Below are 126,119 nucleotides of genomic sequence, written 5' to 3'. Positions count from 1 at the left end.
AGTCTTCTAGGCCCTGGTAAACCCCTTCACCTTCACTGAAATCTTTGCAGACCATCTGAGCTCACCAGCGGCCACACTTCATCAATAGCCTTTCTTTTCTTTTATTTATTTATTTTGAGAGAGAAAGTCAGTCAGCAGGAGAGGGCAGAGAGAGAGAGAAAGAGAATCCCAAGCAGACTTCACACTGTCAGTGCAGAGCCTGATGCAGGGCTTGAACCTACAAACCATGAGATCATGACCTGAGCCAAAACCAAGAGTCAGATGCTTAACTGACAGAGCCACCCAGATGCCCCACATTGTTACCTGCCAGAGTCCAGCTCCATCAGGTCCAGGATTCCCCTGAAGGATGGACGGCGTCGGCATGAATGGGATGAGAATTGGTGAAGGGGGAAGGGAATGAGAGAGCCATGAAGTTCTTTCCGATCAGCAGGCAGGATCTCTGCACTGACCGAGAGTCAGCTTTATTTATTGAAAAAATGTATGGGGCACAAAACAGAAGTGGCAATTGCCTTAGACAATGATTTCTGATAACAAATTCTTTGGTATGTAAAAATTTCCCAAAACATAGATTGGTGGAGGAGTCCTGCCTAATCTTTATCAACAGGGATTGAAGTAGGTGACTAGATGCTTATCACGTGGGGAAGGAAGGGATCTTCAGCCATCAAATACAAGGCAATGTTTTTAGCGTAGCAAAGGCAAAAGTTAGTTCTTTTGTGAGCAGGGGTCAATAGCCTGTTTTCTAGGGAAGAAAAACAGATTTTCTCAGGAAATGTAATATTTGCTCCTATAATCACAAAAGAAGAAACTCCTATAACAAGTTTTTTCATAAGGTACAATTCACGTATTTTTAGGATAAGAAGGCAAGTCGCTGCTGATACCAGTCAGCCAGGCGCCTTGGGGGTCGGTGCTCAAGCAGAAAGTGAGTGGGGGCTGAGTGGGTGCAGACGCCGGTCTCCGTCTGAGGGTGCGAGGCCTTGCAAGCCTGCCTCACTTCAGAGATGGCTCCCAGCAGATATCCTTCTCCAGACATGGCTCCTGGCCACTGCTCTGTGTCGGGAAGGATACCGGAGGCTCTGCGGGGACACCCTAGGTTCTCTCCATGCCACTAGTTAGTCCTAACTACACGCCAGCTCCTTCCAGAGTCATCCTGGAGTAGACAGACACACACACACACAGAAGGACCAAGGAGAAATTTCCCCCAGGCCAGTTGAGACAGATCTGCCTGCATGTGGTAAGCTGGAACCCCCACTCACAGATGGGGAAACTGAGGCACGGGGGGGTTCATGCCCACCGTCCCAGAGCCAGTGACTGAACTGCAATCTGTCCTCTTTCCCCTCCTTTTGAACAAGCCCATGTGCCTAGCATGTGCTCAGCCTGTGGTGCTCGCTGGAAGGGATGCCAGCTGCCCTGGGACCAAAGCTGAGCAGCTCACCCCGGAGTCCTGGCTGTGCGTCCCGCAACCCCCGCCCCCTGCCCCTTTCTGTGTGACTCTGAGGAAGCCACTCACTCCTTCCAGACCTCTCTGTCACACTGGGACACCCATGCCCCTGTTTCCTAACCCAGAGATGTGGTCATGGAAGGGGACAGGTTTTATAAACTGTAAAAGCTGGGGACACGCAAGCCAACAGGAACTCTGGCCTCGTGTCTGAGAAAGGGGAGATCGGGGTGGGCGGCCGAGGCTCATTTATTCACTCAGCGCCTGCTAAGGGTGCGCAGGGGCGGCTGCTGCCTGCAGGGAAGAAGGAAGATAAACCGGGTGTGGCTGTGGCTTGGAGACCCCGGGATGGATGTGAGACACAGGGGAGAGTCAGTCACTCAGCATCTTTGTTGCCCCTAATCTGAGCCAGGTGCCCCATTAGGACTGGAGACTCAGCAGGCAGACCTGTCCTGTGGAGATCAGCAGTGGGAGGTGAGACGTGGCGGAAGGAGAGAACTGAGGCTCATGATGACGGGGCCAACCTCACAGTCCTGGAACAAGGGTGCCAAGCGGCCTTTCAAGGGCCCCACATGTGTTAACTGGTCGGGTCCTCACAAGTCCCCAGCAGGCGGGAGCTAGTGTGGCTTGCCCCACTCTGAAGCCCAGAGAGGGGACATGCCCAAGGTCATACGCTAGAAAATGGTGGAGTGAGGGTGCCAACCACGCAGGCCGGGTCCACGTTAACCTCCTGCTCTGTTGTCCTCTGTCTCATGACGTGGACGTACAAAATAGAGACACAGAAGGCCTCCTGAGAAGCTAACGTGGGAGCCGAGATCCTAAGGGGAGGAAGGAGTCAGGCCAGGAAAGGGTAGGAGGTGGGCAGGGGCCAGAGGCCACTTCCCAGGAAGCTGGTGACGCCTAAGCTCTGGGACCCTGTTCACAGAAAGTTCTTGTGCAGCTGTTGAGTGCTCCAGGCGGGGAGGGGGTCCAGGTTGCTCTCAGGAAGCACTTTAATGTAAGCATTTCTGGGAAACAGCCTCAAAAAAAAAACCTCAGAAGAGAGGAATTTGAAGCTTGAGAGCCTCTAGAAATTTGTTATGATTTCTTTTCCCATTCTTAATAAATGTTCACTTCGGTGCCCAGTTTTATATTCAAAAAATCTATTTTAAGTTCTTCTTCTTAAAGACAGTCCCCTAAAGTTAAAATGAACCCTACGATGTGGTTAGCACAGCCTACTCACCAGAATGGCTCAACTGAAAAAGGCTCTATGTATAAGTATTGTCTCTCTATTTATACATTCCAGCACACACACACACACACAGTGTCTGTGAAGATTTGGAACAGGAACTTTCCTATGTAACTGGGAGAGCAGTGTGAATTGGTATGACCACTTTGGAAAACTGCAGTATCTTCTAAGCTGAGCGCTCATTTTTCCCGATGAGGCAGTAATTCCTCTCGTGGACATTTACCCAACAGAAATGAGCCTGTATGTCCTCCAAAAGACACGTGCAAGAATGCTTTTATTGTTTTTCATAATATCCCAAAGCCGAAAACAGCCTCAAAGCCCAACACGAATGCGATAGATGTATCAATGGTGGCGTAGGGGCTCTCCGCAGTAGCACAGGGGTGAGAAGACACCAAGTACAGCCACGTGCCACGGCTCACTTGAATCTCACAGATGTGTGAGGCACAAGATGCCAGACACAAGGTACACACTGAATGATTTCATCCATGTGAAGTTCAACACCAGGCAGAACTCCTCTATAATGTGAGAAGTGGCTACCATTAGGGGGTGAGTAATAACTAGAAGGGACACGAGGGCGGAAGGCAGGTAGGTGTCTGCTTGCCAGCAATGGTCTGATTCTCTCTTTTTGTTAAATATAATATATTGTCAAAATGCCTTCCATGCAACACCCAGTGCTCATCCCAACAAGCATCCTCCTCAATGCCCATCACCCACTTTCCCCTCTCCCATCAACCCTCAGTTTGTTCTCTGTATTTAAAAGCCTCTTATGGTTTGTCTCCCTCTCTCTCTGTTCCTATGTTTTCCCCTTCCCTTCCCCCATGGTCTTCTGTTAAGTTTCTCAAGATCCATATATGAGTGAAAACCTGTGGTATCTGTCTTTCTCTGCCTGACTTATTTCACTCAGCATAATACTCTCCACTTCCATCCACGTTGCTGCAAACGGCAGGATTCATTCTTTCTCATTGCCAAGTCTTATTCCATTGAATATAAAAACCACATCCTTATCCATTCATCAGTTGATGGACATTTAGGCTCATTTCATGATTTGGCTATTGTTGAAAGTGCCACTATGAACATTGGGGTACATGTGCCCCTATGCATCAGCACTTCTGTATCCCTTGGGTAAATTTCTAGCAGTGTTATCGCTGAGTCATAAGGGAGTTCTATTGTTAATTTTTTGAGGAACCTCCACACTGTTTTCCAGAGTGGCTGCACCAGTTTACATTCCCACCAACAGTGTAGGAGGGTTCTCGTTTCTCCACACCCTTGCCAGCATCTATAGTTTCCTGATTTGTTTATTTTAGCCACTCTGACCAGCATGAGGTGGTGTCTCAGTGGGGGTTTGATTTGTATTTAGTAATGATCTGATTCTTGAGTTGGATGCCAGTTTCCATGGGCGTGTTCAGTTTGGAGAAATTCATTGTACTTATTATGCATGACTTTTCTTTTTTTTAATGTTTATTTTTGAAAGAGAGAGAGCACGAGAGAGCAAGTGGAGAAGGGTCAGAGAGAGGGGGAGACACAGAATCTGAACTAGGCTCCAGGCTCCAAACTGTCAGCACAGGGCCTGACACAGGGCTCGAACTCATGAACCGTGAGATCGTGACCTGAGCCAAAGCTGGATACTTAACCGACTAAGCCACCTAAGTGCCCTTATGCATGAATTTTCTATATGTATTTTATATTTAATGACTCTCCCCTCTCCTATACACACGAAATGGGAAAAGCTTCAAGCTCCTTAAAACTTGGATCTGCCCTTGAGACCAGAGAAGGTCTTGGATTTATCCTCCAGCAGGCATTGCCCCTGGAGGGTTGAGCAGCAGGTGATCATGACTTCCTTGATGCTTTAGGAAGTTCCCTCCAGCCTCCCAGGTGGGGGAGATGCAGGGGGAGATGAGGAGTGGTCCAGTGAAGGGGGAAGGGCAGAGAAGTCTTCCTTGGTGGGACCTCCAGGGCAAGACCAGCATAGAGGAGGTGAAGGTGGGTGGAGAGATTTTTCAGGCAAAGAGGACACTGGACTCAAACAGGGCCAACCAGAGTGAAGGGCAGAAGGGTAGAGGGAGGTCCGATCTCTGATTACTCCACAAAGAGCCAGGCACGCTGGCCCCACCAGGCCAAGCTCCACCTCAAGCCAGCTCCCCCTTCACTCCCTCCCAGGCCTGGCCAGCCCCGCTCTGGTAGCCGCTCTGACCCTCAGAGTGCTGACAGTTTGTCTCTCTTAGGTCATGACTCTGGTTTTTCCTTTTCCTTATTCCTGCTTTGTTGATCCAAGCCTTCACGAGGGCCTCCCCGGGGCGAACTGCAAGCTGGGCGATGTTATATCTTGCGTCTCAAGGCCACTGCTGGCCCTGGTGAGGTGGGTGGCACTAGCCCGTTTTATGCGTGAGGAAAGTGAGGCTTGAGGAGGTGAGGCAACCTCACCCACCAAATGAGGAGCAGAGCTAGATTTTACCCACCAGCTGCTCTCTCTTAGTATTAAGTGGTGCCATGCCTACAGATGCCAAGCATGGTACGTGCATTCACTCGTCCAGGCCTCACAAAGACACAGTGGAGGAAGATGGAGTTTTCATCGGCCCCTTACAAAGCCTGTCTGCAGAAGCCTTGCGTACATGTGTGGAAAAGTGCGCAAATCATAACCGCTCAGTGAGTTTCCACAAACACCCACCCATGGGACCAGCACCTAGGCTGGCAAAATAGAGCGACGAATACAGCACCAAAACCACAAGTGATAAAAGAGAAAACTGATAGACTGGACTTCATAAACACTGAACACTTTAGTGTTTCAAAGGACAACAGCAAGAGGGTGAGAAGACAACACATAAGTTGGGGGAAATATTTGAAATCATGGAACTCACAAAGGTCCAGGATCCAGAATATAGAAAGAACTTTTACAACCCAACCTTAGAAAAGTCAAATAACCCAAATTACGCATAGTGGGCAAAGGACTTAAATAGGTAGTTCTCAGAAGAAGATCTACAAATGGCTGATGAGCACATGGAAAAATGCTCAACGTCATTAGCCATTGGGAATTGAAAATCAAAAACATAGAGATGCCACTCACACCCACCAGATGGCTATGATCAACAAGACAGACAATGACAAGTGTGATGAAGATGTAGAGAAATTGGAGCCCTCATTGGCTGCTGCTGGAAACACAAAATGCTGCAGCCAGCTTTGGAAAACAGTTGGACAGTTCCTCAAAAGGTTAAACGTAGTTAACATTTGACTCATCCATTCCAATTCCTGGTGGAATCAGAAAATAAAAGCATACATCCACACAAAAGCTGAACACAGATATAGCAGCATTATTCATAGTAGCTAAAAAGTAGAAATAACCTAAATGTCCATCAATCCATGAATGGATAATAAAATGTGGGCCATTCACATAATGGAATATTATTCAGCAACAAAAAGGAATATGGTGCTGATGTCTGCTACAGCATGGGTAAACGCGGTACCTGTTAGGCTGACTGAAAGAAGCCCGTCATGCAAGATTATATAATATTGTATGATTCCATTTACATGAAATGCCTGGAAGAGACAAATAGAAAGTAGATCAGTGATTGCCGAGGGCCACAGTGTGAGTGGGGGGAGGGGGTCAAGAGGATAGGGAGTCACTGCTAAAGGAGCACTTTCTTTTGGAGGATGATGAAAATGTTCCAAAATTAGATTATGGTGATGGCTGCACAACTCTTAAATATGCTTTAAAACCACTGAATTATACACTTTAAGTGGATGAACTTTATGGTATATAAATTATACCTCGGTAAAGCTGTTTCAATATAAAAAATATTCCACGCCTTTCTTTATTCATGCCTGGAATGCCCTTACCTTCTCCTATTTCTCTGAATGTCCAAAAATAACTGGTTCCCCAGGCCCAACTCAAATGCCATTACACAGATTGTCTGGATCCGGTCCCATCAGGCATAATTTCTCTTTCCTCTGAACTCTTGTGGCAACTCCCATCATGCACTCCGAGATGATTTATACGGCACATATCAAGTGTCTGGCACTTATTACATTTCCTGTGATTATTTGAGTACCCATCTCATCTCCGCTAGGATGTTGTAACTTTTCGGAGGGAGGAAATTGTGTCTTGTTCCCTTCTGTGAACTCAGAACCCATCCATGTGACTGGCACACAGAGGCACTCAAAGAAGGTAGGTGGAATTCTTCCTAAATTTCCTTTTCCTCACATCACCCTTCCCACCATGAAACATATGGATATAAAATGGTTGAAAGTAAAAGGATGGAATAAAATCTAGCTTGCAAAAGAATTGTTCCATGACTATATTAATATAAAATAAAAGAGGCTTTGCTGCTAAAAGTATTACCAGAGATGAGAAGGGTGCTGTGTGATCATAAATGTTTTAATAAACGATTTTAATTTATAAACACCTAATGACAGTTTCAGAATGTACAAAACAGAAATAGACAGAACTATTAGAAATAGTCAAATCCAGGGGCTCCCTGGGTGGCTCAGTCAGTTAAGCGTCTGACTTCGGCTCAGGTCATGATCTCGCAGTTAGTGGGTTCGAGCGCCGTGTCGGGCTCTGTGCTGACAGCTCAGAGCCTGGAGCCTGCTTTGGATCCTGTGTCTCCCTCTCTCTCTGACCCTCCCTTGTTCACGCTGTCTCTGTCTCTCTCAAAAATAAATAAAACATTTAAAAAATTAAAAAAAAAGAAATAGTAAAATTCAAGTCATAATGGAAGATTCAGTATATGTCTCTCAAAATTGGACAGAACATGGAAACAAAAAGTCAGTATGAATACAGAAGATGTATCTATCAGATAGGAATAGGGTATGCAGCAGTAACAAAACAAATGCAACAAAGATCTATTTCTTATTCACACAAAGTGCAGCCATCAGGCGATTCTTAGGGCAGATCTCCTCTGTGCAGTGACCCAGGGATCCAGAGTCACATGCCTCTCATGTGCCTCTCATCACATGCCTCTGTCGTCTCAATGTGTGGTTTCCATGGATGCTTCTCAAGAAGAAAAAACATGGAGGTAGCCCACTGGCTCTTAAATGCCTGAGCCCAGAAGTTAAACATATTGTTTTCATTCATAGCGCTTTAGCTAGAGCCTGGAGCATGGCCTCTCTTATCTCCAAGGGTATGGAACAGTGTAGTCTCCCTATATCCACCCCAAAAGAGAGGAATCCGATAGGAGTGAGCATTTATCGTCTTTACTCAAAGGATTTAACTAAAATGATGAACAGACTTGACCTAATAAACATGTATAAATAACTGCATCCAACACCTCATTTTCAAACACATAAGACAATTTACAAAATTTGACTGTAACCTGAGCTATAGAGCTAGTCTCACCAAATTTCGAAGAACCAAAACCACACAGCATATATTATCTAAACAGCTATTCCTTCTAACTGATGTAAATCAATAGCAAGATAATTAGAAATTCCCCATATGCCAGGAAATTTAAAAATATACTTCTAAATAACCCATGGGTTAAAAAGGAAGTGATAAAGGAACCTAGGAAATATTTTTAATCAATTGATAGTGAAGAAAATTTATGTCAAAACTTATAGGTGTGGGTAAATCGGTATGTAGAGGGAAATTTATAGTCTTACGTGCATATGTCAGAGAAGAAAAGAATCTGAAAATTTATAAACATCCACCCCCAAGATGCTGGAAAAAGAATATCAAAACAAATCCAATAAAAGTAGAGAGAAGAAATGGTAAGGTAAAAACAGAAATTAATAAAATAAGAAAGCAAAGATTAAAAACAGAGCTAATTCCAGCAAAGCCAAAGTTGGTTCTTTGAAAAGACAGTCAAATTGACAGACCCCTGAATAAAAGTTATCTAGATAAAAACATAAATGGTCCCCCCAAGCCTCCCAATATTAGGAATAAAAAGTGAGACATCACTACAGACACTGCCAACATCAAAGCAAAAAAGAGGATGTTTTGAGCAATTTTGAGTCAATACATTTGAAAGTTTAAATGAAATGGACAACATCCTAGAAAGACATACCAATTTTGACTTAGGACAAAATAGAAAAGCGACATAATCCTCTAACAAGTGAGGACATTGAGTCAGATGTTAAACCCTTTTCCATATAGAAAATTCAGCTCTGGGTGGCTTCATGGACAAGTCCTATCCAACATTCAAAGAAGAAACTATTTTCATTTTTTTTTTAATTTTTTTAAACTATTTTCATTTTTGACAATCTCTTTCAGAGACTAGAAAAAGAGTAAATAATCTCCAGGTCATTTTATGAGGTTAACATAACCTGTGTACCAAAATAGGACAAAGATATGGCTGGAAAGAAAAATTACAGCCCAACTTTTACTCATATATAGAAATGATAAAGTGTGAGCCATAAAAACCCATCAATTCACAAAAGGATACCATAACTGAATCCCAGGCATACAAAGTTGATTTAACATTAGAAAATCCAGTGAGGTAATTCAGCACATAAACTGACTCAAGGACAAAAGCCTACATGCGGAAAATGACTTGATAAAAATTTAACACTTATTCATGATTTAAAACTGATTTTTAAAAAAAAAAAAAAGGAGGGCACCTGGGTGGCTCACCTGGTTGAGCATCTGACTCTTGATTTCAGCTCAGGTCATGATCTCACAGTTCATGGAACTGAGCCCCGTGTCGGGCTCTGGGCTGACAGCATGGAGCCTGCTTGGGATTCTTGCTCTCTCCCTCTCTCTCTCCCCCTCCCCCTCCCCCGCTTGTGTGCACTGTCCCCTCCCTCTAAATTAATAAAAATTTTAAAAAAATAATAAAAAACAGGAAATTATGAACATAAGGGGATTTCCATAATTTGATGAAGATTATGTCCACAGCTAACATGCTAAAATATTGCAAGTTTTCCCTTTGGAGATCAGAGACAAAGCAAGGATGCCCATTGCACCCATTTACTCAACATTTACTGGCAGTCTTAGCCAGTGCAGTAAGGCAAGGAAAAAAAAAAAAAGATGTAAGGTTTGGAGAAGAAACAAAACAGTCATCTTTTCAAAGTAACATAATTATGTATAGAGAAACCTCAAAGTAACCTGCAGCCATATTGTTTAAATTGACCACAAAATTTAGCATTTTTATTGGATATAAAATAAATATTTTAAAAGTATGTTTCTCTATAACAGCCTCCTGAATTATTGAATGAAGCTGCTGGTGGGAAGGTTTGTATTTGCGGGGAAAGAAGGTCTTCTGAGCACTGAGAGAGGAACCTGTGGGAACAGACTACTCCATATGGGAGTGAGTTCCCCATTACCAGAACAGCGGTTCAAGCAGGAACAGGATGGACTGTGTCTGGAGGTGCTGGGAAAAGAACGTGGGCTTTGTTGTGAGAGGTTTGAGACAACCCTCACCAGACTGGGCCTCAGCTCTTTGCACAGTCAGTCCCGGAAGGTGGCTTGTCTGTCTTTGTCTTTGACTCCCCTCTCTGTCAGCTTAATCCCTTTGGTACACTGGGTTCAAATGAGGCAGGATTTACGGCTCCGGGAAATGTGTGTAACAGTCCGTAATCTTATCAACGTCCACTCCCCTCTCCTAGGCTGTGCTTTCAGAGAAACCCACAACAGTTACTTCTCTTTCTCTCCCCCCTGCTCCTGCCCCACCAGACTTCGCTTCCTAGTTCAAGTTCTCTGGCGGAGGGCACAGCGCCCCTGAGTGTGGCGGGTGTTGGGCTAGGGGCTGCTCTACAAGCACAAACTCAAGGGAGGTCTTTCTGTTCAAAGCTTTTAACTCTCTACTACCTAAAGTCATGGGTTTTCCCCCGACACCAGAGACTAATTCGTAAAGTCAAATCCTTCCTTGCCAACACCACCACATAGGGGGTTTGCTACACGCCCAGCGTTGTGCTAAGGGTTCTGCCTGTTCAATTTCCCCCCATGGGTCCCCGTGAGGCAGGGCCTATTATTAGCTCCCCGAGTCACACAGTAAGTGGGGCCTTGGGACTGGAACATTCTCAGTTCAGACCACACATTCTGAAACACCGTGCTACCTGGTTTGTTTGCTTTGTATTTTGTAACTGCTTTTCGAATGAAATTTTACACGGCCCCTTAACGGCTCAACCCGGGAGAGGAGAGCACTTTCGCTGGAATCAGGGTGGGGCCCTGCCTCCGTGTTTCCCCCACCTCAGCCCTGAAGCAGGTCCCCTAGCCACCATGGCAACAAATCCCTCCTCGGCACCACGGAGCCACCAAGATGGCAGAGTGGATATACACACCCTTTGGAGTCAGATAGTCTGAGTCTTTCCAGCTCCAGCCACATGACCTTGGATCTTGGTTTTCTCACCTGCAAAGGAGGGGCTCATGGGCTTTCCCAGTTCGGCAGGGTTAGTGCGAGGGTTAAACGAGATGGTGAATGTAAGGGCTCCTCACCCAGGAGAGCACCGGCAGGTGCTCTGTGCACGTTGTGTGTGGTTATCGGCCGTCTCTGGGGTTATTAGCCCCCTCAGCACCTCCCTCTGGACTCCACACAGCAGACCAGAGGCCTTGAACTCTGGAAGAGGCCGCAATGCAGGAGTGGAGGCAGCACTGACCCCTACCGGGGACATGGCCGTAGCCCCACTGGCTCTTTCTGCAGCTGGTGCATCATGGGCGATGCAGGGAAGCCAGGCTGCTAATAAATCTGTCCGTTTCCAGGCTGCCCCCGCCCCTCCAGCGCCCCTGCTCTGACAGGCACCGCAGGAGAGCAGGGGCCCAGCTGGCAGCAGCCCCAAATGTTGGCTGAGCCACTGGATAACTCTGTAATGAACTGTCCCTCAAGCTGGAGTCATTAACCTTGCTCCCAGCCTTGGAGGCCCAGGCTCAGCAATTAACCCCTCCCTCCCCAGCTGCAGGGCTGCGGAGGGCACTGCCTGTGGAGGGCAGGGCTGTATTTATTTTCTGTGGCTGCCTAACAAATCACCCCAAAATTCAGCAGCTGGAAATAACAAATAATTAGTAACTCTCGGTTTCTGTGGGTCGGGAATCTCCAAGTGGCTTCACTGGCTGGTTCTAATTCAAGGTTTTCCATAAGGATGCAATCGAGGTGTCAGCCCTAGTGGCGGTCAGCTCAAGGCTTGACTGGGGCACGAGCAGATTCCAGACTCACTCCCATAGCTGTCGGCAGGCCTCCGAAGATCCACTTCCAAGTGCACCCACATGAGCATCTCCCTATGGCCGCCTCACGCCAAGGCGGCTGGCTTCCCCAGAGTGAGCCATGGCGGGAGCACGGGACAGAAGTCACAGTCCTTCTATCCCCAACCTTTTCACCCATCACTTCCGGCACGTTCTTTCAGCTACAAGTCATTAAGTGGGGCCTGCAATCAAGAGGGGAAAACACAATGTCATGAAAGCCCAGAAGGTGGGGATCACTGGGAGCAGTGTCAGAGACTGCGCACGTCCGGGGCTACTGCTGGGGCAGACATAGAGCCGAGGCCGCTAGCCTTTGGGAGCACCTGCTTGGACTGTAAGGAGGTGGCCCAACTCCTCACTCTGTCTTTCACCAAGCCCCGGGAACTCGAGATCCTAAAGAGCTCTCAAGTCTGACCTCTCTCTCTCTCTCTCTCTCTCTCTCTCTCTCTCTCTCTCTCTCTCTCTCTCTCGGCTGTCATGGCTCCAGCCAGGGCCCCCGTCGGGTCTCGCCAGGAGGTTGTCACTCCGTCACCACCTCCTCACTGGTTCTCCCCACATCTATTCTGCTCCCCTGAATCCCCACTTGTCTCTTTCACCATCCCCCTATCTCTTCCCAACAGTATTCGGAGAAGTCTTTTCAAGACACAGATGTGACCCCGTCTATCCTTGCTGACAATCGTCCGGAGGCTTCTCACATGCTCAGCGTGAAGACCCAAGTCTTCCCCAAGGGTGACGAGACTCTGTGGGGTCTGGCTCGCCCCAAATCTCAACGGCTTCTACTCACAGCAGGGATGGCTCCTGTCAGTGCGTCAAATATGCCTCTGCCCTCTGCTCCCCGGCTTTGTGCCTGCTGTTCCTCTTGCAGGAATGTTTTCTTGTCCCTTCACCTAGTGAGCGCCTCATCACCCTGTGGACCCCGGCTCCAGTTCCTCCCCTATCCCGCCTTGATGATGTCCGAGTCTCCCGTCGGAAGCTTCTTCTCACTGCTCTCTGCCTGGCACACTGTTCCTTTCCCCGGCTGCTCACTGCCTCCCCCAGGATGGTTGGAGCCATGAGGGCAGCTTTTGCTGGAAATCTCTGTTGAGGGTTGGCTGGCTGGCCCAGGTGGTTAAACGTCCGACTCTTGATTTTGGCTCCAGTCATGATCTCATGGTTTGTGGGATAGAGCCCCAAAGTAGGCTCTGTATTGACAGCGAGGAGCCTGCTTGGGATTCTCTCTCTGCCTCTCTCTGCCCCTCCCCTCCTCTCAACTTAAAAAATTATCTGTTGAATTAAAAAATAATTAAAGTCTTTGTGCAGATGACAAAACTATAACTTTGTGACATAATTTGTTAGAATCCTAGATCTCCAGGGCTCAAAGGGGGCTCAGACACCAGCCAGCCAACCTCCCTCCTTACTTTGAAGGAGGAAACTGAGGCCCAGAGACAGGAAGGTCTTCTCAGGCTCAGAATGAGAGCAGAGAGCCTAGAGGCCAGGCCTCTGGTGTGACCCTCCACCTGCCATTCCATCTGTCATACCCCCCCCACCTCTGTCTCCAGCTAACTCCACCACTGGCACTTCATGAATGTCAACAGGTCACCTCCATTAGCCTTAAGCCCTTGGCACAGAGACTCTTGGAGGCACTGGGAAGTTCTCTTCTCTGGTAAATTCTTTTTCTTAGCTTTGGAACTCCTTAGAGAGGCACAGCCAGTCCTGAGGACAGCCGTTTCACCCCAAATGAACCACAGGTCCTGCTTTTAAAGACTCTCCTTTGCGGTTCCTCCCACAAAAACCAAGACCATTTGGATTATCGGGGACCTGAGATGCTCTGGGCCAATTTCAGAAGGGAAATGGAGGCCAGAGAAGACCCAAGACTCACCCAAGGTCACACAAGGAAGCAGCGGCAGGGCTGGCACCCGACCTTGAGCCTCCTCACTCTCAGGCCCGTCCTCCTGCCTCCACGGCGAGTGACAAGTAGCCAGACAGAATTAATTTGAAGGCACTTGCAGGTTCTGACCTCAGGCCTACACATGCTTCTTAGAACAAGAATTCCTTCTCAGACCGTGGTCGGCTTTGCAGACTCCTGCCACAGGTCCTCAGCAGAGAACTCTCTGCTTGCTAAAGTGGCCAACTGGCATTAAAAACTTTTTTTGTATGTTCTTTTATTTATTTTTGAGAGACAGAGAGAGACAGTGCAAGCAGGGAATGGTCAGAGAGAGAGGGAGACACAGAATCTGAAGCAGGCTCCAGGCTCTGAGCTAGCTGTCAGCACAGAGCCCGATGTGGGGCTTAAACCCACGAACTGTGAGATCATGACCTGAGCCGAAGCCGGATGCTTAACCAACTGAGCCACCCAGATGTTCTAAAACCAACAGACATCGTAAAACAACATGCTAGTTGCAAACACACTGGTATGGCAAAAACCAAACACATTGCTATTGAAAAGAATTTCCAACTGGTATTCAAAGTAGTTGCCAACCTTTAAAAAATGGAGATGGTTTTACATGCAATTCCAGGTTTCCACCTTCTCTTAGAAAACACAGACAATCTGGCCGTCCTGGTTCTGTCTCCCGGCATGTTGACATTTAACTAAACTGCACAGTGCCGAGTCCCCGTCCACACTGTTAACTTTGAGATCTAACTACTGATGAGTGTGTCTTCACTTCCAATGCCGTCCCAGGCCTTGGATGCATTTGAGTTCACAGCCTTTAGGCTACTGGGTTTGAGAACCGCCTCTGTGGTCACATAGGCACCGTTTGATGCTTCCGGGGAAAGACAGTTCATTGCCAGTCTGTTCCGTGGCTGGTCAAAGAGCTCTGTGGGGAGGGGGAGCTTGACTGGAACCATGGCTTATCTGAATCCATGTATAACAGGCCATGCTATAATTTGATACCAGAGCCTAATGAACTTGTGCATGCCTCATAACCAGGATTCTCCATGCTTGTTTTGGCTGAGGCAGAGAAGAAAGCCAGTCTTAGGAATAACATCACAGACTTCTGGGCCATTGAAATGAAGCCCAGACCCATTGGATTATGGGCAAACTGGGGGCCAGGTCTGGATGTCCCTTCTGAAGTTTCAAGGGCAGCCACCAGCACTGTCAAAAGAGGATTTGGAGGTCCATCTTTGGGTTCTTGAGCAATGACAGCTCTTAGACAAACTGACTTTCTATGACCTTGCCAGGAGCTGTCACCACCGTCCATGTTTCATAATCCATGTGGGGGTGGGTGGTTCTTACAGCGATGGCACAGAGCACTTCATTAGGAAGCAGCCCAGGGAATCTAGGCAGACGCTCTTTATAGAGTTCTTGGCAAGCTGCAAATGTGGGAACTTTATACAATAGCAATGTTCTTTTGTTGCTACCACATTTATCAGTAGTTAGATCTCAAAGTCAACAGAAATACTAGAGTCCAACACGATGAGATCTGGGAGGGGCTCTGTATGCTTCATATTGTCCAATTCTCTACCCTTGAGAATCTCCCTGCAGAGCCCCAGACCACACGGGTCACCCACTCTTCCTGATGATGGGTCAGAGATGTCTCCACTGAAACTTCTATCTCTTGGCCTCAGTTGTATCCTCAAAGTAAGAGCTATTTTTACACCTATATTCATCTATGGCCATCAAGCCCCATCCTACTTGGCCTCCCCTTGTCTGCAGGCTAAATCGTTCCAGGGCATCCATTCCTTCTTGGGAGGCCTTGATGGTGAGGCCTGTCCACTCTCCTGCCATTGGCCAAAGTCCCTCCCCTCCCCACTTAGGATCTTTCACAATAGCGGTGACTGTAAGAGGGCACAGTTCTTGTTCCAGGACCTCCAGGGAAAAGAGGCTGAGTCCAGCTGTGCTCCATCCCAGGCCCACATGCCTAGAGTTCGGACAGATCGTTTCCTATCCACAAACGGCTTTTATTTATTTAACACATACTCATGTAGCTCAGTTTACTCTAGCAATATTGATTCATTAAATCCCCATAAACTTCTGAGACCGAGCCGGGGACCATTTGTAATATGCAGATGATGAAATCAAGATGCAGAGAAGTGAAATCACTTGACTAAAGCGTCAGATAAGTGAGGAGACTGCACCTCGAACTCAGACCACCGGAGTCTGGAGCTGGTCCCCATAGTGATCCCGTGCTGCCTTCCACGGAGTTGTTCATGTAGAATAGGGGAATGAAGGCCTCCGGGCAGAACCAGAAATACTGTCTTGTCCTCATAAGTCAGACTCACTCTGAGATGTGAAGTGAGTTGTCTAAAGTCACTCCGCTCTGCAGTGATGGCGTTGGGATTTCAGCTGGGTTCCAAATTCAGGGCTCTGCTCTAGCCCAGAGAATACTGAGTGGACTAATCAGGTTGAAATGAAGTGGAATCCACCAAGGTAGCAATACTACAAAGGACCTGCTGAGTGAGTCAAATGCATTCTAACCTGGGTTTGAGTCCACATATACATATCTGAGAGGCCACAATTACCCACTGAGCCCCTGGGCCAGGGAGAGGAGAAATACCCAACGTAGGTATCTGATACTTTGAAAGAGTACATGTTGGAAACACATGGAGCCCTCATTAATTCATGACCTAACAATCCAGAAGTCATCATGACCCATACGTTAATCCAGACGCGAGATAAGGAAGGAGCCCTCGCAGCCTGTGCTGCGCATATCACGTTGTTTGGAGACATCCTTCCCCCATCCAACGGGCTTGATGTGTACATCTTTCTGCTCAAGCACGTCCATCGTGGGGCAGGCACCAGGCTGTTATCTGTTCCCGGTGGTACATACAGACCATTCCCGTGTTGGCTGTGGGAATGCGAGGTGTGGGCTGTGAGGGATCGGTGCTCACTCCTGAAGCTGATCTCGTCTGTGTCTTTGCTCTGTGAGTAAATGCATCATTCCATCCAGTGCCTGTGTGAGTTGTGTCTCTCTCGATGACCTTGACACCCGAAACCATGCGCTTTTTCTCACTCTCTGCGTTTTGAGGGGCTTAGGCTATTTACAGTCAGTGTGATTGCTGATAAGATTACTGATAATTGAATAATTAAAAAATTTTAATGTTTATTTTGAGAGAGAGAGAGACAGTGTGAGTGGGGGAGGACCAGGGGGGGAGGGGGGGGGAGGAGACACAGAATCTGAAGTGGGCTCCAGGCTCTAAGCTGTCAGCACAGAGCCCAACATGGGGCTCGAACTCATAAATGGTAAGATTATGGTCTGATCCAAGGTTGGACGCTTAACTGACTGAGCCACCCACGCATCCCTGATAATTAAATACTTTTTATGACTGCATTGTATCTTCTTTGTTGGCTTATTAGCTACAATGCTTTTTTATTTTAGTGGTTGGTTTAGGCTTTGCAGTGTACAACTTTATCACATCCTACCTTCAAGTGGCATTATAACACTTCAGAAATACAAGATCCTTATAATAATATACTTCCGCTTCTTCCCCTTCTGATCTTTACGCCAGTGTTGTCATACATTTTGTTTTGTAGTTATGAGCCTCAAATACACTATTATTTCTGTTTAAACAATTATCTTTTAATGATATTTAAATAATAAAAAAAATTATATACTTCCTCATGTAGTTTCCAGTGCTCTTCATTCCTTTCTGGAGATGCAGATTTCCATATGATATCATTTCTCTTCTGTCTAAAGCTGTCCAGGTCTACTGGTGATTATTTCAGCTTTTGTTACTTTGAGAAAGTTTTCATTTCACCTTTATTTTCATTTTTTTTTAAAGTTTAATTTATTTAATGTTATTTTTAAAGCTTTTTAAATGTTTACTTATTTTGGGGAGGGAGAGAGAGAGGGAGAGAGAGAGAGAGAGAGAGCGAGCGCGCGAGCAGGTGCACAACCAGAGGAGGGGCGGGGGGGCGGGGAGTGAGAGAATCCTAAACAGGCTTCCACACTGTCGGTGGCAGAGCCCAACATGAGGCTCAAGCTCATGAACCGTGAGATCATGACCTGAGCTGAAATCCAGAGTCGGACGCTTAACCAACTGAGCCACCCAGGTGCCCCAAATGTTTTATTTATTTTTGAGAGAAAGAGAACGTGAGTGGGAGAGGGGCAGAGAGACAGACAGAGGGAGACACAGAATCCGAAGCAGGGTCCAGGCTCTGAGCTGTCAGCCCAGAGCCCAACTTGGGGCTCAAGCTTCTGAACCGGGAGATCATGACCTGAGCCAAAGTCGGACGATTAACTGACTGAGCCACTCAGGCGTCCTCACTTTATTTTTGAAAGACGTTTTTGTTAAATACAGAATTCTAGATTGACAGGAATTTCTCACACCACTCCCTTCTCCTTCAATACTTTAAAAATGTCACGGCCATGCTTTTCTGACTTGCATAGCGCCTGAGGAGAAGTCCACTGTCATCCCGACGTTTGCAACTGTGTGTTTTTACTCATTATCACTGGTTCAGCAACTTGACTATGCCGTGTGTTAACTTGGGCAGCATTTTCAGGGTTATTTTTCTTGAAGTACTGAGCTTCTTGGATCTATGGCTTTATAAATTTCATCGTATTTGGGGAATGGCTATTCCTTAAAACATGTTTCTCTTTCCCTCTGTCCTTTCCTACTGGTATGTATTTTTGACGTTGGTATTGTCCCACAGGCTGCACTGTTTATTTCTTTTCTGGTATTTTCTCTCCGTGCTTTGTTTTGTATAATTTCGATTTTTGTGCCTTTAATTTCACTCATCTTTTTTTCTGCAGTGTCCAATCTGCTGTTAAATCCCATTCCATTTAATCCCGTTCTGTTTATTTTAGTTTCAGATATGTATTTTTCATCTCTAGAAATGTGATTTGGATTTTAGGAATATGTATTCTGTTTTTCCTTATTACATTCATATTTTCCTTTATATCTTTGAGTATTTATCATATTAAAAATTTTTTTTAATGTTTTTAATTATTTTTGAGAGAGAGACACACACACACAGCATGAGCAGGGAGGGTCAGAGAGAGGGGGAGATACAGAATCTGAAGACAGGCTCCAGGCTCTGAGCTAGCTGTCAGCACAGAGTCTGATGCGGGGCTTGAACCCATGAACTATGAGATCATGAACTGAGCTGAAGTCAGAAGCTTAACCGACTGAGCCACCCAGGCGCCCCAAGTATTTATCATATTAACAGCAGCTATTTAAGATCTTTGTCAACTAATTCATCACGTGTGCCATTCTGGATCTGTTGATTTATTTTTCTTCCAACTCTGCTCATATTTTTTTTTTTTTTAGCGAAGAGTGCTGCTCATATTTTTTTCTACTTCTTTGCAGTTCTGACCATTTTTTTTCGCCCCTCCTTCCATTTTTCCTTTCTCCCTCCTCCCTTCCTCCTCTCTCTCTCTCTCTCTCTCTCTCTCTCTCTCTCTGATGCCAAAGAGTAAATTTAACATTGTTGAGTGCTAGGCTTTGTTGTATTTCTTTAAACACAGCTGGACTTTGTTTGGCCAAGCAGTTAAGTTACAGACCAGTTTGAAGCTTACTACCAAGCTTTATTCGTGGCTGGCTGAAAGCAACCTTTACTCTAGTACTAATTTAGCCCAACTACAAAGGCATGACCTTTCTGAGGATTCTATCCAGCGCTCTGTGTATTACAAGACCTCTCTACTTTGGCTAGCACAGACTTCAACTATTCACAGACCCATGTGAGCTGCAGGAATTATTGGGGTTACTGCTTTCTGTTTGTTCTTTCCTCGGTCTCACTGAGTTTCATCCCACACATGTGCTCGGTAGATTTTCTTAGCTCAGTCTCGGTGTAGCTGCCTCCTGTTAGTTCTCCGTGCAAATTCTCACCACCTCAACCTCCTGAACTCTGATGTCTATCTTTTCAATTCAGTGATACGGCAGCTCCCCATCTCTACACTGCAGATTGGAAACACCCTCAATGAATAAAATGGGGGCAATCTCCTCTCCCCCTCTGTTCCCCTTCTCCAGGGACTCATCGTTCTGTGCTTCCTGATGTCCAATGTTTGAAAACATTCGTTTTACAGATATCTGCTTTTCCAGTTGTTTAGGGCAGAGGGAAATTCCCAAAGCACTTAATGCTTCATAGGGGGAACTGAAAATCTCTACCCTAGGTGTTTTCACTATTGGGTTAAACTTCAAGGCTGTTAGAGACCTTTAAGAAAATTATACTTGGAGTTAATTCATGAATATTCTTGAGCTTTACAACTCTACCAGAACACCAGGCTTTGTCAAGATTTTATGAAAAGCTGAGCTGGGAAGACATCTTTGAGGTTAATGTGAATTGATCAAGATACAACCCATTACTTAACACGGATCAAAGACCTATATATAAGAGCTAAAAGTATAAAATCCTAGAAGGAAATATAGCAGTAAATCTTCATGACCTTAGGTTTATCAGTGTTTACTTAGATGCAACATCAAAAGTACAAGATGCAAAAGAAAATGGAATTCATCAAAATTTAAAACGTTTGTATATTAAAGGACACTATCAAGAGAGCGAAGACACCTGTGGGAGGTCATATATCTGATAAGGGTCTGACATCTAGAGTATGTAAAGAACTCTTCAACCCAACAACAGGGACAAGCTGATTCAAAAATGGGCAAAGGGACAACAGGCATGTGAAAAGACGCTCACTGCCATTAGCCAGTAGGAAAATGCCAAGTCATTTCGTACCCACTCGGATGGCTACTATGGGCTGAATTGTGTCTGATCTTAAAAAAGAGAAGTTAAAATTCTAAGCCCCAGTATCTGGGAATGTGACCTTATTTAAAAACTAGGTCTTTGCAGGTTTAATCAAGTTAAGATGAGGTCATCAGGGTGGGCCCTAAAAAGAGGTATATTTGGACAAAGATACAGGGGGAGTATAGTCATGTGAAGACACAGGCAGATATAAAGGTCAGTCGCCAGAGTTAAGAAATGCTTGGGGCTACCAAAAGCTGGAAGAGACTAGGAAGGAGCCTCTCTTAGGGGATCTGGGTGGAGCACAGCCTTGCAAACATCTTGATTTTAGGTTTCTAGCTTCCACAATTGTGAAACAATACATTTGTCGTTTTAAGCTTGTGGTACACCCAGCTCTCAAATATAGCTATGATTTCTAAAACGAAAAATGGTGTTGGTGAATGTAATGGTTAATTTTATTTCAACTGAGCTAGGTCCCAAAGCTCAGATCTTTGGTCAAAGATTATTCTGGGTATTTCTTTCAAGGTGTTTTATGGATGAGATTAACATTTAAACTGATTGACCTTTGAGTAGATCATATAACCCTTTGTGTAGGTGGGGCCTCATCCAATCAGTAAATAAATAATATTTAATAAATAAAACACACTGACATCCCCCTTGAGTAGGAAATGCTATCAGCAGACTGTCTTTGGACTCCAACGCAACTCTTCCTTGGGTGTCCAACTGCTGGCCTGTCCTACAGATTCTGGATTTACTAAGTCCCCCACAACTGCATGAACCCAGTCCATAAAATTTCTTTCTATACACACACCTCCAGCTCCCTGCTTTCTCCTCCTCAGCCCCACACCCGCTTGCCTATCGGCCAGGATCTGAGATGACCCCACGCCAGTGCTCTTGCATGCAGCCCGCTCTGGTCCTTGGGAGACAGACATGCATCACTTGCCCTGACAAACTCTAGTAGAGGCTGCACTCAGCTCAGGCACCTCTCCCTTGCTCCATCCTCAAAGCACCTTGCTACAGGCATCTCCTCCTGTAGATTTTTCCAGGCAGGGGTCTGTCCTGTGTACTGGATTGTCACCCTCCAGGAGACACATGTTAAGCTCCACAGAAGTCCCCTTCCCCTAGCCTGAAGGTAAGGAGCAGGTGGTATCCACTGCTCGCCCTTGGGGGACTCAAAACACACCAACGGCCCTCCTCTTCAACTCTTAACTCCTCTTTTACACGCTCCGTGAAGGTGAGAGAGTTTAAGTGGGCTACCATCTCCCTGTAAATACAGCGTATGGCACAGGCATGTGGCATCTATTTTAATGTCTTGTTACATGTGCACTTAAATACTTACATTCATTGTTGAATGTAGTAACAGCTATCATCAAGACCGTAGTTTAGTCCAGACATGGCACTAGGCCCTTTTAAAAAACACCCCATTTAAAGTTATGAATAGGTATGTTTGTAACTACTTTACCAATTTTATAACTAAGACTTCATACAGCTCACTGGCATTTAAAACCCAATGGGGTGCGTTGTGTGGGTACTTTAGTAAGATTCTCAGTAGGAATACTCTGAAAGCATGGGCATATCGAACTTCAGATCTAGAAAGGACTTGGGAGGTTAGTCAACCTCATTCGTTTCCTTTGAGAAGCAGAGGAGGTACCTAAAGGCTGAGGGACTTGCCCAAGGTCGTCTCTGGGAGTCGAGATCAGACGTGGGTCATCACTTGTCACAGCTGCCTCTTATTTGTGAAAAATATCAGATAAATGCTAATTCACACTGCTAATTTCAATGTTTATTCAACCAGTGGTAGAAATGAAATTTTAATGCCAAATTAACTATTTCAGAGTCTAAAAAATTGAACAAACTGGGCTTCCGACACTACATAAAGCTATATGAATCCCAATCTACCGTACAGGAGAATAATGGGCTCTTAATTGAATCTGTGCCTTAGAGTGGAAGAATGATTTTTAAATGAAAAACCCCATGGAGGCAGAGAGGAGAAATGAGTTTAGACAGATGAATGATTCCAACAGAAATAAGAGCAAACGAGGCTGGAAAAGAGCTGCTTTTTTTTTTTTTTGAGAAAGGAACTCAAATATTCAAAATGCAGATTATGTGTACCCAGTGAATAGTGTTTACCCCATCTCCTTGGTCTTGGCACTGTCTCTTGTGTTCTGATCCTTATAGACTACAATTCCCAGGGTTTTGTATATGCTCCCCCCACCCCTTTTAAAAGTAACTGCACAACGGTAGTAGCATTAACCTACCTTACACGTATTTCTGGGAACCCAGGACTTGCCATTCGGAATCCTCAGACTTCAGTCCCGCCTTTTTTTCATGCAGTAAGATCACCATAAGCTTTTAGGGCTGGCACAGAACCTAGAGGTAATTTACTCCACTGTCACATTTCAGAGATAAGAAAACTGAGGCCCAAAGAGGGACATACCAGGTACCGGGCCCAGAAAGGTCACACAGAGAGTTAATGACTCTAATCACAAAAGTTAAGCATTTTGGCAGATTCATGAACTCTCAGGCAGTTCCAGCTTCAGCTTGAGGACCTCACAGTCATATTTTGTAGCCTGGGGTGCTAATTAAACCCAAGGAATTATGGACTTACTATTTATAGGTAGGAGTGAAGGCATTAACTAGGCCATGAAACCTGGGGACACAGAAGGAGACTCTGTTCTCCTGAGGTTCGCGGTTCACATTCAACCTTTAGATTTTAGGACTGAACTCCACAGTGCATACTTTCAGCTCCCCTGATCCTGGACTTGGGCTTGAGTGGCAGTCTCGAAGGACCACAGCTACTTACAGCTTGAGAGAGATGGCCAACCCCACTTTTTCTGGCAAAGGTTGGCTTCACCCAGTGGAAAGGTTAAAATCAGCCTCCCAAGACGATTTGTTACTTCAAAAGGCTGTATTTCAAACTCTTTTTCTATTATTTCAAGTTCTCATCAACAGTGCTTAGCCAATAGGCTTTCACTGCATTTACAAGTGAAAACAAAGGAGAAAGGAAACCCAGAGAAATGTTTTTAAAAGACATACCACTCAGATTTACAATGATCTCACATTTTTCTCTTTTAAACAGTTCAGAGTGGCTTTCGCTGGATTGCCAAAATCAAATCTCTCTCCACAGGCCTAGCAGTGTGCACAAAAGCGCTGAAATCAAAGAACTTCCAAGTCTGAATCTGTCAGAGACTGTGGTACTGGGGAAAAAGTCATTTAACTTCTCTCCCTCCGTTCTCACTTTCACACAATGAGGATAAAACTATGGAGGTGCCTCTCCGGAGCCATGTGTGGATTGGCTAATTAAAGCTAATTAAGTCCCTGGAAAGAACCAGAACATAGTGTGTAAGTGCTGAGTATCTATGGGCCACTAACAGCCACAACACTCACAGGGGACAAGCTCTGCGCAGCCGGCACAGTCTCCACTGGAGATGACTGATTACCCACTGCGTACAGAGCAAGCGCCGGGTGCTCCAAACGAGGCAAAGACAGCGCACAAGGTCGTTCAACAACACCATCTTTATTCAAAAATATATATCTATGAGACATTTCAGAATATACTGCTGCCGCCAATGACAGCCTATACTTCTAAATAAAGTCCTAAATTAATATACAAATTTAAGCTTTAAAAATATTCTTTAAGAAAAAACCAAAACAAAACACAACAAAGAAGAATGAAGACGTCTGAGGAATACGACCTAAAGGAGAGGTCCTTTGAGGCCTATGGATGCCCTAAAGAAAGAAAACACACAAAACAAAAGCCACCCACCCCACCCCATCCCCAACCCCGGACCACCTGGTACATCAAGGAGAAAGGTTCCTTTAAATTAAACACATGAAGTGAGCACTCTTGGAGAAATAAGATTTAAAAAACAAAAGTATTTCATTAAAAAACAAAACAAACCCCAAAACTTACTTTCTCACTGGAAGTCCACTAGTAACGGGTGTTAGGAGGCCAACACACTCATTTACATAATTGCTACAGTTTCATTTCTTGCTCTTGCTGTTAAGAATTATGCACCAATTGCTGGTCAAACTCAATCAGAGAAAGCATAGCAATGGGCAAAATCCATTATGCTGAAACATTTTCATCCAGCTGATCAGAGCGAATGTCTACTCTACCCTTTTGATTTGACGCTAATAAATTTTGCTTCCTTGGGAAAAGCACAGAGAGTGTCCACGATGGGCCCGTTCCACACGGAGCTCACATGCAGGACTGAAGCAGCACACCATATGGGGAGGGGCGTATGTGCAGAAACCGCAAAGATTAGAGTCAATCTTGCAATTTTCCTGCGATCTTATTTAGTAAAGTCACCTACAGCCCCCTGGCCTCTGGCAGGAAAAGCTTTATAGTTCGAGACTCATTAATTTAAGAACGACAGGACAATGGGCAGTGTCAGTGAGCAAGCAACACACAGTCTGTGTTCAAACCCGGAGAACAGCTCCAATGCTACTACGTTCCCCACAGAGTCACGCTGAACCCCCGCTAGGCCTTTTCACTGTTCTCACTTCCCAGCCGACAGAAGAGCTTCTTAAAGGAAAGCCTGCCACACTTTAAAACCACGGGCTAGGTTTCAACATGTTCAACATGTAAAATTACGAGTAATTTGGCTTTTTGGTAATCCTGGAAGTAACAACTCAAAGTAATGGAGACCCTGAAGCCTCCACCGCTGAATTCCTTTTCACAGCCTGTGGACTTCAGCCTCTGGGCCCTGACGCCTATTAACACTACTGGGGCAAATCGTTTTCTGCCCTTTCCAATGTCAAAAAGAAGCCTGCCAAATCAGAATGATTTACAGTTAGCAGGCCTAACCTTTACTAAAAGCAAGGTAAAAATCCTTTGTAACTACATTATAGAGTCATAATGTCAGCTGGCATGATAGTGGAGTTAAACCTTCCTTGGCCTGAGATGAGGGACTCGGAACAGCCGATCAGAGTCCTCCTCCGGGCACAAGGATGTGTGCAGTGGTGTAAACGGACAGACAGACAGACAGACAGACACACAGAGTTATCCGCAGGGGAGATACTCAAGTTCACTCACTGGACCGCAGGCCTGAGCCCAGTGAGGCAAGGTTAGTGTGGCCCTACTCCCCAGACGACAGGAGTCTAAAAGCAACACCCACACACGGCCCACACTCTCAGTTTTGCCTTTAGCTTTTGAGATCCACCAGCACCCTTCCTAACTGCCTTCACCAGATTAGGGCCAAAAGATCAATGTTTAGGAACATTTTCTGTGACCATGGGTGCCTGGGAAGTTTGTTTGTAGGAACCTGACGCAAATAACTTATTTTGACTCAGCCTGTGCCTGTGATCCCAGTTACTCTTACTTCCGAACTGTGACTTTAGGTCCCAGGTCAGCTTGAAATCTCATTGCTAGATTCCCGAGTCTGCTTATAAAACAAAAGCACTGCACCTGTAACTACACATCACTGCAAGTAGAGGAAAGAAGGATCAGAGATTTGGCAAACTCTTCATGGCAAAACTGCTTGACAGTCATGCCTCCAACCTATGGGGTGGATGGCAGCCAGGAAAGCCAACGACTCAAGAGCAAGTCCTTCAGTGGAGGCCTGCACTGAACTTGAACAAACCCGGCTCCGAAAAGAGAAGCTGTTCTCATGACACAATGCTGTCGACAGGGACAAGATTCTTCTGAAAGCTTCCAGAAGTATGCATGATTTTCATAACTTCTTGGGTGTAAAGAGAAAGCTAATAATGGAAAACCAACAGGGGCACGAAAACATGAAGTTGGGAGAGTTTGTATTCTTTGCAAATAAGAATCTAATTGGACTCCACTCGCCACTGTTCTGAATTGTGCTCAACAGGAGAGGACGGAGAGGAGATTCAGAGTCTGTGGTTCTTTCTCGAGGCTGCAGGGCTGGGATGGAGGGACAGGACCAGGGGCCACAAGTTATTTCCACCACAGTTATTTCCAACCATGACTTGCCCTCTCTCTTCTTTCTGCTGGTAGAGATGGGACTCTGGGGCACGCCACCTGTCCTAGTCAGTTGAAAACAGGTCACCAGCAGAGGGCAGGGGGGCCAAGCCTCCTGTGACGTTGGGCAGCAACGAGAGGTCTGGCAAGCTCTGAATATGGGACTTCAGTTCCTTGCGGACCTGGGTTACCCGTGCGAGCTTCTGCTTGTATTCCTAAGGAGACAAAGAGACGATGGGGCGGTTAAGTGTGTGCGAGCCGGCGGTCAGGCTGCTCCAGTTCTCCCCACCAGACCGCCCTCCCCACTGCGGGCAGGTCCACAAAAGGAAGAACACTTTACATAAAAAAGGAAAGGAGAGTTCAATACTGGCAACAGTGAATTAAATGGTATTTAATGTAGCACTTGAGATTTAGAAGTAAAAGCATGACATTTTGTATTTGCATTGCCTTTTTAATTGGTTCTTATCTATTTGAAAACACCTTATAAAATAAGATACAGATGCTCAGGCTTTACAGTTCTTTTGAGGTGCTACCTAGACATGCCTAGAAAAATCACTACAAAGTTGTACTTTGTATTAAACCGAGAGAGTAACCGAGATCTATCACCTGTGAGAAGCTCCAAACACCCCCGCCACTGCCCATGTCCAGGACTTCCTCATGCACACCTGAGGAACCGTGGCAAACCCCCGACGAGGCCTTCGGGTAGCCTCCCCCCGCACATGCCCGACTTCTCCTCCGAAAGCCGAGCTTTCACCCAGTCGCTTCCTTGAGAGAGTGAAGCCCGGCACTGCGCTAGCCCCAGGGCTGCTCAGAGCTCAAGGTCTTCTACAACTAGTGCCTGCGCTCGCCCCCCACCCCTGCACAGGCCACTGCCTGCAATGGGCCATTTGCTCCAGGTTCTGCTCCAGCTTGGAGGGGATCTTCCTTCCCCTGCTCCCAGTGAAGTTCTGCCTCCACTTCCCTGCCTACCCACTGAGCTCCGTCCCTTTTAGGAAAATGCATTCTCTTCATCCAGAAGACTGGCCCCCACCTCTGCCCGTTCCGGAGCCCCCGGTGCACTGAGGTGCACTTGAGTTCCTAACAGGTTGCTCTGAGGTGCTCTCTTCATATACGTTAGACTTCCATGTTCCTCTAAAATAGGACTTCCCTAATGACAGAAACTTGGTGTACTATTTTCTTTTCTCCCAGCAAAAAGCACCTTTGGTGAATCTGTATGGAATAACAACCCTGGGCCGGGTGAGGTCTGCTTATGGCCCCTCTCGGGGCCCCCAGCCCCTAGCTAGCTGTGTCACCCTCTTCGGTATTTCTGCAAGACAGGAAGTTCCTAAGGATGGATCCCTGCTGACTAAAGCCTCTCCTTCAGGAATGCGACAGAAAGCACCAGGCTCTGAGTCAAAGACTTTGGTTAGTTTTGGCTCTGACTCCAACTTGCTATGTGACTGTAGACCTCGTCCCTCTCTTCCTTCGTCATCGCTCTCCTTATCTGACAATGAAGGAACTGGCCTACTCATAAGATTATTCTTCAAATTCTAGATTCCTTCCTACCAGGTGCCTTATACACACTTAGAGAGCAGAGAGTTTGAGGGCATATGCTTAAGGACTCCTGGGAAGAGTGATAAGACAGGAAACAGATTAAATGGAGAACATTTAGCTCAAGTTAGAAAGATAAAGTCCAAGAAAAGAGGGGGAGAAGGGACATGGAAACAAGGGCAGGGAGGCTCTGTGCCCACATTAGTGCAGGCAGTCGCGCCCTCTGCCTGAGAGGAGACCTGCTCACACAAGCCATCAGATGAAGACTCAGGGAAGACAGTAAGCTTTCCCAGCATCCCGTTTCTTTCCTTTGTAGACTTAACACAACTAAAGTAATGACTTATTTAAATTATTAATAATGACTCCCCTATCACACCAGTGAGCTTCATGAAGCTAAGACCGGACCCATCTGTTTTACCCATCATCCACCATGACCAGCAGTACCCTGTACACAGTAGGTGTCCAACAGTTGCTCAATAAATTAACAAAATATAAAACATAACATTAGGTACAAGTATACCACATTAAGTAATCAGCTTTAACTGAAAACTAATTTCAGAGACGAGGATCTAAAATGTCAAGGCTCCCTGCCCTCCCCTCTCTGCTAACATTTATCCCCACTTCGGTTTTATATACTTCAAGGGAAATTAATAGAGAAGACTAACTCTCTATTATTGAACAAGGATTCATTTAATTAACTTCTCCTGAATTCTACGTACAAAAAAGGTAAAAGAGTTACTGAACAGTTACCCTTGCTCCCTGCCCAAATCCTGTGACCAAAGCAGACGGATGAAAGTCACCTTGACTTGGAGCCATCACTCTGGGCAGCTACAGAGCCCTTCAACTCAAGGAATTCTTTAAGAACAGTTTGAAGATCACGGAGTCTCTAGTGAATGGAGCTAAGTTCAGAATCCAAGGCTCCACGCTCTTGGGTGACCCTCAGACTAACTTAGCAAGTCCATCTGAGTTTAAAATTAAAGGTGGTTGATCTCCACAGACTTCACCTTAAATTCAAATAATCCTCTCCTAGGTCATCGTTTAAAAAAACCCCAAAACCCATTTGTTCCTATTTGGGGATAAGGAGGGGGGTGAGGGGGTAACTCAGCATGCTTAGGCTGTGATAACATTTTAAACACAAACAAACTTCATTTTAATTAAAGGAAATATGTTCCCCCATTAAAGTCCTCTCTTCAGGCCACTCTGAAAACTGATGAATCCTGTACACCCCTCCTCATGCCACTGGGTTACTCGTTCCATAGGGATTTCTACCTTAAGAGCAGGTGCATGAGCCTAGGAGGAATGCATCACTACAGAAAGGATGAAAGTGAGCTGTCACTGAAAAAGATGACCAAGTAGAGAGTTCCATTAGCACCCAAAACAATGAAATACTACTTAGGTATAAATTTAACAAAACATGTGTAAGATCTATATGAGGAAAACTATAAAACTCTGAAACAAAGAAGAACTACATAAATGAAAAGATATTCCATGTTCATGAATAGGAAGGCTCAATATTGTAAAGATGTCAGTTCTTCCCATCTTGATCTGTAGATTCAATGCAATCCCAATCAAAAGCACAGCAAGTTATTTTGTGACTACAAAGTGATTCTAAAGTTTATATGAGAGGCAAAAGACTCCAAATAGCCAACACAATATTGAAAAAGAAGAACAAAGTCAGACATTACTTGACTCTAACACTTTCGATAAAGCCACAGTAATCAAGACAATGTGATACTGTCAAAAGAAAAGACAAATAGATCAATGCAACAGAAACATATCCACATAAATACAGCCAACTGATCTCTGATAAAGGAGGAAAGAAAATATAATGGAGAAAAATTAGTATTTTCAAGGAAAAAGTTGAAACAACTGGACACCCACATCCAAAACAAAAAACAAACAAAAAAACAAATCCAGAGACAGATCTTACACCCTTTACAAAAATTAACTCAAAATGAAACACAGACTAAACACAAAACTATAAAATTCCTAGAAGATAGCAGAAGTAAATCTAGATGATCTTTGGTTTGGTGATGACATTTAGGACACAATACCAAAGGGCTGATCCATAAAAGAATATATAAGCTGGATTTCATTAAAATGAAAACTTTTCTGCTCTGCAAAAGACGCTGTCAACAGAATAAAAGACAAGATACAGACTGGGAGAGAATGTTTGAAAAGACAACATTTGTTATCAGAGAAATGCAAATGAAGACCAGATGCTACCACATTTATCTATTAGAATGACCAAAATCCGGAACACTGACACCACCAAAAGCTGACAAGGATGTGGTGCAAGAGGAACTCTCCTACATTCTGGTGGGAATGCAAAATGGTACAACTATTTTGGAAGACAATTTGGTGGTTTCCTACAAAGCTAAACATACTCTTACCACAGAATATCGCAACCTTGCTCACTGGTATTTAGCCAGAGGGGTTGAAAACTTATGCCACACCGAAACCCGCGCACGAATGTCTCTAGCAGCTGTATTCTAACTGTCAAAGCTTGGAAGCTACTAAGGAGTCCTTCAGGTAAACATACAAATGAACTTTGCTTCAACCAGACAATTATGCAGCATTAAAAAGACAGGAGATATCAAGTCATGAAAAGACATGGAGAAATGTTTAATGCATGTTACTAAGTGAAAGAAGTCAAGCTGAGAAAGCCACATACTGTATGAACCCAACTATGACATTCTGGAAAAGGCAAAACTATGGAGACAGGGCTTGGGGGGAATCAACAGGTAGAGCACAGAGGATTTTAGGGTAGTGAAAGCACTAGAATGATGGACACATGCTGTTACACATGTGTCCGGACCCACAGAACGTACAACTAACCCGAAGTGAGGCCGGAAGTACGGTATGGACCCTAAGTGACCAGGAAGTGTCAGTGCAGCATCGTCACCAATAACAAAGGCACCACACTGGTGGGGGATGTCAGCCATGGGTGGGGGAGGAGGGGTGCAAGGGGCATACAGCAAATCTCTGTACCTTCCTCTTTTTTGCTGTGACCCTAAGAAATAAGCCAAGAGGTTTAAATGCATCGGCCAGGATGACAAAGTATATACTCTGAATATCTAAATACAAATAAAGATTGCTTTGAAAACTGGTACAACAATGCACCTGGCTTGGCTGGAGGACCCAGCTTAATGCTCTGAGGAGAAATGAGCAGGCAAGAATTCATGGCAAGCTCTGATTAGGTCAGACTGAACAGGAATAGTAATCTTATAGGCCCCTTAATAGATTCAGTAGTAACACACTCTGACCTTCCACCCTTTTTTTTTCAACAGATGTAGTCATCTACAAATGTCACAACGGACAAACAAAAACTTAAGATCGGATCCAAACTAAACCATCCCACACCACCACTCCGGCTTCTCACTTGCCTGCCAGTTCTCCCCTCCTAGGCTCCCTTGGTCGGGTGACAGCTCTTCCTCACTAGCTGTCTGTCCGCGGTTTTTTCTCTTTGGTTCTGGACAGGCAGAGGAGACAGATCACGAAAACCCAAGAAGCTTTCTTCTCAACCTATCAGCCTGCCTTCTAACAGAAGCTGGTGCACAAGTTCTCCGGCTACAAGGTCCCGAGCCATGTTCTCGGCAACTCCAGCCCGCAGCAGCGCAGCTTGCCGTGCTTTCACTAAAACCCACATCTGTGTGATGGCGAGACCTGTGCAGTCTTCTGACTCACGAAGTGGGGTGCCTTCCGCCACCTCTAGGAAGGCCAGTACCACTCACTAGACAAACGAGGTGGCAAGGCGATCCCATGCTCCTTGTTTCAAAAACCTTCCACCTGTGTGCGGGAGAGGAGTAGGCCTAGCACGCATGCTACCCTGCCTGGAACAGGAACGCAGACGTGCACCTGCACAATCTGCACCAGCAGGGGGCGTGGCTGCAGGGCCCATCGGCCTTCTCCCTGAACCCCGCTTCTCCTGACCACAAGTCACAGTGGCTCTTTCCTGTAGTCTTGTCTTCAGGTACTTGCCTTTCCCCCACTGCCCATCGTAAGCAAGAGACAAGGTGAATCCATGCAGTCAGTCCTGCAGCTCTTCCTTTCCTGCTCATGCACAATGTGTACTGGGGTCATGGCAGAGGTGAGGGGCTGAGCTGGGAAAAAGGTGAGAGTTCTATCAGACTTCCTGCTGCTACCCTGTTTCAGGATCCTGGAGGAGGGCGTTGCGGGGAGAGTGGGCACTGGTGATAAACTGCCTGGGTTTATTTAACTGCCAAGAAATGTTTAAAACGCAGAGGGTGAGGCCCAGTGTGCAGTTTGGAGATAATGCCTAGGATTTATGCTCCTGGCAAAGCTCTGGAATCTTGCTTCACAGGCTCTCTGAACTGGCAGCAGAAAATGTGTCCAACACCCTCTGCTTCCTGTGGGTCCAGCTGACACCGTGTGGACAAGGGCCATCATGGAGCACAAACACAGACCATCATGGAGCACGAACACGGGCCATCGTGGAGCATGAACACGGCTGGCTGGCGCAAGACTTGCACATTCTTTGCCTTGTTTGGCGAGAGCAGTAGGCCAGACCTGACACGCTGCAGATGAGCTCGGAGATAAGAGGGTTAGAAATGATAGGCACTGACATTGTGCTGACCTTTCTACAGGAATTTCACTTTCAAAACAAAATTATAAGCTTCTCCCCTAGCAACTCCTGTAAGAAATACTGATCAAAATGTAAATATTGTCAAATCCATTTTTTTCTGGCCAGGAAGTATTTACATAAGAAAAATTATGTTAGAAATAACACCATAGGCAGGGGCTTGATCTGATGAGGCAAAATTTCCAGTATTGAGACCCATGTTTTCCTTTATCTTGCCCTGTTGTGCTACAGGACATATGGTAGATAAAAACCACCCACTGCTCAGCTACTCCCAATTAAGAGTCATAAAGGGTTATTATGCACGGAGCAGTTTCTGAAGGGCCCTGTTTTAAAGGTGACCGGCCGTACAGAATTTAAGTCAGAGAGCTGCTCAACCGCATGAAGGCTGACAGCCAAACAGAAAGGGGATGCTGACCCTCCCCCTAAAACTAAACCCCTAATCAGCCTCCTCACCTTGCCACTAAAGCTCACAGGATCTACACTTAGAAAGCAGAGCCTCTACTTAAACCACAATTAATTCACTTCTTTCATTTCTTAGGGAAAATACATAAATCTTTGGACTGAAAACAAGAATGCTACTTTTGCCTTTTCTTCATGAATCTACATGAGACAAAAAAACCCATCACTGATCTGCACCTCTCTCCCCCAGCCTGCTCCAGGTCCCATGTGACTATGTGGCAGCTGCAACATTTCAAAATGATCCATGTCAGGGTGTCACCGCAGGGCTGGGGCTGCGAGGAAGATGCCGGGGAAGACACAAGGAGAGGAGGGAGCCACGGCTCTGGCTCCAGTGCTCAGGGCCTCTCCTGCTAAACCAGTGACAAAGGTAAACACAAAGTGTTTCCCAGAAGGCAAAATGACAACATGGCTACAGCTGGAGGAATGTCCCCAGAGAGAGCCAGCCATCCACTGAAGGCGACGAATGGGAAGGAGGGGCTTCTCAGGCTCGGAACTGTGCCACGAAGTCTCTTCAGGATGTTTCTTTCTCCCAAGCAGACCCTCTACACAGAAGGTTTAAGGGAGCTCCTACTGGAGCAGCAAAAACTCCCTTCTGACAGGCATTTGCAGAAGCAGGAGAAGAATATAAAGATTGTGTCTGCACATTATTAAATTAAAAAGAAACTAACAAAAAAAAGTCAATTTTAGGACTGGGCAAATTTTTAAAACTTGACATAATTATAAAGCTAAATATTTAAAAAGAGATGTAAAAAATGCACCTGGGTCCTCCAGAAACGCTTACATTTATGCTATGGGTCTCTCATCATACAAAGCCAGGTAAATAAATGGTACTTAAGTACGAGAAGAACGCCTTAACTACTTATAAGTGTTTTCCTTTTTTTAGAGTCAAATGTCAAAAATGTAAGTTTTATACAAGTAACAAAAGCTCCCACAAACTGGCTTCCTTATCCATTTTCATAGAAAAGCAGGTGACTGATGCTGTGCAAACATGAGAAATGCAGACCCCAGGGCACCTGGGTGGCTCAGTCGGCTAAGCGTCCGACTCCTGGTTTCAGCTCAGGCCATGATCTCACAGTCTGTGAGACAGAGCCCCACACTGGGCTCCACACTAACAGTGGGCAGCCTGCTTGGGATTCTCTCTCCCTCTCTCCCTGCCCTCCTGCTCGCTCACTCTCTGTCTCAAAAATAAATAAACTTAAAAAAATTAAAATTAAGAAAAAAAAAAAGGTAAGGCAGACTTTCCAATGGTTTCTCCTCCTGAGCCAAACACTGGTACACGCAAGCCTTCCTGGAGAGCAGCTGAGAAGCAAAGGGTAGAAAGGCACAGGGCAGTTCTCACACAGAATCATTGTAGGCGCTATTTACTCTAATTTTAAGTGCTAGCAGGTCTGCCTGGGGCAAGGCAGCCTGTAGGTCACTGCACTGCATCTGGATATAGTTTTCTCTACAAGAAATAAAAAGACCAATTCCCTTCCGTAAGAACAAAAAGAAATACAGTTCCCAGCTCCTCCAAAAGGCTGAGAGGATATATCCCCTCCCTCCCACCAGAGGGAGGCTGCTGTGATAGAAAAGAAAATACAGAGTCCGAAAATCCAAGTTCAAATCCTGCTCTACCATTCGTCTGTGGTGCATCCTATGACTTCACCTCACTGGGCTCAGCGTCTTTACATTTAAGCCAGGACGGAAATGATGCCTACGCTACGGGGCGGTGTGGGTGTGAATGAGACCAGGCACTTGCTAAACTGTTCAATGTGAGTCAGCAGAGCTGAGGGGGAAAAGAAACACCACCACTCCCACGCTTATTATTTTATAAGCAGGCCTTAGTGTTCCTGATTTACATGTTAAGAAAAGGCATGACAGAACTGAAGAAAAAGAGAAGTGTTAATGGGATACGAAGATCCTTCCTCCCATAAGCCATCTGAGTATGTCCTAAAAGTTTAGCACATTCACTGAAGTTGGTCTGAGCAAATGAAAGAGCCTCTAACCTCAAAGACCATGGAAAAAAGGTCACAGACTTTTATAACGATGTAGAACCAGTCTAGTCCAATCAATCTAAAGGCTGAGAGAGGAAAAATCTGTCTACCCAGTAAAGCCCACGTCTCCGTGGTAATGTCATCAATGTGAAAGGAGTCCCCTCCCCGCCTCCCCCACCAAAGATCTTGTCTGTCCTAGCCTAGAATTGAGCCACAACTAGACCTGCCACCTGAGATCAGGACGCTGTGGAAGCATTAGCATAGCACTGGGGATGAAAGAGTGACAATCCAGACAGATTTTACGGTCTGGTCAGGGAAATGACCAAATCAACCATAAACAGAATGATGAACGATGTGGTGTTCTGAAGGAAAAAGACAGGGAGATAGGACAGTGTATATGGGGGGGGGGGGAGATCTGGGTTTACGGGGTGGAGATGGGGTCTCGGGGGAATACCGTTTGACATGGATATAAATGATGAGCCGAAATCACCAAGGTGAGGGTAGCTGGTGGGAAGAAAAGGGGGCAGGGTGTTCTAGGCAAGGGGACAGCACAAGTAAAGCTTGAGACAAAAAAGGCCAGCAGAGACAAAACACGGTGGAACGAGACCTGGCTGATGCGCTCAATAGGGCAGGCCATGGGGTGGGGCGTGGGGCGTGCGGGGGGGCGGGGGGGGGGGGCGAGACACACACACAAGAATTTGGGCTTATCTTCCAGGAGCCAAGGAGAAGCCACTAAAATGTTTATACAAGGGAATGACCTGCTCAGAGCTACATCTGCAACGATCACAGGGCTGCCCCATGAAGAATGAACTGTAGGACCCAAGAACAAAGGCAGACGGGTCTGCAATGAGGCCCCTACGGGGAGCAGGCGAGAGGTGACAGCAGTCTGGGCTAAGGTGGTGGAAGTGGACACAGAGGAAGAGAAAGGGGCAGATTCAAGAAAAGCTGTGGAGGTAAGAATCACATTGGCTGGCTGACTACTCTGACGGGGCAGCCAGGCCACGGAAGGTGTCTGGCAGGGGTGCAGCACAGGGGCTGAGCGGGGCTGGGACAAAAGGAGACTGAACAAACCCATTGGAAGGTGGGACAAACAGGGAGTAACACTGGATGAACTCTGGTGTCTGGTTTTGATGAGTGGCAACACCATTCTCCAAGACAGGGAAAGAGAAGGAAAGGAAAGGGTAGAAGAAGATGGTCTGTCTGGGCCGTCTGACATTTGAGTTGTCTGTTGAAAGGGGATATACGAGTCTGAAGCATCAAGGAAGCATCCGGGCCAAAGATCTAGATTGAAGCCATCAGCACACAGGTGGTAAGCCTCTCTGAAGGGGTCATGCAAGGACAGAACGGGAAAAAGGCAAAAGGATGACCAACACGTACCGGGCGGGGCAGGGGTCGAGCTCTGGAAAGGACACACAGGGAAGACGGAACAGCTGGGTGGTACACAGAAAGCAGAGAACATAGACAGGATAATGAATAGTATCAAGCGCTATAAAGAGGGCCAAAAAGAGAAAAGGAAACCAGAGACAGGGGGACAGGTGTCTTTCAGCTTTTGAGACTGGACCAGTGGTGGCGGATTCTGAAGGCAGCCCCTTCAGTGGGCCAGAAGATGCGCAAGCCCCACCGCGGTGGGCTCAGAAGTAGAGGCGGCAAGAGAACAGGCAGTTAGAAGCGGACAGAAGGGGTGCGCTCCTGTGAATGTTCTGTTTTTGCTGTTGTTTTTAATACTAGAGCAGCAAAGCTTGCTACCTGCTGAGAAGGACTACTGGAGACGAAGGCCCTGTGCAATGAGGGAAGGCAGACACTAACAACCACAGGTTAGACAAGTGTGAGACACCGTTTGCCCCAGGTGAGGGTAACGTTGCTATCTTACAAATGGAAAACCACACCAAAGATAAAAGGGCAGGACCACTCGCCTCAATGGAGAAAGCCAGGAAAGCCTGGAATGGGGAATGCAGATCCTCACCACCGAATCCTCACTGGGGTAAATGATACCGTGGGAATGCCTCCTAGCAAGTCTATGCCTCACAGAATAGAGACAGGGCGGGCCAAATAAAAGGACCCAGAAAGGTATCAAATACATCATACCAGACATTTTGAAGAAAGAGTGGACTGAGTCCATTAATCACTATCCAAATTTCCGAGAATGCTCAGAAGGCTGCTGGTAAATTTTTGTTGAGTTTAAAATTGCAAAGTTGCTCTGCTTAAAGTTCTCCAAGTACCTAATAGCTGGATTAAGCAAGACAGTTGTCCATACTTTTTCCTAAATATAGAAGAGCCAGAATAAAGAAGAGAATAAAAGGAGGCAAAGTCACAGTGACAGCTGTCACCTTCGCCACTTCACGTGAAGCACGCCACACCCCTGGAGCTCGCGGACTTCATCTGCACAGGTTTTATTGTGACTCCTGATTCCAACTGTGAACATTTCTACTCTAATCATAGAAAAAGACTTTCTGGGGGCACGTGGGTGGCTCAGTCGGTTGAGTGTCCAACTTCGGCTCAGGTCATAACCTCACAGTTCGTGAGTTCAAGCCCCATGTCAGGCTCTGTGCTGTCAGCTCGGAGCCTGGAGCTGCTTCAGATTCTGTGTCTCCCTCTCTCTGCCCCTCCCCCGCTCACACTCTATGTCTCTAAAAAAAATAAACATTAAAAAGAGATTTTGGAAAAAGACTTTCTAATGTTCAAGCCCCGTACTTTATACAGGTAAAAATGGAAGTCAGAGAAGGAACTTCCAAGATGACTAAGTATGACACAATCCAGTTTTACTTTCTAAAAAATGGCAACTTGAAGTGGGTGAAGGCCCACCATAAAAGTAGAACATTCATAAAGATTGAAAGAGATCTCTGCTCAAAATGACATGTATCCACTGGGTCAAACACTTAGACCGTAGAGCTCAGATTCCTGTCATCTGAACCTGCTCTCAAAGTGATGGTCACTCAAGTCAATGTTATAACTAAGAAGCAGCTGCTATTTTCCCACAGCAGTTTCAAATGTAAACCCAAACTTAAAGTCCAGAAGAGAGCCCCATTTGTCTAGTTAAACTATTCAATGCTCACTTCTTCATAAAACAACGATTAATTCCACTGTGGATGAGTTTCTGTATACCCATGGACATCCACTGTGGATGAGTTTCTGTATACCCACGGACATACGGATACGTGTGTCTCCTATCACTGAAGCTCTCTGAAGCAGCACGCAGCCATGGAGCACTGTGAAGAGCAAGAACTCCCGAAGCAGGCGTGTGTGCTGGTGGCAGAGACCTTGAAATGCTTCTACACGTCAACACACCCAAGAGAGGCAGGCATCTACACGTACACCCAACATTCGTTTTTAGAAATTTACAGGAAAGAAATAGTACAACTATTGGAAGTAAGCCCAAAGTAAAAAAAAATAAAAATAAAAAATAAAAATAACATTGATTATCCAGCCATAGGTATTCAAGCAGCCATTTAAAATGTTTGCTTAAGGCTTGTGTTAATAAGGAAAGATCACATATAAAAAGAAAAGCATGAAAACAGTCTACATATTATGATCATTTTAATTTTTAAAAAATTAAAGAAAAAATAAAAGAAACATACCAAAATAAAACCAAGTTATCTCAGGGTCTCCTGGGTGGCTCAGTTGCCTAAGTGTCCAACTCTTGGTTTCGGCTCAGGTCATGATCTCATGGTTCATGGGATTGAGCCCCATATCAGGTTCCTTGCTGACAGCAGGGAGCCTGCCTGGGATTCTCTCTCTCTCTCACTCTCTGCCCCTCCCCAACTCCTATTCTCTCTCTCTCTCTCTCTCTCTCAAAATAAATAAACATTAAAAAAAGTTATCTATGGGTAGTGAGATTATAATACTTTAAAAAATACTTACCTTCTAAATTTCCTGTGATACTGTTATTTAATCAGAAACACAGATAAAGAAAGAACTGAGTATTCATTGAATGAGAATGAACGTTCTGGCAGGGAAGAAGTGACAAGGGGCCCAGATGCTGTTTTGACTTAACACGTATATATACTTTGTAAGTATGAGAAATTAGTGATACATACACCAGCTAACGCTCAGTGGGGTGGGTATGTAAAACAGACGGAATCACCAGAAGTTGGGTTATAAGTATGGAAACAATGCTACAGCTAAAAGAACTCTACCTGGGAGAGCTTTGAAATCATATCACTTCTTACTTTTTTAAAAATTTTTAACGTTTATTTATTTTTAAGAGATCGAGACAGAGAATGAGAGGGGGAGGGTCAGAGAGAGAGAGAGAGAGAGAGAGAGAGAGGGAGACACAGAATCCAAAGCAGGCTCCAGGCTCTGAGTTGTTGGCACAGAGCCTGATGCGGGGCTTGAACCTACGAACCGTGAGGTCATGACCTGAGCCGAACTCGGATGCTTAACTGACTGAGCCACCCAGGTACCCCATCATGTCACTTCTTTAATGTGAAGTTGCAAATGTTGGGGAACCATGCGATTAGGTCACCAAGTATGTGAAGTACATTGTATAATGATTATAATGTGGCATTTCCCACCACCCCGGAATGAAAAGAGATGAACAAATACCAAAGCTTGCACACTGTGACATGGAAAGAACACACATTATGAGCACCTGCCTTGCACACACACACGCACACGCCCTCACGGATCAAGTTCGAGCTGCGCATATAACCAGAGCATAAGGGTCAGCAGCTACTCAAAAGGGAAGCACTTCAAGGATACAGCCCGTAATTATTCACTGAAGCACAGAATTCAAGGAAAGTCTCCATCTACAGAGAGAAACTCCATGGGGGGAGGCTCACATCTCAAAGCAGGGCTGAAAAGGCAGTGGGTATGCTAGGAGCTGCCGCCCAGGGAAGGAGGAGAGCGCAAACCCTCTGTGGGTCACCTGAGCTGTGTAAGCAGAGGGACCTTTCGACAACGGCTGGACCAGCCCATGGTGCTGACAGCACTGCTAGAGTAGCGGGGAAAGAACTCTATGCTAAGGAAGGGCACTGAGTGTAGAGGGCTGTGGGCAGGCAGGGCCAGGCTAGGCAGGGCCTCTAAGTTCCCAAGGGAACAGTACATGATCACTCGAGTCAGGTATCAGATTAGGGTTCTGGTCCTTATTGACCACCTCTGGCACCCTGAACTGCTCACACACTCTCAGCTTTGTTTTCTCATCTAAAATGAGGATTAGATCGCCTGCTCCCATCTGCCTTGATTGGAATGGACAATGAGATACTGGATTTAAACATCATCGGAAAAAGAAGAATTTACTCCAAAGTTGACAAAAAATGGAGCTCTCTATCTCCCCCTATCGCCTATCCCATTATTGAAATAAATGCTTCTAACCATCTGCACCCTGCAGGGAGGGGAATGATGCTGCCAAAAACAACAGACGGCCATCAGTTTGCTTTAGTACCTCCTCAGCTACAGCCAAAGAATTTCTCAAGTTGTAACCAAACTGCAAACAGAAATATGAAGAGTCACAAGGCACTGTTAGATTCTGGGCCACTTCCGCCTTCCCAGCTGTGCTGTCTGAAGTAGAAGGCTCTACTCCTGAGTCTTCATTACAGCCAGGGGGGAGATCCCCAGGGGGGGAGGCACCGCAGCACGCCCAAGTTCAATGAGCCAACTGCCCTCCCCCACACTGTGCATGCACCCTGAGAGCCAGGAGGGTACTCAGAGCCTCGGTGGCAGAGTCTGCTGTCTCAAACCTTGGAAAGGTCTCCTCAGAGGCCACTCTGAAAAAGGCTTCGGGCAACTATTTGAATCCCCTATGCAAGATGGCATTTTTTTTAGAACAAGGTTCTTGGGGATTGCGGAAATGATTCAACTTTGGCTATTCTTCTGGGTCGGATATCTTCCAGCTGTTCACCTGATGGAATCCAATTTAAAATAAACAAAACAACAACAAAGAAAGGCAAACACAAACCTGATGGAAAGTTACCAGATGTCTGCCTCGGATTCTATTCCTGGTTTGTGGCAAACTCCCTTCTCTGGGCCCAAGTTTCTTCACCAATTCGGAAGTCAGATTCCACGATGTCTAAGGTTCCATCCAGCTCAAGAATACTGTTAATGACTTTACCCAGACATCCAGGCCTCAAGGTGCCATTTCATTTTGAGTGAAGGGTGAAGTTGGCTGCCATGGCCAGGCCTCAGTAGCGCTGCTGAGCACGCGCACACACACACACATACACACATCTGCATGTACATGCTTTGTAAAGGTGGGGGAACACGAGCCTAAGAAAGGCAGCACACACCACGGCCCCCTGCTGTGATCCCTGATACTTATGGCACCTAAATGGGGCCTTTGTAATGTCAAATGCATCAGTAGGTGGGACTCTAGCATGTTTTTCTAAATTCCACAGTAGATTAAAGAAGATCTAGGTAAACAGAAAGAAATCTTGTGTTCACTGACTGGAAGACGTAGGATTGTTAAAACAGTAATAGTTCCCAAAGCAATCTAGAGATTCAGTGCAATTCCTATGAAAATTCCAATGACCTTTTTTTTTGTAGAAATGACAGCAAACACCATGATGTGAATGAAAATAAATAACTTAATACATGAAGGTAGTAAAACTGCACATGTGTGCACCTTTTTGATGTTTCCCCCCCATGCTTGTACACACAGATCTGCACTCCTTCCCTCCGCCACCGCCCCCATGCGCCCTGATCACTAGGACGGAACATACCCACGCCATGCTTTATCCAAACTGACAAGACAGAACTCCATCCAACCTGTTCAGACCCTGGCTCGTGAGCTTCTAACAGCCAGCTAGGGGAACGGTCACCTCTGGGCACCAGAAACACACCTTCCCTTTGTTCTAAGAACTGAAGTTTGGAGGCTCTTCTAGTACGTTTGACCTTTACCTTATGAATTAACCTTCTTCTGTGCCCTCCACATTTCTGAACTTCACCTTCAGGCTGCTACTGGTGCTCCCTTCCACATGCCCTTTCCCATTTCTAGGTTTTCTCATGTTCATGACAAAAGCACTGCAAATAGATCTGAAGCAGCCCCTTCTAACACTGCCTGTAATTGAAGGGAAAGGTGGTAGGCCAATGTCAACCCTAACATTCAGAAACAGAAGCAAAAAATAAGACAAAACAAAAAAACATTAAAAAAAATCATCTCAAAATGGATCGCGGTTCTACTTAAAGAAAGCTCATCTGTGCACATCACCTGACTGGCACAGGGCTTTGCTGACTGTATTCACAAATAAGCAAGCAGCTCCTTCAAGAGTACAGAGCCTTGTTCCCTTTGGAGGACTTAGCCACTTCCTTCCCACACATTCTCTGTCTTTGGTCTTTCTTCACCCATGTGTCTGGTCCAGCCTAGCTGTTTCTCATTTATAAACATATTCCTCTTCTTCAATGGCTATTTCCTTTTACAAAGAGGCTTTGCTGCCTTCCAGGAAGTTTGAATTTGACCTTAAGCCACAATCAGAGTTGCCAACTGTCTCCTTAATCTACATTATGTATAATCCCCTGGTTTGGTTTTCCGTTCACCTAAGCTGTTTATGTCAGAATGGCTTCCTTGAGGGCAGAAACAAAATCTCCTTCTGTGAGCTGTGACTGTCCCTGCCTACATCCCAGGGTGTGAAGCATCCTTGGCTCTGAATCCTCCAACTCCCTATCCCAAAGTTTAGGAGTTACCCAGAAATCTAACGTAAGATTCTTAAGTGAATGACCAAAAAGTATGCTTGTTATGTGAAGGAAGATATGAACTTAAAAAAATAAAAAAAGTAAAAAGAAAAACTCATGTGTTAACAAATTAGAACTTTGGAAAGAAAACAGACTCTCAAGCAAAACACTGCATTTCCAGAGTGTTCTAAGAATTCCATGTTTAAAATTTAAAGGCAAAGGAAGGATTAAAATAAAGGCAGATTTCATTTATATTCGGACATGGTAATTTTAAAACAAGGGCTGGCAGTGTTAAAGGGTATGTTAAAAAGCTGAGTACACTTGATGCTTGTCCTCAAAACAGGAGACTCGGAGCATCTGGAATAACCCATACTAGTAATGCATCTTCCAAGCCACATATACTTTACAAGGATATGGTAGAATAAGACCCGTCTGTTTGGGAATGTGAGAGAAAAATCAGTTTCCAGAGGGCAGACTATATGCATTTTTAGCAAACATGAGTAAAGAAAAGAACTACAGCCATCTCTCAACATCTTACATTGTAGGTAGTCATTTGATTTTTTAAATAAGCAAATTTCACTTCATTCTGACAGTGAATGGTTTTGCTCAAGTGGCTGAGACATGGTTTGAGAATAGAAAGAACCTTTAGTTCAGAATCTGTACTTTCCAATGGTGGGACCCTCCTGTTCTGATTCTTAGGCACTGGAATCCCAATGCCCAGATGAGCAGAGACTTTGGGCTGGAAAGCTACAGAACGGATCCAAATCTCTGATCCATCTCTCTGCTTAATGACCCTTCATGCACCTCACAAAACACTGGGTCTACAGAAACCTGAATGATTCCCCCAGGAAACATAAGCAAGAAAGTGCAACTGTGAGGAGGGGAAACAAACAAAGAGTTAATCCATGCTACCAACCCAGTCTCCTTCTCAAAGACTCTGTCCTCTATGGTAGCTTGCCACGTTCCAGCCAACAACAGCTGCTCATGATAATCAATGTCTGACAGATCAGAGAAAGCCCTTAATGTGTCGCCAAGGGGCAGTTCAACAGATGGCATGGTGACTTACAACCAGAATCATTAATTACACTCTCTTATTAGTCCCGGGGCACAATGCTGAAAATGCTTCCTCAGTGAAAGATGAGCATTTCAGATAAAAATGACCGTCTGGTACTGCCTGTGAAACTCCCTTTAGGATTTCTGGTCAGTGTCGATTCCTAAACCTAAGTCATACTATTTTCACAGCCATTTCCCATCTTCCACTTCTAGACTGGCTTATGAAGTTCCCCCGTTCTCCCAACTACCCATCTCTGCACCCATAATCACTGCAAGTAAGGATATGGTCAAAAGCGCCCCTCACTCATCACCAGCCTCGTCAGCGACTATGTGGAAAGGCAAACATCATAATAATCCCAGCCACAGAACTAGCTCCATGTCCCCTCCCTCTGTTCCAGAGAACATGTTTCTGGGGTGCTGGGGTTGGGGGGGGAGTCTCCCCTCCTTCCCCTCCTTCCCTTCTTGGGTACTTTTCTTGTAATATGTGACTGCTTCTCCAACTGAAAACTGTCCGCACCCCTGAGACCACTAGCAGCCTGGGGCGGGCAAAGGCTCTCAAGTTTCTGCTGGCTGCGTTTCTGCAAGTGTTGATGTGAACCCACCATATACTAATTGAGAAGCCAAACAAATGCCTGGTGAGGAACCGGTTCTAAAACCTCTCCCCAAGGGCATTCAGGCTACTGTGAACTCGGGGTAGGAACGAGTTCCTTCTCCACAGTTTGAGAACTGGACTCCATACCCATCACTGTGAAATTGTAGAACTGACGGCAGGCAGAGCTAAGACACAGACTACTTACTGGCTTTAACAGTGGATACAAGCCAGAAGTAAATCTCAATATAATCTAAAAGAAAGAGAATTTAAAGCATTCCCCAAATACTACCAAATAAACAGGCTTGGGTTTTATTAACCACCTGTTCTTATTGTACCTCAATCCATAATTCTTTTTTTTTTTTAATGTGAATTCAAACAAAAGCAATATTAAGATCCTAAATGCTTTAAGACTTAACTGTTTGTTTCCTGCATTCCGGTTCATTCTTTCTTCAACACATAAAAATGTGCCTTCAATTTCAACTCGGTTCAAATAATAACAATTATCTGATGCATGTTCTCTTCTCATAAATTTTTAAAGGACAAAAAGTGTTATTAAAGCATAATTAAAATCTCCTGATGTAAACTATAGGAAGGGAAACTTGGAAAATCTGGGTCTGCCTTACAACGTACTCACTTCCAGTTTTCTCTCCTTTTCTGACAAAAGGTCTTTCTGGTTCTGGGTGTACTCCACCAACATCCGAGCCAGCTGGCGCCGGTCTTCCAGCTCCGCCGCCAGACGCCCGTTATATTCCGCTAGTAACAGACATGCTTCATCTACTGTTTTTGAGAGTCGTTCAGCTGCCTCTTTGTCTATGTACAAATGAGACCAAAAAATAGAAACAATATAGAAATCACACAGGCATGGTTGCAAACATTTCTGGGGGAGGTTAACAGTTTCTCTCTCAATGTACAAGGTCCAAAAAGAAGCCAGAACCTGCAGATTGACAAACAATGGACTGGCTGATGGAGAAATCCAAAGGCACTCTCTCCTATGAGTAAGGTAAGACATTTCTGAATTACCTAAAGTGAGGGTAATCTTGCAAAGGATTTCTTTAAATACCTATACCTGCCAAAGCTCTACAAATAAAACAAACAGAAAGAGGTATTTAAGGTCATATATGAAAATAATTTTTGCTTGCCTCTGAGAATTTTGAAAGTGTTTTCATTCATATTATTATTTTGTTAGGTATTCTCTGCACATTCCTTTTGAAATACAAAAGTAAGCACTCATTTCTTGAGAGTGGAACCTAAGACCAAATAAAAGCTACAGGACAGGTTTGGTACCATGTGGTCAGCAGAGGAGCCGGGACTCACAAGCACATCTCTAGAATGGACCTATAGAACTATACTCCTTAAATCACATAAGCTTAGAACCTGGGTAGGAACTGTTTTCTTCTGTTCAGCAAAATATAGGGTCTGATAAGAACAGACATTCTTTAAATGTGACTCATGCTAGAAACACACTTTATGCAAACGCATAAAAAAGAAAGGTTTCATGAAATAATACTTATCCTTACTATGTGCAAAGTGTTCCGTCTTCTATTTGTTTTTGTTCTTTTTTTTAAATTTTGGTCACTACCTATCAGACTGATTTCACGTCCAAAAAATGGGTTGCAACTCATTATTTAGGAAAGAACTGTGAAGCATCAAAGAAAGGGTATTCTTGAGAAAGACAAGGTGAACAAGGCTCAACATCAGAAAATGAGAAAAAGAAACAAAAAGATGATCTATATTAGAAAACAAGATATTATTAATTTCCTGCGGGTGTGGTGAAATTACAACTTTAATATGTACATACATTTCAAAAAGGGGTCAAAAGAGTGGATCAGTGCTTTGAACCCAGAGCACTAGGGAGGCCAGCCGCTCCGTGGGACAAACTAGACGGGGGGCCCCCAGTGATACTGGTGTGTTGCTCCCTGGGAACACAGGTGGTCAGAAGTGAGAGAGACCTCAGCAATCTCGGAGGCCACGGGGATTTCAGGGTCCCCAACAGAGTTTCTGTTTGGCACATGGTCTGACTTTTGGATCCCTTCTTTTTATTTTTATTATTTTTATTTTTTTAATGTTTTATTTATTTTTGATACAGAGAGACAGAGCATGAGAAGGGGAGGGGCAGAGAGAGGAGGAGACACAGAACCGGAAGCAGGCTCCAGGCTCTGAGCTAGCTGGCAGCACAGAACCTGATGTGGGGCTTGAACCCATGAGCGTGAGATCATGACTTGAGCCAAAGTCGGAGGCTTAACCGACTGAGCCACCCAGGCACCCCGGTTCCCTTCTTAATATGAATGTCAGGTGGTGAACTGTGGAGAGATCCCCAATTAGGTCTGACGCCAAAGATGAGGTACTTCTACACTCCTCAGGAACAGGGAAATTAAAGGATGTTCTTGGTGAAGAAGAAAGAGTGACTCAAAGAGAACGCAAAGGCAAGAGACCATCTCAGTCACAGAGAATTGAAGAAGACGGTGAAACTTATTCTTCAAGATCAGTGGTCAGGTCTGAGAACAAGCTGCCAGAGTGGTGAGGTTGATTTTACCCATGTCTTTGCTTGATTCTATACCTCTTTTTTCCCTTGAATGTTTAATTCTTTAAAATGTTTTGAGTGCCCATGGCAAAAACAGCAAGAAAAACACTAATTTTAAGATTTTTAAAAAAATGGAGGCACCTGGGTGGCTCAGTCGGTTAAGCCTCTGACTTTGGCTCAGGTCATGATCTCGCAGTTCATGAGTTCGAGCCCCGCGTTGGGCTCTGTGCTGACAGCTCAAATCCTGGAGCCTGCTTTGGATTCTGTGTCTCCCTTTCTCTCTGCCCTTCCCCCTCTTATGCTCTGTCTCTCTCTGTATTAAAAAAATAAATAAAACCTCTCTCTGCCCCTCCCCTGCTTGTGTTCTCTCTTCAAAAATAAATACACACACACACACACACACACACACACACACACACACACACACACAAGATTAAAAAAAGTCAATTCTCACCCTCCAAGTTATACCAAAGAAGAGAATTTCTTCACACAAATAATTACAACCCAGAAAAAAAAAACCTGTGATCATTTCAGGAGGCACAGAAGAAACGCAGCCCCAGCAGAGCAGGTGGACGTGACTCACTCCAGGAGCCTAGCAGCTGCTCCGGGCCCCGCAGGCCAGCGGCTACGTGCCCCGCCTGGCCAGCCTCCACTTGTGCGCCGGTGGCCTATTCCCTCTTGCTTCCCCAGACCTCTCAATATCTCTCCCATGAGCATACAGACATGCCGCTCTTCCTTCTGGCCATGTGTCGCTCTCTAGCTACCACTGTCCCATTTCCCTGCTTCCTTACAGACCCCTCAGGAGAGCTGACCATATTCCCGGGACCTACCGCCCTTTCTCCTACTTGGGGTCACTAGGCCCACTGTGATCAGACTGCTGTGCCCCAAGCCTTCCCCTCAGCCTAGCAGGTACGCGGGCTGCTCTTATGTGTCCAGCACCATTCAAGGCCCCAGAGCAAAAGGGAACACAGAGGTCAGAAACTCTCTGCCCCAAAGAGTTTACCTTCTCAGGCAAGAAGAGAATCAATATACTGCACTTTACATGCTCATCAACTGAAGGTAAGAATTCGAGAGAAAGAAAGGGCAGAGGAGAAAGCACGAAGCATTCAGAGGGAGGAATGTAATTTTAAATGTACTGGTCAGGGTAGGCTTCACTTCAGGGTATGTAGACCAAGACCTGGAAAAAGGGAGAGAACAAGCCATATGACTCTGTAGGAAAGCTCATTCCAAGCAAAGAAAACAGCAAGTACAAAGGCCCTAGAACTGGAAGGTGCCTGGCAAGGAGCCTTTGCTCTGAGCAGAGGGAGACTGACACCACTTCCATTCTAATAGATCACTCCGGTTACTCTGGTTATATTGGGCACAGAGTGACGGCTGGGTTGAGAAACGAGGAGGAAGCACGGAGACCAAAGAGGAGACTACTGCAGTAACCCAAGTGAAGACGGTGGTGACCCACACAGGCAGCAGCAGTGGAAGTGGTGACAGTGTCAGTACTGGCTTGGGTCCTGACCAACAGGAATTATGAGGAGGTCATTTACTGATATGGGCAAGACCATAAGAGAAATGAATTTTGGAGTGAGGATGAGAAGTTTGGTTTGGGACCTGTAAAGTTTGAAATGCCTTTGGAGACACCTGGATGTACGTGTCTCAAGTTCAAATAACAGGTCAACACTAGAGAGGTCAATTAGGGAATTATTAGCCTAAAAATTAAGGTCATCGAACTGGTCCCAGTTCGTCAGGCAGGGCGCTGGCTTAGAAAACAGTGCCATCACCACCGCAGGAGGAAGGAAAGCCAGCATGTGTGTTATTTGTTCTGCCCAGCCACATCTGGCTGTTCAGGTCCGGAAAAGGAACAAAGGAAAAGCTGGATTTAAGAAAGGTGGTTATCAGGGGCTGAGGGGATCGGGAAATTAGTTGTTATTAAATGGGTATAAAGTTTCAGTTTTGCAAGACGAAGAGAGTTCTGGAAATTCGCTGCACGATAATGTGAATGTTCTTATCAACACTTCTGAAGGGTACACTTGAAAACGATTAAGATGGTAAATTTTGTTAGGTGTATTTTACTGCAATTAAAAATCAAAATAGGGGGGCGCCTGGGTGGCTCAGTTGGTTAAGCGGCCGGCTTCTGCTCCCGTCATGATCTCACAGTTTGTGGGTTCGAGCCCCGTGTCGGGCTCTGTGCTGACAGCTAGCTCAGCTCAGAGCCTGGAGCCTGCTTCAGATTCTGTGTCTCCCTCTCTCTCTGACCCTCCCCTGCTTGCGCTCTCTCTCTCTCTCTGTCTCTCAAAAATAAACAAAAGACATAAAGAAAATTTTTTTTTAAATCAAAATAGGGGGGCCTGGGTGGCTCAGTCAGCTAAGCATCCAACTCTTGATTTTGATTCAGGTCATGATCTCATGGTTTGTGGGATCGAGCCCTGCGTCTACCTCTGTGCTGACAGTGTGGAACCTGCTTGGGATTCTCCCCTGCTCTCTCTCAAAATAAATGAACATTTAAAAAAATCAAAATAAAATTTTTGTTAATTTTAAAAAGCTATGAGACATGAGATCTTTAGGTCAGTGAAAATAGATTAATAAAAATCACATACATAGCTAGCTTTATGTTAAGTTGCTCCCAATTTTGACAGACTTTGATTCTGATAGTAAGAATAAATGAGTTGATCGTAATGACAACAATAAAAGTTGAACTTAACCAGAAGAAAAGCTGGGGTTTTGCCAGAAGACTACAGGGAAGAGGACGGAGAAAAACAGGGACCAGGGTATATGTAAGGGAGCGATCCTAAAGACCCTGTGCTGAGTACAGAAAATGAGGGCATTGAGGAATGGAGGCTGGAAAACGGCAGAAGGGATAACAGACTGCTAAATCCAGCAGGGCCCCACCGCTGGAGGTGGGGAGGTGGGGCAGCTGAAATGCTGCCTGTAGGATTTAGACAGCCTCCGTGTGTGTCCTCCAACGAGGCACGCTCGTAGCCTCCAGGCCTCTACTTGGGACTATACTCTGCCTGGGTGGCAAGTCCTTCCCTCAGATAGCCTCGGTCATCTCATCAGAAAGGCTTTCCCTGACCACCTTTAAAAGGCAGGTGTGCCTCGGAGATACTGCAGGTTTAGTTCCAGACCACTACAATAAAGCAAGTCTCACAATTAAAGTGAGTCAAATACATTTTTTGGTTTCCCAATGCATGCAAATTATATTTACACTATACTCTTCTCTGAAGTGTGCAATAGCATCATATATGCAGAAATTTTAAAAATATACAACGTAATAAAAACATACTTTACTGCTAAAAAATGCTGTCACCTGAACTTAGTCCTAATTACTGATCACAGATCATAACAAATATAATGAAAAATCCTGATATGTTGCAAGAATTACCAAAATGGGACACAGAGACATGAAGTGAGCAAATGCCGTGGGGAAAATGGCACCGATAGACTTGCTTGAAGACACCTAACCTCTCAAAGCCTCGATCTCCTATGCAATATGAGAGGCCCCGAAAGGTTATCACGAAGAGTAACAGAAGTGACTGGCACAGAGCATGCTCTCTAACTATTCGTTCATGCTTCACCCCTTCCTTTCCATTCTCCATGCATAAAGTGAGAATGTCCCTTGCCCCTCCCTGTACATGGGGGTGATCATCAGGAGGCCAAGGTGACCTGACTAATAATATTCCGCTGGCGTTCCTGCATTAAAGGCACTGTCACCCACGGGGTGTGTCAGTGTGCAGTGCAGAAATCACACAGCACTCGATCATAATTTTTTTAGTAAGAGGATCACAAGTTTAATACTTTCCCTCCCGGCCCCCACAGAGCACACACACAAGCTGCCCTGTGTTTCCAAAAGACCTAACCTGGGAGTGCTACAGGCAGCAGCACGCCTGCATTTCTGCACAGTTCCTAGAATCGCCAGTAAAGCTTGGCCTATTTCAACAGCTTTGCTGGTTGCAAAACTCAATACCACATAGAAGTCTCTATCTACAAACATAAGCATGTCCTACGGTTTGATGCCTTAGAGATATGTCCCCCCTTCCCTCACCTTTCACCCAAATTCCACCTTCTCACCTGTTATTTTTTCCAACAGAGAAACATCTTGCACTTCCTGGGGTAAAGAAGCAATTTTCTGCCGGACAGTAGCATCCCCTGATGCAGCATTCTCCAGGTCCTGCAAAGCTTTGATTAGTTCCTCAGTCTGCACAACGAACACACAAACAACACTGTCCATTAAGATGTATGAGACAAAGAAAATGAGCTAGAATTAAATGAGGTGGAGGCCAATTCTAAAAATAATCATTCCTGACATTTACAAAAACATTATTCTTAGTACCAGAACCTATACTGGGGTCAATCATATGGATTCTAAGAGAATGTAGAAAGTTAATTTTTCTAAGTCAATGGCAGAACATGAAGAAATTCTATATAATTCTGAAAAATCAAAAAACAAAACACAAAAAATACAAAAAACACCCCACAACTTTTTAATAAAAAGAGCATGGTTTTAGGGGCGCCTGGGTGGCTCAGTCGGTTGAGCCTCCGACTTTGGCTCAGGTCAGATCTCACGTTCGTGGGTTCAAGCCCCGCGTCGGGCTCTGTGCTGACACCTAGCTCAGAGCCTGGAGTCTGCTTCGTGTTCCGTGCCTCCTTCTCTCTCTGCCCCTCCCCCTCTCATGCTCTGTCTCTGCCTGTATCAAAAATAAATAAAACATTAAAAAAAAATTTAAAAAAAAAAGAGCATGGTTTTGGCAACTTAAAAAAATGGAGTCTAGTTCATATTGCTTAGTTCCAATGTTTATTTATTTATTTTTGAGACAGAGAGAGTGCATGAGTTGGGGAGGGGCAGAGAGAGGAGACAGAGAATCTGAAGCAGGCTCTGTGCTCAGGGCTCAACCTCACAAAGAATTGTGAGGCTGTGACCTGAGCCAAAACCAAGAGTCAGATGCTTAACTGAGCCACACAGGCGCCGTCACTGCTTAGTTGCAAGTAATGCATGATTTCTAATACAGAACTATCTGGACTCCAGTATAGAATAAAGGCACACACACCAGATGTTGAAAAACTGTGTGCTGACTGGTTAAATGAAATTATACCGCCTACTTCAATTCTTTCTTGGATTTGCTTTACAAAATAGATGTCACAAAGATGACAGTTTTGATTTTGGCAGACACTCCCAAAATTAAATATGTCATACTCATTAATTACAAACAAAGGGAAAAAGACTAAAAAAAGAGCAAACCGAGAATACGTATTTTGTGTATACAAAAAAAGAGGCTCTTAAATAATCAGAAAACAATGAACGCCAACAGGTTAGCTAGTCCATAATGACCCAGGAGAAACTGACAATGCAGATTGTAGTCAAGTTATCCTAAAAGTCTAATTCGGCTGTCCCCCTGTAAGTTTTGGAACAGAAAGATATATAACGCTGTTTTCACTTAACCCACGATCTAATTCAACATTTTAACAGAACACAAATCATGTGTTCCCATTCAACATGGGTCTTAGCCACACCCATGTATAATAAGGCAAAGCTGTTTTAGGCAAAATGAGAGGACATGTAACTCAGTAAAGAGCATGGTCTCTGAGGTCAGGCAGACCCAGATTCAAAGTAAGACACTGGGCAAGTTATTTAATCTGTCTCTTTGAGCCTCACTTTCTTTGACAGTAAGTAAAGTAAATAAATAAATAAAAACAGCACAAATCAACCAACCACACAGAGTTCATGAGCTAATTTATGTGAAGGGCTAAATAGCAGATATATAATTAAAAATTCAATTCCCTGTTTTAATATTTAAATCGGTTATATGGCAAATATAATAGCAAATTTGCTACTGCTACACAGACTGTCCTAGAAACTAATGAGCTGTTTACTTGCATAAAAAATAACCATGCTGTTGGAGAAAAGCCATGGCAGAGGACATTCAAATGTCTCTGTAGCATTATCTACCCTTTCACAAAAATCTACTTTTTAAGAATATTTTCAATTCCTAAGAGTGAAAAAAAGCCAAGTCCAAAGACTCTATGAGACACAAACCATCCAGGATCACGGCATGCAAAGACAAAGGCAAGCCCGCTATCTGGCAAGTTTCCCTGGCCGGATCTTGCACCCAGTGCCCTGAGACCTGCCCTCTGGTGAGTCTGTACTGCTGGTCCCTAGCGCCACCTTGTGGCCATAATCTGCAACTAGAGGTCATGCAGAGAAGCTGCTCTGCCCTGCTCTCAGGGAATCCAGACCTACCAAGAGGGGTCCTGCAGAAGGATCTTGGGGAGAGTAGCTTCCAGGGTAGTCATCATCCTCCTCCTCTTGTATCTGCTGGAAAGTTCGCTTCAGGGATTTCTTTTCCTCTGCTGCTAGAAAAATGACAAAGAGCACAAACTTGGGTCACGACAGCCTGTGGAGGTTAAGTCACATGCTATGCACAATGGGCCACATGCAAAAAAAGGGCAAAAGGGAGTGTACGTTTCCAAAGATAGCTTAACGTTAACCTATATCCTAGTTATTTTAAATTGGTGGTAGTTCCCTACCTTACTGAAGAGTCAAAAACATTCTTAGGTCTGTCATGTCAGACTGACTCACTGGAAAAATACTACCAAAAACATGCATCTAAAAATGAGACTTCCCAAACTAACACATTTCATTAAAAAGCTTATTTCTCAAAATTAAAAGTTGACAAGAGAAGTAAAGTGGTAGGAATCCCATGAGACGATGTAACAAAGCAAGCCAGTGTAGGGGCGGGTTGTAGAGAATCCACTGCACGGTAAATGGAACACTACATACTTCCCGGATGACTTCCAAAAATGAAACTCCCCACTTTTCTAAAGCGTTTGCTTTTATGGAAGACCTACAGTAGCAGCGCCTGTTTTCGCCACCCAAAACAAGCCCGAGAGGACTTTCGCTGTTACAAAGAAAAGCAAGACGTGAGCAAACAGTGGTCAGCACCTGCCCGGCAGGGGCGCTCACAGAGGCCGTGCGCACCCCAAGCAGCCAGAGGGGCCGTGCCACACTCACTCCCGGGAACTACACTCAGCATCTCGACATAAAGCCACCAGAGCTCTGAGCTGTATCTGGAGGCACCTGTGCTTTATCTCGATTTATTTTGTGCATCTGTTAGCTAAACTTTTCCATATAAACTAACGGTAACTGCTTCTTCCCTTTATTCCATTTTAGCTTAGGAAAGGTTTCACAGATAGAGTCTACCTTCGGATAGCAGGGGAAACCTGCAGTGGGGAGAAACCAATCAATAAAATTATGTCAGAATCTCTAAACTCTCCCTTCAAAAACAAAACAAACCTCATTCCACCTTAAAATTAAAAATAACCACTGCTGAGAAATAATTGACACAACTGAGAGAAATTACTTAAGTTACTATTTTTAAATTAACCACTTTCCACCTGGGCAGCTCAACTGGTTATGCGTCCAAGTTGGTTTTGGCTCAGGTCATGATCTCACGGTTTGTGAGTTTGAGCCCCGCGTTGGACTCCATGTTGGCAGTGCAGAGCCTACCTTGGATTCTCTCTCTCCCTCTCTTGCTACCCTAACCCTCCCCTGCTAGCCCGTGTGCACACACTCTCTTTCTCTAAATAAGTAAATGAGTAATAAAATAAATAAATTAAACCACTTTTTGGGGTGGCTGGGTGGCTCAGTCAGTTAAGTGTCTGACTCTTGATTTTGGCTCAGGTCATGATCTCAGGGTCCATGAGATTGAGCCCCGTGTCAGGTTCCATGCTAAGAGCCCAGAGCCTACTTGGGATTTTCTGTTTTCTTGCTCTCTGACCCCCATCCCCCGACTCATGAATTCACTCTCTCCCTCAAAAAAAAATAAATAAATAAACATTAGAAATAAAAGAAAATAGGGGCGCTTAGGTGGCTCAGCTGCTTAAGCATACGACTTCAGCTCAGGTCATGATCTCATAGTTTGTGGGTCGAAGCCCCGCGTCAGGCTCTGTGCTGACAGCTCAGAGCCTGGAGCCTGCTTCGGATTCTGTTGTCTCCCTCTCTCTCAAAAATAAATAAAAACATTTAAAAAAATTTTTTTAAAGAAAAGAAAATTAACCACATTTGAGGCTAACAGGTTATGTTTCTTAGTATCTATTATTATTTATTGTATGTTTCTTATTAAATATTGCACGCTTTCAAATGGCTATGATAAGCGTATCCATTCCAAAAATCATTCCTTCTGCATCAAATTGAACAATACAAAATAAAATGCCAAACATCTGTGAGACAGAGGTCTAAATGATACATTCAGGCTTGGAAAGTAAAGAAATGACAGTACGCCTAACGTGGGCCAGGCACTGCAACAGCTTCTGCACACTTAGTCCTTTCAGCAACTCTGATGTAGTCTCTCCATCTTGCAGGTGAGAAAATGGAGGCCCAGAGTTAAGTGACTCATCTCAAAGTATGCATGACTTTCAAAAATCTGTGCTCTTTCCACCACAAATTCCTTGGCAGCACACACTCCTTCTCTCATCTGTCAAACGAGAGGTCTCCACACACCTGCCTCAGAACTCTGAGCTAGAAACAGTAACGTACACGTCTTGCTTAATTAAACACTGTCTTCCGGAAGGATGTAGTTCCTGTTTCTACCTTACAATTACCTCACCAAACTCTGCTTGATGTGAAACCCAAGTCAGTATCATGGGTTTTATTTTTTCTTAATGCTTTGCTCCTCTGTTCTACTAAATATCTGCAACACTTTGCGTGATTCTATTATCCATGGATCTGCTACCACAGTTTAAATAACACCAGTCCCCCAACAACACAGTCCAAATATCAGTTACTGCTGCATATTAACTCTGAGTAATTACATAAAGAACAAATTTCATAACTTCAGTCCACAAATCACCGCATAAATAAAACAAACAAACGCATCACGATCAGTGATCACATCACTTCTTTCAAGGTCGGTGGCTGGTCACTGCACAGCTGCTCTTTCAGTTCACACACAACCAGCAAAGTGTTCAGCTGTGTTGTCCCCCAGTGATCAAATTCACATGACATTTTATAAAAATGAATAATCAAAACAAGGAACTGACTGAAAATGATGAAAATGAAAGAGCAGCCCAGAAACTAAAAGTAAAGCTCATGCTGGAAGCAACTGGAACGTAAAGGGAGCTGGAGAAGACACAGCTGGCCGTGGGGACAAGGTGCTGCCACACCTTTCCAGAAACTCTAGGTCTGCAGCCAGAACCACCTGTGAAAGCCGGCTTGTGAACAGAAGAATTGAAGAAAGTGGTTGTGACAAAAAGGACGACCGTGCCGCAGAGGAAGCAATGCTGACAACACTTCACACTTCTGCAACTTTCCAGCACATCTCAGGACATGGTGGGCATAGAGGCTAAGCTGTCTGAAGCCTACCCAAACTTCTAGGATGCTTGCTCTGTACCACAGATGACACAAGAAGGCAAGCTCTGCTCAAATCCCTCTTGTTAAGTTCATTACAAAGAAAGAAAACACGTGAATCTTCAATGTCTCTAATGTTTTATATGACAGCATGCTAGGTAACCATGAGTGTTACTATCTTTTCTGTTTCCCTGTAGATTTGAAATCAACCGCGAGTTTTTAATTCTCTGACAAAGAATTTTTAAAAGTCATAGAACAATCATAATTTTTCCCGCTGATTAAGATCATTTTGCATGGTTTCAGCTCACATGGTCATTTTTGCAGTCCCACACTATGCAAAATAAGGACAGCTGTATCTGTAAAACAATCTAGTGGTATGTAATTTGCATATGAAGTATCTAACAGCACTGAGCATACACTGCCTAATTAATGTGCAACATAGAGAATGACCCACATAGATACTTGGCCACCACAGCATCAAAGCGGCCATGGGTCAGGAGTCACCACTAAAATATAAGCATGTGAGGGGCATCTGGGTGGCTCAGTCGGTTAAGTGTCCAGCTTCGGCCCAGGTCATGATCTCATGGTTCGTCGGTTTGAGCCCCGCGTCGGGCTCTGTGCTGACGGCTAGCTCAGAGCCTGGAGCCTGCTTTGGATTCTGTACCTCCCTCTCTCTCTGACCCTCCCCTGCTCGCACTGTCTCTCTCTGCCTCTCAAAAAAACAAAAAACACATTAAAAAAAAAAGTTGAGTGAATTTCTTAAAAATAAATAAATAAATAAAAATAAAATATAAGCACATGAGCAAAAACAAATTTTTATAGTATTTTTTGTTTCACTTCCAAGCACCTAGCACAGTGTTTGATTAAATAACTGTTAACTATACTAAGGAAGGTAGAAAAATTACAAAACTTGAATCCTTCAGTTTTCAAACTTTCATACAGAAGGTATTTACACACACACACACACACACACACACACACACACACACACACACACTACTTATACATATACATCAGGACATTCTGAACCGCTGAATTGGGCACTAGAAGGCCTTGGATGGATCCATGTCTTTGCTTTCCTCACCTCGTTTGGGCCCTGGAGCCGAAGTCACCTGCCCCTAAACTGGAGTACTTCACACCACTTCGCGCTGCCACTCGCTTGTGGCATTCCAAGACTCAAATCACACTAAGGAAAATAGTCACAGGCCCATTTCCTCCCATTGTCCTCCCAGTGGAAGATGGTGTGGCAAGAGATAATGAGGTCATCCTACTTCAGTTCTCTCCTCTTTCCATCTGGAGGACCTATTGGCAATACATATTCATCACTTCCTCCACAGCCCTCCTCCCTTTCTGAGCTACCTACTGGACACTACGAACACTTCCACTGGCCCCACCTTCCAGGTGCATCAACTTGGAGACCACCAGAATCTCTCCCCAAGTTCTCACTTCCAGCTGAGTCTACACTTCTGAGATGTATTACAGATCTCTCCTTTCTGTCTCTTCCCATGGCCTCTCGTGAGTAACGTGCCCTTCTCCATGCCTTGTCCAGATCACTGTTCCAACTGGTGTCCTTGCCTCTAGTCACTCCTTCTCCAACTCAGCCTACACTCTTATGAAATGAATTGCCCACTGTGCTTCTCTCTACTCAAAAACCTGGAAGGGCCTCCAGTGATCTGACAGTGTCCACCTAAGCTCATGCCTACTAGTGGTAACAGCACGAGTCATCATCTCCCTCTACTTCCACAGCGCCTGGCCCTTGCTATTTTGTACGGCCACTGGCAGGCACAGGCCTTAGCTCTGATAGAAACATTAAGTGTCTTCTTCTCTACATCCCTATGATACCTAGGAAAGTGTCAACAGACCCAAGCTGGAAACCTCTTGAAAGCAGAGGCGGCACAGAGCTTGGAAGATGCTGGTGCTGTGAGAAACATGGTAATATTGCTTCCATTTACACTAACAGGACAGCCCGCTCTGCTAGCTCTGCCCTCATTCATCCGTACAAAGTCAGCAGTTACGATGCCCGGGATCCTGAATCTGTCCAGGCAGCCATTAAAAATAGCCTAGGAAATGTGTTTGTCAACGACACACGGTCCCACCATCAATTCGGCTTCTGACCACAGTATTTGTACTCACTCAACCCCTCTGTTCCAAGCAGGGCAAACAGTACGGATGGCTCCAACCTGCCTGTCCTCATACTGTGTGCCCTCAATTCTATTCTCCAACCTGCCCCTGTGTCTCTAGGGGCCTTGTACTTGGCTGACATTCAAGTACTGGTTACCTAAGCATTTATGTCTCTTAGAGACCTGATTGTGATATAAGTTCGGACACTATAGCAGACTATAAAATTAATTTTAAGGCAAAAAGCCTGAAAGCTCCCAAATCACTTTACGAAAATGCAATCATCTACCTATAAAGCGAGGTCTTCCAAAGAATCCACTTGAAATTTTCTGGGATGAAAAAACAAACAGAAATTTTCTAAAACCCACAGATTTTATATTACTTTTATACTGAAAAAGAATCAGGAAATACTGTTTACGATTCCCTCATTCTTTGTTCTCTCTCTGCAAAATAAAGGCAGCTTATTAAACTTTACTCACAGAAAGATCCGAAGCAAACGTCTGCCGCTGGCAGTCCTGAAAGCACTCACCAGTACCGTCTCATCAAACCGAGGGGCCAGGTCCGGACCTGAACGCCTGGGGGCGCTGGACCTGGAGCTCGTGCTCCTAACCACTATGCCTCCTCGTCCTGCACAAAATCTGGGGGCTGAAAATACTAAGTCTCTTCCTGTGTTTGCACTGGTTCATACTGAGAAACTTAGAATATGAGATATTAGAACTGGGGGGTGGGGCTCAAATAAAAGCCATACTGTCACTTTGTTAGTAACATCTTATCTACATTGTTTCAAATAATCACAACAGCACTATGGGGTATTACTACTGATAGACATAGGATACAGTGAAGAACCCAAAACTCAGGAGCTCAAATGCTATGCACAAGGTCATACAGGTCGGAAGTGACAGAGCTGGGATTCATACTCCGGAAGTCTGGTTTCAAACCCTTGCTCTGAAGAGCTAAATTAACTAAAGTCCAGGAAAGTTGGGTGACATACTCATAAATTCATATCTTAATTCGAGTCTACTGAATCCATGGGTTTTAAGAAAACAGGCTTTAAAGTCATATAGACCTAAACATGAATTTTCCACTTATCAATTTCTTCTCTAAATCCTTCTACAACTGTAGGATACTGTGTGATTCATGTGCAACTTAAGTAAATGAAAGTCCATTTAGTCGAGCGACAGCTTGAGTATTCCCACGAACAGAGAGACAACTTTAGAACACCTGAGGAGACGGGTATATAAGCCCAAGAAACTCCCAGCACTAAAACAAAAGTCTCAAGCTCATTTATTCTCCACTGTCGAAGTTCCACAGGAAAATTTTTATTTCAAAGGTAAACTCTAGAATTGTCTCAAGACAAAGAAATATCCATGAATCAAAGCTGAAAATATAAAAGGACGATTCAGAGTCTGAAATGAACTTCTGGAGCACTCATCAATATTTTGAAAGGATGGAATTAAAATATTTTGATAACTCAGGGCCAAAGAAGACAGTGAGGAGACGAGGACCTATGCTGGAACCTTCTGCTTCCATCTGCACAACACAGAGAAGAGAAATTACCTTCAGACCAGCCCCGTCCTCCACACGGAGTACTACCTCGACTGCTGTTAATGTCTACATGCTCAAAAAAACCAGAAGCCCAAAGGAGCTATTTTCAAACATACCCCTGCCATGAACTCCCCGATCCGCCCAGCTGCTCCCTGCGTGCAGCACTGAGTCTCACTCCTCTGCTCAGTCCTACAGCATCCAGCATAGACATTTACTCAAAGCACATGTCTGGCAAATGTCTGTTGAATTGAAACTCAACTCTTAGTTTCCAGCGTCATCTTTCAGAGCTCTCCTGCTTGCCCAGAGGTGTTCTAAAAACTCAGCACTGCTTACCAATGAAGTGTGAGAGTAAAGAATGCTGAGTAATCCTCCAACACCGTGCAGAGCACCTCCAAAAGACACAATACAAACACTACCAGAATCCAAAGTAGGAAACACCCTGCTTTTCAGAAGCTACCACCAGAGTGACCTCAACACTGTTTTCCATCACCTTTAAGTAAAACAACGACCTGCAGTCTGAGAGCACTTAATGTCATCTCACAAGGCCTCTAACTTGGGAGTTTTACAGGACCGTTGCCCCACCTTAAAAAGTATACAAACGCAGACCTGGAAGAGATCATAAAAGGCATACAAAAAGGGTTGCTGGATGAATGATACTGTCATGTAAACTAACCGTGTTAAAGGCCACAGGAGAGGCACGTACAAAGTACCAGACGAGGAGGTACACATGGAGGGAATGGCTGCACGTGCCCAGACAAAATAGGGAAGATGTCAAAATGAGAATAGCGTTCCTGAAGAATGAGTTCCCCGCACAGTGAAAGGGGCAGAGGACATTTCAGGCAGAGGTAACACCAGATGCAAAGGAAGAGGTACCAAGAGAACATCCAGAAGGGCAACGAGTATGGCCAAAGACTATGGTGTGTGTGAGGAAATGGCAGCGGAATCTGGAAAAGTAAGCCAGTTTCAGCTTATAAAGGGTCCTGAGTACTATGTTAGCACTCAGACTTGTTCCTCCAGGCGATGAGTTCATGCACAGTCAGCTCAGATCTGTAGCCCAGAAACACATCATGCCAATTAGAATTAAACCGCAACTAACCACAAACCAAGAACCAAACAATGTTTAATCTTACTCCTCCTTAATGTAAACTCTGATTCAGAGGACTCGGTGAGGTCCACACACTTCTGGAGGGTCTCCTGGGTTCACTGAAGACCAAAATCAACTGTAGACTGCAAACTGACAAACATGAAAAGGATGTTGCAGACCACATCAGTATTTAATGAAGCCAAGTTCTGAAAGGGCCAAAGGACATATCCCAGATCCTGTAGGGGTCAGCGGCAGGGCTAGGAAAGGATCTCAGTCCGGGGTGTTTCCTAGTTCCCCACAACTAAACAATACAGTTTTCTTTTCCCTTGTGCAAGGAAAAGTCTCTGCAAGGCAGGAGAGAGCCAAGGAGAATACACAGCAGAAGTTAAGGGTGTGAGGTGACGAACAGCATGAATACTAGAACCAGGCTTACACGCTGCGAGCACTAGGTAAATTCTCACCATCATTTATGAGCATCTCTCTGAAGAGTCATATAATCGCTGGTGGTTCACAGCAACCCCCACTGCAGCTTTTCATATGTGATTCGAAAGTAGGCAAAGACCAAGAGCTGTAAACATGTGGTGATGTTTCTACCTTTGGGGGGAGGGCTCTTGGAGTCCTCCATAGACAGCTTCAGCTGCTGTATGAACTCGCCGCCATACACACTTCGTTCTTGCCAGATGTTCAGCAATCTTTCTAAAGGTTTTTTACAGCCTTCATCTGCCTCTCTGCCCAGAAAAGACGAAAAGATATATATAAGCTTAAGATGTTTGGCTTTTAATTAGGACAGATCTACTTTAAAAACAACAACTGACTAAATGATTTGCATATTTAAAAACAGGAGGAGGAGTGAGACATACTGTGACGAACAGACACCCCAAATTTGACCAGAGCTGCGGTCTTCCTCGGAGCACAGGAAAGACACAGCAAATAGGGCAAAAAGCCAATAGCTGGTTTTTACACAGAATTATCAAAAATTGATCATTTCAATTGTGACAGCTTGCTTTTTAAGAAGGTATTCATAGAAATGTAGTGCCAGACATTCTGCTGGAAATTAAATCTAACGGGTCAAAACCTTTAAGGGTAGGGGAAAAATGATTTTAAAAAATAAAACATTTACAATGGGGAATAAATTCACCACAATTCATCAATGCTAACACAGCAGCACCTCCATGTGTATAAATACAACCACACACACATATACGCCACATATATGTGACCTAGGAATGAACTATTTCATAGTTAATTCTGGGTTAGGTACATAGTCCCCATTCTCCCAAGGGTGTCTAATGGATAATCTTCTAACACACTGATCATAATATAGCCCTTTGTCTTTTATATCTGAAAGAAGCTATGCAGTTTTTTCCCCTGATGTGTTTCAGTCTTGAAACAGTATTTTCAAAGAGGTAGCTGTAACTAGCATTCGGAGGGCAACAGCTGCTTCTTGGAAAATGTCAGACGGCAAGTGGAAGAGAACAGGAAGACTGGGTGAAAGGAGAACAGAGTCCTCACCATCCACAGTGTTACTATGAATTATTCTGGTTTGTAGAGCTGTCTGGATATAAGTGATCTTACCCTGAGCGACTTTCAACAAGAAGGAATATTCTGACATCTTAGTTTCTAAGCCAGTATCTTTAACATGAACTTCAAGAAGAAATCATACCGAATTCAACAGAATTGGGAACTCCATCCACCCTCAGCCCCGACAGCACTTTTCTAAACCTTAACACTGTCAAGGTAACGTGAGGGTTCAGCTTGATTTGGTTAGAATGCATTATTTATGAAATATTAGGGGCAAATTTCACTGAATCAGAGTCAAAGTACTATACCAGGGTACATACAGAATTTTTTTTTTTGGTCAAACTTTTTATTTTTAGTTAGAGGTGAGGTGAAGGGGGAAAAAGAAAACAAAATTCAATGACGGTTTATAAAACTTAAAGATATGACCTAATTATTTGGTATTTGTGATTAAAAAAAAAAAAAGCACTTTTATTCCACCTTCAAACTAGATCTGGAAACAAATGACTCCTCAGTCCCTCTGCTGCCTACCTGGCCCAAGCCGCTACCCTCTCTTGCCAGATGACCAGTCTCCCCACTTCTACAAACTCAATTCAAGCTTTAAAAATTCTCACTCTTGCATCAAACCAGATTATGTCTCCCTTTTGTTCTAAACTTCAGAAGGTTCTTCCATCCAAATAAAAGTGAAAGTTCTTAAAAAGCCTACAAAGCCACTCTCAACAACGTATTCTTTCTCTGGCCTCACCTACTCTCTCCCTTTTTCGCTCCCCAACAGCTACCCTGGCCCTCTTGCCTCAGGGCTTTTGCACTTAAAGTTCACTTTGTCTGAAACCACACTTCCCTACGTGGTAGCATGGCCCAGGTATCCTTTCCTAATCTCCCTATTTAAAATTATTCTCCTAGGGGCGCCTGGGTGGCTCAGTTGGTTAAGCATCCGACTTCGGCTCAGGGCATGATCTCATAGTTCGTGGATTTGAGCCTCGGGGTCGGTCTCTGTGCTGACAGCTCGGAGCCTGGAGCCTGCTTTGGATTCTGTGTCTCCCTCTCTCTTTCTCTGACCCTCCCCTGCTCACAATCCATGTCTCTCTCTCTCTTAAAACTAAATGAATGTTAAAATAAATTTTTTTTAATAAAAAAAATTAAATTATTCTCCTGGAGCACTGGGGTGGCTCAGTCAGTTAAGCGTCCAACTTGGACTCAGGTCATGATCTCACAATTCGTGGGTTTGAGTCCCACATCAGGCTCTGTGCTAACAGCTCAGAGCCTGAAGCCTGCTTTAGATTCTGTCTCTCTCTCTGGCTCTCAAAAAAAAAATGAATAAACATTAAAAAATTAAAAATAATAATAAACAAATAATTATTCTCCCTAGTCCAACTTAACTTTTTGCAGTCAACTTAGCTTCTGATATGCTAAGTAGTTGACTTGTTTATATTCTGTCCATTTGAATGTAACTTCCACAAGGGCAGCGATTTGTCTTCTCCCCCCCCCCCCCCGCGCATGCTAACCACCCTAGAACAGGCACAATATTGCCTAATTGGAATATTTTTTTGGAAAATTTTTAAATAGATTTCAGTAGACCACACAAATAGTTACCTTTCAGCAGCCATTTTCCCACAACAAAGCCACCTGCATCAGACACAGCTAAACAACTCCCCTGGCCCTTCAGGAGTTTTATGAAGTACTGCACTTGGAATATAAAGAACAAGGCCTAGGGCCTGACCCAGTAGCCCCCTTTCCCTTCCAGCAGCCCTCAACCGTATGTACCTTCTACTCAGAACCTGCTCCCTCTTGTGCACATGCCTTTGCTCAGGCCATCTCCTCTTCTTTGAAGGGAACCCTCAAAGCAGAACAAGGTGAAGAGGGAGAAGTCGTGGGTAATGCAGGTGGATTAAGTATATAAGGAGTATATGGAGCAGAAGGATCTGAAGGGATAGAGTAGAACTGGATTATGAGGACCCTGAATGCCATATTAAGTATGTGGCCTTTATCTTGAAGGCAACAGGAAGTCCCTGATGAGATCAAATGTATGGTTTAAAAAATAAAATAACTAGTATAACCAAATCACAACTAATCAGAACTTAATTAACTGGTTGATAATTTTAACAAATAATCTGTTCTCTGCAAATTCTCCATTCACTTAAAAGAGAAACCTATCAAGACAAATGCTTATCAAGGATTTACTTAAGGAGGCAAGGACCACAATGCAGACCATATATCTGGGATTCCATGTAGACTAAGAGGGGCTTGGGGGACAGCTTCAGCCACATTGCTATATCCAATGGAAACTGATACACAAAGCTGCAATAACCAAGTCATTTTTAAAAGGCTTTTACCACTAAAGGTGAAAGCCAAGGAGGGCTCTAATTTAATTGGTGAATGTAATTAACCAGGATAGGCTAATTCCTGGAGCAATGTAGTAAATCAAGATTCTGTCAGTTAAGTTTCAAAGCTACAGATACAATAGTCAAGAAATCTTTTTACTCAGGAAGCTTTGCCATAAGCAGCTCACAGGAGCTAGAAGTCCCGTTAGCACTTGGAATGCAGTACAACTAAAGCAATGAAGTAGTTTTATATCAGACAGAACTATCTTTCCAGATTACATTAACTCCATTCTAAACTGACAACTCTTTAAGTGAAAAAACACAAAAAAGTCCTTGCCACTTATGACTAATACATATTTAACTTATATTAAACACAAGTTAGTGTGCATTTCAATTCTGATTAATTATAAACCCAATCAGTGCAAAACTGATGTGAAAAGTGAAAACCGTGTATCATACACAGAAGTGCTGCCTGAAATGTCAGCTGAGGCCTTGCCAACTCAGCGTGGGGGCCTCTTCTTCTGTAGTTCTAACAGCACTTCCTTGGTACATCCACTAGAATTTGTGTGTTCCTTTCTTTTTTTTTTTTTAATTAAAAAAAATTTTTTTTTAATTTTATTTTTGAGAGACAGAGACAGCACAAGCAGGGGAGGGTCAGAGAGAGAGGGAGATACAGAATCCAAAATAGGCTCCAGGCTCTGAGCTAGCTGTCAGCACAGAGCCCGACATGGGGCTTGAACCCACGAACCATGAGATTATGACCTGAGCCGAAGCCAGATGCTCAACCGACTGAGCACCCAGGTGCGCCTGTGTATTCCTGTCTTATTCCACTCACAGCAGCACTGCAATAGGCCTACTAAAGGTAGGAATTCTTTCTAAATATCCCCAGTACTTCCAACAGAGCCTCAGGTGACAGTGGAGCAGAAATGTCCCACTGCCAGTAGTTCTGAGAAGAATGAGCATAGCAAGGCGGAGACTGTCATCCTTAGAAAAGGCCTGCTCACTGGCCTGGCCCTGGGCTGGCATCTGGAAACTTGGGCTTCAGGAGTTCTTGCAATTTCTTGATAATCAGGGTGGTTTACTGTGTCTAAACTGTCTGTGCAAACGATATAATTTATGCTGAATACCTGCTTTCTTTCTGGGAGTCTGGAATTTTGACAGAGGGTATCTGTGGCCAATGCCAATAAAAACCCTGGGTGTTGAGTCTCTAATGAGCTTCCCAGGTACACAAACTTGACGCGTGTTGTCACAATTCAAAGACAGAGGAAGGAAGTCACTGTGTGACTCTACACTGAGAGGACTTTTTTAGAAGCTAATGCCTGCTTTCCTCTGGACTGTGTCCCATGCACCTTTTCCTTTGCTGATTTTGCTTTGTATATTTTCACTGTAATAAATCACAGCTATAAGCAAGACTATATGCTGAGTCCTACGAGTCCTCCTAGCAAGTCCCCAAGCCTGGAAGTGTCCTTGTAGAACCATGACACAACAGTAAATAAACATGTGTATGGTGATAACTTCAAATTCGGGTCTCCACAAGTTAACTTCCTCCTAAACTTCAGACTATTTCATCCATCTGGCATCACCCCTTGGAATATCTACTAGCCATCTCAAACTTAACATGGACAAAACAAAACTTCTGACTTCCTCTACTACATCTTTTCCCTAAACTTCATCTCTGTAAACAGCACCATGAGCCATCAACTTAGTCATGTCAAAAACTTAGACATAATCTGATTTCTCTTTTCCTTTACTACCAGCTCCCACAAATCCTATCAGTTTTATGTGGTAGGGATGGGGGGTGAAGGGCTGGCAAATAAACCACAAAGTAAATGTTCGATAAACTAGAAACTATTACTATCTTCTCACTGCTTCCAAGTCCTAGCCAATGTCATCTCCAGCCTGCAGTAGGGCAATGTCCTTCCTACTCATGTTCCTGCCCCTCCCTAGCCTTTATAGCCCGTTCTCCACACCAAGCCAGAGAGACCTTTTAACAATGTGATGGAACAGAACATTCTCCTGCTGAAAACTCACTGACACCCCATCAGAACAAGACTCTCTCTCCCAAAGCTTACAAGACTTAAGGGAACAGAACCTGCCTACCTCTCCGATCTTATCTGAATGCCACCTTCCCCCTTCTCAACTCAGTTGCTCTAACCACACTGGCCTTCATCCTGATCCTCTGAACAGAACAAGACACCTTCTCCCTTAGGTTCTTTTTAACAGCTGTTTGTCCTTACTTCACGCATGATTACCTCAAACGCCATTTCCTCAGAGAGATCTTCCATAAACACACTAGAAGAGATCCCACCCCAGAATGCCATTCTACTTTATCGTGTCCGTATTACCACTCTCTGAAAGCATCTTGTGTATTTGTCCTTGCCTGCCTTGTTCGCTGATGGTTCTCTACTGTCTGCACTAGTACTTGGCACCTAGAAGGCACACCAATATATGCTGAATGAAAAACAAAGTGCATAAGAAGGCATGTGGGGGGAAAAGTTAAAAGTCTAGCTAATTAAACTACTATGCAAATTAAATCTAACCTATGAGCTTTGCAGCTTCCTCTGACTTGAGAGGTTTGGTTTAGAGGGGGTTTTTTTTGGGGGGGGGAGGGTGCTGAGGGGTTTGAAGGAGGAGCTAGGAAATTACCATAAAGAGATTCATAGTCAATTTTGGTCAATGTTAATGGGTTCACTATCTTCATTCATCAACTGGGCATAGAAAACCAGACCAAGTACTTCTTACCACAGCTAACGCGCATCAGGACTGAAGTGGAGTAGTTGGCTTTTCTGTTCTAAAAATGGTGGAAGGGGCTTAGAAACATGGGAACCCTAACCCTAATATCCAAGAAGGACCTTAAACTAGAAGAATGCAAAAAAAAAAAAAAAAAAAAAAAGACCAGGTTTACTTTCCCCATAATGCCACAGAATCTGCCAAGACATTTTTATTTTTACGGTGTAGCCTAGATAGGCTTTAAGATGTTACATCAAGCAGCAAAGGAATTTTCAATCCCAGTACTGCCCATCCTCCTCCCCCTGCTTTCTACATATCCTCTCCTGGTGTGGGGGGCAGTTAACATTACCCTATTTTTAAATAAAAACATTACATTTACTATCCCTATAGGAAATTATTTTAGTCAATCTCATATACCCTAATTCATTCAACAAATATTTACTGAATCCTTCCTGTGCCAGGGCAGACCGCCACGTTGCCCAACTCCTGGGACACCAATCACATCAAGGCTACAGAAATGGTATGCCCTAGAGCTATGCAACCTCAACAGCTCTGTGCCAGACGGTTTACTAGGTGCCCAGGACACAGCAGATAAAAACAAATGGTCCTTCTTGTCACAGAGTTTCTAATTTAACATATTCCCATGAATGAGCAAAGACTGGAGACTGGGCATCATACTATGTACTTTCAGACAGACCGGTGTGCTTCCGCCCCACAACCACTTCAACGAGTAGTTGAAGTTTCTAATCAGTTAGGAGACTTGGGCTCCAAAAGCTAAGTAACACATCCAAGGTCACTCGGACGGTGCTGGAGGTAGAGCTACAGCCTAAGAAACTGAACTACATCTCCTCAAAACAAGAAAATGCCTGGCTCCAATCTCAGATGGCTTTTCTAAGCTTACTCTGTTACAAGGATTCAGGGTTGTTTCAAGATCATTGCACATTCTGCTTCTTCAGTGTCCATGCTCATCAAAGAAAGAGCCAGCTACATAGCTGGCAAACAAAAATCTTTTTCCCATCTCCAGAAAACTAGATGTCAGTTCTTTCTTTTGGATTTCTCATTCTATTCCTTCGAACTTCTCAAACCTTTCTGGGAATGCTGGAGTCATTTACACATCTAAGGCCCTTTCACTTACACTTTAGACCCTACAACAATTTTGTTTAACCACTGGCCTCCTTTCTGCTCTTCTCAATTTCCTTTTGCAAAGATGTTCTTTTTTTAAATGGTTGCTAATATTCTAGTGAAAAATAGTTTTTCTTTGCTCCTCCTGGGCAATCAACTGTGTCTACAGAAAGGAGTTTGTTTTTAAATAAATAAAAATGGTTTATAAAAGTTTTGATCAAATGTATTTTCTGATATTAGGTACATGTGTGCTCAATGCCTAGTCCTCTCGTTCTCAAGAGATTTAATATGATATAGCCAGAGCAAGTATCTACTTTTCACACCAATAATTATCTTTATAGTTACAGCAATGACTACTATTTTTAGTAAACTAGACCTCTAGACATCTAGAAGGAAGGAAGTAAAAATGAAGGCATAAACAACTAGCATCTTGCTATTAAGGTTCTGTTACTGGAAGGTTTCCATGCACTCTTTAGCTTTGTTTTCTGACCATAAACTAATGAGACAACTCAGCCAAACCAAGGAAAATGCCATATCCAAGAAATGAGTTCAATAAATGAATATATCTAGGGGAAAAATGCTCTACAAGTGCTAGACTCAATCCCTTCAATGCATCAAAATGTTTACATGTCCGAAAGAGTTCTTACAGGCACAGCAAAACATAAAACTGTCATTTGGCCTCTGCAATATTCTGTAAAGCACTCCCTGTAAAATATGAAGTTGTCCATTTACAAAGGTTATCTCAGAAAAGGAAAGAACAATAAAGATGAAAGAAAAATGCATTTAAATACCAAACAAAACAAAAAAAAACAGACAACATACCTGGCAACATGAGAAAAAGCATCCACAAGGACAGATTCAAATTCTCTAGTGAATTCAGGTCCTTTCCTTTTACTGTTTTGGATGACATCATTCGCTAAGTACAGAAAAGTAAGCTTTCTATTTGACTTGGCTGGAAAAAAAAAAGGGGGGGGGGAGATAATTTAACTTACACCAAGGAAATGCTCAATCCACAATTCTTCTGCCCTAAAATACTCCTAAAGAATACTAAGACAAGCATTACCTACTTGAGATCAGGGCTCCTTTATGGTTAAAAAAACAACTTAAATAACTTCTTGACATCTCTAACACAATAGGTTTGAGAATACAATTTTGAAACAAAACAAAACAAGAATGGGCCATTTTCATTTCTGTGATATTTTAACCAGAGTAACTGACAGTAAAAATAAAGATAATCTAAAGAAAATTCCTAAAGGATAAGCAATCAATATTCTCAAGAAGACCTATTAAAATCAAGGTTTCCATTTATTCTATTGCAAAGATAGCATTTCTAATTCAGTATTAATTATTGAATCCTGCAGAATGAAAGACTGAGCTAGGTTTCAGTTTTAAAGTAGATTCCTTGTAATTTATGTTCCGTTGCTGAGAATTTTTCTTTGGACATTCCAATAACAATAATCAGTCAATGATATCCACTCTACAATCCAGAGAAATCTCTAGATGCACCAATGGATATTTACCTCAAATACAAATATATATTAATGCTACATTATTATTGAAAATTTAAAGATGTCTGAATTCTGGATATGCAAAATTATGGCTCCCATAAAAACCATAATTCTTCTCTCTTATACATATTAAATGTAGTATTTTCTATTACTCTATATGGTATCATATATTAAACCATAAAAACCTCATGCACTGTGTCTGAGTTACAGTTGCTTGGGGGAACATTACTGAATTTCCTGGTTTCTATGCACATAACTTCTCAACCATAAAGTTACATCACTATCATTTTGGGTCCCAGTTTTCTTTTAAAAGAAATAAATAAGAACACAATCAGACAGTCCAAACACTAAGTTTTCTCCAATGCTAAAATACCTGAAAAAAACTCAAGCAAGCCTTATATCAACCTTTACATACCTGAATAACTAGTCCTTACTCTACTCCCTCTCAGAAATGACCTGTTCCTTTTGAAATATACATGGCTTGTATTAAATTCTGACACAGCAGGCCTTAAGATGTGACATTTTTAAATGTAGCTACAGAAGAATAAACCAAATTAAAAACAAGATTTTTAAAGTATATATTCATAAAATTAAATATGGATAATCTGAGTTGCATTAATCTTCTGGTAATAACCTAGTTTATACGGCTAACTGATGGTAATATTTAAACCTGGAAGTATCTTTTTTCTAATTATTACTCAAAAGCAGATGGAAAGTGTCAACAGTTACAATATTCTACTCTTGCTACAAAGGTATCATTATGGTGAAGGCTTTTCTTTTCTCGTTTTTTAAAGCAAACCTTGTTCTGGGATGTTGCAACAAGACTGCCAATCTATAAAGCCCCTGGTTAACAGATTCAAAAGTAAAACAGAACTTCAACAAAGCAAATTTGACTATGGGAAGCTTTACAAACGCCACGTATTTTATGTTTAAAAACCTAGAATCCATCATATAAAATGTCAATTTGGACAATTAAGACATGATACGTTCTTCAGTACCATAAACATGACAGCCAAAAGAGGCCAGAGAGCTGAAGTTTTCACCATTTACAATGAAAAAGAATTCTTGTCATCCTCAACCTGCGCAATGAGGATTTATTTAGCATTTGACACTTTATCCCTCCACACCCAGCTTCCTGAAGCCAACGGAAGTATCGTATGTGTAAAGGAGCCATGACAAAGCCCAGAGCACTTGAACACACACCCTCCACGCTAGTCCCAGGTGACAGCTCACTTGTTCAGGTATCTTTCCAATACAACAAAATAGATCCTTTCACTGCCTAACTATGTCCATTCCAAATGAGCAGGAACAGTTATTAAGAAAATTTATATAATTAACTGACCAAAAAATTTCACTTGTTTAGCTGGTTTTGACATCTAAAAAAGTTAGGGGAAAAAGGCCTATTTACCTGCACTCAAGGGAACATACAAAAACATTACTAAAAAATATTCATCTGAGAGCATTTTACATATAACTTCTCCATAAAGGGAAGTTCTACCTAGAACGGAGCCCAAAGGGATAAATTAAGAATTATTCCCATTATTTTATCAAAATTCCTATTATTTTTATTAAAAATGAAAGTAGTATTTAAGGAAAAAACAAAGTAATTTCTTTAAATACTGTGATACTTTCAAAGTGACTGACAGATAGTCTGTGACCATTTTGGGGAAAATGACTTGATCATAGATTGAGCTGTCCACTTCTAAAGACTAAGGGTGGGTCAGAATCTAAGAGGCTAGACATTCTGAACACAGGGGCACAAAATCTTTCCACCTCAGTGTGGGGGCATGCTCACTTCATGAAGGAAGCCTGTGCATTGGGAAGCTGTGTCCTGATACTTGGAAGAGCATCCTCTACCTTGGGACTATCCAATATGGTAGCCACTAGCCACAGAGAGCTACTGAACACTTGAGCTGTAACTAGCACACTTTTTTAAGACTTAAGCTTCTGGGGCGCCTGGGTGGCTCAGTCGGTTAAATGTCGACTTCAGCTCAGGTCATGAACTTGTGGTTCATGAGTTCAAGCCCTCTGTTGGGCTCTGTGCCGACAAATCAGAGTCTTGAGTCTGCTTCAGATTCTGTGTCTCCCTTGCTCCCTCCCTCTCTCTAAAAATGAATAAACACTAAAAAATTGTTTTTCAATTAAAAAAAAACTTCAGTTCCTTAGTCACACATTTCAAGTGCTCGACAGCCACATGTGGCAAGTGACCGCCTTGTTGGACATGGATGTAAAGCATTTCACAGAAAGTTGTAGTAAGTGGTGCTGTTTGGATCCTTTACTCTACCATGATAATGATGTCAGAGACCACAACTGAACTCCTAACCTATTTCTAAACTGTGTAACAGGTACTATGCTAAATCCTGTGAGTGTTACAAAGAAACAAGAAGGCCTAGTTTCTCCCTCAAGATACAAATCCAGTGAAAAAGCCAGAACTAGCAAGAATGAAATAAATGCTAAATTAATGTGGGATGGGGTAGGATACAGTGACTAATTCTAACACACAAAAGCGCTATAGGTTTGGCTGGAGTCAGATGAGCACCTTCACTTATTAATGGGCACTGAGGTGGTGGGTATTTGAAAGCACCAATTTTGGCATCAGAAGGCTCTAGGCTTATGCCCCAGCTACAATGTCCCTCAACAAAGCACTTAATGTCTCCATATCTTTACCTTCTCATCTATAAAATGGGGAGATAATAAGATTAGGATCATACAAAATTAGGGCTAAAGGGGCTTCACAAATGAATGTGCTCTCTAAACTGTTACTTTCCAGTGGGGAAACAGGGTGAGATGGGGAATCAAAAAGGCTTCACAGAAGTGATGTCCGCGGACTCTGACCTCTCTGAGAGCCCCGTACAGGTGACTCACATCTCAGATGTTAGAAGTAGTTTTTGAATGGCACAGTGAGGTACAAGGAGGAGGCTGTGGGGGCTCCGGGTTCCATCCCCCCCTCTCTCGGTATAGCACGTGGTATTTGGAGGGAGGGGAGTCTCTGCCAGAGGGCTAGAACTGGGGTCTGAAGAGCTGTGGACTTTGCTGACAGTCTGATGTCTTCTAAGCCTCCCCTGGCGTGAGGCCTTGAAAATACTACTGAACACCTCGGTGGGATGCCCACCTCATGGACAGCAGACGCACATGGAAAGTTACTCCGACACTGCGAAGGGCCTGCCACACAGAGGTTGTCCGAAACTGTTCTAAGGCTCACTGCCGCGGCTTTCTGCGACGGAATCATCAGGGTGACCGCTGTGAAGGCACCTTTCCGTCCCCACCAAGCTGCACGGCACGTGAAGGCAGACACCCTGCCTCCCACGGAGTACCTAGCAGTCCCATTTGGCCATCACTTATGAAATGCCTATACTGTGCCTGACACTGTGCCAGATGTTCATCTGGATTATCCTGTCTGCTCCTTACTACAAGTTGTGTGAGCCCCCATTTTTCCTCATCTGCAAAGTTCCTACTCCAGAGAACTCTGAGAATTTAAATGATGACAATGTATGTAAAGATACCAGTGTTGCACCGGCACCTAATTAAAGGCATAGTAACTGTCTGTCTTCATCATACCCATTTGATAGATACGGAAACTGAAGGTCAGAGAAGTTAAGCCAATGGGGTCAGTGAATGGCAAAAATCAGGCTTAAATTCCAGGCAGCTGCCCTTTGGAGCCAACATGTTATCAAGCATCCAGCCCAGTGCCTGGCACATAATAGGATGGGCTCAATGAACGTCTGTCAGATCCCGCGCAGGGCCCAGAATCAACGGAAGATGGGTGAGAATGGGTGCCTGGGAGAGAAGGTCTAGGTAGCTGGCCCCTTAAGTGCTCTGCAACGGGGGTAACTGTACCCACTTCGCAGAGTGGCTCTGAGGCCAAGGATACTTGGCAAGGTCTCAGCATGGTGATTGGCACAGAAGAAAGGCTCTGTAAGTGGCAGCAATCTTTGTCCTCGTTTTACACATGAGAAAACAGAAGCATGGACAGATGGACAAACTAGCCCAGTATCACTCCACCCTACGCCAGGACTTGATCTAGGCAGCTTACTCCAGAATCCTCTGGCGCCTGGCACACCAACAGGCTTGGGCCAGTACCTTGTACAAGGCTGTCAAGATAATAATAGTCACAAGTGTCAGGAGGAGCCGAAGGGGGAAGGCCTGGGATGAACTGGGAGTCTGGGAAGCTCAGACAAGTACCTTAAACCTTCCCGGGCCTCAGTTTCCTTCGCCGAGAAACGGGAAAACCACCATCTCCAACCTCAGAAGTGCCAGCAGAGGCCGGGGCTTGGAAAGCAAAGCCTCAACTAAGAAGCTATCGGGGAGGGGGGGCCTCGGGAGTGAGCTGGGGGGCGAGGACGACCCAGGGGAGTCTCCAGGGGCTGTAGGGGGGGGGGTTACCTTTCCGGAGCTCGCGGTGCCACACAGAGACGATGGGTCCCGCGTGCTTGCGGTGGTGGATGAGCCACAGGGACAGGGTTTGCACGCTCTGTTGAGAGTTGCTCAGCTCTGAGAGCTTCTTCTCCAACGCCGACTCGGAGAAGGAGGACATGGTGGCGGCGGTGAGGCCCTGCAGAGAGCGGCCTGGGCCGCCCAGTGCGGCGGGAAGAACGAAGCCTCGGGGCCGGGGTCTCACCTGACCGCCTGCGGGGCTCTTTACAGACTGACAGACTGCCGGGCGGAGGGGGGGGGCAAGGAGGGGGAGGGGATGGGTCTCCGCAGTAACAGCCACCCGCGCCGCCGCCACAAGATGGCCACCGACCTCTCACCCCTCCGTGAGAGCTGGGTCAAAGGGCAAGGGCCGGAGTAGTTGGGCACCGAGAGGGGTCAGAGCTACAGAAAAACGCCCCTCCAGTGGCGGTGGCTTCTCTGAACCTCGCTTAGGGCACTTCGTAAGCAACAGATGAGGAGAGAGGCGCAGTTCTGCGGCCTCCGGAAGGCGCTTTGAGCGCTCGCACCCGCACGCAGGCGCAGTGAGTCTCGCCGGACCCCTTTCTCCCGCTCCTGCAGAACCTTTCTGGCGCTCTATGGCGCGCTAGTTAGTACGTCACTTCCGGAGGGGCCGAGGAGGCGGGAGAGTGAGGGAAAGGCTGGAAGACGAGGTAAGGGAAGAGTGGCGGGAGCTAGAGGGAACTCAACAACTGGGAGCCGGTGGAGGGGGACCCCGAGGGAACGCTGATGCTGAGTGATCAGGCCTGGGTACGGGAGGGGGGAGGGGTTCGCCCTTACCTGGCAGGCCCCAGGCCGCGATCTTCTCCGCACACGTCCTACTCTCTGGCTGTCCCCCCAAAAAGCTTCCTTTTGGTTCTGCCAAGCCACCCACGTGCCCTTTTCACGCCTCGGCTCTTGCTGTTCTTTCTTCAAAGGTGACGCCCCTTTTCTCGCCTGCTGTGCTCCAGGACCACCCTTTAATGTCCAGTTCTGACGTTCAGTCTGTGACAGCACCGCCATAAAACACCTTTGTGCCCTTAATTTGTTTGCTTCGCTCGGGAAATTACATGCTGCCCTTGCCCGGTGGGGGTCCATTTGACTGTTTCTCAAATTTAAGTAATATGTTAACTTTTTTGAAGGTGGGAAAAGGGAAGTCAATTGTTCCAATGACCTCCTTTAAAACACTATTTGAGACTCTGACCCCTTTACCTATTTTTTAAAAGTTTTAAATAACAGTTATCGAATCAGTAAGGAAATTTGCCTTTCTGACTGGTATGGGGGTGGTGGTAGGGAGTTAGGTTATTGTAGACATAACCGAATTTTAAATTTTACTGATTATTGTGGAGTTTACCAGTAATGAACAAACTCCAGTTAAGAAACATTCTTCTGGTTGGTGACTGTTTTTGCTCTTGCTGCACTGTATTGTAGTTCATTGTTCAGAGGCTTTTACTTTCTAGACTAGAATTGTCATAATTGTAGCTAACATAATGAGCAGTTGCTATGGGCTAGACACTGTTTCCACACAGTTACTCATTTCATCCTCATAGCAAAGCTATAAGGTAGTTATTATGTTATGCTCATTTGGCAAATGAGGAAACGGAGACAGAAACGTTAGGTGACCTACCCAAGATGACATTGGTAAGATTAGAGGGAAAGGACTGCATCTTACCTATTTTCTCATCCCACCACGTTATTCATAGCTAATTGAGTAAATTAATATTAAAAAGGTGAATAGCCTAAAATCACACAGTGAATATGTAGTCATCATTGTAACCAAGGGCCTTTGAGCCCAAATCTAGACCATCTTTCTGTATTAAGTAGCACCGTCATATACTGAACCCTTTTATACCAAGTCACTTTGTATTAAACACATTATATGCTTTGTTTTATTTAATTCTTACAACAGTGCTGTGGGATGAGGATTATTATCACTATTTGAAAGATGAGAAACCATGAAATGGGTGAATAATCTGCCCAATATTCCTTGGACGTAAAAAATGACAGCTAGGAGTCAGATCAAGGTTATCTGATGTCTGATTCCAAAGTCTTCACTCCTGAGCCAGTGGTTCATTCTTTTAACAAATATCTTTTGACAAATAATTGTTGAGCACCTATGTTTGAAGCACTATTTTAAGCAAACAGAATCTGTGTCCCAGGAAGCTTACCTTCTACAAGGGAAGGTAGATTTAAAAAACACGCAAGTATAACATAAGTCAGAAAGTACTACCTACCTTGAATGAAAATCAAGGGGGGTGAAGAATGCATTGTGGAAGGTTAGGAGTCTGTTATGCATGCGGGTCAGAGAAGCGTCACTGATAGGGTGACATTTGATCACAGCCCTGAAAGAAATGAGAGAACAAGCCATATACTGTATGTGGAATGTCGTTCCTCGCAGAGGGAAAACCAAGTACGATTGTTAGACCCCTGTTGGCATTTTTGAGGAACAGCAAGGAGGATGGTAAGGCTGGAGTGATAATGAACCAGACAGAGAGCTAGACATGAGCTCAGAAAAGTAGCCACAGACCACATGACATGGACCACATCACGTGGGAACTTGTAAGCTATAGTAAGGAATTTGGATGATACTTTGAATGAAATGAGAGTTCACTGAACGCTTTTGAACAAAAGAACGATGTGACTCTTAAGTAGAAAATAGCAAGGGTCCAAGGGCAGAAGCAGGAAGACCAGTTCAGCAGCTGTTGCAACAACCCAGGTGAAAGGTGGAGACCGGGGTGGAGGTGGTGAGAGACCATCAGATTCTGGAGATAGGAATCTGGGGATTTTGTCTTTTAGAAGAAGACTGGGACTTGCTGACAAATTAGATAAATGATGTAAAATGAAAAGGAGTTTATGTGGTCCCAAAGGTTTTATCCCAAGCAGCCATAAAAAGGGAGATTGCATTTACTGAATTGCAAAAGGCTGGTCTGAAGAGTAAAAGCAGGAGTTTGGATTTGTACATGCCAAGGTAGAAATGCCTACCCAAGTAGAGGTGCCTCCATAGGCAGCTGGGTTTATGGGTCTGGAGTTTGAGGGAGAGATCAGATAGAGATAGAGATCGAAATGTGGGAGTCAGAGGGAGAATAGAAAGAAGATACGCCCAGCCACTGAGTCCTAGAACACTTCAACACTGAATGAGAAGGGTGATATAATCATGTTTTTTTCTTCTTTAGCCCACTAATGCTAATTACACTGATTGACTTTCAAATATTGAGTCAGCCTTTCATCTCTAGAGAAACTACTTTGTCATGGCATGTAATTGTTTTTACATGCTGCCAAATTACATTTTCTAATATTTTGTTTAGGATCTTTGCATCTATGTTCGTGGAGGAAATGTGCAGTTTTTCATTTATGTATTGTCTTTGTTGGGTTTTGGTGTCAGGGTAATACTAGCTTTGTAAAATAGGTTGGGAAGATTTCCTCCTCTTCTTTTTCTAGAAGATTGTGTAGAATTGGTGTTAATTCCTTAAACGGTAGAAGCTCCCAGTGAAACCACCTGGGCCTGAGGATTTCTTTTCTTTTTCTTTTGATCTCTGTCTTTCCCTCTCATCAGTCTTGCTAGAAGTTTGTTGATTTTATTGATCTTTTCAAAGAACCAGTTGTTTCGTTGATTTTTCTCTATTTTCTGTTTTCAATTTCATTGATTTCTGCTCCTCTCTCTATTATTTTCTTCCTTCTGCTTTCTTTGGTTTTATTTTGCTCCTCTTTTTCAAAGTTCTTAAGGTGGAAGTTTAAATTATTGGTTTGGGACCTTTCCCCTTTTCTTACATATATATATACACACACACACACACACACACACACACACACACACACACACACACATATATATGTACATATGTATATATACACCGACATGTATATATATAGAGAGAGAGCGCTATAAATTTCCCTCTCAGCATGGCTATAGCTGTGTCCCACAAATTATGATACATTGTATCTTTCCTTTCCTTTATTTTTTAAAAAAAGTTTATTTGTTTTGAGAGAGAAGGACAGAGAGAAAGAGAGAAAACAAGGGGAGGGGAGAGAGAGAGGAAGAGAGAGAGAATCCCAAGCAGACTCTGCACTGAGCCTGATGCCAAGCTGGATCTCATGGCCTTGAGATCAAGACCTCAGCTGAAATCAAGAGTTGGTTGCTTAACCAACTGAGCCACATAGGCACCCCTTAGTTTCATTCATTTCTATGTATCTTTTTAAATTTCCCTTGAGATTTCCTCTTTGATCCACAGATTATTTAGAAATGTGTTGCTTAGTTTCCAGCTGTTTGGAGATTTTCCTGATATCTCTCTGTTACGGAGATTTCTAGTTTCCTTCCATTGTGGTTGGGGATCATACTATATTCTGTTTCATGGAGCCAGACATGCTCTATCTTGGTATCTATTCTATAGTCACTTGAACATGTATTCTCCTGTTGTGAGTTGGAGTGTTTTTTTAATGTTGCTTAGATCTTGTTGGTTGATGGTGGTGTTGTGTTATCCTTGCTGATTTTTTACTTGTTTTATCAATTTTTGAGGGAAGAACATTGAAGTCACCACTTATACTTGTGGTGACCACCCATACTACTTTCAGTTTTATTGCATTTTTACTTCACATCTTTTGTGGTTGTTTTGTATTTAGCATTTATGTCTTGACATAATCCATTGAAGACTGCTATGTCTTCTTGATTGGTTTCCCATTTATTTAATGGTTTGGTTTCCCATTTATTTAATGGTTATTGAATGTCCCTCCCTATCTCCGATAATTTTCTTTGCTCTGAAGGCTATCTGATGTTGAGATAGCCACTCTTGCTTGCTTTTGATTAATGTTTGCACATAATATCTCTTTTTGTCTATCCTTTTACTTTCAATCTACCCATATCTTTCTGTTTGAAGAGAGTTCCTTGTAGACAGCATTAAACTTAGGTCCTATTTTGTCATCCACTCTGACATTCTCTATTTTTTTGTTGGTATATTTAGAACTTTTATATTTAATACAGTTATTATGTTAGAGCTTAATCTTCCATTTTACTTTTTGTTTTCTGTTTTGTTTCTGTTTTCTTTTTCTAGCTTTCTTATAGGTTCTTGAACACTTTTTAGAATTCCATTTAATTATTATAGCATTTCCGAATGTATCTCTTTGAAACCATTTTAATGGTTCTTCTAGATATTGCATTATTGGTACATAATTTATCCTTACCAGCACTAGTGAAATATAGCAACCTTACTTCCCTTTATGTCTCCTTACCATCCCCCATTTATAATATAATTGTCTTAAATATTTCCTTTACATATACATTTAGATCCAGATCAGACAGTGTTATAATTTTTACTTCAAGTATCAAACATAATTTAGAAAACTCAAAAGAATAAGGAAAGCCTGTTATATTTATACATATCTTCGCATGCCATGGACTTTCTTCCCCCTTGACACTAGTATTCCTTTTTTTTTAATGTTTATTTATTTTTGAGAGAGAGAGAGAGTAGGAGAGGGGCAGAGAGAGAGGCAGACACAGAATCTGAAGCAGGCCCCAGGCTCTTAGCTATCAGCACAGAGCCCCACATGGGCCTTGAACTCACGAACTGTGAGATCATGACCTGAGCCAAAGTCGAATGCTTAACTGACTGAGACACCCAGGTATCCCTAGTATTCTTTTTTTAATGTGTCCTTTCTATTTAAAGAATTTCCATTAGCTATTTTTTTTTTTTTTTAGAGCAGGCCTAATGGTGATAACTTCTTTTAGTTTACCTCCATCTGAGAATGTCTTGATTTCCATTGCATTCCTGGGAATGCATTTTGGCTGGTTATAGGATTCTGTCTCGATAGTTTTTTTTTGTCCTCCCACCACCTGAAAGTTATTGTGCCACTTGCTTCTGGCATACTTGGTTTCTGATGAGAAATCCATTGTCATTCCAATTGTTTCTTCTCTATAGGCAAGTTTTTCTATGACTGCTTTCTTTTTAAAAAAATTTTTTAATGCTTTTTATTTATTTATTTATTTTTTTTAATGTTTTATTTATTTTTGATACAGAGAGAGACAGAGCATGAGAGGGGGAGGAGCAGAGAGGGGAGACACAGAACAGGAAGCAGGCTCCAGGCTCTGAGCTAGCTGTCAGCACAGAGCCCGACGCGGGGCTCAAACCCACAAACGTGAGATCTGACCCGAGCCGAATCGGAGGCTTAACCGACTGAGCCACCCAGGCGCCCCTATTTATTTTTGAGAAAGACAGAGAGAGAGACAGAGACAGTGCGATCAGGGGAGGGTTAGAGAGAGAGAGAGACACTGAATCCCAAGCAGGCTCCAGGCTCTGAGCTGTCAGCACAGAGCCCGACGCAGGGCTCGAACCCATGAACCGTGAGATCATGACCTGAGCCGAAGTCGGATGCTTAACCAACGAGCCACCCAGGTGCCCCTCTATGACTCCTTTCAAGATTTTTTGTTGTTCATTTTCAGAAATTTCATTATGATGAATTATAATTGGTGTAAGTTGCTTTGGGTTTATCCTGTTTGGGGTGTTCACTAAGCTTCTTGGGTAGATAGATGTATGTTTCTTAACAATTTGGGGGGTTTTCAGCCATTATTTCTTAGAGTGCTCATTACTGCCCAGGAGAACTTAGAGTTCCCATCCCCACTTGGTATCCACTGCACTGCACTAGGGGTGGCCTTAGTATCACAGGACTAAAATGAAAGTCCTAACTATCCAGTAGGCCTCCTCTGACACTACCCCAATGATAAGGGAAAAGAGCATATATTCTTGATGTATTTATTTTTGATACCCTTTTCTAAGTTAAGAACCACTTTTCTAGAATGTGCTGCCTACCAAAGAACTTCTTGTCTAGTAGAAGGTATAGGCACAGAGTACTAATGTAATACAAGGCACGTTTCACAAGTATTCTGTATAGGGCAGCTGTAAACAAAATGAGCCTAAAATAATTTCTAGAAGGATTTATGGGAAGTCTCCTTGACTTCCCTCCTCCACCTTCTATTTTGTATATGCATCAAGGTTCTGCTGTGTTCTCCCTTGCAGGGCTAGACCCTCCAGTTAACTTTGTGTCTCCCTTTCCTTGTCAAGAGCTTAGCACAGCAAATGGCACAAAGTATATGCTAAGGAAACATTTCTGGGTAGAAAGAAGTAGGAGGCTACAAAATATCAGAGTATCCTGGAGGTTCCCTGTTTATCCAGCTTCTTTTACTCATATGTTTAAAATGTTTATTTATTTATTTTGAGAGAGAAAGAAAGAGAGTGTGTGCACGCATGAGCCGAGGAGGGGCAGAGAGAGGGAGAGAGAGAATCCCAGGCAGGCTACACATTGTCACCACATTGTCAGCTCAGACCCCAGTGCCGGGCCTGACCCCATGAACTGGGAGATCATGACCTGAGCCAGTCAAGATTCAGACGCTTAACCGCTTAACCAACTGAGCCACCAGGCACCCCTCTTTTACTCATTTATTAAACAAACAGTGAGTGGGAACTGCTTGGCAGACACTGTATCAGATGCTAGGGAAATCACAAGTAAAGCTGCAACACTAAAAAAGTACACTATTCAGTTGGAGAGACACACAGATAAAGCCATCACGTTAACCCATAGCAGTAGTCACCCAGTGCAGTCTGCAGTACTGCCGGATCGATGCTGAGCACGCAGCCCATGCGTCACCTGGTTCTTAGTCTTCAGAAGACAGAGTTTGTGTAGAATGTATATGGTGTGGATTCCTGTTCCCATGGACTGGCCTGGCTGATCATCAGACTGACCTTGCCAACTTGTAAAATAGTTTCAGAAGCATTCCTGCCCCCTCCCCCACCCACTGTAGATTCTGCCTCAGTATCTCTGGTGTGGGGCCCAGGAATCTGTACTCATAAACAGACCAGGGGAACCTGTGGTATAATGGAAAGTGTACACACAGCCCTTAGAGTCACACAGGCTTGAGGTGAATCCCATGTCTGACGTTGCTTGCTGTGTGACCATGGCATTACTTAACCTCTCTGAGCCTTGTGTGACTCTGCTTGTGGGTGAGGAACTTTTCTGTACATAAAATACCTAGCACATGCGGGCATTTGGTGACTTTTGTTCAACAAATATTAATTCTCTTCCTTCTGTTCAAGAACTTGTATTGGCCGTTCTCGGGTCTGAACTCCACAGTCTCTGGAATCTAGAGTCAGTCCTTCTATCCATACTCTTGTTATTCAAAGTTAGGACTTCTGGAGGTCATCTTATCTGCCAAGTTCATGTTATGATGAAGAAACTAAACTTCATGGAAATCACATAGCCAGGTGTAGAGCCAGGACTAGAATCCAGATAGTCAGATTCGTGTTCTTATTCTGCCCCTGTCCTGGAAATCTAGCTAAAATCTAGAGCTGTGATTGCCCCTTAAGAATGAATCTAGCAAGATCCTCCCATAAAGGATGATGTCATCTACCTGTAGGAATTACCCCTAGAGAAGAAGAGTATGACAGTTTTTACCCAGAATCCATTTGAGGCATAGCTGGTATTAAAGCTCTACTAAGAGAACCTGATCCTAGAATATGGCTGTTGCCTCAGCAGGCATTTACTGAATCCCTGCTCTGTGCCAGAAGCAGTGAACAAACCTGTCAAGTATCACTCTTCTAGAGCCTATATTCTAGTGAGAGGAGAGAGACAGTAAACAAATAAATAGTAGATAAGCTGGTTTGACGGAGGATGCTAAGTGCTATTGAGGAAAAGTAAAGTCAGGGAAAGGAGTCGGAAGTGTCAGGGTGGGGAGGGGTGAGGATGGACTGCGGTTTTAGATAGGGGTGATCAGGGGCGCCTGGGTGGCTGAGCTGGCTGAGCATTGGACTTCAGCTCAGGTCATGATCTCACGGTTTGTGGGTTTGAGCCCCATGTTGGGCTCTGGGCTTACAGCTCAGAGCTTGGAGCCTGCTTCAGGTTCTGTGTCTCCCTCTCTCTCTGCCCCTTCCCTGCTCAATGTCTGTCTCTCTATCTCTCAAAAATGAATAAGCATTAAAAAAATTTTTTTTAATAAATAAATAGGATTGACCAGAGAAGGCCTCACTCAGGATTTATGTTTGAGCAGAGCCCTAAAAGAGAAGAGAGAGCAAATCATGAGGATGTATGGCAGAACAGCAAGTGCAAAGGCCCAGGTGACCAGAGCGTCAGTCCTGGGTAAGGTGTGGCTTGCTTGCTGTGATGGCGTCTCTGTCTTGTCTCTGCATTTATTAGATGCTTTTACCCTTCTTCCTCCTGGCCTTTGCTTGGAGCAGGCGGTTTACCTGGAGCAGCCTTCATGCAGAGCCCCAAACGTGTAGTCCGCAAATTCCAGCACAAATCCTCCTCCCTCCATGAACACTTTCTTCGTTGTTGATTTCATTCTCTTTCCAAATTTCTTTTGTACTTCTTTTCTTCTCCCTTTGTCACTTCTTGATTGTATGATGTAGTAAGTACCTTGTGATCAACCATCTTACCCTTTAAGTGTCTGTAAGGCGTAGTACTTTATCCTGTACAGATTGCCCCGTCTGTCCTCACCTGTATGCCATGGCCCAGGGACGGTCCCTAACCCATCCCATGACAAGGCAGAGAGAGAAGGGGAGGACCAGGAGCGGCTGCCGTGGGGAACAGGTTCACCCATGCACTACGATTGCAGGTCTCTTCCTTGCCTCTCCGATGGCTCCCTCCTCCTTCCCACAACCACAGTCTGGGCTCACTGCGCTAGGGAAGGTATAGTTGGCCATCATCAATCGAGCACTGGTAATTCAGGCTTATGTTTATCCGGTCCCTGTCTGTCGCACTTGAACTCTGGGTGGTTTTCTGTATTCTGCCAGGGAATCCACTCTTTTACTAAGGCCTCTCAGCCCAGTATCACTTTGGGCCGGAATGCCCTGGGGGCCGGCAGTTACAGCAGCACCACTTTAAATAATCAGGGTTGCATTTTATAGAAAGGGAGTCTGGAACTCCTAAGTCTCTAAATCTCTAAACAATTCCTTCTGTAATTGACATATTGTCACACAAGTATGATTTCATGGCCATCCCATAAAGGTATATGATTGCCTTTTATAGTCATGTCAGAGTAGCAATGTGGTATATTCTCTTCCTTACAGAATGCTGGTTTATATATTTCTGAGTCTATAACCCATTCTTTTGAAGATCTCCAATTGTGATAACTCTTCATCTGTAGAATGTTCCATTAAGAGAATATACTGCAATTTATCCGTTCTGCTATGGAAGGGCATTCGGGTGCTTTCTGTTGAGGGGCAGCTGTGGATAGTGTATTCCAGAATTCATCTTTTGGTGTGTTTATGTATGCCTTTCTCTTGGGTATTTATCAAAGAGTGGAATTACTAGATCATAGAGCATATGTATGTTCATCTTTTAGAATGACACTGCCAAAGAGTTTTCCAAAGTAGTTGTACCAGTTGACACTCCTACCAGCACTGAATGGGAGTTCTAGTTGCTTCATTTCCTCACTGACACTTTGTATTTCCTTTTTCTTTCCTTCCTTCCTTTCTTTCTTCCTTCCTTCCTTTCTCTTTCTTTCTTTCTTTCTTTCTTTCTTTCTTTCTTTCTTTCCTTCTTTCTTTCTTTCTTTCTTTCTTTCATTCTCTTTCTCTCTGTCTCTGTCTCTCTCTCTCTTTCTTGTTTTCTTTTCAGCTTAGCCCTTCTGGTGGGTGTGTAATATCTTATTGAGGTTTAAAATTGTGTTTTCCTGACTAATGTTGAGTGTCCTTTATATGTCAATCAGCTGTTTGGACATCCTCTTTTTTGATATGTCTGTTCAAGTCTTTTTCCATGTTTCTTCTGGGTTGTAAAGACAGTCAATGACTTATGACTTTCTTAATGACTTACGAAAAATTTTATATTATCAACATGAGTGTTCTGTCAGATATGTAGAAAATATCTCCTTACTCTCTGGGTTGTCTTTTCACTCTCTTAGTGGTATCTTTTGATGAACAGAAGTTTTTTAATGTAATCCAATCTATCAATTTTTTTTTATGGTTAGCCCTTTTCTGTATCCTGTTTAAGAAATCTTTGCCTACCCCAAGATCACAAAGATGGATCTTCTCTGTTTTCTTACATTTTCTTTACATTTCACATTTGAATCCAGTGTCTGATGGAATCAAAATGTATATTTTTTCATGTGGATAGCCTTCCGTTAAAAAGACTGTTCTTTCCAGTAGGTCATTTCAGCATCACCCTGTCCAATATGCAGATCTGATACACACACACACACATATATATACACAGACATCTATATACATACACACACACACACACACACACACACACACACACACAAATTCTGTTCTGTTAGTGTGTTTGTCATTCTTTATGCTAATAACACACTGACTTTAATTATTGTACCTTTACAGTAAATCTTAACATAAGAAACCACAAATTACCAATTTAATTCCTCTTCTTCAAGATTGTCTTTGGTATTAATTTTAGAGTCATATTGTTGCTTTCTACAAAAATTCCATTGGGATTTTGATTGGGATTATGGTGACTCTAACCAGTGGTTCTCATCCAGGGGCCATTTTTACCCTCCATGGAACATTTGGCAGTGTCTGAGGACATTTTTCATTGTCACACCTGGGGGAATGCTACTGTCATCTGGGGGCACAGAGGCCAAAGATGCTAGTAAATATCTTACAATGCATGGGACAGCTTTTCCACTCACAAATCATTATCAAGCCTAAAATGTCAATGGTGCTACTATTGAGAATCATTGTTTCAGTTAGGCTTCTGTCTATCATCTTGTTATTTGCTTTCTGTTTGACCCACTGGTTTTGCTTCTCTTTTTTCATTTTTTTACCTTTCTTTTGCGGGGGGTAAATCAAAAGTATTCCATTTTTACCACTGTCTCAACTTATTAAGTATATATTCTTTTACAATTCTTTTGGTGCTTGCCCTGCAAATTTCAACATGCATTCTCGATATGTTACAGTCTAATATAAATTATTTTACCACCTCCTGATACTCCCAAGCTCTTAATACACATAACTCTTTTTACATCCCCTCCTATGCACCTTTTGTGCATTATTTTGGTTATATATATATATATATATATATATATATATATATATATATATACTTAAACTGCAAAAGACATAATAATTATTGTTTTGTACAGTTAGTATTATTTTTTGTTCACGTATGCCACTGTTCTTCATTACCCCCTATATACTCATGCTTCTATTTAGATTCATTTTCTCCCTTCAGTTTTTCCTTCAGTGCAGACCCGATAGCAATGAATTCACTTGGTTTTTACCTAAAAACATCTTTATTTTACCTTCAGTTTTGAAAGATGGTTTCATAGGGTATAAAATGCAACATTGGTGGTTATTTTCTCTCCACACTTGAAAGATGTCATTCTGCTGTCCTCCTGATTTAATCATTTCTGTTGAGAAGTATCTGTTCATCTTCTTGCTCCATTACTTGTCAGATTTTCCTCTGTGTTTTTGGCTTACAGCAGGTGGACTGTGACACGTCTGTCTGTGTTGTCCTTGACACTGCCAGCCTGGGTTTGCTGGGCTTCTTGAACCCAAGGGTCGGTCTCTTTCACGTGTCTGGACATTTCTCAGCCAGTTGTCCCCGAGCAGCAGCCTCCTCTCAGAAGCCATGTGTTTTGAGATCACTGAAAACTGCAGTTTTGCCCCCTCAGCCTCACAAAAACCACGTTAAATGCATTGTGGTTTCTCTTTCCTCAGTGACAGCCCTCAGCTGGGGCCACAGCACAGTCCTGAGCTCATGTCCAGGGTCAGCAAATGCAGAGAGGGTGAAAAATAAAAAACAAAAGAAACAACTACTGACGGTTGGCTCACTGCACATTTACTGCTCGCTAGAGTATTCATCCTCCAGTCCTTATTGTATCCATGACTATTTATGCTTTAAAAAAGTGTTTTTGCAATTTATGTGTTTTTTCCTAGTTGTCAGCAGGAGTTTGACCTGCCATACCCAACCATATCCAACTTCAAAGAGAACAGGCATGATGTTCTTGAGTGCTTGTCATATGCCAGATGCCCTTCTAGGTCCAAGGTGTGTGGTTGCCCAGTTTAAGGTTGCAAAGACAGAAGTGCCGGGGTGGCTCAGTTGGTTAAGCGTCCATCTTCAGCTCAGGTCATGATCTCGCAGTCCATAGATTCAAGCTGAGAGCTCGGGGCCTAGAGCCTGCTTTGGATTCTGTGTCTCCCTCTCTTCTCTCAGCCCCTCCCCTGCTCACACTATGTCTTTCTTTCAAAAAAAAATACTTAAATAAAGTTACAAAGACAGACATATGTTTACAAAGTAATACCGTATTCTAAATACCATAGTGGCGGTATGCATAGCAGTGAAGGTGATGTAGGATGGAGGAGGCGAATGTGAAATAGTGCCATCTGTTTTGGGAAATTGCAAGTTTTGTCATTTTACATGGGGAAGGCATGAAGCCCTGAGAGATGAGGTGGCTGAGACAGGCGGGAGCCTGATGGCACAGGGCCCTGTGAGCCCTGGTGATTAGGCGGGCTAGGGAGACAGCTGGAGAATTTTAAGCAGAGAAGAGTGGTCAGGTATTTGTTTTGGAAAGATTGCTTACATGTCAGTGTGAAATGTGGATCCACGAAGGGCAAGCACATGAGGCCAGGAGCCCGCGAGTCAGTCTAACATTAAATAGATGGTTATCATCATCAGCAGATAGGAAAGATGTTGAAGGGGTAGAACTGATGAAATTTAAGAGAATGGTGGAATTAAGAGGGAGGTGGGTGAAAGAGAGGCTAAGGTTTCTAGCTCAAGGTGAGGGCCATAAATCACAAAGGGAACAGAGAGGTTCAGCTTGGGATGTTTGCGTGTTCCCTCTTCATTCTCTCTATTGCAGTCTGTGCCGTATAATCTGAGAACATACTTCAGCGGGGCCCCAGGTTATTTTCTTGAAGCTCCTGAAACGAGTAAGAGTGATGCAGAGCCCCAGCCCATTGCCTTTACTCCAGCTTCCACCAGGCCCTCTGATTTTATCTACCTTGTATGCTGGGCTTCCACTTTTTTTTTTTTTTAATTTATTTGTTTTGAGAGAGAGAGACCGAGAGAGTGAGTGGAGGAGGGACAGAGGGAGAGGAAGACACAGAATCCAAAGCAGGCTCCAGGCTCTGAGCTGTCAGCACAGAGCCCGACACGGGGCTCAAACCCACGGACCGTGGGATCATGACCTGAGCCGAAGTTGGACATTTAATCAACTGAGCCACCCAGTTAAACATTTTATCTGAAGAAAGTTTTCCACACTAAAAAAAAAAAAAATTACCAACAGTGTTTCCTTTTTCATTCATCTTCCCATTTTAGGTCTCTGTTTCAAGTTGTTTGAATGGAGTCCATTCTCAAGTACTGGATCTTCCTTGGGAGGGTATATGGGTAATGCTTCTCTGAATCCTTGCTTTTGTTCTTGCAGTCTGACGCAGGTGACTGTCTTGGCGGTATATGGGGTTTGGGGGCCACAGTCCTTAATTTGCAGTCAGCAGATGCTGTTCCGTTGTCTTCTAGTGTCCCTTCTTGCAAATGAGAAAGCCAAAGCCAGTCTTCTAAGTTATTTGTTGTTTCTTCCTGAAAGCATATATGATTTTTCTATCTTTTAGAGTACAGGAATTTTACCAGAGTGTTACTAGGTATATATCCTTCTGTCTTTTCACTCTCCACATAAATCTTTCTGCAGGGAAATGTTTCAGGTATTTATTTGTTTTAACTCCTCCACCCGGTCCGTTTTCTCCTTCCAGAACTCCCAGCTATTTGCACATCGGTTCTCCATTCTCCCAGTCTCACGAGTTCCATCTCTTCGTACTTCTGCTCTGAGTTTTAAAGTAGCTCTACTCGATTTTCCAGGCCACTGATGGGATCTCCATCACTAACCATCTTCTTTTTTTAAAAAGTTCTATCAACTGAGCTTTTTTTTTTTGGTGTGGCAAGTCATGTTTTAAAAATTCTAAGAGATGTCATTCACCTTGTGATCAAACTTTTTAAAATTTTTTTTAACTTTTTATTTTTTTGAGATACAGAGATAGCATGAGGAGGGGAAGGGCAGAGAGAGAGTGAGACACAGAATCAGGCTCCGGGCTCTGAGCTGTAGCAAGAGCCCGACGTGGGGCTTGAACCCACGAGTGGGAGATCATGCCCTGAGCCAAAGTCAGACGCTTAACTGACTGAGCCACGCAGGTGCCCCTGTGATCAAACTTTTTATTGCTTTTATTATTTTTCAAATTCTTGTCTGTCGCCATTAGTGGTTCTGTTAATCTAAGACTCCTGACCTCAAAGAGTGCTTTGCCTTTTCCTGCCTCTGACCCCTGGGTCCCTTCAAGTGGTATATTCCTTCCCTTTGTCCCAATTACAGTACCAGATGGGACAGAACAGCAGCCTCGGGTCATCAGGGGTAAACCAGCGCAGGTGGGGTGTTGCAGTCGCTGGCTGAGCCACCTGGCATCAGTGACCTGAGAAAGGGAAGATTTGAGCTTTCTGCCTCCCCTGGCTTCTCAGGGGCCACAGCGGCCAGAAGACATCTCCCCCAACAAGCCTCCCTGAGACCAGCAGTGCCCTTTCTTGCAGAAGAACAAGGAGCTCCTGGACTCTTGACCCGGGAGGAAAATCTGGCACTGGCTCATTGTCTCCGGGCTGAGCAGTCTTGCCCACACACCCACCAGGCACCCCTCACCTGCCAGCCTTGTAGTCAGTGGGGCTCGGGAGGGTTCATTGGATTGGGGACAGGGAAAGGCATCGTCTGTCCAGAAGCCCCTAGCAAGTTGAGCCAAAAGAGAGAGAGAGATTGTGAGAGACAGAGCAGCGGACCCCACCAGACTAGACAATCTCTAAGCCTCCTTCCAGTGCCAACATTTTACAGTTGTGCACATTTATGGTCTCCAGCTTCAACTCGGTCCTCAGTACCCTTGAGCCACACTTTTATGTCTTCCCAGCATGCTCTGCTTCCCCAGAGGGAATATTTGAGACTTTTATTTCTCTCCTCAAGCCCTCTGTTTACCCCACCCCCCTTCTTGTTTACTGTCAGCCCATGACTTTAAATTTCTCCTCACAGAGGAAAGAGATTTTCTGGTATTAAGTTGTTCACGTCCTTGACTCACACAGAAACCTATCTCCTTGCACCGCCTGGGCCCTCCGTGTTTCCAGCCTGCGGAGCTCTCTGTCCCCATGGTTTCTGTAAGAGCGTGTGCTCCTGGATTTCCCGTTTCTTTGGCTACTGCCTTCTGTTTTGTTCTGCCCTCAGTCTCACCCAGCTCTGACTCTTCTCCCATATCCCTGGCTGCCGGGGCGTCTTCTCAGTGCATAAAGTTGATCATATCAACTTCTGCTTAAAACCTCTCCTTGACAGGAACAGACAAAACTAATCCATGGTGATAGAAGTCAGAACAGAGGTTACCACTGGGCAGGGGAAATAGGAATTGACTGTATAAGGCCTTGAGGGAGCCTTCTAGGGTGCTGGAAACACTGTCTTGTTTTGGACAGGATTTACACACATCTCCACATACACAAAAATCCTCTGAGCTGGACATTAAGACTAGCGCATTTTACTCTACAAATGTCATGCCTCAACTTAAAAAAAGATAAAGCCTTCAGTGGCTCTCCATTACTGCCACAGGTTAAGATCCACACTCCTTAGAACAGCCCACAGATTCTTATTTATTCCTCCCTCAGGTCTGGTCCAGCATCTTCCTCCAGTGAAAGCTGCCCTTCCCAGGGTTCTGATGCACAGGCCTTCCACACTCACTCAGGACCATGGGCGCAGGCCTGTCCTAATGCTTAGCAGATCGCGCTGTAACTCTCCATCTGCTTCCCTCGCTGGACTGGGGGCCCCTAAGAGGCGCGGCCATCTCTCTTCAGTCCCCTTCCCCCACTCACACCTTGTGCAGTGCCTGGCACAGAGGCCCCCACTAAATGTCTGTCGATTGAATGCAGGTTCACTTTGTATTTGCTCTGAGCCGTTTTCTTCCTCCGGCCTGCAGGATGCGTCCTCGGTGAGAAGGCTGCTGCATGATGGCAGTGTTTGATACTCCGGAGGAGGCCTTTGGCGTTTTACGTCCGGTCTGTGTCCAGCTCACGAAGACGCAGACGGTGGAGAGCGTGGAGCAGCTACAGGCACAGTTACGAGCTGTGAGCGACTCTGCCCTTCAGGAGCTCCAGCAGTACGTCCTCTTCCCTCTGCGATTCGCCCTGAAGACCCCAGGCCCCAAGAGGGAGTGCCTGACCCAGAGCGTGGTGGAATGCCTCACGTTCGTCCTCTCTTCCACGTGTGTCAAGGAACAAGAACTTCTCCAGGAGCTCTTTGCGGAGCTCTCTGCCTGTCTGTATTCGCCCAACTCCCAAAAACCCTCGGCTGTGTCCGAGGAGTTGAAATTGGCCGTGATCCGGGGCCTCAGCACGCTAATGCACTCGGCTTATGGGGACATCATTCTGGCCTTTTATGAACCCTCCATTCTGCCTCGTTTAGGATTTGCTGTGTCTTTACTGTTGGATCTAGCAGAACGGGAGAAATCAAAGCAAATTAAGATCGCTGCCTTAAAATGTTTACAGGTTCTACTCCTTCAGTGCGACTGTCAGGACCACCCAAGGGCCTTGGATGAACTTGAGCAAAAGCAGCTGGGGGACTTGTTTGCTTCTTTTTTACCCGGAATCTCAATGGCGCTGACCAGGATCATCACAGGAGACTTCAAACAGGGGCACAGCATCGTCATGTCTTCCCTAAAGATCTTTTTCAAGATGGTGAGTTTCATTATGGCTGATGAGCAGCTCGAAAGAATCCCACAGGTCCAGCCGAAGCCTGCAGTGGGGCACAGGGTGGCAGAGCTGGTGGTTCACAGGGAGGCCAAGTGGGTAAAAAATACCAGTGACAAATTGACTCTCCTTATTAAAAAGATAGTCGAGTGTGTTGCAGTCCACCCACACTGGAAGGCGAGGCTGGCGCTGATCGAGCTTGTCGAGGCCCTTCTTCTGAAGTGCAGCGGGTCGCTGGTCAGTTCGGCCGGACCCCTTCTGAAGGCTTTGGTGGGTCTAGTAAATGATGAGAGTCCTGAAGTCCAAGCCCAGTGCAGTAGAGTGCTGAGACATTTCGCAGACCAGAAGGTAGTGGTAGGCAACAGAGCCTTCGCCGACATCCTGTCAGAGAGCCTGCACGCCCTTGCCACGTCTCTTCCCCGCCTCATGAGCGCCCAGGATGATCAGGGCAAATTCTCCACTCTCTCCGTGTTACTCGGCTATCTGAAACTCTTGGGCCCCAAAGTGAACTTCGTCCTCAACTCTGCGGCCCATCTTCAGCGCCTTTCCAAAGCACTTATCCAAGTGCTAGAATTGGACGTAACTGACCTCAAAATCGTGGAAGCGCGGCGCTGGAATTCGGATGGTCTGAGTGCTTCTCCAGAGCCCATGGCCGTGCAGCCATGGAGTCGGATGCAGAAGAGATACTTCCGCTTCTTCACCGACGAGAGGCTCTTCCTGCTTGTGCAGCAGGTGTGCCGGCTTCTCGGTTTTTATGGGGACCTCTATTTGCTCATAGATCACTTCCTGGAGCTGTACCACGAGTCTGTGGTTTACCGGAAGCAAGCTGCCATGATCCTGAATGAACTGGTTGCAGGGGCTGCTGGGCTGGAGGTGGAGAATCTTCATGACAAACACATTAAACCAAGCCCCAAGGAACTGAGAGAGATCGTGACATCCATCCTTGAAGAATACACAAGCCAGGAAAACTGGTATTTGATCACTTGTATCGAATCTGAAGAAGTGGGAGAGGAGCTAACGATGAAACAGTCAGGCCTCCAGGCCATCGCGTCTGGTGCCCACACCTACCAAGGCGCATCTTTTCCAGCCTTCTCAAAGCCAAGTGCTACTATTTGCTCCATGAACAGCAACATCTGGCAGATATGCATCCAATTGGAAGGGATCGGGCGCTTTGCGTGTGCCCTAGGAAAAGACTTCCGTTTGCTCTTGATGTCAGCCCTCTATCCAGTCCTGGAGAAGGCTGGAGACCAAACCCTGCTCATTAGTCAGGCAGCCACCAGTGCCATGATGGACATTTGCCACGCTTGTGGCTACGACTCTCTGCAGCACCTGATCAGTCAAAATTCGGACTATTTGGTGAATGGGATCTCTTTAAATCTGCGTCATCTGTCTCTGCACCCCCAGACCCCAAAGGTCCTAGAAGTCATGCTGTGGAACTCAGATGCCAGCCTGCTTCCTTTGGTGGCAGATGTGGTGCAGGATGTCTTGGCCACATTGGACCAGTTTTATGATAAGAGAGCTACTTCCTTTGTCAGCGTCCTGCACGCCCTGCTGGCAGCCTTAGGTACATTCAGCGCCCTTCTGAGGCTGCTTTGGGGGAAGGACTGGTATCCCTTTTGCCCGATCTTATTGTCCGTGCGTGGTTACGTAAGGGAGGGCAACCGAATAGTTGTTGGTCCAGTCCCGCATGTTACACTCGCGTTCCACTGCCTTTTTTTTTTTTGTAATATATACTTCTAATAATCTCTGCTGTATATTGAGTTCCTGCTCTGTGCTAGGGACATAAACCCTAAGAACTAAGGCTCAGTGAGATCCTACTTAGCCAGGGACACACAGGAAATAAGGAGTAAGGTCAGGATTTATGACAGTTTTTTTCTTTTCAGTATACCAAACTGCTTCTGACAGTACTTAGAGTTAGCGTATCTGGGCTAATGGAGAACAGGAAGAGCAGGAATTATTCAGTCCACAGATCGGCTAGAACCTTACTGTCCAGTAGAACTTTCTGTGATGATGAAAATAGTCTCTATATGTCCTATTACAGTAGCCACTAGACTACATGTGGCTGGTGTAGCTCAGGCACCGAATTCTTTATTTTAATTTAGCCACATGTAGCTAGTGACTACCATACTAGAGGTCTAGAAACTTTCTTTTAAGCTTTTAATTGCATGAGGTGGTTTGAGTGTCTCTCCTTCCTTTTGGTCCTGTTGGGTGCCTGTTGGAGGTATCGGTAACCATTAAGGTTACTAAGTAACTGTTAAAGCGAAATTTTGGACTACAAGGAAAAGAGTCTCTCAACTAGATAGTCAGTCTCTGAGTGAAAAAAAAAAATGAGCCATATACTTGAGTCCCTGTTATCTGTAGACCATATCTCTAGTATTTATTTCCATACTAATAGCCTCCAAAGTAGGTGGGAATGTCACTGATCTCGTTTTGTCAGCCGAGAAAGCCAAGGCCACGTGAGAAAGTTTGTCACAGCAAGGCAGGCAGCTGGAACAGAGACAGCCGTCTGCCCTGTACCTGATGCCATTTCCACTGTTCATTCTTTCATTCATGAACATTCCCATGCCGTCTAAATGCTCTTATTCGCGTTCCTTCAGTGAGGAGTGCCTGCTGTATGTCAGACACTGCTAGCTAAGTAATCAGGATATGGCCGGGAACAAGACATAGAAACTCAAGGAATTTTCTTGCTGCTGCAGAAGAGATGAGAAACAAGTAAAGCATTGAACAAGTTCCTCCTTGGTTCTAGTAAGCACTATAAAGGAAATAGGTGACTTGCTGCAAGGGAGCAACAGGGCTGGGTAACTAGGTAGAGGGGTCAGGAAGGGCTTCTCCGAGGAAGCAACATGAGACCCGAAGGCAGTGTAGGGCCCCTCAGTACATATGGAGCTGTCGTATCCTTTTTATGGTTTTTAAGAACTTTCAGGCAAAAGGAACTGGTGCACAGATCTGGAGGGAAGAAAGGGCTTGAGGCCCTCGGAGACTGGAAGAGAGGCCACAGTGGAGAGAGTGACACAAGACACAGCTGGAAGGGTGGGCAAGGGTAAACCCTGCGTGGCCTTGTGGACCAAGGGAACAGGCTTGAGGCTTATTTTGCGGCCCCTCAGCAGTCTGTGTCCTGGACTAGTCGCTGGGACGTGAGCGTTGGGGAGCTGGGCCCCTGCCCTCGTGTCAGGGCCACCGAGCCTGGCTGACTGCTGACACGTGTGAGACTGTGACTCGCTCCCACGGTCCGAATACAGCACAGACTTCTGCCTTTTGTGCTTGGGGAACTATACTATCTGTCCATTTGAGATTTTAAAAATATATTGAGAAAAGGCCTATTAAATATATCCGCTGAGGAGATCTCTCAGTGTGGGCCTCTGAATTCCCTTAGATTGCTGACATCTTTGGTCATCTCTAAAGGAGAAACGCTTGTGTAGCGCTTTTTTTTTTTAATGTTTATTTTTGAGAGAGAGAAGGTGGGCAGGAGCAGAGAGAGAGAGGGAGACAGAGGATCCAAAGCGGGCTGTGCTGTCCGCGCCTCTATATGCTGTTGAGCCCCAGTGTGGGGCTTGAACTCAGGAACCGTGAGATCATGACCTAAGCTGAAGTCAGGAACTCAACTGGCCAAGCCACCCAGGGGCCCTGCTCTTTTTCTTTTTTAATTGACGTGGGGAAGGGTCCCCACTGCAGAGAGAAAAATGAGGATGGTTGAGTGACTCGAGAGCATCCTAGGAAAAGAAGCAGTTGGGGAATAGCTTTTCTGAAAGTATGGCAATAGCCCTGAATTACTTGTGTTTGGGACGGGAAGCAGTACTGAAGGGGACTTAGTCCTGCACGAACCAGAGCAGCACCGCATGCCGCCATGTCCGTTTCCTGCCCGTTGTCTAACTGATGGCCACTCTTTGAGGGTGGGAGTGCAAGTGTGGTCTCCCGGAACCTCCAACAGGTCTGCAAAGAGTTCAGCACATGTTTTGGGAGTTAGCGGGAACACTGGCATTTCACATGCGTTGACCAGGTACCACAATGAGGACAAGAGCGAGCCGTTCAGTTACCGCCTGGGACCACCTAGCAGCTGGCCGATGGCTCGGAGCAGCACAAATAGGGTGGCTCTGAGAGTAAGGAAGAGTCCATGCCACGTGCCTCAGCACTGAGACCTGTGCCACCTCATGCACGCAGGGCTGCTGGCTCCTTTGTGTGGCTGCATAGGATTGTGCTGGCGGCTACGTACGACTTAAGCTGTCCTTTCTTGGTGGAAATTTTGGTGGTTTCCTGTCTTTTGCCACTACAAAAAAAATGCAGCAATGAATATTTTTATCAGTCATTTTGAATATATCAGTAGGATTAATTCCTAGGAGGAGACAGCTTAGAGGGCAGTACATTTAATCTGTTGGGCTTTGTGTGTCTTTTTTTAACATTTATTTATTTTTGAGGGACAGAGAGAGACAGATCATGAGCAGGGGAGGGGCAGAGAGAGAGGGATACACAGAATCGGAAGCAGGCTCCATACTCTGAGCTGCCAGCACAGAGCCCGATGCGGGGCTCAAACCCATAAACTGTGAGATCATGACCTGGGCCCAAGTCAGACGTTCAAGCGACTGAGCCACCCAGGCTTCCCTGTTAGGTTTTTTTTTTAAGTAATGGGTGTACCCAGTGTGGGACTCAGACTCACAATCCTGAGCTCAAGAGTCACACACTCCACTGGCTGAGGCAGCCAGGTGCCCCACATTTAAGATTTGTATGGAGAGTTTCAAATTCTCTCCAGAGATTGCCCTAGTTTAAACCCCTATCAGCAATGCGGGAGAGTGCTAATTTTGCCACGCCCTCATCCACACTCTATTCTGAAGCTTTTTGCTAATCTTTGCTTATCCAATAGAAGAATAGCACCTTTTTATAGTTTAATTTACATTAAGAGTGAGGTTGAGCTTCCTTTCATATGTTTAAAAGCCATTCGTGAGCAAAGACTTTAATGTCTGGCACTAGCCTAATGTAGAAATAATCTTTGCAGCACATCTACTTTGAGTATTGTCAATGCTGGGTCCCAATTTTAACCTGTCGGGAATGCCATCCCTTGGAGAATACTAGGGCCTGACGCATCTGGGGCTGGGGCATTGAAGAAACGGCATGACTGGTCCCTACATCAGGGAACCTCTAGATCCTGGGTTGAAGGCTCTTCTGCATTTGCTCTCTGCCGCTCCCACAGGCCTGGCCTTGGCGTCTCCCATCTGCTGTTGCTCCGGCTCTGTGCACATGTTCCTTGACGGAAGGGAGATTAGCAGGTGCTAACGGTTAGGGGAGGCATTTTTCCTGCCGTCTGTAACAGGAGAGTGAAAATTCACGCTGGGGTTTTCTTGTTTAAGTGTTAAGAGCTGTTTTTGAAATGAAGCCTAAGGGGACCCCCAGTATACAAGAATAGTTGAAATCAGAGCTGCTGGGTTAGAGAGGGCTTAGAAGTCCTGAGTCCACCCGCATTAGCATGATGTCTCTTGGGGCCCTCCCTGTTGTGGCCCTGACATTTCTGCAGAGCCCTAGGGCTCCTCAAGGCACACTTTGAAGCACTGGTTCAGTGGACATTTAAGGCTTATTCTGTGGTGACGCTTCAGAAGTAGCGGAGCATCACTGAGGAAGGAAAAGCTTTGGAGACAATGCCAGCCTTTCATATCAGAAATACAGATGTGAGGGGCTGTGTCCACTCCAAGGCCCCGTAGCCTGTCTTCTGCTGCTGAGTAGTGCATCTTGTACTCGGAATGTTGTCACTTGCATGCATTCTCCAGTCTAGCATATTTTTTCATCCAGCATATATTTTGAGCACCTACTCCATGCAGGGCATACTGGATTCCAGTGGCAGGCGATGCATGGAGCATAGAGTCCAGTGGGAGATTCAGACACTAAACAGTACTTGAGATAAATGTAATTACAAATCATGATGAGTTGGTGTGAAAGGAAAGAAGACAGTGCCATTTAAGAGCCTATAAGGGACCTAAATTGGATTGGGAAGTCAAGGGATGGCTTTACTGGGCAAGTTCTACATGTTTTGAGATGTGAAAGGCCAATTGGAATTAGCCAGATGTGACATACTGGGGAAAGTATTCAGACAGTGAGAACAGCATGTGCAAAACATTCTAGGACAAGAAAGCACCTGCCACATTGGAGGAATGGGAAGGTGCCCAGTTAATAGGCGACTGGGAGTGGTTGGAAGATGAGATTGGAGAAACAGAGGGACTGGATCATGTGGGGCCACACAGGCCATGGCAAAGACCTTGTTCTGCTTATAGAGTACTGATGCCCATTGTCCCTGACCATGGTGATTGTTTCAACACTTTACTTACAGCCCAGTGGTTCCCAGATACAGATGATCTCGGGCAACTCCAAGAGCAAAGTGCAGGGGAGGAGGGAAGTCATTTGAGCCAGACACCAGCAATTCCTGAGAAAGGACTCGAGAATACTACCACAGCGGAAGACATTGAGCAATTTTTGCTGAGCTACCTCAGAGAAAAGGATGTGGCGGATGGAAATGTCTCAGATTTTGATCATGAAGAAGGTAACTATTTTGACTTAGCCATTTTTTTTTCTCTTTGAAGCAGATTATTGTAAGAATGAAATACCATTACAGAAAGTTTGGAAGTCCGAAAAGTCACTCAGCCTCACCTTGCTCAACATAAGCATCCTCATTTTTGTGTGTGTGCAATCTCATCCTGTTCTTTTTTGTCACAAGCCTATTTTTATATGGTTGCGGCCACAGTTTCAATGCGTTTTACCCTTTTTGCACTTAGTTATATAGTCAGCAACTTTCTCCGTTTCTATAAAGTTTTCATAATTAATGTTTTAATAGCTGCTACTAAGTATCCATCCCCCTGTGGCCAGGTCAGGTTGCTTCCAGCTTTTCTCTGTCTAATAACCAGTGCTGCAGTGGATGAATCTGTGCATGTGACACTTTGCTTTTTTTTTTTTTTTTTTTTTTGCATATTTCTTTGTAAATCCCAGAAGTGGGATTTCTGGGTCAAGGATATGAACATTATTTTATGCTTGCCAAATTGCCTTCCCAGGAAGGCTATGTCAATTTCTACCTTCCATTCAGTGGCGCAGGGTTAACACTGGTCGTACCGCAGCCTTGCCGATACCAGCCATTCCTCGTTTCACTTCTTGCTAATGCTTTGCATTTGTTTGATTACAGGCAAGGTTGACCATCTTCCTGTATGCCTCTTTCCTAACAGCTTTTTTTCTTCTGCCCGTTGTCTGTTCATGTGCTTTGTCTATTTATTTATTGTTTTTCTTACCTGTTTATACGATAAAGGAGAAGGGGTTCAGGCTAGTTGAAGCTCTGGCCTGTTGTTTTATTCACAAGCTCAGTCTGGAGCTTCAGGTCACGGAAGGATTAATAAATTGTTAGAATCTCCTCTGCAAATATAAAATGCCAACTCATAATGAGCTTGGTGGTCTCAGAACTATCCTAAATCGAACTGAGTCCCAAATTAGTGTGTTAGGTTGGAATTGAGCAGATTTGTTTTTCCTTTTTGGTGATCTCTACTCAGACTGGTGAGCTGAAGCCAGTACTTCCAGGATAACAGGAAATTAGTAGTTCAATGCAACTCACTTCTACAGCAGATTCCTTCTAAAAAGCCGAGAAGCATCACAGGCCCCCATAATGATTTACGCAGAATCTCGTTATTGCCTTCCCTGAGGGCATTTTTCTGATCAGAAGTCTCTCATCAGGCCTTCTCTTCTTGGTTTTATTTCTTAAGCCGACCCAGTCTTTCTTTTTCCAACCTGCACCCCATACCCAAACCCAGAAACCCGGAAGAAGGGGAGGCATCACGATCCCTCGTAATCCGGATTTGCCATTCTTGCTTGAAATTCTAGCACTGTGCGTGAATCCATTCTTTCACGATTAGGATCTTCTGGTTCTAGTTGATGTTGGCGAGGAGCAGACTGAATGAATCAACCTTTCTCCCAGAAACGGAAAAATCCACATCCCTCAAATAACATTCTGCAGTAGGTGAATTTCAAACAACAAATCCTCCTCTGGGAAGAAAAGCACAGCCTGATCATTCTTATAATTATCATTCATCAAGTACACACCAGACACTTGGCATTATAAAGAATGCCCGGACTGATGTTGGTTTGACGTGTGTTTTTTGTTTTAGCCACAGTGAAAGCACCTTGTGTATCTGAGGTTCCTTTCTCCAAGAAATCCAAGCACTCTACAAATGCCTTTCATTTATCTTTGCAGCATCTGGTAGAGAGTGTGGTTTGTACTATACTATTCTTTTTTTCTGGCAGAGGAAACTGAAATGGGAAAGAGTGAAGGGAACAGTGTTCAGCTCAGTGGAAATGAACACAGCTAGTAATGGGGGCTTGGGCAGGGGAAGTGGGGGGCTGTAAGTACATGGAGGAAAAACTTTCCAGATAGGGATTTTGGCCTGGGTTTCATGCAACTCCCAAGTCTTTTTTTGTTGTTTTAATTTACAAACGTATGCCTATCACATGCAACACAGCACTCTAGGCAGTGAAAGAATGATAATAACTGGTGACATTCATCTTATTTAACTCTCCCAACGAGCAAATGAGGTGTGCGTGCTTTGTACCTTTTTTCCAGATGAAGTGATGCAGGATGAGGAGGTTGCTGATAGGTGTGTAGGCAGGACTTGAACCGACCTCCTTTGACCAGACCCCTCCCCATGAATGGCACCAAGCTGCCCTGCTATTATCTCTTGTGCAGCGTCAGTAAGTCCTGATCTTGGCCATCAAAAGGTCTTACAGGCTGGTGGAAGACACAGGAGTCCTTTAGTCAAAGAATGAACCAAGAGGAAAGAAAGAATAAAGGGCAGAGCAAGGGGGGCGGGGGAGCTCTCCAGCCTCAGGGCTCCAAATTAGAATGTTGCTCTCTTGTGTTTTTATTTTAAATATTAACGGAGATTTGGAAAAGAGCGAAGCCTTTGGAAAAAATTTGAAATGCTATCTGACCTCATGACCCCATCTCTCTCTTATACTTCCTGCTATGCAAAAATTTATATAATGCTCCCACTGTGTATGCAATTTCATATACTGCTTTTCTCTTTTTAATACATATTCTTTCATAAACATATTCCCTGGTTGTGAAAGCCCTTGGTAAACACAGATTTGAGGGCCCTCGTGATACGTCACTAAATGGAGGTACCCCCCTTGAGCGGCCATGGAGGGGGTTCTCCTCCCGCCCCAGTTTTCAGCTAGTATAGTTAATTCTGTGGTGAATATCTAGACTCATAGCTTGACCCAGATTTTACATGGTTTCCTTGGGGTCAGTTCCTAGACATTTTCCCTTGTGAATGCCGTTCCCATGCCTGAGGTTGGGAGAGTAAGTCACCGTGGGGCATCGCTCCTAAAACACTGTCCCCAGTTGTGCTTTCTTTCCAGAGGAGCAGTCAGACCCTCCCAGAGAGGACGAGAGCGACACCGGTCCTGACATCGAGCCACCACTGCCAGTGCAGGTCCAGATAGCCACAGATGTGATGGAGCGCTGCATCCACTTGTTGTCCGATAAGAATCTGAAAATCCGCTTGAAGGTCAGTGCACAGCCCTTTCTCTGCATTTGCAGCAGCAAGACTCAGGTTTGGCCGTAACCGCACGGGTGAACAAGAGGCCGCCCTTATCTTCTGGTCCATGTGTGGTGGCCAAGAGAAGGCCTCAGGAAAAATTTATCTGTGGGATGACAGCCTTACATCCTTCTGTATTGGCTCAGATGCCAAGTCCCCTTTCTAGAATTAGAAACCACAAAGTGTTGGACAGCCATGGAATCTCCAAGGGAAAGAAAGTCCTACACTCTGGAAGGGATATCATTTTCTGGAGTGACTTAGTGCGGGATGCAGGTTTTAATCCTTGGAAGTGGTCATTCTTCCAAACGTGACTCCAGCCTCTAGCTGTTTCTGCTTCCGTTCCACACTTCTGCATCTTATACCCTCCTTTGCTGGCGGTGTCCCAGGCAGCGTCCCCGTCAGCAAGGACTTCAACTGTGCAGCAGTGAAACAGGACGGTAGGGCGTGTGGGGGTGGGGACAGGGCTTTCAGAATCCCCTCTCAGCCAAGGGAAGACAACAGAGCCTGGCGCGGTCCTTCCACGTCCCCAAGCAGGCCTGAGAGACAGCTGCCTCCGTGAGTTCCTGTTAGCGATGAGAGCACATTGCCCTGCTCGGGGTGGTGGGCCAGGAAACCCCGATGCAGGATTCTCTCGGATCTGTTTCATTTCCCCAGAGACACTTCTTGTTCCATTCAGCAGCTACTCTTTGAGTGCCTACTGTATGCAAGGCTTTATTGTCGATGCCTGCGTGCCACGTTAGCAAAGTGTCTTCCCTCTCACGGAGGCTTTGCGGCAGCAGCCTCCGTTTCTTCTGTAAAATGGATGTGACGGTACCTACCTCACTGAGTCGTTGAATATAAATAGGAAACAGCTAGCCTCACACACGCCTCCACTCACTGAACATTATGGAGGCCCGCAGCAGGTCAGGCAGAGAGGGTGTAGAAGGATGCGAAGCCAGTACCCCTGTCTTCGCGGGACTGCACCTCTCTTGTGGCGAAGGAGGCAACATACACACACCTATGAGGTGAGGACATCCTGAAGCTGATGAGCAGCTTCTGTGATGGAAAACAGTCATTCACCCGCCCAGTGGACGTGCATGAGGAGCCTACTGTGCACCAAACCCAGCTGAATAAGACAGAGCTTATACCCTGATTTTGACCAGGTCATCGGGGAAGGCCTGTCCCTGTGGTGGTGATATTTGAGCCAAGGCTTAAAGGCTGAGAAGGAGCCAAACTTCCAAGGGGCAAAGGCTGGGAGAGGGACATTCCAGGCAGAAGGAGGAAATGTAGGTCTTAGAATCAATGACTCCCAACACAGCTTGCCCGGTTAGTGACGGAACTCACACGCAGAGCCAGTGATGGCAGCACCGTCTGCCGGTTACACTGCTATCCAGGGCACGCCGAGGTCCTCTCTCCCCGCTGCCTGCCCATGCCTCCCGAAGGGCAGGCCCCGTTTTGTTCTTTGCTTCTGTTCCAGCGTCAGTGTGCCCAGCACATTGTGGGCACCAGCAGGGTTCACCACCCCGTGCTGGCAGACCTCCCTGTCTTATTCGGACGTGCTCCTTTCCCTGTCCTGTGAAGGCTGGCCCGTCTCAGGGAGGAAAGCCCATACTGGTCATTGTCATGACCCCTTCCGGGGACACGGAGGCAGCCAGTGGTCTTCCATGTGGTCTGAGCTGTGGGGGATCAGGAAACATTTTCAGCGAGGGCAAAAAACTCAGTTTATGTGTAGGCAACCCCAAGCCTCTCTTCTGAAGTGGACTTGTAGCTCGGCGGCCTGCTTGGTCTCTCCCATTTGGAAAAGAGAACATGACCTCACCCAGCTTCTCAGCATCCTCCCTGCACGGCCTCTGCCTCACCCAGAGGCGCCTGCACCTATTCAGCTGCCACGCCTGCCCCCGTCAGCCCCTTTGGGCAGATTCCTCTCTTTGTGGCCCTGGCATCGCGTCCATCAGCAGCTCCGGACGTCTCAGAACAGACCTCAAAGCCGTTCACTCCTTCGGCAACACCCTATGCCTGCACCCCTGGCCTCCTCTCACGGGTACGGTGCCGGCTCCCCAAGGCGCCTGCTGGCCCCTCTCTCCCACCACAGGCCCCTCCCCCACTCAGTAGCCAGTTTTTAAAACACAAATTGTATCCTGGCACCGTCCTGCTTAAACCATTCTGATGGCTCCCCACCGCACTTAGTACAAAATAAGAAATTCTTAACGTGACACCTTCGCAGCCCAGCCCCCTCGCACCCCTCCTCTGTCATGCTGCACGGGGCCCTGCCTTAGTTTCCTAAGCCCCGCAAGCCCTCCCTCCTTGGGGTCTTCCTCGTTGGCTATTGGAACTTCTAGGATCTTCCAGGAATGCTCTTGCACTCTCCCGTGACTAACCCCTACGCTGCGGAAATCACATCCTCCCTTCTTTCAGGTCCTGGACGTGCTGGATTTGTGTATAGTTGTTCTGCAGTCCCGCAAGAACCAGCTCCTGCCCTTGGCTCACCGGGCCTGGCCCCCACTCGTGCACCGCCTCACCAATGACGACCCCCTGGCGGTGCTCAGAGCCTTCAAGGTAGGGTGCTGTTGCCCCGCCACTGTCAGTCGTGGGGGTGGGGGACGGTCAGCGCAGCGCACAGCGGCGTCTTTGGAGATGGCTCTTTTTATATGATTGCAATGTCATGTACCTTGAAGAGAGTATAGCAAAATAAGAAAGGCACAAAGAAGACAGTAAAAGTCAGTCTTCCTTTGGATGTGAAGCAGAGGGAGCTAGGAGATGAAAGGGCTGCCGCTACTTGCGGCTCCCACTGTGCGCCTGGCACCGCCTCCCACACGAACTCATCTCCTTACAGTGGCCAGGCGAGGTGGCTACTGTTCTCCCCATTTCTGACAGAGGAGGAAACCAGCTCGGAGAAGGTGAGGGAGTTTCTAAAGATCACACAGCTAGTAAGTGATAAAACCCAAACCTGTGAGTTTGTGCCCACGTTCTTCGCACCGCACAGGAGACCAGGGGAAGGGGCTGTGTTCTACAGCGGGCACCCTCTGCCCATCCGGTGCCTTGGGGCAAAGCCCAGGACCACTCATTTTCAAGTTGGCCTTAGGACCGTGTGTTCCGCCTTCCCCACAGTATTGTTGTCAGGGATAAAATGGGACTATTTAGTGAAATGCTTTGGGAAGTTAAAAGCCATATATATATATGTCAGGTATTATACTCTTGACTTTGTCTTATATCAGCACACGTATTTTGGCTTATTTATTTATATCCTTCTTTATTCTGAAAAGCACTTAGGGCAACGTACAGAGATATTTATCAGGGCAAGCTAACATAAATCAGGAGTAGGTGAGTGAGATGAGGCAAAGGAAAAGGATGTGTAGGGACAAAAGGAAGCTAGAAATGCAGCTAGGACACTTGGCGAAAGTATTTTGGTTTTCTGTACAATTCTTCAGTATATCGTAGACCAAAATACAAGCTTACATTTAAAACATATAAAATTGTCAAAGTTGCTAATAATTTTTTCTGTAGTAAAATATACAAAATCACACACACACACACACACACACACAGAAAGAGGAGGAAGGAGGTTGAGGGAAGGACGGAGGTCTTGCTGAATCTTCTTCAGACATGCTGCTTTCCTTTGTAGAAATTAGTAGGTAATCTGAAACAACGGCAAGCATAGAAAAAGGAAAAAACATAAAGAGGTGCATCTGAGGCTACCCTTCCACTCCCGGACACCTTGATGGCATCTGAGGTCGGTGACGCCTTGTGACGCCAGCCGAGGGACCCGAAATAAGGGCCTTATTCTCTGCAGAGTTGGCAAACACTCCCTGTGCTGGTTATGCCTTGCTTACCAGTTTTTAAAGAAATTCCTATTATCCTGTATATTCGGCCTTGTGCAGCAGGGCAAAACATCTCAATATGTTCTGCTAGAGAAAGTTTAAAACGAGACGTGCCTGTTGTGGACAACGGGACGAGGCTAACGTACAAAGGAGATGGTGCAGTGGACGGGAAGGGCCCCGACGTGGCCCTGACCCCTGGGCCCATGCCCCGACTCGGCCGAGGGGCATCGGCCACCACTGCCCTGCCGGTGCTGGTGTGCAGCAGCTCGCCTCACTGTTTATGTTTGCTCAGCTAGCTGGAGTTCAAAGCACAAGTCTGTTCTCAAGGGATGTTAGGAAGAGTCAAGAGATGATCTATGTGAACTGCTTTAAGCTTTTTTTTTTTTTAACCAAAAACGGGAGGAAAATCAAGGTATTAATCATATTATTCAACCAACCCAAGATTCCTTTGACTCATTCCCCGTGTAATCTGTATTTATGGATAGAAGCAGCCATGCCTTGGGAGCAGAGACCTCCGAATTCATAACTGTCAGAATCACAAACCATGGGAAAGGAATTAACAGCAGTAATTCCATTTTTTTTCCCCAAGAAGAAATTGAATCACCAGACATTCCCTAGCTCTCTGCTGCCATGGCGGTATGCATTCACCACGTCAGGGGCTGTTTCTGCAGGTCCTGCGGACCCTGGGAGGCACGTGTGGCGATTTCCTACGGAACCGGTTCTGCAAAGATGTCCTGCCCAAGCTGGCCGGCTCCCTCGTCAGCCAGGCTCCTGTCAGCGCCAGGGCTGGGCCGGTTTACTCCCACACGCTGGCCTTCAAGCTGCAGCTGGCCGTGCTGCAGGGCCTGGGCCCCCTCTGCGAGAGCCTGGACCTAGGTAGGTGCCCGCCTCTCTCTCCCCTGCTGACACACACTCTGGGCCGTCTCGCCGCCGCCCTTGCGCTCCTCACCCAGTCGTGCTCCCCGCTCTCCCTTCACGTGCACAGCCTTCGCTCTCACTTTGGCCTCATTCCCCCGCCCCATCCTGATGTGTTTTGTGACTTGCGGGATGGAGTAAAGAGCCCAGGGCATGTTGCCTGGCTGTTCCAGGCTCACCAGACAGCAGTTGGTGACTGCTTGTCCCAGATGAAGTCTGAGGGCCGATACTTGTTTTGTTTTTCCTTTCCGCAGGTGAGGGTGACCTGAATAAAGTGGCTGATGCCTGCTTGATTTACCTCAGTGCCAAACAGCCCGTGAAATTACAAGAGGCTGCCAGGAGGTACGTCTGCTTGATCACCCGCATCTCTTTACGTTTGCTCTAAATTATAGATGATTTGGTAATGGCGAGCAGAGGCAAGCCGTCTCTGTGCTTTTCTCGCCTCGCTCTTCTTGCCAGGTTACGATGGTTTCTTTAACTGGGCCAACTCTAGAGATGGTATTTTTACTAGACGTGTTTCTCTTCGCAAGTAACCTTTTCCTCTGCTGCAGTGCCAGCAGCACTGCCAAAGGGGCAAAAAGCAGAGAGACGGTGTGCTGGAGGGGACAAAGCACTCTCCTGGCCGGAGAGAGAGCTGCTCTGAGGCCCTCCCCCAGTGACCAGGTGGCCCTGGCACCTCTCTGGACCTCAGCTCCTTTGTCTACACGGCAAAAGCGTCAGGTTACCGATCTGGCATGCCTTGACTCCACGGAGCGTCTTCACGGCCGTCCGGTGCTCTAAACCCTTGCACATCGTGCACCAAATCGGGTGTGTGCCAACAGACACATAGGTTCCTTTTCCCAGGTAGAGTCCACAACATTCATCTGATTATAATAGTCTGAGAACCAAGAAATATTAAGAACCACTGGATTAATGGTTAAAGGGCCTTTTCTGTCTCCAAAATCATGCGATTGTAATTTCCAAGAGTTTAGCTAGTTTGAGAACAGCTGTGCCGGCTCCAGTGGAAAACGCTGTGCCTCATTCCTTGAGTCCCAGAGGGTGTTTCTCAAAAGCTAAAACTGAGCACATCATCAGTCCCCAGACTTGAGACCAAAAATGTACCGTGGCCTGCTCTCCCCAGCTCCCCACTCATCGGGAGAGAGGGGGCCAGAGTGGACCTGCCGTCTCCTGGGTGCCTGCAGTTAGAACAAAAGTTGGCCTCTCCGGCCTGGCACTGTGTACTACCCTGGGCCCTGCAGCTCCGTGGCCCAGAGCAGATAAACAATCCCCCCCACCTCCCAGGCTTCTAGAAATGTGTCCCTGAGCCGCCTCGGTGGGGTAGGAATCATCTGGTTCCCCGAAGGGCTGCAGGGCTGCTCAGACTGTGAAATGAGGAAGGCTGCTTGCTCCCTTATAGACCTTGCACTCTCTGGGAGTGATGGAAATATCCTTTTGAATTGATTTATTGTCCTTTGCAATTTTTTGCTCTTGATTTCCCCAGTTCCCTTTTTTCTTTCTGTCACTTCCCCATCACTTCCCCTAGGCCCAGAATCAGTCATGGTTTCTGGAGCACAGGGGCGCATCCCAACCAGCTTTTTATCCTCAGACATTCTTGTTCCTTCAAGAACCAACTCAGGGTGAAAACAGTCTCCCCCACTGCCCTGCCCCACCCCGGCAGTATCCCCAAAGCTAATGGTGCTGACTTCAGGTACAACTCAAGAACGTCATAAATTCATCCCGAAGTAAATCCTTCCGTGTGCCTGTTACAGCCAAGAGTCCCAACGATCGGACTTGCACGTTCTCTGTCCTCTTCTACTTTTCCTCCACCCACCCCATACCTATCCTTCACATTTAGACCCATCAAACAGGCTAATATTCACAATTCATTATCTTTTCATTTCTAATTTTCTTTTGTGCCGCTAAAAGCAATTAAACCTGGAATTGGACCTTGCTGAATCTTGAGTTGGTATTCAAGGTGCCTCTGGAGGAGGAAAATGCAGCCAGACCACTTGACTGCAGCGCCTTTGTTTGCTTACCGCATTCCATTCGGGGTTGAGTCAGATGACCTCCCTCTTGCCAGGCTGGGGGTGGGGGGGAGGAAGTGCAAGGTTGATTGGTCCACAAACACATCATCTGCAAACTTATTTTGAAGTCAAGGGAAAAAACCAGTGTTGTCCTTGATCAGGAGCTGATGTGGCATCTTGATTCAGAAATTAATAAGCTCTCTAAATGGGAAAAGAAGCCTGAGACAACGGGAAACCTGGTCTCTCTGTGAGCGTCCTTACTGACAGGAGAGAGGCGAGTGGGTGGGTACTGACATGCCCATATCTGCAGGGACCCAGGAACCAGGTCCCCTAGCTCAGCAGGTGTTCCCATCTTCCATTCAGTTGTCTGTCCTTCATTTTCCTCTTCCCTCCCGCCCTACATCCATTCCAGAAGGGAAGCCTGTCCACCTAACTTGGAGAATTTCTCTTCCAACTATGTCTCTTCACCTCTGAGCCACCAGGCCAGGCCAGCCTCATCTCTTTCCTGAACAATTGCAGAAGCCTCCTCACCGCCCCCCCCTCCAACACACTCCTGCCCCTGTGTGTTCCCCACGCAGCAGACACTGACCCCCGCCACCCACTCCTGGGAGAAGGGAAGGCTGTCGTGTTTGTTGCCAGGGCCCAAGGGGGAGCCCCATAGCCAGAGGGTAGCAGAAACCCAGGCTTCGGCTTAGTGTTCAGAAGAACCAGGAAAAGCCGGAGCTGTCAACAGATGCCCCGGTGCCCAGCTTCTTTAGAGCCAGTGAGTTTCTGTCTCAGGCTGGCTGATCAGCCTCATTTTGGAAGTGGCCCCTCTCTGACTGGGCTGGTGAGGAAACAAGTGAGGATCGGTGGCTGGTCTGGAAGGAGGTAGGTGAGCAGCCGTGTTAGGGGTGGAAGAATTTTGCTTCTACTGTATCCTTCTAGGTTCTTTTGCTGGTGTCATCATTGATGTAGGACAGATTAACAGGAGAAAGACACATTTTTTTATTTCATACATAAAGGAGCCTTATAAAAATATGAGGCCCAAGGTCTAGTGGGGCAGTTGAAACTTCTTTGCCATCCTGAGGAATAGCCCAGGGGTCAGGGCTTCTCCAGGGGAGCGGGGTGAGTCACAGGCCCTAAGAAGAGCAGGTGTTTGGTAAATAGGTGTTTGCTCTAATTACCTGTCACACAGGTTATCCATATGAAGAGTTACCTCTGGTAATAGTTCTCTTTCCGGGCCAGGCTCTCTATTCAGATTCTTTTAGGTGGTTAACGGAGAAGTAAAAGTTTTTCTTGAATCCTCTGGGTCTTGATTGCCTTCAGTCTCAAGTCAGTCAACCCCAAAGTGGCACATTTTGGGGCAGCCTACTCTGCTGCCCTTCACGATCTGTGGGTCCAGCAGGCGTCTGAGGAGTGGCCTCCCCAGCATTGGCATGGAGACAAACTCAGCAGTTCTGTGAAAGTTCCTCTTTGTGTGCACTATGGCTGGCTTTCTCCTCCCTCCTGTCTGCTTCTCCGGGCTCCAGAGAATGACCAAGCCTGTGTTTGCTTTTTTAATTTGTCATATTAAATAGAGCCTTTGTGGCAGGCTTTTACATCTAGGCTGTAAACTCTAGAAATGGAAATTGATCAGAGGGTGGTTGATATAACCAAGGCTGTAAATGCTAAGAACAGAAATGCCATTCCAGTTTAATGCTTTTATCTAGCGAATGTGCCTTGTAAGGAGGGGCATAAATCTTGCAACTTGGGGGAGGGGTGCTGGGGGGGGGTAGGGGTAAGGTAGAACCTCGCTGTATGGTTACCACTAGGTGTCACTGTTAACTGGGTATGCAAGAGAAATACCAGCCCAGCACCCCCCACCCCATCCATCTAGTTAAATAACTTCAATGGGTAACAAGTGAGCAAATCCTGTTTGGAGGAGGGGTCAGTTTACCACAAATTGTAAACAGGGGACTGTCCCTGAGGGTAAGCGCTGGATTACAGATGACAGGTCTTGTCAGCCTTGCCCCCGCCCCCACCATGGCAGAGGCACACTCAACTGATTTAAATTCCCGAGTAGCCCCGGAAGCCTCTGAGACTTCTCCCAGCATGCAGCGGGCCTCCACAGTTCTGTGCCTCTCTGACCATGGAGCTTTTCCTTCCCATACATGAAAGGAATCTGAGATGAGAGCACATACCCCAAATTCCTGTGTTTTTCCTTAAAGCCTGTACATGCTGTCAGCCTGATTCAACTCAACTCCGTTAAAACCACACTCCTTGGGCCTCTCTCTGAGTGTCCTCTGAGGCTCCCTGTCTTTTGTAGGGAGGACGCAAATCATCCAATAAGCCTTCCACCCTGGGGCTAAGAGGAACAATACCTGTTTTCAAAAAGATGAAATCCATCTCACCATGGAAGGATAGTGCTTTTATGCCACTTGGTCTCCACCCCCAGTCCTGCCTCTGCCTGCCAACCCTAGGACCCAGGTGGGGCCGCAGGGGGCCAGCAGGTAGTGACTGGCAGGCGTGCCTTCTGGTTGTACAGGCACTGAATGCTGCGGTCCTCGGTGTGGTGGTGGTAGGGGAGGGGGTGCTGTGGGGGAGGGTACCCCCCCAGCTTCCTCTGCATAGGCATTGTGTATGAGGGCACACCTAGGTTCACATCTCACCGACTCTGTGACTTTGAGCGAATCACTTCGTTTCCTGTGCCTTGTTTCCCTCCCCTGTAAAGTCAGGGTGGTGATACCACCTTCCTCCCAGGGTGGCTGTGCACATGAGTTAACATTTACACACACGTGAGGGAGAGCACTCAGCGAGTTCAGTCGTTCCACTGACCCGCTGAGGAGCTGCACCATGCCAGGCACCGTTCTAGGCACTGATAATAGAGGAGAGCAAGAGAGAGGAGGCCTCTGCCCTCACAGGGCTTGTGTCCTGGAGGTATATTTACGTGTGGGTGCACACCCACGTGGGGTATCTATAAATATACCAAGTGCATGGTGCTTATGCTTGTCCCTGCACATCTGCACATGGTGTTTCTCGCTGGAAGTCTGCTTCATCTCTACTGAACTCTGAAGAGAGTTTTCCACCCCAGAACCATCTTTTCATGTTAATTGTGCCACGTCCCCCTACCACCTTCTGTGTGAGAAGTCAGGACCAGGTTTCAAGGTTCATTGACTGGCCGACTTCCCTGCTTTCTTTCTAGCAGTCAGATCCTGGCCCATCAAAGAACCAGCCGGTGTCTTCAAACCCTGGACGAACACAGACTGGCACCGCTCGTTCATTTCATCCTTGTCAGAGCCCAGCTTTTCTCTTTACCACACACGGGCCTATTATATTTGAACAGATCAGGAGCCACGGAGGTGATCCGTTAGTTCAGCTGAGCTTGAAATTAGCAGCTCATCCCCTTAAGTGTTGTGGGCAGTTCGTTTGAGCTCAGGCTGCAGAGCTGTTTCCCCCTTGGACTACACCCAGCATGGAAATGAGGGCATCCCTAATATTTTTCCTTTTGACACTAGATTAGTAGTTGACAAATCCAGACCCAGGTAGTTAGCTTTCCTATTATCCATCTTTTGACAGGCATTGCTGCTTTTCTTTTCCAGGCTCATTGTTCTAAAAATACACTCCGATCTGAAGCTGTTCACTGTGCATATAGAGGCCTGATTTCCTGGTGTCAAAGATAAGAGACATCTGCCATGCAGATTATAAACAAAGTGGGTTGCTGGGTTTCAGATCTGAAGGCAGGGACCTCCGTGCTACTTAAATGAAATGATGCCAATCCTTTCCCTGCTTCCTGGGTGTTGTCATGTGATCGATGATTTACCAGCGTCAACCATCTTGCCACCCAGTGGGCAGGGCAAGCGCGGGACGTGCCTGCGCGTGTGCGTGCCAGCTGTACTGGGGTGGGAACCAGGATCGCCTGCACAGAGTAGATGTCACATATCAGACTCCCTGGCAAGCCGGAGGGAAGCCATTTCATCGCTTTGCAGGCACTGATCTGTCCTGAGCACCTGAGAGGCTCAGTACTAAGTAGCCAGGAAGATAGCCTTGGTTATCTTATTATATGTGTGTTTATTCACCAAAAAAAATAATTTTTTTTTTAACTAACCAAGCGTACCATGTCGAGAGTTGAAAGATCACAAAGGGGAATGCCTAGTTAAAGTGAGCCTTGCCCTGCTGTTATGTAGGAGCGTCACCTTGGGCGAGTCACTTTACTTCTCCAGGTCTCTGCTCCCTCACCTACAGGACTCGAGCGGGCGTGTCTGTCACCTTCCATCCAGGCATGTTATTGCCAGGATTCAGTAAACTCACGCATGTTCTATTCTTTAGCACAGAGTATGAGCACATGGGAAAAAGTAAGTAGTGGTTGTTAGCATTATTTAAACATTTTCCTGATTCCAAAAAAGACTGAGGGTGTCATACCAATTGAGTGTACGCAACAACAAAAACAACGAAAGGCAAGGCACAAGGTGACACCCGGGCCTTCACGTAGAATGCTCCGCACCCCAGCTGGGGATGAGCCGGAAATGTGGCTTCTCGTCTTCCAACAGACCGAGCAAGAGGGAAGTGCCTGTGTCCTGAGCACCAGGCGTCCCTGAAATAAGAAAAGAGGGCTTTGTAGAAAGAAGCACAGCTTTCCTTGGTCCTGAACCCTAAGAAAATTTCTCCATGGGTCATCTTCGAAGAACACTGAGGACTGTTGTGACTAATACCTCTAACGCCCTTGCAGTGAATACACAAGTACACTTCCTAGAGCTGTTTCTTCCCTGCATCCATCAGCAGAGGCTGCCGGCCTAGTGCCAAAGCACAAGTTCCAGGAAAATATTCCGGGGGGGGGGGGGGGGGGGGGGGGGGGGAAAGGGAACAAAATAGGTAGGCTGCTACAAAGATGTCTTTATCTTTCAGGGTTTGCACCTTTGGGGGGTGGGGGGTGCTGAGGGTGCTGAGGAGCAGGGAACACCGCATGTGGCCTGAGTCGGACCCCTTGGTGCTCCGGCACGGCCCGCTTTGAAATCTGCACGCCTAGAAGTGGCATCATAGCCAGGGGGGTCCAGGCCTGCAGGGGGCCTGGAGGCAGGAGAGGCAGCCAGATGGAAGGGGCTGCTTCTAAATCCTGCCCCAGTGGGATTTAAACCCTTCTAGGTTCTGGCTTATTTTTGAATTGTCTGTAACAGATTGGTCCTCTCAGTGCCATATCTTTTTAAATATGCACAAAGCCATGGAGTCATTCCACTGCATTTATGACACTTTGTCTTGTGGTACTTTGGGGGTATGATTAGCATCTTAAGCTTCTACTGGAGTTTATGGTTTGAAATCCTGTCCCCCTTGCATTTAAATATTTTTGTTATCGGTCTCTGTGTGAGTATGCAAGATGGAGTTAGATAGATAGATGAATGGTTTTGAACAGGTAAATATAGTTAAGTCTAACGAGTACATATCGCTGCAGAGGTAATTGGTAGTATTTATTTGGAGAGTAAATCGTTGCTCCAAGTCATAATCCTCCATTTCCAACATTTAGAAACAAAAAACGACCTCCTCGCAGGAGAAGATAGCTAAATTGAATAGCAAGAAAGGACAGGCTTGAAATACTGGTTAACCAATGAACCGAGACCCATTAGAGTAAATTACCGCGATGGAAACATCACCCCACTGCTTGCTGGCTGGGACACGTCGACACCCTGAGCGTCCATTTGTTTAAAAGGAAACACACAGCCTCATTTGTAGCATCAGCATGTGCCGAGTAGTCGTGGGAGGAAAGGTGGCCGGAGAAGAAACGGTGTGGGGGCTCTGCCGGCCAGGAACGGCAGGGAAGCTAGAATAACTTGGTGGGTGTGCCTGCTTTCCGACGGGTGAGTTTATTTTCTGGTGGCGTTTAGTCCTGGCCGTGTAGAGACAGCCTGTATCATGTTCCTAAGGAGACGTCCCTGAATAACTTCTACAGAAGCCCAAAATAAATAAATAAACAGATCACAAAGCCACAAGTTCTTTACCACTGGCACTTATGCAGACAGCTCATGAGAGCATTTTATAAATCCAGAAAGAGACAAGGAGCAGCAGATCCCTCCAGCAAGTAATTGACAGAGAAAGAATAGCCTGTCACCCAGGAGGGCTGGGAGCTCTGCAGTTCAGTTATGGTTTATTTAGCTCTACTGGGCCTCCATTGGTTGGCGGTTTTCTAGAGCTTCTTTAGAGCAGACGTTGTCTAGACCGAGGGTACCCCCTGTAATGTTCGTGTCTGCAGCAGAGGGCTTTCTTTGGAGTTTTGCCACATTTAGAGGCGGTAAGAGGCTATGACCGTTGTTCGTGCTGGAGGACCACCGTGCGCTGCTGGGGCTGGAAGGGGCCCTAGAACCCATCTTAACAGAAGCCCCTGGCCCAGGCCCTCCTCGAGGCCTTCCCCGGCTCCACCCCACCTGGGGCGCCTAGTGCGGCTCTCTCCACAGTACTCCATGGGCCTCTGTGATTAGTCCCTTCTCCCTACCACATCGGGAGCCCCGAGGCCAGAAACTTTGCCCATCCATCTTTGTATCCCAAGCACCAACTCCAGTGCCTGCACTGGAGCAGGTGCTGGGAGACATTTGGCTAGCCTCAAGGAGATGGGCCCCAGCCCTGCTGACCGGATTCTGATAGCACATTTCCTATATCCCCAGGCCACCTCTCCCCCTGCTTTGTCACTGGGAGCAGTCTGCTATTGATCATAAAGGAATGCGCCGCTTCTGTTGGCTTGGTGTCTGGAGTTTATTAGGTACTTGCTGATGCCCGTCAATTGTAGATAGGGCTGGAGTGTGGGGAAATGGCTGCCTGCATGAAGCGAAATTCAATAAAACCGCATTTTAAGTGAAAAATCAGTATAAACACCAGGCTTCTTTGCCATGGAAACAGAGGTTGCTTAGAAACTGCCTAACGGCAAGTTCTAAATTTTTTAAAGTCAAGTTATCATTTAAGCTACACGGCCCTACAGGTTATTGAGAGATAATCACTCGCCTCAGGACACTCGGAGGCATGAGGCACAGCTGAGTGCCTCCTGAAACTCTGGGGACCAGATAATCTCTTGATAACTGTGCTCCCTGGAGCCACTGATTTGGGCCTAGGGGAAGGAGAAGGAAATTCTTGTTCAGGACTTAAATGGTGTACATATATTTTTTCTAAGTGTTTCTCTTTGGGTTTGAAAAAACACGGAGCTGGCCATTTGGCATGTTCAACAGCCATCTCTGCCATGTCTCACGATGTATTGGGGACATTTTCCAGGCACTTACCCCAATCGCGTCAAAGCAGAGGTCCTGGCTTTGTCTCCTGGCTTCGGATTACGCAGAAGAGCTTTTAAGGCCTTCAGCTTTTGGCTCTTCACTTCCCAGAAGCCCCTCTTCCCAGCTCAGAAAGGGCGAGAACCAGTCCCAGGACAAGGCAGTACCAGAGTTTGGAGCAAAGCTGGGCCACTGAGCTCCCAGACGAGGCCTGCTGGATCTCTGCTCGACTCGCAGGGCCTCAACATGAACAAGGTTCAGGCGAAGAACGTGTCAGTGTTTAGAGTTCAGCAAGACTGCATGCCTTTGGCCAAGCAAGTGCATGTCTACCCCTGCCAGCACCTGGCTGCCTAGCATGGCACTCACTCCCCACCCCAGGCACGCAGAGGGCAAAGACTACTGCGTTCGCTTCTTCCTGAAAATAACAGGCAAAATTAGAAAAGCCTCGGCTGAGAACCAGGACCCCCCCAGTCAGCAGGAAGGAAATTATGAGTGAAACAAAAGACAAATGTTTTGCCCTTTTCAGAGTGTCTGAGAAGTTTCTGTGGTGTGGCGGTGGTATGGTAGTGATAATTATTCCTTAGACACACACATGCTCTCTGGAAGGAACAGTGTTTTCATTATACACTTAAAAGTGTTTTCCTGCACCTCATCTCTTTAGAGCCTCGCCACCGACCTGTGAGGTGGGGAGTGGGGGCTGTGATCATTTTCCTTTGGAGAAAGAGGAAACAGGTTCGCGGAGGCAAAATAACTTGCTCTGAGCCACAGAGGCAGGAGGGGGAACCTGCATTGCTGCCTGCCATTCAGGGGAGTCTACCCACACAAGAGCTAAAGAAGGAGACCCAAAATAATTCTTCCAAGAATTTGGCTTTTACTTAGTGAAAGAAAGTGAACTTCGCACACACATTTCCTTTGCCTGCCTATTAGCATTTTATTTACAAGTTCTCGTAGGATTGGGTTAAGCATCTGACTTTGGCTCAGGTCATGATCTTGTGGTTTGTGAGTTTGAGCCCCACGTCAGGCTCTCTGTTGTCAGTGCAGAACCCACTTCAGACCCTCTGTCCCCATCTCTTTCTCCCTCTCAAAATAAATAAATAAACTTCAAAAAAAGAAAAGGGTCCTCACAAGGGCAAAAAGAGTGGCTTCTTTCTTTTACCTCTTCTACCAGAGAGTACAACACCCCCATTTAGCATGTTAAAAAGGACTCCGAATGAACATTGCAACGCCTCCCTGCCGTGTAAGCCAGCCCAGCTCTGACTTTAGTGGGCCGGGCTAGGGCGCCACTTTGGGGGTGCTGCCTGATCAAAATACTCCTTAGTGCGCCTCGCTGTAGCTTGAGAAATTGTTCCGGTCCTGGAAGGGGAAAAAATCACATGAGACCATTTGCATTCTGACAGTCTTTGACACCAGGGAAAACCGACAACAATGTCACATGTAAATAGAAATCAGCTTCCCATTTTTGGTGTGTTTTTGTCAAAATTTCCCTTGCCACTCTAATTATCAAAGATATTTTTGTTTTTAAACAAAAATTGTCTCCCACGCAGGCCCCATCTCCTCTCTGCGGTGAAGTGGAAACAATGAATTAGAATGTTCTAATCACTTCTGCAGCAACTACTGCTGAGATTATAAACACAAGATTATCCTAAGTAAAGAAAACTTAAATTGTTTAGGCACAAACCAGGCCCCAAAAAAAAAAAAGTTCAAAGGGCCCCCTCCCTCCTGCCTACCTTGCCTCCTTAGCAGATGTCTGTTAAACCTGAGGAAGAAATCAAAACCGGCTTCCCCAAGGTAAAACCCAAATTCCCTGAGGGCACAGGTTTTTCAGATTAACAAAATTAAAAACACAATTTAGCGCCATTCGACAAGCATTTAAGTTCCTATTTGATGCCCAGCAGTCTGGGAGAGGCTCCTAGGGATGGTCATCAAGAATAAAATGTGATTCATCAAATAGATTCTATCTATCCTACTGCTGGCTTGGTAGATAGGGGTCGTGTGGGCTAGACGCCGTGCAGGGCTAGATCTGTGTTTTCTCATTTAAACCTCAGCAAAACCCTGAATGAAGTACATCCTCATTTTTCGAGACTGAGAGCAAGACAAGTTGAAAAAGCTCCCACGGCCACGTAGCAGTGCTGTCTGCGACAGCGCGAATCCTGTGGGTATGTTCCCTCGTGCTTCCTCGGTGGTGAGCAGCTGACCCTTCCTCGGAATGAAATGTTCAGAGAGATATGTCCTCTTAAGTCATTAGTGTGTGGTGTAATGAGCCACTTACTAAATACAAGAACCTGTTGGCTGAAGTGTCTGTTGAGAGCTTGCCGTGTGCCATCGCAGGTGCCCAGGGTATAGCGGTGAACCCAGCTAGCATGGTGGCTGCCCTCAGGGGCTGTTGTGAGGAAGCGGGATGGTCAGTGGACAGTAAGTGCTGGGAAGGGTGTCCAGAAAGAGAAAAGTAGGGCAGCCACCTAAACACCCAGAAGGCCCAGAAAGGTCAGCGTCTCTGAGCACGTGGAATGTGGACTAAGATGGGGGGTTGGGCTAACAGGGCGCTGCCCAACTCAGGAGGACCTCCTTCCTGGGATTGAAAAGCCAGACTCTGAATCACTGCGTCGGCCAGGTGGGTGAAATTGATACTTGGACTGCCCAGTGCAGTGGCCCTGGGCACATGGTTGATCATTCAGAAATGGGATATGAGGAGATAAGAGGCAACGGTTGTGACCCCAAAGTTCAGCCCAAGTTGAAGAGCCTCACCCTTAGTGGGCATATGGTGTTAGGTGGCCCTGGACCTTCCAGCTCTGTCCCTGTCATGTGTAGGACACCAGTGCTCAGCCTCTGCCAAAGGTCACAGGGCCTAGCTCAGTCAGTTCCTGCCTCAGGAAAAGAACTGGGTCAGATCCTTTGTGAGTGAGTGTGTCCAGACCACCAAGAATCCTTGGCTCTTGGTGGCCAGAAGAGGTCAGCCACCTAGGTTGGCAGCAAGCGGGGGGCCAAGGACGAGCACCTGGAGACGCAGGAGTGGGGGCTGGCCCTGTGAGCCTGACCAGAGGGGTGGGCCCTGCCAGTGTTCTTGAAGGCATCTGCTTGACACCCAGAACTTAACTGGATTCTTTGCCAAGAGCTTGTTTGATGTCAATATTGTTCTGTTCAGACTAATCACTTTTCTTTTCTGTCAATGGATATGAAACTATACACTCTGGGACTATCCTAAAGGCCCTGTCTCATGAACTAAAGTGGGTTTGCTGTGCTCTTCGAAGGGATTCCATGCGATTTTCAGTTTCGTATCAAATAGCCCAATAAGCAGCCTCTCCGGGAGAACACCAGCCTCTCTCCCTTCTCTCCCCTCCCTCATGACCTCAGCCCACCATCCCTTCTGTCTCTCCACAGCGTTTTCATCCGCTTGATGAGGGTGGACCCGGACTCCACCTGGTTTCTCCTGAACGAACTTTACTGCCCGGAGCAGTTCACACCTCCCCACCCCAGGCTCCACCCCGTGCAGCTGCGGGGGACCACGGGGCAGGGCAGCCCCTATGCGGCCAACGTGCTCCGCCTGCTCCAGGAGCTTCAGTGACCCCCCTCACACACAGACACACCCCGGTACAGCAGCAGCCCCGGACCCCACCCTGGCCCGAGGCGGTGGCACGGCAGCAGAGAAGACTACCAAGGTGGATTAGACAGCCGATCGATTTATAAATTGATCGATCACACAACTGCTTAGAAATTGGATTGAAGGAGAGTTAGCTGTTATTTATTTATATTTCATATCTGGTGTTTTCAAATGACATTGTCTGGCAGCTCGAAGGGCTTAACTCCTTCGCTTACCATCTCCGAGGCCCCGGCTGCCTCCTAGGCTGTCCCCGCCCCCACCCGTCCCACCGTTCCACATCGGAGAGCCTCAGGACACATGGAGGGAGGCCTCTGCTACGCACCGCACCGGGGTGTCCCCCGGGCACCTGACAACCATGTAGGAGTGCCACGCGTCCGAGCCTTCAGAGCACAGCCCTGCATCACAGACTCATGCGCGCCCTCTCCTCCAATGATGAGCTAGAGCCGACTCACTGTACCTAACTTGTTATTTGGAAGAAAATGAAATAAAGGAAATTCTCAGATGAAAAGTATGATCAAGAGCTCACTGTTTTTAAATATTTTTTAATGTTTATTTATTTTTGAGAGAGAGAGACTGCACGAATGGGGGAGGAGCAGAGAGAGAGAGGGAGACACAGAATCCGAAGCAGACTCCAGGCTTTGAGCTGTCAGCACAAAGCCTGACATGGGGCTCAAACTCATGAACTGCCAGATCATGACCTGAGCTGAAGTCATCTGCTTAACCGACTGAGCCACCAAAGCACCCCGTGTTCTTGATAATACAGAGCCATGGTATAAAATCCAAGCAGCACAAAACAGAAACTGAAATGTCGGTCTCCCCTGTTCCCCAGACATCTGGTTTTCCTCTCCAAAGACAAACTGGATTCCTTGCCAAGAGCTTGACAGTTTTTTGGTTACTCGTTCAATAAGAGATTGGTTATTTTTTGCTGTTTATTATGGATAATAGTATACAGCAAGCCCCATGTACCCATAACCCTGTTGCACTAGTCACCAGCCTATGGCCAGCATTCTTTCATTGCTACCCTCTCCCATTTACCTCCCCAGCCTACCCAGTCTCTGGAGTATTTTGAAGCACATCCCAGATGTCCTATCGAAACCTTTTTTTTTTAAGTTATTTTTGAGAGAGAGACCGAGTGCACGTGGGGGAGGGGCAGTGAGAGGGAAAGAAAGAAACGGTCCTAAGCAGGGTCCTCACTATGGTGCAGACAGAGCCTGACGAGGGGCTCAAACTCACCATCCCTGAGATCATGACCTGAGCTGAAATCAAGAGGCGGATGCTTAACCATCTGAGCCAGTTAGGCACCCCCAACCTTTATTAAAAACATACAACCCAATAGCCTCCTCACACCTAAACAAATCAGCAGTGGTCTTTTCATGTTGTTTGCAATTCAGCGTTTACATTTCCCCAGCACGTTGAATCAGGATCCAAATAAGATACATACATTACTGTTCTCTGTATGTCCCTTCATAAATCCCTCTTAATTTGTAGATTCCCTCTCCACCTCTCTCTTCTTCTCCTGGTAAGTTTCTGTTGAGGAAGCAAGGTCATTTATTCTACAGCATTTCTCACAGTCTGGATTTACTGATTACATCCCCCGTGGGGGTCATTTCACAGTCTTCTCCTGTCACCTGTATTTCTTGTATATAGGAAGGCAGAACAGGAGGTGTGATCTGGTGTAATTGTTTTCGTTTTTGTTTTTGGCAACACTCCTCCATAAGTGGGATTATTTATTTCCATGGGGACATGTGTCATATCTGATCCTTTATGAGACTGGCAGTCATTGGTGGTCCTCGCCCCAATCCTGTTGCTCGTTCGGGAGCGCACAGGAGTGCTGTTTGGTCCCACCATGCTGACTTGCTTTTAACTAGAGTACTTGTGTGAAGGGAACCTTCCCTTCATCAACCATGCAGTAACCTTGAGGGAGTTCATGTAGCAAAGGCAGGATAAATGCTTGATTTTTTTTTAGCTGAGGGATTTAAAACACAGATTATGTAAATTTAGGTACACAGCCACAGACACCACACACACACACACACACACACACACACACACACACACACACAAATGTGCCAAAGGATCCTTTGAATGATGAGTGCTTCCTCACCAGATGCCTGGTGAGACTCCACCTAGATAACTCCTCCAGTGATGCAGATAATCCCCAAGCTCTGTAGAACCCAGAAGGCAGTTGGCATGGAGACATACTGGAGCAAGGGCTCCCAGCCAGTTCTAGAGAGGCCCCCTCATTTCCTTTTAGGGTCTTCTCTGCAAGGGCAAAGGATGTCCAGCTTGGGTCTAGGTGACAGCAGCCTGGCTTCTGGTCTGGGTCATAAGGGGCCCTCCTGCTCTTTGGTCCTCAGCAAACGCGCCTGCAAAGTGGAGAGAATGGGCCAGAGAGAGCATTTAATTTGCAGGATTCTGGGGCCCTCCAGGGGGAATCCGATGGCAGGATCCACTCTTCCCCCATCACTCGGTCCTCCAAGACCAATCAGGCACCATCTCATCGCCTGCAGGGTCTGCTTTGCCGACCTCACAAATTCTAGATATAATTCTAGAAACTTCACCTATGACCCCACAGGGATCCCAAGTTAAGAACCCCTGAAAGAGAGAGATAATCACTTAACTCTCTTCCAGTTTAAAATTCTGGGATGATTTCCTTTGGGAAAGAGGGGAATGACCTCTAATTGAGAGTACTGTAAGAAGATTCACAGCACTGTCCCTCATTCCACTGGGGACGCCAAGTGATAGGCTAATTCAATCTCTAGGTCCCGACAAATGAGAAAACAGGTCAGAGGTGGTATGACTTGTTGCATATTTCCTGGCTTCCGGTGGATTAAAGTAGCCTGCCTTCCCAGGGTGCCTGGGCATGGCAGCCGTGGTGGTGTGCCAAGAGGGGCTGGGGGAACATGCACACACATCCTGTGGTGTGATAAAACGTGGGCTCTCGGGAGGCTGTCCAGGAGATAATCCGTGTGGGAGGACTTGCCATGGTGTTCCAAAAACCCACCTCCTCCTCAAACAGTAAAGACATCCTGAGTCGCTATCAGATTCCTGCAGGCAGATTGTTGTACTTGATTAAAAAAAGACAAAACAAAACCTTATTAGAGTGCCTCTCCAGTTATTATTATACCCAGGCAACTTTAATTTGAACCCATCGGGCTGACTCATTCCAGTCCTTGTCCACGTGGGCTCCTCAAAGTGATCATTGCCCCCTGTTAAACCTAGCTGGTGGGGTGAGGGGTTTTCTCTCATTCAGGGTTTCCCAGGGTTGGTTTGGCTGGAGTAAAGGGCAGGTGCTGAAAGGCCTGGAGTGTCGGGGGAGACATGGAGCTCTGAGACATTAAGATCAGACCAGTGGCAGTGGACACTTCCTGGGAGATTCAGGAAAGCACAGACGTGGATCTGGGGACCCTGCCAGTGGGTTGAGTGTGGTCCTCAGGAGCCTGGTGTTGGAGAAAGAGCATGGGTGATCTGGAGCTCCTCAGCGCTGGGATTGGTTTCAGACTACCTCTTCGTGCCTGTGTGACCTTGGGTGAGTCACTTCCCTTTATTCTCCCAACTCTAAAATGGGGTTACTGCTTCTGCCTCTTTGAGTGGCCGCAGCAGGAAGAGTGAGTGCTGTCAAGTTTCCAGATGTTCAGCATAGTGCCTGGGGCATCCACACTCCCTCCACCGGAGCTTTCGGCCCACAGCTTTGTTAGGATGTAATGCCAACTCCCCTGCACAGTTATGGAAGTAGATGGTTAAATCTCAGAATAAACCACCCAGGAACTAAGGAGAACCCCAGCGGAGGAGGGTAAGATCCTCGTAGGACAAGCAGACATTTGGCAGGAAGAGAGAATAAAGGGCATTCCAGACATGGAAAATGACATGGCGGAAGGCGGGCGGGCACACCTGCCAATATCTGTGCTCATCATAACTCCCTCCATTGCCACTGACAGGAAGACCCAACTCACACTGGCTTGAGCAGAAAGAAGCATCTTGTCGCGAGTAACCAGCAGGCCCTCCTGGTCCCAGATCTCAAAGCCAGGCTCTGTATTTTGATTCCGTTCCCCCCCACCCACCCCCCACCCCCCGGCAGCTTCCATCAAGTGTCCAGACTGGCCAGTAGTTCCAGGCTTATGTTCTGTGAGTTCCTAGGAGCCTAGGAGCATGTGCACCTCCTTCTGGCGGTTTCAAACTCAAGTCCTAGGCTTAGTTCCTCACCTCAGCCAGTCCAGTGCCCCACCCCAAACCAAGCATTGTGCATCCAAGCAGGTTTTGGCAAACTTTCTCTGCACAGAGCCAGATGGTGAATATTTTAGGCTTTGCAGGCCATAGGATCTCTGTGGCACCTTCTTTGGTTTTTTTACAACCTTTTAAATGTGGAAAATTCTTACAAAATAAGCCGTGAGCCATTATTTTGCCAGCGGACCTTAGTTCGCTGCCTCCTGATCTGTAGCATTCTCAGGCCACGCCTGGAGGCCGACGTTCAGGTCAGCTCACCCAAACCGTAGGCAAACCAAGGCAGAGCTGGGGTGAAGTGCTTCCCCCTAAAGGGAAGTACCACATTTGGTTACTAGGAGGAGATGCGGAGCGGGCAGTGGGCAAGAGTGACAGTCCCCACCCCGTGTCTGTGGCAGATGACCAGTGTGGCCTGGCAGTCTGGGAGGGTATGTGTTCGCAGGTTGTGGTTGCTGAGGCCACGTTTATGAAGGGCCTTGAATGCCAACCTAAGGATTCCAGGCGTAAGAGATCAAGAAGTGGCCTTGGAAGGTTCTTGAACAGGTGAGTAATGTATGGAAAGCAACCTTTTAGGAATATTCATCTTGTGGCAGCATCCAGGAGCAATTGGAAGGGAGAGAGACTGGCAATGAAATTGTGTTTCCGAAAGTCCCAGGACGAGAAAATGCACCTCTTCCATCAACCCCAAACTGTTTGACATGCCGTGGTTCATGGGCAACTTGAGGCACATAAATATGTGCTTTAAAGTTTAAAAGTAAGAAGTGAGATGAATGGAGCCTCTGATGAGACTTCCTCCAGCTCGTGCCAGAGAGTTGAGAAGCCCTAGAAATGATTTTCCGCAGCTCCAGCCGTGATGAACAGTGCGGGGCCCCCTCTCCCTTTGTGTGACTTGCCCCAGCCTCTGTGTCGGGCTTGATTGGAAGCAAAGTGCCCATGCTGCCTTTCCTCCAGAGTACGGAACAGAGGCCAAATTTCGGAAAATAATTCTGAGTGATGGCTGACTCTGTCGAAGCGTTGATTGCTTTATAAATGGCATTCTCCTCTCTGCGCCCCCCCCCCACCCCCCGCCACCACTGAAGTTTGGAGGCAGCGGCTTTTCAAATTACGCTTGAAAAGCAGCCTGATTTCCCCCAGGAATCATCTCCTAGATTAGGAGCTTTTCTACCTTTTCCGACAGTTTTACCCAGAGTACAAAGCCTGTCTGCAGAGGGCGAGGAGGGAGTGGTGCTGTCCTCCCTTCAAAGCCGTCAGCACATTTATGAAAATGTCTCTCACTGCATCCATCCTCCCAGCGTCCGGGGCTGCTGCCTTTGTGACAGGAAAGAGTTAAAAAGCACTGATGAATGGCTGCCTCCAGCCCCCACCCTCCCGCTTTCCCTCCTTATATAATTTGCCATTCTTTTTGCACAACAGCTCCTGGGTCTCAACCTGCTCTCTCAATCAGTACCCTCACGTCCTCAGCTTCCTCCCACACAGGCGGGCTTAGAAGTAAGGAAAGCACCTTTCAGAATCTCTGAGGCCGTTTCCAAGGGAGAAGATGTTGGTGGGGGGAGAGGTGGAGAGAAGTAGTGGAGAAGAGTCAGAAGTTTCTTCATGAAATAAAAATGTTGCATTCCCTAAGGCAGAGGTGGGGGGAGTAGACGCAGACCTCGGTGCACCCACCTCCCCTTCACCCCATGTGCGTGTCCTCTCTCACCTCATGGAGCCTATCCAGTGGTCTCACACATTCCACCCAGGACACTGTCTGGTTCCCTAGGAGAGGTGAGAGATTCTAATTGAACTGGGCTACACCTCACAGATGACCTTGGGCTCTCCCTCCCCTTCCCTCAGTGTCCCTGTCTGCTCCATAAAGGGTTTGAACCAACCAGCCTCCAAGCATTGTTCTACCCCCTAAAACATCTGTGACTTGATAATAAAGTGTTGGCAAGTATGTGGGGAAACGGGTGTGTAAGGTGACACAGGCTCTTTGGAGGTCAATTTGGCAGTATTACCTAATTTGAATGCGTGCACCTTTCAACCGGCAATTCTGCTTCTAAGAATTTAATGCCCACACATGTGAACAAAGATGTATGTGCCTAGACAATTCACTGCAACATTGTGATTTACAGGAACTCACAAATACTGAATGTCCAGTATGTGCCAGGCATTATGCCTAATGCTTTATGTTAATATCTCAAGAGACTTGGTGCAAAAGACAGGAAATACCCTAATCATAGGACATAAACATCCATCCAAAAGAGGCCAAAACATCCTCTGTACCTCCCCTTTCACACCATAGAAATTCTAGTGAATTATACATACTGAAGAATCGTATATGAAAAGTGAAATGTTACTGTTAGCTATTTGTAAAAGCAAATATTGAAGTTGAAAAGAAAGCAGCAGAAGAGCTTGGGGAGGGACTGGTTAAAATAAACTAGGGTACATCCCTGTAACAAAAGGAATAAAACAGCAATCGCTATCAGAATTTAAAATGCACACACCCTTTGACTCAGCAATGCTGCTATTAGGAATTTCCTTGTCCATGTGCAAAAAGGATGAACAAAGTGTTCGTTGAAGCATTGTTTGCATTAATAAAAGGTTGGAAACAACCTAAACATCCATCCAGAGAGGACCGGTTAAATAAGTTCCTTACCCACATGTAGTTTGCTATGTGGACTTTAAAAAGGAAGAGCTAGTTCTCTGTGTGTATCTCTAAGATGCATTATTAAAGAAAACAGCAAGCAGAACAAGGAAACTATTTGTGGGGGATGGGGGCACTTTATGTGTAGAATTTCTCTTAAAGAACACCCAAATGGCAGCCTCTAGGAAGGGTAACAGGATCAGTGATAAAGAA

The 126,119-nt window shown here is 45.6% G+C and overlaps 2 protein-coding genes across 5 annotated transcripts; one reads left to right on the top strand and one right to left on the bottom strand.

Annotated features, from left to right (window-relative positions):
• Window positions 1–23,863: 23,863 nt before the first annotated feature.
• Window positions 23,864–75,132, bottom strand: RPRD1B (regulation of nuclear pre-mRNA domain containing 1B). 2 transcript variants are annotated; one of them, XM_029916341.1, is made up of 8 exons: window positions 75,116–75,132; window positions 74,288–74,557; window positions 69,219–69,348; window positions 61,300–61,433; window positions 52,854–52,966; window positions 50,687–50,813; window positions 44,741–44,916; window positions 23,864–26,509 (listed from the first exon to the last, which is right to left on the bottom strand). In XM_029916341.1, the coding sequence occupies exons 2-8, from the start codon at window positions 74,436–74,438 to the stop codon at window positions 26,360–26,362; spliced, it is 981 nt and encodes a 326-aa protein (XP_029772201.1). In that variant the 5' UTR covers window positions 74,439–74,557; window positions 75,116–75,132; the 3' UTR covers window positions 23,864–26,359. The 2 variants fall into 2 exon arrangements, with proteins under 2 accessions (XP_029772201.1, XP_029772202.1); XM_029916342.1 differs by lacking the exon at window positions 75,116–75,132 and having other exon boundaries at window positions 52,854–52,963; window positions 74,288–74,858.
• Window positions 74,945–119,576, top strand: TTI1 (TELO2 interacting protein 1). 3 transcript variants are annotated; one of them, XM_029916339.1, is made up of 9 exons: window positions 74,945–74,988; window positions 83,300–83,431; window positions 91,231–93,563; window positions 98,310–98,519; window positions 101,372–101,520; window positions 103,945–104,085; window positions 106,019–106,223; window positions 106,517–106,604; window positions 118,846–119,576. In XM_029916339.1, exons 3-9 carry the CDS (start codon window positions 91,259–91,261, stop codon window positions 119,027–119,029), a joined length of 3,282 nt encoding a protein of 1,093 aa, XP_029772199.1. In that variant the 5' UTR covers window positions 74,945–74,988; window positions 83,300–83,431; window positions 91,231–91,258; the 3' UTR covers window positions 119,030–119,576. The 3 variants fall into 3 exon arrangements, with proteins under 3 accessions (XP_029772199.1, XP_029772198.1, XP_029772200.1); XM_029916338.1 differs by lacking the exon at window positions 83,300–83,431 and having other exon boundaries at window positions 74,947–74,988; XM_029916340.1 differs by lacking the exons at window positions 83,300–83,431; window positions 118,846–119,576 and adding an exon at window positions 111,826–112,006 and having other exon boundaries at window positions 74,947–74,988.
• Window positions 119,577–126,119: the final 6,543 nt, after the last annotated feature.

The sequence above is a fragment of the Suricata suricatta genome, chromosome 12 (genome assembly GCF_006229205.1).
Source record: "Suricata suricatta isolate VVHF042 chromosome 12, meerkat_22Aug2017_6uvM2_HiC, whole genome shotgun sequence".
NCBI classification, from domain to species: domain Eukaryota; kingdom Metazoa; phylum Chordata; class Mammalia; order Carnivora; family Herpestidae; genus Suricata; species Suricata suricatta.
This window is presented reverse-complemented; position numbering and strand designations above follow the sequence as displayed.

Coding starts and splice junctions, on each gene's coding strand:
- TTI1 (XM_029916339.1), top strand. CDS start 91,259: ATGATGGCAGTGTTTGATACTCCGGAGGAGGCCTTTGGCGTTTTACGT. Junction 93,564..98,309: donor CGCCCTGCTGGCAGCCTTAG/GTACATTCAGCG, acceptor CTTTACTTACAG/CCCAGTGGTTCCCAGATACA. Junction 98,520..101,371: donor AGATTTTGATCATGAAGAAG/GTAACTATTTTG, acceptor CTTTCTTTCCAG/AGGAGCAGTCAGACCCTCCC.
- RPRD1B (XM_029916341.1), bottom strand. CDS start 74,438: ATGTCCTCCTTCTCCGAGTCGGCGTTGGAGAAGAAGCTCTCAGAGCTG. Junction 69,349..74,287: donor GCACCGCGAGCTCCGGAAAG/GTAACCCCCCCC, acceptor TTTTTTTTCCAG/CCAAGTCAAATAGAAAGCTT. Junction 52,967..61,299: donor CAAGAGCCCTCCCCCCAAAG/GTAGAAACATCA, acceptor TCATTTTTCTAG/CAGCAGAGGAAAAGAAATCC.